Source organism: Ixodes scapularis, unplaced genomic scaffold (assembly GCF_016920785.2).
Source record: "Ixodes scapularis isolate PalLabHiFi unplaced genomic scaffold, ASM1692078v2 PGA_scaffold8__174_contigs__length_109621045, whole genome shotgun sequence".
Taxonomy (NCBI): domain Eukaryota; kingdom Metazoa; phylum Arthropoda; class Arachnida; order Ixodida; family Ixodidae; genus Ixodes; species Ixodes scapularis.
The window spans coordinates 99206571-99350749 of record NW_024609883.1 but is presented as its reverse complement, the minus strand read 5'-3'; the positions used below and the strand labels follow the sequence as shown (position 1 = coordinate 99350749).

General features: G+C 45.4%; 2 protein-coding genes across 2 annotated transcripts; both read left to right on the top strand.

Moving 5' to 3' along the window:
* Positions 1–32702: 32702 nt before the first annotated feature.
* On the top strand, positions 32703–118517 carry LOC115310371 (peroxidase). The gene is made up of 18 exons (XM_040498927.2): positions 32703–32831; positions 36513–36714; positions 43706–43809; positions 45146–45348; positions 83378–83529; positions 95825–95966; positions 96886–97091; positions 99058–99240; positions 103522–103674; positions 104112–104213; positions 104758–104868; positions 105378–105513; positions 106795–107004; positions 109082–109213; positions 111065–111289; positions 111946–112115; positions 117703–117808; positions 118383–118517. Exons 1-18 carry the CDS (start codon positions 32703–32705, stop codon positions 118465–118467), a joined length of 2751 nt encoding a protein of 916 aa, XP_040354861.2. The 3' UTR covers positions 118468–118517.
* Positions 118518–128868: 10351 nt separating this feature from the next.
* On the top strand, positions 128869–135191 carry LOC115312695. The gene is made up of 5 exons (XM_040223716.3): positions 128869–129001; positions 129207–129265; positions 129717–129844; positions 133001–133183; positions 134521–135191. The coding sequence occupies exons 2-5, from the start codon at positions 129223–129225 to the stop codon at positions 134821–134823; spliced, it is 657 nt and encodes a 218-aa protein (XP_040079650.2). The 5' UTR covers positions 128869–129001; positions 129207–129222; the 3' UTR covers positions 134824–135191.
* The last annotated feature ends 8988 nt before the right edge of the window (positions 135192–144179 follow it).

Genomic DNA, 144179 nt, shown 5'->3' with positions numbered 1-144179 from the left:
TTCAGTCCCCGCCACTGGTATACATGCGCGTGAAGACAACTTTAGCAGGCTAGAGCCTCATATATTCGCGGCGAGAAGTTTAGGTATCACGGTCTGGGGGAATTTCTCCACAATCCAGAGTGAGGATACTTCAACTTCCACTGATTGTGCAAGCACGTGCAATGCCAAGCTTCTATGCACTATGAATATTAAAGCATAACCACGTGGGTAGCACGTAGTGATAACAACAGAAGCGCCGCTTGCGAGCTTCTCACCGCGAATAAGCTTCGCTACGCGCTTCGCTACGCTTGTCAAAAGGAGGCACGCGCCAAGGAGCTGGCAAAAAGTCTTGTGGTTTGTGTGTGGTGGCGCTAGTGATGAGGCTATGCCTGGGCCGCTAAACTCGCCAAACACGAAGTTGGGGCCGAAGTTCGCATAGTGTGCTGATTGGACTCTCGCGACGACGGCGTCACGCGGGACGAGATGTCAATCATCCAAACTCTCTCGGTGCTCCAATTCCAGCGACATTGTGAAACAAAAAGTCGTAGTGAGCATCATCGGACCGCGCGCGAGCAACACCGTGGGGCACCGTGCCGTGGGGCCAGCCGATTGAATGGCTTCACGGCTGCACTGATGGCGTCGCGCCCACGTGTCCCTACATCCTTGCACTGCGTAGAGTCAATGCTGTATAGACTGCCCCTAGGCGGGCTGTGAACACTCTGAACTTTCTCGTCGCAAGATCGTCGCTCCTGGAAGTTATTGGCGATGACAAAGTGATGTTTCACAACCCTGGGAAAAAATTATTTGAGGCCAGAATCTTCGCTTCGTATTGAGGCGAAGATTGAACTTTGTGATATTGTGGAGCCGTGCGCGGTGTACGCGGTTTTAGAGCCCATCTTCCGCCACTGTAAACAACGCTTACGGGGTCGCCTAGAGGCGGTGTGTGTAGTGCACGTCTGTTGTGTTCGAAAGATGTGGGGGCGACGGGGGCTGGAGCGATCCCCCCCTTCACTCTTTATGCCTCTTGCTCATCCTTTCGACGCCACCGTTCCAATTCTACAATTTCACGTGTTATCGTAGCCTGCAGAAGCTGAACGCCCTGATTACTTAGGCGATATGTGTTTCGCTACGCCTTTGATAGCGCTATTTAAAAGGAACTTGCCTTCCTGAGAGCGAGATTACGCCCTGCTCTACTCTGCACATGCTCTGTGATATATGGTGTTTTTGTGCTGCGTTTTGAGACGAGCGTTGACTACAAATACCGGAACACGTTTCAGTAAAAAATCCGTTGGAAATTGCGCCTCGTTTGTGCCCTGTCCTCCCTTCGTCCTCGTGTTTGCTGCGCACGGGCACGTTATATGCCATGTCACACTTTCAAGCGAGGCTCGTGCTAGTAATCGTAGTGAGCAGGCGCCTTCAGTGACGTCCTTTTATATAGTTCCTATCCTTGACGTCAGGGTCAGGATTATCAATTGTGAACTAGAGTGCTGGATATCCTGACTTATCCAAGTACCGTCTTCGTTTGATCGTGTCGCGGGCGCTCGTATTGGATGCCGGCGACACGTCGCCATTTCTGGCTCATGACGCATCCCGCATCCACACGCGGACGTTCCCATTGGTCTGCTGTGGCTGCCGGTGACGCGCCGCCGTTTGCGAGCACGCTCCCATTGGTCTAGGCGTTGATAAATCATACGAGCCTATAGACGATTGCAAGCTGGGCGACTGGCCGCCGCCATGTCTCTGCTCGAGCAGGCACGCCCGTGCGATTACGAGCTTGCGAAAGCTACGTTCACCCGCGCGTTGCACGCGCTTGCACGCATGGGGCACCACTTGTGGCGCCATGCTTGCAATTGTCGATAGGCTCGTTAGATTTACTCGCACCTCCTGCACCGGTGCAGAAAGGTGTACGGCAGTGTACCTCCGGTTTGTGCATTGAGATACGACCGGAAGTACGCCAGCCTACACTCTTCTGCACCGGTGCAGGAGGTTCAGGTAACTCCAACGAGCTATATATAGACGCTTTCAGCGCGCGCCAGATTGAGCCGCCATTGCCGACCTTCTCTTGTCTTACCTAGTCTTACCGAGATGCCGAGCCACTGAAGCGGGCGTTGACGAGCCTCCACAAGGGCTTATGCTGGGGAGAAGGACACAGTAACATTTAAAATGGTAATAACCGGTCCTACTGTGGTAATGAGGAAGTGGTTTGAACGGAATAATAGGGAACAAAAACTGAAGGTCAGTTATGGCGGCGCCCATGCACAGCTGCCTGAAAGTGTCTATAGATGCCGGCGCCGCACCGCCGCGACAATCTAGATTGGCGGCGACGCTCCGCCATTTCTGGCTCAAGTGTGTCCCAATATGCACCAGCTTGGTTGTACTTGTTTATAAAATTTAAAAAAATCATCCAGTGCTTTATTGTGAACGACAAAATCGATGGTGCGCGTTCGAATCGACGGTGACAACTTTGATCGTGTACGAACTTCGAGTCATCGCGTTCTTAAAACATCACCGTCAATTTGACAACCTGACATTACTCTTATTTCCGTTGATAAAAGCAGAATTAATCCCAGTTTGGATAATCTTGGCGAGCCTACCACACCGACGTTTTCTGTAGCCTACGTCGACAAAAATAACTATTCAGAAAAAAAAAAAAAAGCAGTAAAATCACTTGATTTTGCCGTTAGAGAGAACACTGCTCGGAACTAAAATCCGCCCGAAAACGAACAACGCCACTTGGCTGGTTCTGACCTAGCCACGTCGGGCTACACTTTGATAAGGTCGAGAGAGATGTAAGGATCGGCAAGGACGTTTTTCAGTAAATTCTGCTTAATGGTCGGAAATAGGAACTATATCAGACTGCCAACTTAGATGGTGTTGATTTTAGAATGCAATTTCCCGAAGTCTTCGCCGTGCTTTTTAGAGACCATCAAACATGTTGGTCGCAGCTGATAATCTTTGTCGTGATATCACACGTATAAACTAAAGTCACTGGATCCGAGGAAAGTAGCGCCAAGCTCCCCTTATGGTCGCCATCTTGGTCCGTGAAATGAGCAATTTCTCCTCGACCCTCCTCTCCCCCCCCCCCCCCCCCCCCCCCCGTTCTTGGTGAGATGATCTAAATTTGTAGGTGACGGGGGGTAGCCTGATATAGACGTTTCTTGTATACCGAGGATTTGCTATTCACACACCGGCGAAACAAGCGTACATCTTCGTACAACCATGCACGTGCTGTGTCGGTGCTTGGAGGCACTGAAAAATAATTTTACGGTTTTGAAATACGCAGGACAAACAATGTAATTGTAGGAAATCCTTGGAGATGGGCATGATTGAAAAGTTGATTGCATACACAGTGCCAAAGACGCTTATATTGGCGAGGAACGCTTCCAGTACGATGACGCTCCATGGTGATCTTGACGCGACTGGTTTAGAAAGACCCTCTGGAAGCTTCGAAGATCTGAATGGACCAATATGGCGATTCCCATGGCAACGTAGACAGATTAGCCGAACGCCTTGCGAGGGTTCGGTCGTCTGTATGTTAGTATCAGTTTGTGTCCAGCTAGCAGGCAGGGAAGGCAATGGCGCTACTCTCCCAGGATCCAATGACCTTAGTATAAACCACGGTTGGCTCTGCGTGCTCTCTCGTGCTCCTCTTGTTCGGCGCCTAGGGAGTGGTAGTGATTTTTCACACCTTCAATGAAAAACATCACGAAGATAGCAGATCTGTGGGGTTGTGAGAAAAAAAAAATTCGCGGCTCCTCCCCCCCCCCACTATGTCATAACACAAAGAATCTTTGTGTTTGACGAGTTTAGCGACCTTGCTGTTTGAGGCACAAGTGAAAGCTCTTCGAACGTCAAGCGCCGTTCACACTCTTGCGACCGGGTAAGACCGAGAGAGGCCAGACCGGTTTATAAGCCTTTTGCGACTTCTTAGGATCGGATGCCCTGCAGCAGAGCTGGTCCTAAGAGATCGCAAGAGGCTTAAAAACCGGTCTGGTCTCTCTCGGTTGTACTCGGTTGCAAGAGTGTAAACGGGCCTTTAGTCTACAGGTAGTGGTTCGACACGACCATGGAGTTTACCATGCCGAGTGTGTGGGGCGGACAAACAATCGGCCGAGCACCTCAAATTCCGTCGCAAGGGCCCACTGCCAGCTCTAAGGGCTCATTCAAACTGGAAGCGGATCCGCGTTCGCAAAGCGGTTGCGAACACGGTTGTATAAGGATTCAGTACAATTGCACGCGCACACGATGACATCAAATGCGCGTGCAATTGCACTGGATCTTTATACAACCGCTTTCGCAACCGCTTCGCGAACGCGGATCCGCTTCCAGTGTGAATGGGGGGTTAGGGCTCATTCACACTGGAAGCAGATCCGCGTTCGCAAAGCGGTTGCGAACGCGGTTGTATAAGGATTCAGTACAATTGCACGCGCACACGATGACATCAAATGCGCGTGCAATTGCACTGGATCTTTATACAACCGCTTTCGCAACCGCTTCGCAAACGCGGATCCGCTTCCAGTGTGAGTGGGGGGTTACGGAGGGCGCTAACCAACCTTTCGAGAGTGCTGGACCTCTAGTGATTGCACTGGGCTTTTCGTCAACCACAAAAACGCCACACCCGCTCAACCTGCCTCTCGTCCTTGTGTGAGGTAGTTACATTGTTTGACGTCTATTGGATGCGATTGGGGAAACGTTTATTGGTTCCCTGAACAAAAGGAGGAGGGCGTCTACTACACGGACGCTGCGAGGTACGACAGGGATGCCATAGCCGCAGCCCTGGTTGACAAGCAAGGGAAGATCGTTGCGAGCTGCAGTGTCCGGACGACAGAACCGGAGGTAGCCGAGGAAGTGGCCATCGCTCTGGCACTCAAGCTGCAAGACGCTAAAATCATTGTCAGCGATTCACAGATAGCGATTCGCCAATACGCCAAGGGACGGATCTCGCCGGTTACGCTTCGAGTACTAGGTGATGCTGAAAAGACTGCGAAGGTGAAGCTGATCTGGACTCCAGCACACTCGTCGCTCCCCGGCAACGAGGAGGCTCACGACGCGGCCCGAGGTCTCACTCGCCGGGCCGGAGCAATGTCGGACCCCTCCATCGAATCGTTGACGGGGGTCGACAGATTGGTTACGTTCCGAGACATCCTCGATCATTACCCCGGTGAAAGGATGCGCTACCCTCCGGCGCATCCCTCGCTGGACAAAAGAGAAGCGGTTGCTTGGCGGCGACTACAGACAGGCACCTACCATAGTCCTGCGCAGCTCAGCCGATGGTATCCGGATCGCTACAAGGGAGACTGCCAGCTATGCGGTGCAAGAGCGATTCTTCGCCACATTGTTTGGGAATGCAGCCGGCTCGACCGCAAAGCCCAGCCACTACTAAAGAAAATCACCAACCAAGAGAGCTGGGAAGCTCTTCTTCTCTGCACCGACCTTAAGGTGCAGGAACAAGTCGTCCGACTGGCCGAGGACGCCGCTGGAGTCCAAGGGATTCTGGCCGTCGCCTAAGGGGTGATTGGGAGGGGACTCCTAGATGGGTCTCCGACCAATCGCTTAGTCTTTCTGTGCGCAATTAAAGGTTGGCTGCTGCTGCTGCTGAACAAACGGTCGCGCTTCGTCATGGCTTGCAGGAGCGTCTTCGCCTAGAGGGGGACGTCGAATACGGCCAGCTTGATATAACAGAGGACGATTGCGATACCCTATGCCTCCGTTGAGAATCCGCCGATGGCTTTGCTCACCAGTGGTGGTCCCGAGGGCGGTCTTTGTGGCTCAGAATTGCTTAGGCCTGATTGCAACGTTTTTCGTAAGCGTTTGCTTTGCTGGTGGAGTGATGGTGGAATGAACTCTTAGCTTCTGGGCATCGTGGCAGTGGCGCACCGACCGGCAAGAGGGGGTTGGAGTTTCAACCCCTCCCCCCCTCCGGAATTCTTTATTTTTTCTTTTACTTGACACAGAAGTTTGGTAGGGTGAAGGAAAACAAGACATTTCTGGCCTGACGAGTTCAATCAATCAATCAATCAATCAATCAATCAGCGTTTATTTCAGCTTGAAATACAAACTGAGGGTGGCAAGAAAAAAGCAGTGTCGTCCACTGCTTGACAGGCCTCGCCACCCTTACAAGTCAGCAGTGTAAACGCGGTAAAAAAATAATATATATACAAAATGAACAGTACAGACAAAATGAGAAGTACAGACAAATTATAGAAAAGCCTTCCTAAGGGCAGAAGAAGACATATCATTCAAGTGATCACCATAGAGGAGTATTCAAAAACTTAGGCAAGATATATAGCAACATTGCGAAGCCGTAGTTCGTTCTACATCTAGGCAAAACAAACGTTTCTTTTCCCCTGGTTGCATAAGGCGTATTGTGGGGCACAGTAGAAAAAATACGTGAAAGAAAATGATAATTTTTTGCTATCATATTTTTTGTAAAAACACGTGAATCTATATTCAAATAAATTATATACAGGCACAATTTTAAACTGCAAGTAAGCCTGCCCGGTTGGGGAATTATATGGAGCTTTTGTAATAGCACGCAACATTTTCTTTTGCAAGATCAGAAGCTTCTGAATATTAGATGTTGTGGTATTACCCCAGACAAGGAAACAATAGCTTAAATACTAATAAAAGAAAGCGTAATACAAAGTAAGTTTAGTTTTTTTTCAGGTAGAACATGCTTATTACGTGAGGTAATTCCAACAACCTTAGAAAGGGCAAGACAAACCTCGTTTATGTGGGCGTCCCATGTCATCGTTGCAGTAAAACTTACACCGAGAGATCTAAACATTTCTACGTACTCAATGACGGTGTCACTGAAAACTAAAGGCGGTGGGTGCATTACAAATCTTCCTTTAGGACGAAATATTACGGATTTAGTTTTTTCTTTGTTTATTTTCAAGGAGTTGACTAATGACCACCGTGTTAATAAGGTCAATACTCGGTAGCAGTGCCAGTTAGTTGTTCAACGTCGGAGGAGGAAAAGAAAAGGCTCGTATAGTCAGCGTAAATAACGTATTTTGCAAGAGTACTAATATTGGAAATGTCATTTATATATATATTAAACAAGAGTGGTCCAAGAATGCTACCCTGAGGGACACCATTAAAAATTTGAGGGGAATAGGAGCGAGAGTGATTTAGGACAACATATTGTAATCGCGAGCTTAAATATGATTTTATAAGGTTGAGGGCATGTCCTCGTATGCCGCAATGCTCGAGCTTAGCGAAAAGTATTTTATGATTGAGAGTATCGAATGCTTTACTAAAGTCGATAAAAATACCAAGAGTAAGACGTTGTGATTCAGAACTGTTCAAAATATATTCTTTTTGGGCAAGCGAGGCATGTTCCGTTGATCTATTTTTAGTAAACCCATACTGGCAATCGGATATCACAGAATGCTTTAAGAAGAAATGATTGAGGTGGCAATGAATTATTCGTTCTAACCCTTTAGAAAAAAAAAAAAAAACGGAAGTATAGATATTGGTCTATAGTTACCGAAGTCGTTCTTATTTCCTTTTTTATAAATTACGGCTACTCTAGCTAGCTGCATAGCTGTTGGAAAATGTCCCGTCATTAGCGCTACATTATAAATATGTGTCAGGCATGGTGTAATTATTTGCAAAACATATTTTATTGGGCGACTTTGTATATTATGGGAGTCAAGGCTATTTGTATCATTTAAACTTTTGCAAATTGAAAAAACCTCGAGCTCGTCAGTCGGTTCAAAGAATATTGATTCCGCACACCTAATACTTAGAAAATAAAAAAAAAAAATGTCGGGATTGTAGTGACTCTCACCTACAGTTGAAAAAAAAAGGAATTGAATGATGTAGCGAGATCTGAACCCGATAGCTCAGTTCCATTAACTGTTAAGCTCGTGATAACTTGGGTATTAGTATGGCTATTCAGGAGCAAATTTAGACGCCTCCATTTTTTCTTGAGACTACTAGAAAACTGGTGACCAAAGAAATTATTATAATACATGTTTCTCGCCGATTTAATTTCCCTGTTTAGTCGGTTGCGCGAGGACTTATATTCTGCTAGCACGGTACAATTTTTGTTTTTAATAAACATTGCAAATAGTTTGTATTTCTTTTTAACGAGTCTAATTAAACGTCTAGTCATCCATGGTTTACGCGCACTTTTGCATGGTTTTATTTCTACAGTGGGAAAACATTCATTATATACTGATGTGAAGAGCTCTAGAAACCTGTTAAAAGCATCATCTGCAGCGGTCTCGTTGTAAATAGGGCTCCAATCCACCAAGGAAATACGGTTCTTAAATAGGTCGAGCTTTTTTTTGAGATATTAGCTGACGTCTCAATTTAGCGATATCGTTCGAACGAATTGTTTTTTGTATCCGCAAGAGAACAGGTAAGTGATCGCTAATATAGGCGGCAATCCGACCAGAAAAGAATGCGTTGTCATTATTAGTAATAATGAAATCTAAAGTAGAAGAAAAAGAAGCTGTAATGCGCGTTGGACTGTTAATAGAGAGTTTTCGTAGATCGTTCCCATGACTCCGATAACGATACCCGATACTCCGCCACCGCCTCCCTTGCGCATGCATAGTATCGTTATCGGGGCTATCGGGGGTATCGGAACGATCTACTAAAATTCTCTAATAACATTTTGAAAACTCGTAGAGTGAAGTGTGAGTAACATTTGGTGCTGCATTGGGCTGTTCGTACCCATATCAATATTAAAATCGCCAGCTATGATAGACACATAATTTTCAGAACTAAATAAAACCTTTTTCGATATTCAGTCTGATCACTTCAGTCGCTATCATCATCGGAGTGTTGGACATTTGTAAGAACATGCTATACCTCATTATGGCTAGCAGCATACATTTGTGGTATTTTGTTCTGCAGCCCTGCAAAAGGGTGTAGAAGGAAATGTTTAGAAACAACTGGTCCCAAGTCTAAGCATATAGTCTAAGGTGGAAAAAAAAAAAAAAAGATCCCGCAGTTGCTGTGAAAATAAAGTAGAGTAGGGCGAATCTATTGAATGAAAATATAAGCTCCCTCAAGTAAAAAAAAGCAACAAAAACTGAAGATTGTTTTTGGCCTATAGCGAATTTACGCTGATGTGCGAAGTAATCAATTAACCTATTAGGCCATTGTGGCGTTTATAAAGAATGCAAAAAAAAAAAAGGTGGAATAGAAAACAAGCAAAATTTACTTTGTTATCCTCTTCAGTTTGTTAAAAAAAGAAAGAACACGGCAGTGACTTAAAAATCCTATTAAAAAATTCGAACACCAACCAAGCCCTTCTGTAGGGACCCAACGTTTCATGTTGTGATTGCTCTCGGGGTTGTCGGCAGAAGCGTCCCTCATCATCGAGACAGGGGGTCATTCACCAACAGCCAATCGCTGACGCAGCATCCGCTCTGATGCCACGAACTTTCGGCAGGATGCACTGCAATCACGAAAACGCTGAAGCGTAATTGCATACATAATTCAAGTCATTTGCAATTCAATGAACACCGACACGCGAGCATCCGCTGTAAAAGATGGGTACGGAGAAGCTCGTGTAGGTCGCCCACGGGCGTAAACACCTGTAACTGCAGCGGTGTTCACGTGCGTGAACACCTGTAGCGATTGAAGCGAAAAGTACAGGGCTGCATAATTCAAGCGCGAGCTATTACTTTGGTGGCATCGCTGAACTCAGTGTCTGAAGCAAGAAATGAGGGACAGGGCAGGAAGACGGTGTATAACCGTGGTTCGACTGCCTGCACTGACCTCACGCCTGCTAACATTGTGGTGGCCATGACCGCGTGTCTTTTGCAGCGTAAACTGTGTACAATGGGATTTCTTTTCTTTTTTCAAGAAGTAAAACGCACACCAGCAAAATGAAAGGACGTTGCGTGCAAGGTCACTGGCCTTGCACGCCTTGCTGCCTTAATAGGAAACTGAACGGGAGTCAGTGAATAGGAAACCTATTCAGTGACTCCGGTGCAAAGGACTTTGACCAAGAGGCCGGGATTGAGGCCTGTCGCAGTTTCGAATGTCATTAAGTAAACGAGTGAACGTAATTGAGAAAAAAATCACAAAATAAATATACCTATATGTGCATTAGCATCGTACCGGCGTGCGGTCGTGTATCACTACTGCGTGGTGCACGTTAAAGACACTCAGTAGTTGTACTGCACATGGGTCAATTGCTCATCGACATCTGAGAGACAAGTCGCCCAGTTGTGGCAGACTAACTTCGGGCCGTATGAGCATACACACTAAAAACAATAGATAAGAATTCAAATACATAAACATTCAAGGTGCATACATTTAAAAAAAAGGAAATAGACTGATGTGTATCAGAATGCCTACACGGGAACAAGCAAGATCTGCGAGTAATATAGTTCAGTATATAATATGATTCAGTATCTAGGTATATATTACCTACAATAATTTTGGGCCCAAAAACTCACGGGGTATGACGCGATGCTTCTGACAGAAGAGAACGCAGAATAATTGTATCGTACACTGTTACCAAACAGTTAGTATTTGTGTGATATTTGGGGGTCAAATACACCCGATGACATTGCCCCGAAGCGTCTGATCCCCATCACCTCGAGGGGAGGTAAACACGACAAAGCTGGTAAGCGGCAATGCAAGGAGATTTGATTTGGTGTAGGTTGTAGTCCAAGGACAATACCTAATAATTTGCTGACAACAATTATCTGTGTCCACTCCACGAAGCATACAATTTCCAACTTTGAGGGAAAATGCCGCTGAGTGACTTGAAGAAATAGAATGGTTGGTTGTTTTCAAAGCGGACACCAAGCATCACCCGACTTCACTTTGCCACACTAGACTTGCACAAGTTGCAGTGGTCGCGGAATGCAGAAGAAATCGGCATTACGGAGCGGAAGTGAAATGGCTTGGATAGCAAACACACATTGTTGCCAGCCATCAAATCAACGGTACAGCCAAAGGCACAGTCAGGTAAGCAATACATTCCCGAGCTTGCTGCATTGACGCAGGAAACTACCAGGAAAATTTGCGGATTAGAAGCCAGCCCTGCAGCTTGAGTGCATCAGATGTCAGTGGCGGCACATGAAGTAGGATTACAAGACGGCATCAGTCAGTCAAAGTTGCCACTCAACCAAACTGAACACCGACGTGCCAGGAGCGACATCCGACAACAAGGAGCACAGGTACTACGACTAAACGCCTGCACAAGACTGTCGCAGAAAGAACTCGTTATGGAACCATTTAGTAAGAATCAATAATTATGTAATAAAGTGGAAATAAACATATTTGATAGACTAACCGAATAAACATATTTCCACATGCACATGCCTTTACGCCTTCAGAACCTGTATACCAAGAATTGTGTTCACTGCATGCGCTGGACCTTACGAGGACACTCGCATCTCTGACCCTTGAATATTAATGAATGGGCCATACCAGACTGGCAGACTTGTTGCATGGGACTGCACTCGTTCCACCTCTCCTGAACTTGTGGTGCATCCGAAAACCAACTCCAGTGGTGTGAAAATGTTGTTTATTAATTTATTCCCTCCAGGAGCCTTTGTAGGCATTGCAGGGAGGATACTTAAAACTAAACACATGATAATAACATCAAAGCACACCGACATTAATGAGTACAAAACGGGTCCTGCTACCAGAAGTAAGTACTACACTCATAAGAAATAATAATTGCTGTAACTTGTTAATTGCAAAAACAGCTAGTCGCACCTCTGGGCACCTAGTTTAACAGTATGTGTTGATACATTGTTATATAACAAGCCAGTTCTTATACTTATGACACAATAAACCCTTTGCAAAACCCGATCAAGCAACACAACTGTCACCATTTTGTTTCGGCGTAAAGCACACAAATGGGTTCCAGTTCATGTCAAACGCTAATGCACCATTCAAGTCCAATAGGCGCTGAGCCGAGTTAACGGTGATGGCTGACATAGCATTCTTGTCGAACAAATGCCCAAAGTATAAAATGCCTTGAGTAATTAGAGTAGTAGCTACTGCAATTTGTTTCATCACAATTTGGCAAATGGCGAAGGCTACAGTGACGGTGAGTCAATATGCACGTTGGGGAGAGGCACATGACAACATATGATCAGAGTGCTCGTCTGCACAGATTTGTCACACACCTTCACTCTGTCTCTCTGATTGGCTCGAGGGGGCTGTGGCGGTTGCCCTTTTCCAAGTTACGGTGAAACGAAGTATAGGCAGCGCTCACTTTTGAAAAAAAGTCTATTGAAAAGACTAAAAGGAATGGTAGTAAACATTTTTCAACAAGACTGCTCTTCGGGCAAGGGACGAAAACAAATTTGAATCATCTTGTCCAGGTAATTAGAACAAGTAAAGAATTGACCGACAATGCACTCTTGATGAAAAAAAGTATTGCTGCAATAAATTGTACGAAAGAGAAAAATGTGCAGTTAATCTTTTATTTCCGAGTGGCATTACATTTTACGAATTGCTGATATGTGTGATTCTATCTCTGGGCCACTAGAAAGTGGGGCTGCATTTTTTTTAAAGATTCTAGATATTAGAATGATTGATTAGACAACCATCTAAGATGAGTATGATCATACACATGGAGGTTATTATGGACTATTGATACCGCTCGGCAAGGTAAAGCGTCTACTAATACTAATTTCTAAGGACATCGGATGTTTGTGCACTGATCAAGCAAGGATATGAAGACTTGCTGGGTTCCGAGTTCCAAGGGGACAAGAAAACTGTTTTATGAACATAAGTAATGAGCGGCCAGGATATGGATTGTCTTGACGGGAGATGAGTAGTGGCCGGTATTCATGGTCAGCGTGGACCATGCCGGCGACAAAACAGAGGGGATTGACTTTTAGGTTTATGTTTAATTATAGAGCAGAACATCGAAACTGAAGAACAAGAACGACAAGAAAGGCGCGAGCTTGGGCTTGGGCTTGCGCTCACAATGGAACACATAGTGTCCGTGATGATGCAACAAACTAGTAAAAGCGAATTGTTATATTCTCCCTTCCTTATTTATCTTTTCATCAAACCCTAAACAAGGACGCTAGGGGGGTATAGAATCGAAACTTGAAATATTGCCAGAACAGTTCAAAATGGGGGAAATGTGATCTATGATATCCGTAAACGATAAGCACACGCTCGTATTTTCAGCAAAAGGCTATATTTCTTGTTCCAACCGTCGGAATCTGGCGAGCGCTTCAAAATCAGCCATCGAGTTTGCGCGATGCGCCTCGGGAAATTTGCTCGTGATCTGGCGCTCACAACAACACGTTGTTGTTGTTTGTTTATTTTGGGGTGAAGAAAAAGGGGGGAGCCAGGAGATATGTGGGCCTCCAGTCAGGGGCAAGTCGCTACCTGGCTTTTTGGAAAGTATCCTCCTAATACTCACCAGTGCTCATTATTACAAACTCTCGTTCTCAGACGCGAACAGCTAACCTTCAGCTGAGAACGAGGGCACAGGTTCAGCATTCTTGTCAGCCATGGCAAATCTGGAATTTCTGTTAATTAAAGATGCCAAGCTGAGTTAAAGGGGCGATGCGGCGATTTTCTTACTTCGTGCAAATACCGATTAGAACGAATCTCTGTCGTTAATGACCTACGAAACAAGCATTCGTTTTGCACCACACACAATAAAAGTCGCAAAAAAAAACAACAAAAAAACAAAAAAAAAAAAACAAGCAGCGTTTTTCTCCTCAACTTGCAGCCAGAACAAGCGGCCACGTGATCTGGAGCCGGTCATATACAGTCAATGTTGATTATATAGCCACGCGCTGAGGTTGAAAAAGCACAGGACTTGCGCTGAGTTCAAGACATTGTCATGGTCCGGCTATTATTGTCATTGCAGTGATTGTTTATTATTTATTTACAAGGGCCCTCAAGGTCCCGAAGGGAGTTACAGGGGGAGTGGGGGATAGTGCGAGGCGAAGCCGTATGTTATCGGTAATGGTGACGATGCTATCGGGAAGGCCATTCGAATCCACAATCGTAGCGGGTAGGAGAGAATGTTGGAGTGCTGTAGAGGTAGTCTTGGCTGGGAAATCTTGCATGAGTGGTTGAGACTTGCTGAAATATAACTGGGAGGGCCAAGAGGAGACCCTTTTAAAGGTGCCGAACAATAAAATTTATGAAGAAGGGAGAGCCGAGAAATTTACGACGCGAGGAAAGATCGGGAAGAGTTAGCGGTGATTTCATTGCAGTAACACTTGAAAGAGGAGAGTAGTCGGAAACAATAAATCGATCAGCACAATTTTGAACCGTTTCAATTGCATTAGTTAAGCCAGACTAGTGAGGGTGCCATATAGATGAAGCATATTCTAGTCTAGGACAAACAATGGCGATATAAAGAAGTCGTTTCAGGTGAAAAGGGACATATTTAAAATTACGACAGATGTAACGAAGTGACTGATTCGCTGAGGAAATTGTTTTATCGATTTGAATTTTCCAGGATAGATTATAGGTTAAATGCACGCTTAGATATTTATAATGGGTAACAATCTGAAGTGTATTGCTGTTAAGTGCTAATGTAGTTATGGGCAGAGAAGAGAAGCACGCGAAGGATAGATGCATTCACTTGCTAACATTCATAGACATTTGCCAGGTACGGCACCAGCCATTAATTTTGTTAATATTATTCTGAAGTATAAGATGGTCATTGGGAGTTTTGATTAGAAAGTAAATAACACACTCGTCAGCAAAAAGGCAAATGGCGACAACAGTTGAAGAGGGAGGTCGTTAATATAATTTAGAAAAAGCAAAGGGCCTAACTAAGACAGTTCCCTGTGGAACGCCGGAAGAAATGGTAGCTAAGAGGGAAGCAGTATTGTTAGCTAAAAGAAATTGAGAGCGATGGCTAAGAAAAGATTTAATTCATTTTAAAAATTGGGGATCTATTTTTAGTGAAGAAAGTTTAAACGATGGACGATTACGTGGGACTTCGTCGAATGCTTTAGCGAAGTCAAGGAAGACAGCGTCAGTAGAAAAGCCAGAGTCAAGATTTTAAACAGGTCGTTAGTAAAAACTTTCAGCCTTTCCACTCTGGTGAAGAAGGAATTCCAGCAGCGGAGCTGTAGCTTCTGTTCTCGGCGGTAGTTTTCCAGGCGAGCGACCTGCTCTTCTTTCGCAAGGGAATCTGAAGCGCTCGATGCAGTGGAACTTAAGGCGATAGCGGCCTCGCGGCATGCTGCGGAACCATTTGCGCTGCTGCGCGCATAGCCGCTCGTTCCGCTCCCGCTGTTCTTCCTCCGAAGAAAGGTTGCCGCCATCTATGAGCGACGGCGGCAACCAGTTGTCTGGTTGCCGCCGTCACTCATAGATGGTGGTACCCTAGTAAAAAAAATCATTTGTATGAGAAATTTCTTGTGTCCAATAAACACATATGAATTATACAAGATATATAAGAACATATAAGAACCATATAAGAATGATATGAGAACTATATAACAATTATATAAGATATATAAGAACCTTATAAGAAACTTATAAGAAACTTCCCAATGTTTCTTATATGGTGCTTGTATGTTCTCGTATATCTTATATAGTTCTTATATAGCTCTTATATGCTTCTTATAAGGTTCTTATATGTTCTTATATATCTTGTATGATTCATATGTGTTTATTGGACACAGAAATTTCTCATACATATGAGAATTTTCAATAGGGTAGCTGTCCAGAATTCGGTGTCATAATTTCTTTGCTGGTGGGCACGATCCTGACGAACTTAGCTCTTAACAGGTGCGCTGTAAAAAAAAAAGTTGAGTCATACACGAAAGATGTTTGCGGAAGCCACTCTGGGCGTTGAAGAATTCGAAGGAGACCAGGAAGAAATAAAGTGCTTGTAGTTGATATGTTCAATGATTTTGCTGGATATGAAGGTAAGTGATATCGAGCGGTAATTTAGTGGAGAAGATTTACCGCCGGACTCGTGAACTGGAATAACATTGCCCATGTTCTAATTGGAGGTCAACATTTCTGTTTCCAGGGAGTGCTGAAAAAGTTTTGTTAGGAACAGTCCAGATGAAAATTTGGTGTTGATTAACAGTTTGATATTAATATTATTTATTCCACGCCATTCTGAAATGTTGAGTGATTCTATGATGTTGATTGCGCCATTGAAGTCTATAACAATAGGATCTATTGGGAAAACATTAGAAGTTACAAAACAACTTAGAGTTATTAGCGTGGATACAGTGAAGTCATTATATAAGACAATGTTAAAAACATTGGCAACTAATCAATCAGTATATGTTGACCACAACTATCAATTAAATTGATGATTGAAGAGGGTTTTTGATTAGTAACATTCAGAAATTGCTGAGCGTTGTTGATTAACATATTTGAAAGTGTGCTGAAAGAATATCTGCTTAAGCTCTCTCAGCCTACCCTTGTATTAGAGGAGCATGTAGTGTGCTTTAACTAGGCCTCCATTGTATTTACCTTTTTAGCGTTGCTAAACAACCTTTTCTTTTTGTTTGATAGGCGACAGAGTGTACGGTTAACGATGGTTTAGAAGTAATAACTCGAATAGTTGTGCACGGGATGGAATGTTCGGCAAGCTCAGATAGTTTGTCTTTAAACATTTGCCAAGTTTCATTAACATTATGATCATTAAAGTTTTCATTGAAACTAACAAAGTAGTCCGTGAGCTGAGAAGGTAATATATAATAGTCTCCCTTAGTAGACAACCGTATTTTTTTTTTGTTGATGGGCACTGGTTTTGGTGGCTTAATATCAATAGAGCAATGAAGTGCTTTGTGGTCACTTACGCCATCTAGAGGTGACAGAGAATTAATTATGCATGGGTCAGTAGTAAGTATCAAATCAAGAACGTCCAAGCTAATGTCGGGGACTCTGGAAGGGAAACAAACTAGCTGGGTTATATTAAAAGAAAAACACAGGTCTACGAAATCGATGCTAATATTCGTGTTGCTCATACAAGTGGGAGCCGATGCTTTCCAGTCTACGCATGGCAGGTTAAAATCACCGAAAGAAAAAATAGGTTTACCAGTGTGATGCAATGCCAGCATGAACAAGTCATCATGAAGAAGATTGTTAAAACCATGTGAAGCGCCAGGAGGATGGTAACACGCCCCAATCACAAACGATCTAAAATAGCTGTTCACAAAAACCAGAACAAACTCTAGAGCACTAGAAGCTGACACCACCTGACTTGAAATACCTTTGTTAACAGCGATAAGAACACCACCGTCTCGGCGGTCTGTTGTGTCACACCGAGACATATGAAAATGTGAATGATCCGGCAATATTTTACTATATTCAGTATCAAAATGAAGCGCCGTTTCCGACAGCAGAACAAAATCAGCGTCAAATGAAGAAATCAAAGAAAGCAAATCGTCAAGCTTGTTCAAGACGACACCTGTATTTGCACATAACACGATAATCATGCTCTGCAATCCGGTTTCAACAGTTGAAACACTCCCCACGTCTTCCCATTTCGTGAGCTGTTTTACGGCCTCTGAAAGGCTCTCATACACGAATGAACCATGTCCAGCCGAAGCTTAAAAGGCAAAGATTGCTGCTTGGGAAAAGTGACGAGGTTGTTGCGCGCAACACGGGTTGTTTTCAGAAAAGTCTTCCGATACTGAGAACAAACCTCCCTTTAGGTGAAAACTACTCTGGAGTAACTGGTTTTTTAGTTTTGAAAAAGAAAAAAAAAAAAAAACAAGTTACAATAGGACGCTTTTTTTCTTCTTGAAATGTACCAATTCTGTGCACTCGCTCGATATCAGAACTTGCTAAGGTAAAACCAAGACGCTCTTTCGTGAATTTAGGCGCTTTTTGTACCGATGATGACCATGATTCAGCGCGTACGTCGGGAATGCCACGGAACAGCGCATTACAACGACGGGAACGGTTTTCTAAATCGTCACCTTTAGACGTCAATGAGGCAGTTACCGTGGCCTGTTCCGCGAGCGAATTTGTGATGCTACACACCTCGGCCTTTGTCTCGGAAAGTGATTAAAGCTCAGTTTCGATCGCTGCAATTCTCTGGTTCATTGCAAAGAATGAGCTTTCTAGCTGGGTTTATTTATCAAGGAGTGTTTTAATGACAAACTTGATTGCTTTTGACGTTGCTCAAGTATAGAACGATTAGCATCGAATATTCGCAGAAGGATCAGCAAGTCCTTTAGTTGAGGCTCCTCATTGGGGCCTGAATTTGACTCAACGTCTCCAGATAGTAGTAACAAAGCACGACTCATATTAGCTGAAAGCCAGAAACTCGTATTATGCAATAAAGCATCCTGAAGCACGGAAGCACTAGAGAACACAGGTTGTTGGATCTCTTATAATGCAAGAAATAGCGTTTACAAACCTGCAAAAGGGTAAACATGGCAGGGTCAGACGTGGGAGTCATAACAGAGCTCCCGCGCCCACCAGCGTCCCCGTAACAGGAGCTGTAGTTATATAGCCTGGTCCGAGCGCAGCCTTGCGACGATTCATCCGCTCCAGGGTGTGTGACGGTGCGGGATGGCACGTGACTTGACAGGACTGGTGGTGGTAGAAACGTCACCTGTTGATGACTTGGCGGATATATGATGGTTTCGCAGCGATTCGCGATATGGTTGATGGTACTTGATGGAGAAAAGCAGCCGAAGAAAAGGCAAGCCAGAGGGAGCTGTCGAAGGATAAACGTGGCAGGGTCAGACGTGGTGGTTGTAACAGAGCTCCCGCACCCACTATTGATTTCCTGAGCCCAAATCGAGCGCTCACGTAATGCTTGGGTCCAATATATGGGCCGCATTCAAATATGGTCACTGGACGCAGTGCGATCCTCCAGCTGCAGAGGAGGCGATCTCCTTTCCAGCGTTCGATCTGCTAAAGTGGAGATGGGTGAAAGGAGCTTCCAATTAACCCGTCAACGACTACAGTTTGTATTGCCTGAACTTAGTCGCGGGTTCCGCGACGACATTGATCGCAGTGAGTCGACATTCCCTCGAGCAGTTCTTTAGCTGGCTCTACGTCATGAAGCAGTTCTTCAGATGACACCAGGATAACGCTCGCAATCAAATAAAACCCCGTGCCCGTGTTCCAGATCTGCCTACTTCATGAATTTCGAAGATGCAAAATTTGTTTCCGTAACTGTCCCACTTCAACGTAATGCGCACATTGAAACCTGTTCCTTTTCTTTTTCTGCTTTCCGGCGAGAAAAAAAAGCCAACACATCTCCCTCTTCCTTCTCGTAATGGGGAGGTGTGCAAGACTGATTGCATATTTTATATACGCAATCAGTTTCATAAGTGAATGAAGATAAAAGCAGAATACATGCTCACAGATTATTTGTGAATGTTTAGACTTGCTGAAGGGAGTAGTTTATGTTCGAGTCATGTAATTATAAAGTCAATACCAGATTTAGTGCATTTTGAGAAGTTTTTTTAGACCCGAGAGTTCTGCTTTGACTCAGCAATACACAACTCACCTTTGTTATTCCTATAGCACAGCCGAAACTATAAACACGAGCATGTTGCCTGAGCAATGCTTGAACTGCCGTGAAATCGACGAAGTCCCTATCCTTCGAGGACAAGTGTCAACGGGGGATAGTCGAAAGACCAGGGTATTTATTGCACACGCATACTTGATTTCAAGCTTGCAGATTGAACTAATTGTTTATTGAATCATATCCATTCTTAAACCTGTTTGAGATTGTATTGGTTCATATTCACAGTATATTTATTTTTCATTTCAGCAAAGAATAATTTAGAGACAGATGTTGGTGTTCAGGCGTGATGCTTTTATTTTCGTAACATGCAAGAGTGCAAAAAATTAGATTCGGCTTTCTAAACTGATTTTTTTATGTATTCTTCCAAACAGCATAGCAAACAATAATATAAGGGCTACAGCTGCGAGAGTTGCTACACCTGGCATCTCATTTGTTTTATAGCGTGTACAATATACTCCGTTTCTCGGTAACTTGGCAAACATTGCGACCCAATAAGAGCATCGGAGCCAGGCACGTGACAACACTCCACGGTCGAGTCTCCTTATTGCCACAGCAAGAGCGCCATCTGCGACAACACATAGCTCTAGGCTTTGTTTTTTTCTTCTTCTTTTAGTAGTGTTGCCGTCGGATTCTTCGGACCGCAACACTACACGACACTGAAGAAAGACGAAGACATATGTTACTTATTAACGACACTTAATATAGGTCAACACTTTTTTGAGAAAAACATGGTTTGTGGTCGATGTTCAAACAATCGTAGCCGTGAATCGACCACTTCCGCTCAAAACATCGCCCTAGCATTAGCACCCGCCACAGATTCATGGGCAAATTGAGCATGTGGTTGTCTCATAAAAGTGTTACTGAAAAGCTCGCTACTCTAGTGGACGGTAATGTTGCTGCAGTGGACGTTTATCCAAAGTTGTTTGGTTTCTGAGCAGACGACAGCCGGTTCTGGCGGGTGGTCCTTGCATTTGGCGCGGTGACACGAACGCTCCTGTGACATGCGTCCATGTGCCTCGCTCCGCCATTCTTACTGGGTCGGAGGAGCCGTAGTCTCCACAGTTCACCAAGCTATCGTGAAACAGTGTGTGGACTACGTTGCCTGCTAATGAAAGTTGCCTTGCCAGCATCATGTATTATGTATGAAACAGTGTATACTTCGAGAAAACAAATAAAGCCATTCAACCTTTCCACTGATTGTGTTTGTTCATTAGTAAAACTTGGTTCAGTGAACTTTACATTTCAGCATTAGCATGGACACAACAGGTAAGGTCAATTACAAGTGCTTTAGAGCAGTCCAAACAGTTTCCAAGTGGCTCATACAATGCAGCTGACATGGTATTACCCCCAGGAAAGAGACGAGACCTCCTTGACGAATCTACTTCAGCCGCAAGGCACACCAAACTGAATATTGGCGTTTCTAGGAAATTGGAATCAACCAAACAATTCCATGGAAAGGTACACCACAAACAGCTTTGGTGTGAGGGGTGAGCCCTATCTGCAGCGACAATACTGAAGCCTCGCATGCCACCATCACTAACACATGCGAGTAGTCACTCAGTGCCTGGCATACTTGGGCATTGATGAAAAAAGGAAAGATTATCAATGAGTGGACTAGGAATGTAGATCCAAATGGAACTGTCTTCACATTCTTCACAATCGCTGTATGACCACCATCTGTGGGAGTTTCTGGATGTCAATAGCCCATCTGGGACCTAGAAATGACAAATGATGTTAGAAAGTTTGTCACTTACACACTAGCTTTTGCTTGACCCAGTCTGCCGAGCGAACAAAACAAAAATATGTACATGTTAGTCATTGTTGACTCCCGTGTCAATTCCATGGGGCGCTCATTAGCTAGGCTTGGATAGTGCGCGACCTCCGAATTTTTATCTTGGTATGGGAACGAAAAAGGAGACAAGCGACACACAAAAACACGTCAGACACTGACAGCGTCGATGTGGTTCGAAGATTCATTGCGCAACACATTTCGCAGAAAGGCGGCATCGGTACTTCGTTGGCAATTCACTCATACTGGCTAATGTGAAACGGCAAATTTGTACTGTCCGAATTAGTTCACTGTATTACACGTAACAGCCATTCCAATTTCATTCCTGAAAAAAAAAAAAACGATCGCGTTTTTGCGGTAAGTTTTGAGCTCTGTGCTTTTCTACAGTGCCATGATTACAACCGTAGACTGCAACTACTATACCAAATACGATGTATGACTATACTGCGTCTCACCTAAGTGCGAACGAAGCGAAGATTACAAACGCGAGAATCTGATCAGCGCTTGTACTGCAAGATCGCACATGCATGGCAGCTATGATCAAAGCTCGGGATTCGCCCATGTAGATTTAACTTCGATCGCATTTAAAATGAAACAGAACATAGCTTATACGGCCTCCGTGCAGTTTCGAGTCGAAATGACGAGTTCCTAAATATCACCTGCGAAGATAGGCTTCGCAGGATCGCGAAAACGCTACATTCTCGGCTGTTTTTTGATTAATAGCGCCTATCGACTCCGCCACACCAGATTTATAAAGACCTGCTAGAAGGCAAAATCCGTTGTGTTCCTAAAGAAAGAACAAGATAAAAGGCAACTTACCGGTACAATCGGACCGCGGTTTCATAGTGACCGGCGCAACCCGCGTTTCAATCGCGAGGCTAGGCAAGCGCCTTCTTTTTGATGCTCTTCGTCGTCTTCATCTTGGAATCTTCGAAGTGCCTCTAGCAGACGACGGAGGAATCGTAAGGGGCACAAAGCTGCTCGATCTTGTGGAATCGGCAAATTTTAACCGGGCTACAATAAATAAAAGACTCGCGGTCGCCGCTACAGCACAGCCGCCATGGCCGACGCCCATGTTTGTTTACCCCCGGGCCTCCCCCGACATGTGCGAGGGCGGAGCTTAGTCGGAATCGTCATCAACCTCCTCTCCCGCCTTCGCGCCTCCTTTCTCATGCGCAGAAGGCGAAAATGAGCCCACTTGCGAGGCGTATAAGGCCGCTCGGGATCGGCTTCAGGTCGAATAGAACTTTTGCAGAAATATGTGACGTGCCCCGACAGTCTGCTGATGCACTGTGACGCTCCGACGCAAGGATATTCAGGAATCGAAGACCAAGTTGACGCTTGATTCATATTTTCTGATTTCAGATCACAGAGGAGGCAGAAGGAAAGGCAAACAGGGTATGCGGTGACCTCATTTTGTGTTCGCTTCATTTCTTGTGCGCGTTTTGAGCACCCGTAATGATTCGTGTGTATAGGAGGTATTCACTGGATGCCATATTTGGAGGCAATGTTTAGAGCGCATGCTCAGAACGAGCTCACATTAATAGTCTGCTATGAGCAGCAACCTTGATGGTGCTAAATGCACGCTCCAAAAGGACTGCGGAAGCTCGCCGTCAGCACGCGCTGAGCAGTCGCGCACACAGCTATGGCCGCCAGTGAATACTCTCTATACGAAGCGTTTGATTCCGCACGAGACATCTCCCGGAATTTTCCGGAAAGGTCTGCGCGACTGCTGAGCGCGTGCAGACGCCGAGCTTTGAGAGTATCTTTGCAACCTGGATTCCACACCGTCAAGAACTCACGATTGTCGGTCTTAGCATCCGATTAATGTAAGATCGTCCTGAGCACGCGCTCTGAACAGCGCACTCAAACATGGCGTCCACTTAATATCCGGAGTTGGCGGCAACAGTGTGTGATGCTGCTTCGTGAAGGCATATGCTGTTGGCTTCACAGACTTTGATGTTTCAAAATTCTGGTTCTTTTGAGAAAAAAAAAATGTATATATATATACCTAAATATATACACAGGGTGTTATTTTAACCTTTACAGATTTTTTAAAAAAGAGCCGAGAAAGTTACACTTATGCGGTTTGTTCAGGTAAGTTATACGGCCAGGCGGACATTATGTGGGTGGCTAATCTTTGCGATAAGTCGGCTAATTAAACAAAGTTCGTAAATTAAGTTTTTAATTATTGACAATAGACATATGGTTCCAATTAGAAACTTACTGAGCGTCATCGAGAACCACTAAATCATCTCTTTCTAGAACGACTTGAGGCCCGTGGGACACCCAGGGGCGCATCAAAGTTACCACTCATGAAGCAGGCGCAAGGCTAGCAGTGGCAAAACGCGCATGATTAGATTATCATCGCGTTTCGCCACTGCTAGCTTTGCGCCTTCTACACGAGTGGTAACTTTGCGCACCCTTGAGTGTCCCACGAGCTTCAAGTCGTTCTAAAAAGAGTTGATTTATTGGTTTTCAATGATTTAGTGGTTTTCGTTTCCGTTGTACGACATACACATATACATATATATATACAGGGTGTCTTTTGTTTTTAAGCTTTACGGACTTGTTTAAAAAAAGCCGTGAAAGTTACATTTGAAGGACAGATGCAAAGCAAAAAAAAACATCTTTTTAAACAGCCGGGTTGGGAAAAGGAAGTCATGAAGCGAATTTATAAATTCGCTTTATGACTTTCTTTTCCCAACCCGGCTGTTTAAAAAAAATGTTTTTTTCCTTTGCATCTGTCTCCAAATATAACTTTCACGGCTTTTTTTTTTTTTTTAAACGAGTCTGTAAAGCTTAAAAACAAAAGACACCCTTTATATAAATGTATATGTGTATGCTTATACAGCCGGAAGTTAGTCGGCCTTAGTTGGCGTCTGCTGTCTCATCTGTAAATGAGAAAATTAGCCAGTGCGGTACGACCGCTATGCTGGGGTCTTTAACATGCACAACGCAGTAGTGATCCTCAACCGCACGCCGGTACGATGCTCATCCAGATCGAAACGGGCTGGGGTATTGATTTACCCCAGGATTCCTGGGTTCTACAGCAAAGCGAACTTTCGGAGCTTGTGCTCCGAGCTGCAGTGCGCTAGTGTGAATAAATAAGATATAGCTTCAATGTAACGACACTTACCCATCTTGGTCTTATAATCATGGTTGCAATTTATCTGAAACGTTAACTTCAATTACAGGAAACGCTTTTCTATCATCCACAAATTTATGTTTAAAGAGTTCGCGACAAAGCAAAGAAATATCACATGAGCTTCCTAACGCCGAATCTAACGCTGAGGAAGTCGCACTTTTGAATCATGACAATCGCCGGCGCCCACAACAATAACGGGAAACAGAGTGCCAATACCTTTAGCGTAGCTAATTTAGTGCCTCTAATGTGAGCTAGCCCACTCGGTCACCGATCCCTTCGGTTCTTAACGCACCGCGTGTTCAAGTGTCGAGCTGCTTCACTATCCATATATATATCTTTTTTTATAGCGGTGAAAAACCACGCTGTGTCCCAGAGCAAACTAACCTTGCGCAGACTGGACACGTTCTTCAAAAAATGTTGGCTTTCTTTAGAGGGGTACGGAAACCAAACCCCAGCGCTCATTTTTTAGCTTTAATGTGTTGCATGTTGCAACATAGCCTCAACAATACCAGTCTTTCGTTGAAAGGCACAAGCAAACTACTTTTAATGCTAATGAACCGATCTTTTGAATATGCACGTGGTGTATGCATGTGGAGCCTATTTGGGAGGTAATCTAGCAACGTTGGGGAACTTGCTACGTATTCATGACGTAGCAAGTTCCATCGGAGCAGCGCCGCTCTTTGGAATTTTAAGACTTTCCTCCTTAGCTTTCCTCCTCAGCTCACAAATCGCGCACTGTACCCAACAGTCCAAGAAGACGGAAAGGAAGGACTCCCCTCTTTTTCGGACCCTCGTTCGTGCAACCGGACACAGCCATTCTCCCCCTAGAATATCAGCCCGTCGCTCAAAACTCGAACAAACGTTGCTTTCCCCACCCCGTTCAGCCCTAAGCTGACAGCGTGGTGGAAGCTACGTGCTCCTTGGGTCAGTTACACGCTCGTCACCCCACGGGTACTTCTAACGGTTCGGTTGGAACGGAGCCAGTGACCAACGTGCCCGGTGCGTATTGAATATTAACGCTCTCCTCCCCCCCCCCCCCCCCCCCCCCCCCATCTACTTTCACGACGCTTAATAGTTGTCGGTTGCACCAAGGGCAAAGCTCATAACCACGCCAGCCTTGCTACGTCACAATTGCGGGGATACTTTTTCTTGTTGTTTTTGTTTGCGCCGGATATCCCATGACGCATCGCGCTCTCCATTCACTTCTCTTTAAGCGCTTGCTCGAGTGCACCGTTTGGGACAAAAAATATGCCAGCCATTAAAAATACGAACGTGCGACTATCATTTACGGTTATTATCCGTCATGCTGGACTCATTTCCGAACGAAATTTGAATATTTCAATTTTTGTTTCTGTACCCCTTTCAAGGGATACCACAACAAAATTTCGGCGCTTATTTTTTGGTATATACATCATCGAAAGAGCAGTATTACATAGGACACACCAATATCTTGCTAAAAAGACACGAAAGAAATTTTAAAACAAATTAAACGATTAACAAAGAGCACCTGGGGGATGTCACTAAAGCCTCGTTTGTAATGCCCGTCTAGGAACCTTGGCAGGTAGTGACGGTAACTGTCTCGCCTAGAACTACACATGTTTTGAATCTGACGTCATGCCGACTGCTCTACGGCCAGCACAAAAGAAGAGGGCTGGGAAGAACTCCCGCTAAACGGGACTCTCTTTTGTGTGCCCCCCAGACGTTGCTATTCTGCCTCTTCCCGTCACTCAAAATTAACACGAAAGCAGCTTTGCGGTTAGTTGCTGTGGCCCGATCGCTGGCGTGCTTCGACCGCTGCGGTGGCTGGGACGGACAGAGCATGCTGACGCATACATCGGCCAACTTTACTCATAAGGGCCCTCACTCACCCTCACTCACCCTCATCTTTACAGGCGAGGTGAGGGTGAGTGAGTTTCTGAACCAGGATAATTCATGAGTGTGAGAATGAGTGAGGGCCGTGAGGGCTGTGAGGACCGTGAGTGCGCGAGGGCCGTAAGGGCGGTGAGTGTGTGAGAGCCGTGAGGGCGGTGAGTGCGTGAGGGGTGTGGGGGCCATGAGTGCATGAGGTGCGTGAGGATGGCGAGCATTCCTCAGCATTCTCAATCATGAATGCGATCACTCGCGCTCACCGTCATATTTGAGGTGATCATGAATGAAGCCGTGAGTCTTGAAAAATTGTGAGTGTGAGTGTGATCGTGAGTTCTGAGAATTCATGAGCGTGAGACTGATAGTGAGTGTGATCGTTAGTTCTGAGTACTCGTGAGTGTGAGTCCTGGGAACTCATGAGCGTGAGTGTGATCGTGAGTGTGATCGCCAGTTCTGGGAACTCTTAATAATAATAATAATAATGTTTTATTTTTCTTTAGTGCCCACAAACAGCTGTAACGCCTTTCGTGTGGTGCACTGTCATTTCGTGTTTACAGCAACAGTATTTAAAATACAAACATGCACAAAATTACACAGACATTTGTGAGGACACGAATACAAGTTTGCAGAGCGAATACAAGCTTACACTAACTCTTGGTTGGATAAAATACACTTTTTCAAGGCCGACTTGAAGATAACAAAATAAAAAAAAATAGCAACGTCACAATCACATATAATATTACAGGCAGATTGCATACGACACAATGGCGATGATTCACAAATTCTAGTGGGATAAAATGTTAAAAAAATGGCGACTAGCTCTGAATGGGCACATGAAAATCTATATTCATAACTAAATTTTCAGTATTAACAGTACCATGCACTCCCTTATGAAGAAAATAAATATCTCTAACAGCCCTCCTTGTTGATAGTCTTTCAAGGTTAAATAAAGACAGCAACATATCGTAACTAAAACAGTTTCCGACCAATGTATCGATCATAAATAATTCGCATAAATTTTGTCTGCACACGCTCAATGATTTCAACTTGTGTTAAAGACAGTGAATTCCAACTAATCGAACCAAATTCAAGTCCTGAGCGTACAAGGCTTAAGTGTGAGCTTGAGTCCTGAGAACTCATGAGTTCGAGTGTGAGTTCTGAAAACTGAGCGTGAGTGTGAGCGTGAGTTCTGAGGATTCGTGAGTGTGAGTGTGAAGCTTGAGCTCCAAGTGAGGAACTCATGAGCGGGAGTTTTGATATCGTGATCAGGAGTTTTGAGACTCATGAGCAGGAGCCTGAATCAAGACGTAAGTCTTAGGGTGTATAGGATTGCATTAGTCTGCTTGATGACGTGAGTCTGAGGACCATGGCCATGATGAGTTGCGGTAAGCGCAGGCATTATCTTGGATGGGTTGGTCAAGTGAGCTCCAGGGCCACCTTAGCGGGCGAGGAGACTCTCGCTTCGCAGCTACTGTGCGGGGCTCAGCGTTGATTTAGGTGTCGCTCGCTTCATCCTCCCCCATGTCGACGCTCGGTCCTGTGGAGGGCGGAGAAGGGGCTTTTCTTTTGCAGTCTGCTCCCTGCTAGCGCCCTCCGCAATGTGTCAACCAGCCGTGGAGGGCAGAGGAGGTATGGGGGGGATCGCTTTCGTCTCGCCTCAGCATTCGCTCATCGCTTCACTGCAGACGGCGAGAAGCCAACGGACTGATGGCGCTTCCAGGGGGCGCGGTAACGTCGGATCGGGGAAGCACTCCATAAGGTTAGCGCTTCTCTCCTTGCGGCATAGAAAGGCCCGTGTGGATTTCGGCTCCTGCTACCAAGCTGCTGTCAGCGGGCGTAGAATTTTATAATTGCGTCAACTATAACGTTCGCGCAGCTGCGATAAAATTAAGTGACTCATATGATCCTCATCAGCACCCAGTCGCACAAACAGTTTTATCTTTCCGCGTACCTCACTGTACCTTTAGCCAATGACTCATCACTCTGGAAGTGCAACAAAGGTTGTGTCATAATCAATCGAAACTTCGAGTGAGATTTTTCAAATTGTGCGATATCATGTGCGATATCATGCTTTTAAGTGTCGGTTGCGGCAAGATGGCTTGCCACACTAAAGTGGCGCACCCTACGTGATCGAGAGTGCGACAAGAGCCATGCGGGGACGACCCCAAACCCCCAAACCATTCCAAACCAAACCAAACCAAGCCTAGCCAAACCAATCCAAACGAGACCAAACCAAGGACGGCTGAATGTATCAAGGTAATAAACGCCGACGGCATTTCGTAAAGGCCGAGATGACTGAAAAACAACGCCGACCGATGTTTCTTTATATCGTCGCCTACTCCGGCAAGCATGGTTGATCAACAAAACGAGAAGCAACTCGAGTGAGAAGGAAAACTCGGCCTCCGCGGCCTTTGCGCATAGAAAAGCATACGACTGACGGACGCAATTGCCAACAGGGGTTATGGTGAGATCTCAAACCGGAGGTACGTCTCTTGAAACCACCCTATCCACTATTACCACCCTCCCCTTTCCCCTCCCCCCCTCCCCCAAAGAAAAACATTTGGTCGATGCACATGTTTACTAATCTGTATAGACTTCCATAAAAGTACGTGTGGCTGGGGATATATGTAGTAATTGTTTATTGGTGTACAAATGTGCGAGGTATGCACAGCGAGGCCATGCTCTAATCACTGCGACGCTGTGTGTGTAACCGGTTGGAAGGCGCGTTTGTGTTTTACCGTCACCCTTGTCAGCAGGCGAAAGTTCTGCACAGCCACTTTCGTCAGCTCGCACTTTACACTTTCTTTCGTAATTTTTCCAGGTTAATGAAATTTGGTAGAAATGTGCGGAGCATTAACATAAACATATTTCTTTCGAATTGGATAAGCAGTTGAGTTGTTTAATGTTTCGGGGTAGCTTCCCCGAAGCACGACTCACGAGAAGACAAACCAATGGCTTGCGAGAAACAAAAGAAAAAGTGAAAGGCGTTTACAAATCTCTGTAATGCGAAATTCGAGTGCAGGTCCAGAGGAGGACGGGAGGGGTTGCTTTTTTTCTCTGTCTCCCCTCTCCAAACGGAGAGAAATAAAGAGTTTGAGAGTTTGAGGTATGCCTTTCCTTCTCCTCCTCCCCTCCTCTTCCTCTACCCTCCTTCTCGCTTCCTCCTCTTGCGTGCCCTCCCATCCTCCTCCCCCGTACCCTCGCCTCCCCCTCCTCCATACCCACCCCTCATCCCATGGTTTCCCCGCTAAATTAAGCTGGAAAATTGACGCCAAGTGACCTCAAGACCAACTCAATTTCTCCGATAAATTTAGCGAGGAAAATGACGTCACATTGCTTCGTGTCACGTCACCCATAAAAATTCAGTTTCTCCGCGAGTTTTTGCGGGAAAATGATGTCACGTGACCCCAACAACACTTCAATTACCCGCTAAATTTAGCGGGGGGACTGAACGGTGTGTAGTTCTGTGGCGTCCCATAATACAAGACTGGGCATTCAGTTTCCCCGCTAAATTTGGCCATAAAACTGTCGTCACATGACCTCAACAACAATTTAGTTTCCCCCTAAATTTAGCGTGGAAACTGGGACGTCCTATAATCCATCGCGCGCGATTACGCCGACGCCGCTCAACGCGGAAACGGGCACATAAGAGCTGCGCTCTAAAACAGAAAGAAAACCTGTAAGCCTGATGACCTGTGAGTGTGAGGACCGGTGAGTGTGATGAGCGTGATGACCTGTGTGAGTGCGAGGACCGTGAGGACCTGTGAGCGTGATGAGCATGATGACCTGTGAGTTTGAGGACCGTTAGGACCTGTGAGTGTAAGGACCGGTTTGTGAGCATGAGGACCGTGACGATATGCCAGTGTGATGTCCTGTGAGTCTGATGATGCGTGATGTTGTGTGAGTGTGGGGAGCGTGACGACCTGTGAGATGATGACCTGTCAGTCTGATGAATCGTGATGACCTGTAAGCATGATGGCCATGATGATCTGTGAGCGTGACGACCGTGATGATGACGGCGATTGAGTTTTCGTTTTGTGTTGAGCCATCAGGGAGAGTCCGGGTGATGACCCTCTTTTTATTAGACCATGATCGTGAGTGGGCGTGAGTTTTGATTTAGGAAAAAGTGGAGATCTTGAATTTGAGCAAGGACAGCTAAAATGCCGACCTATGGCTGTGAGTGGGTGAGTGGCGTGAGGGCGGTGAGTGTGTGAGTGGCGTGAGGGAGGTGAGTGCGTGAGGGGCGTGAGGGCCGTGAGGGCTGTGAGGGGCGTGGGGTCTGGGGGCCATGAGTGTGTGAGGGGCGTGAGGGCGGTGAGTGTGTGAGCGGCACGAGGGTCATGAGTGCGTGAGGGGCGTGAAGGGTATGAGTGCGTTAGGGCCGTGAGGGCGGTGAGTGCGTGAGGCCCCCTTCAGACGGAGCAACTTTCTCATCAATTTCAGTATTGCTGGCGGCTTGTTTTCTAGCTTTCCCTAGATCGACATGAATTGCTGAGATCGGGTCCGGCTCGAAATAAGCGAGCCACTCGGAGCAATTCGAAGACGTTTGAAGCCAACCATTTCGTCGTTTACCCTGAGACTGGGTTTTCTTAGAAGAGCAGAAGTAACAGAAAAAACAGACAGGTCTCAAAGTCAAAGTACAGGCTAGCTGGTGGAAGTCAACCATTTCGTCGTTTACCCTGAGACTGTTTTTTTTTTAGAAGAGCAGAAGTAACAGAAAAAACAGACAGGTCTCAATAGTACAGGCTAGCTGCTGGAAGTCAACCATTTCGTTGTTTACCCTGAGACTGGTTTTTTTTAGAAGAGCAGAAGTAACAAAAAAAACAGACAGGTCTGTTTTTTCTGTTCTGTTACTTCTGCTCTTCTAAAAATCCCCCAGTCTCAGGGTAAACGACGAAATGGTTGACTTCCACCAGCTAGCCTGTACTTTGACTCTTTTCACGTTTGAAGCGGCTGCAGGGCAATCATGGACGCCATATTTTCACGTGATACCTCGTGCCGGTGATGATGACAACTTGGTTCTGGTTTGAAATTAATCGTTTTGGGAAATAAACTGTTTCAGAAAGATGCATTAGTATTCTCAACAAGATTTAAATGCAAAAAAAAAAAAAAAACACGTTTATAGTGCGCAATCGTATGTCTAAATAGTGCAAGAAAAATAAAATTTTATGATGATGATGGCAAATCGCAGCAATTGGTTGCTGCGTGTGAACGCGGGTGGCCCGAGTTGCTGGAGTTGCGACGTCAAATTTCTGGGCGAAATTGCCCCGTCTGAAGTGGGCCTCAGTGGCGTGAGGGCCATGAGTGCGTGAGGGCCGTGAGGGCGGTGAGTGCGTGAGGGGCGTGAGGGCCATCAGTGCGTGAGGGGTATGAGTGGGTGAGGGCGGTAGTGCGTGTGGGGCTTGAGGGCCTTGAGTGCGTGAGGGCCGTAAGGGCGGTGAGTGCGTGAGGGGCGTGAGGGCCATCAGTGCGTGAGGGGTATGAGTGGGTGAGGGCGGTAGTGCGTGTGGGGCGTGAGGGTCATGAGTGCGTGAGGGGTATGAGTGCGTGAGAGCCGTGAAAATGGTGAGTGCGTGACGGCCGTGAGGTTCAGTGAGGGTGGCTGAAGGGCTGAAGAAAAGTGTGGCTGTGAGGATGAAGTTGAGTGAGGAGCGGAGGGTGAGTGTCGCTGTAAGGGTGAGTGAGGGACTTAGGTCAGTGTGGCTGTGAGGGTGAGGGTGAGTGAGGGCGTCCTAAAATGCCGACCTCTGTCCTGACGACGTCAGCCTCGCCGCAGCTTTGCTCATCCCGAGACAAACTACGTCACCATTGCGCCAGATGGGACGTAATCTCCGCTGGCTGCTCTCCGAGCGCTTGCCAGGGCGGGCCGCTTATACCGAAAAATAAAGCCATCAGGATGAAAATAATCCATGGGGAAGGGGAACAGAGGGACAAAGGACAAACACATATCCCCAAACACAGCAGGTAACTGGTGCACGACCGAAAAAATCCGCCTGGTCCGGGTATCGAACCCGGGACCCCTCCATTACAGATGGAGCGCTCTACCAACTGAGCTAACCAGGGGTTAGACGTCAGTAGTGCAAACGGGTTTTATCAACTGCCACCAGTCTAACAACAACAAGGGTGAAGCTAGCGATTTAAAGTTATAATTATAATGGAATTAAATAAAACGTGCGATTATCATTTACGTATATTGTGTATTATATTCAGCCTATTTCTCAACACGACGGGTATCTTTCAGATTGCGTTGAAGTACCCCTTAAAGGGATCCTTCAAAGAAACATTTGTCTCCACCGGACTCCCTAGCCACGGACATTCGCTTCTTGCTCACCCGAAATCGTCATGCGGCAGGAGTCCGGGGACGTTTCTTCAGCTCCAGCCGTAGTTCTACGGATGTTTATGTGGCATAGAAAACCTATGCACCGACCACTTTTGTTTTCTTGTTTTTTTTAGGGTAATCTAATAGAACACGTGTAGAAAAAATGACACTCAAGGCCCGGATCGAAAATGGCATTGTCTATTCCCCATACCCATCGGAACCTGTGCCCGAAATGACGTTTTACCAGGTGGTGAAACAGTGCCTCGAGCAATATGGCTGCCGAACTGCTCTGGTAAGCTTGACAACGGATGTTTAATTTAACGGTGCTTTTGTATACATAGGGTGTCAGAAATACCCAGCCTCGATCTAAAATGAAGCGCAAAAATCAGCGCCAGCACCCAGACTTGGGAAGTGATCCGTTTCAAGTAACTGATTGTTTATAATCCGTTACTTTTTAAAGTAATTTTGTAATTGCTACGTCAATTTTTTTGTGGCCGTAATTTGTAATCTATTTTCGTTACAAATATCAGCAACGGAATACTTTAATTACTCGTTACTTTTTTAAATATATGAGCATATTTCCAGAAACTGGAGCAATATGACCAGGCAATCCAGCAGCATACAGATAGCAAGTTCAACGAAAGAACAACGGAAAAGAAAACACAATGCTTTTATATGTCCGGTCTCTAGAACGGCTGGAATAACGTGTAAGGCATATACAAGTATGCGAAAAACAAAGATGAAGAAGACAAGGCCGAGTAGGCGTTGTCTTTATGATATTTTAGCGGAGGTAGACGCTGCTCCTCAGCATGATCACCGTGAGCTTTCTTGGCAGAATTCCAGGAATTAATTTCGGTCGTCGTAAGCTAGCAGGATGGCGGACGTGGTTGCAGCTTTTGCTGCCCTGTCAGCTTACACGTTAATGGAGTGGACGTACATTATTTCTCTTTAGTACCATATTTTATTCTTACAATTAATACTGCGATACGGGCGCACAAAAAAATGGGAAGTAATGCTGCAGAACATTTTTGCAAACATCAAAATTGTTTCTATAGTTTTCTTGATAATTACAGAAAAGTAACGTGAAAGTAATGTCTAGCGTAACGAGTGAAGTAATCCGTTAATTATCAGCGAAAGTAATTTGTAACGGTAATTCATTACATTTGAGGCTCTAATTTGCAAATGTAATCAGGGTGTTGAACCGAAACCCCACCTTTATTTTTAGCCGAACATAAACGAAACCTAACCGAAATCTTCGCCGCCATCTTGGTATTAAAACGGGACCTGAACCGGAAAAAAACAAAAAAAACAACAACAACATAACGCTAACTGGTTCAAAGTAATTGTTTTTGCTTTTTGTTAGTATCACAAAACAAAAATATGGGAATAAAAAATTCCCAGCTTTATATCTATGTATTGATCAAATCGTCATAAACAGAATTGTTATGTAAAATAAATTGTTTGTTCGTGACTCACTGCGTCAAGTGAGTCAAGCGGAGAGGTGTCCCAGCAGCGGTGGTGGGCGTGGCAGACGCTTGTACTGCTGGAGGTCTCTGTCCAGTGTGACACTCCACGTACCATTCGGCAGCTAGAATTTGGGTCACTGTGATGACAGCGAAACTCGCGATCGCTCGTACTTTTCGCACGCATTTCTAAGAGCAACCGCCAGGATCGCTTCATCCGACAGCGTGACAGTCCGGCTCCTGTGACGTCACTTGTTGCCACTTCAGGACCACTTTTGTTGCATAGGCAGAATAGGGCGCTAAACGGACCAGTCGGACACACCCTCCAGGCACCATGAAAGAGTGGAAGCTGGGACAGTTCGGTCAGTTGGCCCGCCGCCACAAACAAACTGCTCATGTTCGTACGTGTCCCGTGTTCATGAGGTGAGACACACGCATACAAAAAAAAAAAAAAAAATAAACATGTTGCATAAAAAAAGAAGTGACTGGTGTCCCGGGCACTCCGATGTCGCGCTCCCCGAAGCTTTACTTATCCTTTCCAGTGGCGCATCCAGTTTTTGTTACCATTAAACAAACATGTAATGACAGCCCGTCGTTTAGTTTTTTTTTTTTTTTTCACTGATCTCTATTATAGGGGGCTGGATGGCACTTAGCTGCTCTCCGAGTCTGGCGCAGGTGAAGCCACCGGAAGTTCGATGCTTGTCCCGGAAGTTGGGCGTGCGCTGGGCTTCCTAGTGCATTCAGTCGATATTTAGGACCATGCTTTTTTGTGTCTTTGATTGGGTTTTAATACTCCCGTTCTGAATTAAATCCCGAGAATGAGGCGTTTGAACTTGGGACATATTCACAGCTTGATCAACTAGAATCTCAAAATGTTTACATTGAATGGCTTCCCATGATACTTCTCGGGTCCGCATGCTCTCTTACTGCGCAACAAGCGGGCTCTCTTGAGGCAACAAGCGAAAATGCAGCGCCCTCGAAGCTTTCTGAACCAGCATTCGAAAGGGTTACAAAGCCTGCCAAGCGCTCACTTCCGGGACAAGCCGCTCACTTCCGGTGGCTTCATACCTGTTTGCCCAATGTAGGGTGCCTGCATGTCTGTCTGTCTCAGGGTGAAGACATCCATTGTTGCCCTGAATGTGCCAGCGCGTGACGCTCTCACGCTCCCGGTGCGTGACTAGGGCGGTAAAATGGCGTCTATGCATTAGCCAAAGCTAAGCACTCGAGCTGAGTGACACCGGATTGCACGCACTTCAAAATGCATAAACAAACGATTGGGCGGAAAAATGGCTGAGATGTCACCACTCAAGCAAAAGCGTGCGTGTGTATGAAGGCACTCTAGCCCAATGTAAAGCCCCTTGATGTGTTTACGTGTCTTGCAAGTAGCGTCAAATGCGCGAGCGCACGAGGCCCATGTCTCGAGCGGCCCCTGGAAGCAAATGGCGGTGCAGCACTGAAATGAGCGGCCTTTGGAAGCGAATGGCGGCGGAGCACGCGCTCGCGGCACGTCTCTCGCGCGTTTTCACAACAATGGTTGGCGGTACTTGTAAAAACGGCCTTTATCAAGGGGCTTTAGCCCAATGCGCCATCCAGCCCCCTCTAGTGGAGATCAGTGGTTTTTTTATATACTTAATTGCATGCTGGCCTCCGCTCCTTTCGAGTGTATAGTCTTAGCAACAAAACAAGCAGAAAGAATAGCTTTTCACTTTGTTGGCATAGTAAGCTGGCAGTGTGCGCCGACGGGAATTCTCGCTATCCGAAGACGTGAAATGCAGTTATTGGTTGTATTACTACAGAGCTTTCTCCACGCCACTGGCGTTCATTTGGGCACCATTGCGCCACTGTCGCCACAGGCGCGAATGTTAAAATTGACGCCACTCCTTTACCCGCAAAAACGGGGATGGCAACATTCTTCTGGCATAGACTGTCTTCTACTCGTTCTTTTTTGCGGAGACGCAGCGACGAAGAAAAGTTCCGCGCTGGGGAGCACAATAGCCAACTCTCTGTAATCTCACCGATGCTCTCCAAGGGTTCGATGCTCGCATAATCGTAACACCCCCGAGCACCTCTTGCGTAAAACTGGAAGAAGTTATTTTCGAGCTTTTCTGAACGAAACCCCCTATCCCAGGAATTCTTCCGTCCGTAAGTGCATTAACGCACTAGATTTAGCTTAGAAATTGACGTCACGCGACGTCACAGTATCACGTGACATCACGTCGAGTGACGTCAACTTCTTATCTAAATGTAGCGGCGAAATGTGCCGGACGTGAACTGATATCAGGTTGCGCGACGTCATATCACGTGACACCAAGTTTCCGACCAAATCTGTCCGTAAAATCAAGTTCACAGTGTCACGCCATACTATGGCTTCATAGGACGTCACGTGACGCAGCATATTCGCCCCAAGGAGCCTAGCTTTAACGATGACGTCCTGCGCATGTCTTGTCTTCTAGACGGTATTGCCATACAAGGGTGTCGCGGATGAAGTCTGAACTGTAAACATATTGCAGGTCTGGAACGACGAAGAGGTCACTTTTGCAGAGCTCCTCAAGATGTGTCACCGATATGCCGCTGGGTTCCAGAGACACGGCGTTAGGAAAGGCGACAAGGTCCTGGTACATGTGGAATATTCCTTGGAAAACATGATTGCCATGTACAGCGTCGGTTTTGCCGGGGGAGTTTCTGTGGCATCCCAACTGATCTTGTCAGACGGTGAGGATAAAATATGGTTGTGACTTCAGCGAAAGAATATTTCGTAGAAAGGTAAACTTCACTGCTTTGACTGTCGGCTGAACAATCTGCCAATTAAAAGACGAACGCGAGATTGTGACAGAGACACTGTCAAGGTGACGTTCCTGTCTTGGGGATTGTGCCCCGTATTCGTCGATCACTGCGTCGAGAGTTTTTATTGTCTCACATCTTTCCGTGCGCGCCAAATAGTGTTTAAGGGTTTCGATCTTTCAACGTTTGCCCATACATGAAGGCAACCTTTACTGCGCAAAAACGCAATATCTAAAAAAAAGAAGCCCACAACGAAAGATGGGACAAGGAAAGGCACGTCCACTTCCGTGCTGTCTTCTTCTCTCCTGACCAAATGGGTGTGCGTTCTTTCTTGGTGCCCTTACCGGCAGGGTACTTCCCAACTCGTTTAGTATTCTCAACTACTCTCTGATTTTTTTTTTTTTTTACTTTTCTCACAGCATCAGCTGTTTCTCCCACTCCTAAGGTAATGTTCTCGCGAGTAGAGGCAGCTTCTTGGAGAGCCTCGTGCACCGGGGCTACCAAGAGCCACTGTATATATGGCAACGCAGCTACGCCAACGCAGCTACGCTGCCATATACAGTGGCTCTAGGGCTAACTGGTTGCCGGTCAGCAATGGCCTAGGTGAGGCTGACCCAACGGCCACTGTCAAACTACTTGTTCTGACTGAATTAAGACACAACTGGGAAAGACCACGATTACCATATTAACCCAAGAGCTGTATTTAGGGAGATTTTCGCCTGTGGTCGGAGCCAAGGCCGTCGCCAACGCCGACTACTCCTCCCGCGGATACAGCGTAAACTAAATGTGCAACACAGCGTCGACCAATCAGCAGATTGTGACGTCATAATGTTGGAAACTACATTTGAAGCGTGAAATAGAAGCGTTCAGTCTCGGCGTCTCGGTGACAGTTTGCTCTTGGCCGGCTTGTTAGAACAGCGTCTCAGCTGAGACTTGCTGAAAGAAAACAGAAAAGAGGAAGACGACGACGTTGAGAGGATGCCACACCGGGCGTCGGAGATGCCTCAATCTAAGCCCTGGGTTTCAGTACCTTGAAGGCGGCAGCCTAAACCAGTGCCATGGTTGACACCCCAAAAGTGTCACCGAAACCCAAAAGCAAAACAGCTACATTTATGAATTCTCATACTGTGCTGGGCATCAACATCATAATAAAAATCTTTCTTTGTACTTAAAACATTTCTGATACATCCATGAGGTGAAGCTGATCTCCCTAATGACTGCAGTATCTCTGGGTATTACCGCTACTGAAATCCTACAATAAGTGGCTTACCAAGTGGGAGTGCAGCCCTTTTTATTTGAAACGTTGTTCCGTAGTACAGGATTGATACGAGCGACTTGTACTATCGGGGAAAGATGAAAGGCGAACAGAGGAGCGCGTGGCTCGCGGTACAGGCTGCGCCGCCTGGAAGTGAGCCACTCGAAGCCCGGTCCCACCTAGTCCCACCTATCGAAGTTTTACACACGCGCCAAATTACAGCCGCCATTGCTGACCTTCTCTTGTCTTACCGAGATGCCGAGCAACTGAAACGGTAGTTGACGATCCTTTAGAAAGGCCGATGCTTTAGAAAAGGACACACTTAAATCTGATATGGCAATAACCTGGCCTGCTATGGTAATGATGAAGTGTAATAAACGAAATAAGAGGAAACAAAAACTGAAGGTCAGTTATGGCGGCGTCCATGCACAGTTGCTGCAAAGCGTCTATACCCGTTTTCACCTCAAGAAAACAGTAAGTTTTGCGCATTGTTCATACGCCGCGCCAAATAGTTCTCGCCAGATTTGGTTGTCAGAGGCACAGGCGATGCTTTTGGCGTTTGAAACGTGCACTCCTTGATAAGATAACGTGTATCCACTCTAAAATGCTAATAAATACATCTTAAATCTCCACCTAAAGGTGAAAATTAGTAATCATCCGCGAGAAGCCGGACTTTTTTTCCTATGGTTCTTGAGGTGAAAACAGGTATAGTAAGAGGGACATTTCGATTTTTTCCCGCTTATTTTTAAGGGGGACGACAGACCTCTTAATATTACATGGGGATGCTCCTTCTCAAATAAGTGAGACGCCACCCCTCTTAAAGTAAGCAATACGGCGTCTCCCTTAAGTTCGAGGTCAGTCTCCCTTAGTAAGAGGGACATTTTTGAGATATTTTCCCCCTTAAATTTGGAGAGATGGTGGCTCGCTTAAAATGCAGGGGTATAGTCCCCCTTAAGTCGGGGTCACACTGCTTGTACATCATAAAAAATACATTCTGCACACATGTTCTAAAACGAGACACCCGTGCCTTGTACGCCACGAGGCAACCAATTCAAAAAGTAGCTTTGTCACGTGGCATACAAAACACGGATATTGCGGTGACTCATTTTGGAAAATATCTGATTTTGTATGATGTATAAGCAGTGTGACCCAGGTTTTAGGTTATCTCTCTTATTGTGTCGTAGAATTTCTGCTCCTTCGTGTCTTGACTGTGAGCTGACATGCTGCACTGCAGTAATGCAGTTCTTGCAGTTTCGCTGATATTGTTTAACCAAAGGCATTGTCTGCTGCGTAACGGAATTTAAAATTGATCTGTATATTATGTTTGATAAACAGAATCAATATGTCAAATAAAACAGTCACAATCTTTAAAAGACGTGTTTTCTTTGCCATGACACAAGAAAATATATTGAAATGTCTGGATCGAAATAGAAATTTTATAACGATGTTCTGATAGCTTATACGGATAAAAAGACGTTAAAACGACGCCAGAAATCGGCGTTTCTTGGAAACTATCACAAAAGAAATTTAGTGCTGCAAAGTGACTCCTTTTGCCTATCATAAGCAATAACAATACAACCGTGCTGATTTTTTTCTTTTTCAGCGGATAACACAAAAAATAAGAATACATTTTAAGAAAAGCCGTGCGCCTACTTTCCCGCAGAACACGTAGAAAGTCAATCACCAAAACTCATGGAGGTTGCTCAGGGAATCTGGATGTCGAAAAATATGATTACACCAAAAAGTGCAGTCTGAGTTATGACACTAAGCGATACAAGCGTGGCATTTTGCTTCGATTAATGTCACAACTCAGACTGAGTTTTTTGGTCTAATCTTATGTTTCGGCATCGTGATTCGCTGAGCTGCCTCCTTGAGTTACGGTGATTGGCTATCCAAGTGCTCTTCGGGAAAGTAGATTCCTGTGCTTTTTTTTAGAGTGTAGGTTCCTGCTTCATAGGATTAAAAACAAATTACTCGGCGTTTCTTGCCATCAGCTCAGAATCTTTGTCGTTTTTGAATGGCCATAGGCAATTTTCTGAGTTTCTCCGATATGAACTGAATCGAGACTCGTCGTTTTCAACGACCAGACACTGGAGGAGTCCAAGGGTTTGTCCATATGCGGCAGGGTAGGAGAGTCCCGTTATGTAATACACCCATAAGCACATGACTAGTGCCTCCTCTAGAGTCGTGCCAGCGGAGAGTTTCAATGACCGGTTCCCAGAAACGATCTGTTTCCCCGAACCGAAGAAAGTCTTGAGTCCTGGAACTCTTTTCGTCAGGGGTACGGTCGTTCTGCAAGCCGCAATTGTTCAAAAATTGCGTCAGCGTCAAAATTATATTCCTCTTTTTTCATCCGCTTTTTCACGTACCATTGGTGATGAGAGAACTTCTGGCCAATTGAGACCTGACGATGGTCTTCAATGTTCAAGAACGTTGTTGTCTCCACAGAATGCCCCTTTTACCTCCTCCAGTTTTCCCAGCATGGTGACCATTGTGTTTTGGAACCGAAGCTGTGCATCCACTTTTAGCTGAATGAGGGACCATATTGTTTTCTTTTAGGTACAAAGGGTGGGAATTAGAATGAAGGTAATGGAGCGTTTTCACCTGTTTTCAAGCAGGCGTTAGGAAACAAATGCAAAACAAAAAATGCAAACAGGTGAAAGATTCGAAACCCAACCAGTATATGAGCTTATGACGTAACTTCTGCGACTGTTAATATTTGACACGAGAATTGACTGCTGTTTTAAGTAATTTACGAGAATCGTTTTTGTATAACCAAGACAAAACGAGAACGCACTTAGTAGTAGCGGAACATGAGAAGCCCTAAGTGCTTTGGAAAACACGGATTTCATTTGCGGCTTGAAGCTGCAGACGAGATCTTATGCATGTTTTAGAGAGCAACATAATCAACTAAACAATATATTTCTGTTAACCTTTCGGCGCAAGCCAGTCATTTTTTTTTCAGAAGCAACGCATATGCCAACAGATCGTAAATAGAGCACATACCAGAATACAAAAAGTTCATAATTACCGTGTTCGTTGTGGGCGGTGTGCGGGTGGCCGCAGTAAGCACACCACTCCGGGTGGTGCGTTCCACCGTGCAGAGTGTCCCGGTAGAGATTTTTACACAAGCAATCAGTGCAGCAACCCCGTCTGATTCCCTTCATGTCAACGTTCGTGGCCATTGCCTCACTCTCAAAACAAGATTTTTACAGCGGAGCTGTTAAGGACTAGGTTCCCCAGGATCGTGTCCGGTACCGAAACCTTGTCGACACAAACCTCCCCAAATCTCTGTACAGCTACCGCCATCTATAAGCGACGGCGACAAGCACACAACCAGTCTGGTTGCCGCCGTCGCTCGTAGATGGCGGCAACCTTTCCAGCTATCGTAAAAGAATGGATAGTTGGCGCGTTGGTGGGAATTCATCGTAGGAAATAATGGGAAAAACAGACGAAGACGAAGAAGAAACATACGTGACGAGCGCAGCGCTCTTCACGTGTGTTCCCTAGAGTGCCTTCAAACACACGCGCGCTTTTGCTTGAGTGGTGACATCTCAGCCATTTTTCCGCCCAGTCGTTTTTTTAGAGCGCAGCTCTTAGGGGCCCGTTCCCGGCTTGAGCGGCGTCGCCGTCGGCGTAACCAAGGTCATCCCAAGGTCACGTGACCCCCAAGGTCACGTGACCCCTCCCAAGGTCATCTCAAGGTCACGTGACCCCCTGAAGGTCACGTGACCCCTCGAGGTCACGTGACCCCTTCCAAGGTCATCTCAAGGTCACGTGACCCCAAGATGACCCCACGTGACCCTTTGAAGGTCACGTGACCCCCAAGTCACGTGACCCCTCTGAGGTCACGTGGTCGCCTCCCCAAGGTCACGTGACCCCCAAGGTCACGTGACCCCTTCCAAGGTCATCTCAAGGTCACGTGACCCCACGTGACCCCCAGGTCACGTGACCCCTCTGAGGTCACGTGACCCCCCGAGGTCACGTGACCCCTCCAGGTCACGTGACCCCAAGGTCACGTGGGGGTCACCTTTGGGGTCACGTGGCCTTGAGGTCACCCCCAGGTCACGCCTCCCCGAGGTCACGTGACCTCCTCCCCGAAGTCACGTGACACCCCCCCCGGAGCATATTAAAGAATGAGGGGAGGAGGAGGAGAAGGGGGAGGGGTCTACCCTCCCCTCAGTACCCTTCACTCCTCCTCCTCAAGAGCTGCGCTCCAATTCGGCGTTACAGGGATTTGTAAACGGCTTTCACTTTTTTTTATGCGTCTTGAAGTGCGCGCAATCCGGTGTCACTCCGCTCGAGCGCGTAGCTTTGGCTAATGCATAGACGCCATTTTACCGCCCAAATCACGCACCGAGTGCGCGAGAGCGTCACGCGCTGGCACATTCAGGGCAACAATGGATGTCTTCACCCTGAGACAGACAGACATGTAGGCACCCTAGTGTTCCCTCGCCCTCGTCTCTCTTGCGCGCTGTATCCTACGCTCTTATCAGTTTCGGTTCAGACTCATGTTGGGCCGTGCGCGTGCCCTTTCGGGAAAAGAAGACTGGGTGCGGAAAGAGCGGCGACGTACGCAGCAGCGCGAATGGGTCCGCAGCCGACGTGAAGCCGCTGTCGCCTCGACTTCCACTGCGTCCATCGCTTAGACTCCTTCGCGAAAGACGAGCACATCGCTCGCCTGGAAAGCCGCCGCCGAGAACAGAACCAGCGATGTAAACGGCGCCGGCGGGCTACGGAGGCCAAGCGCAAGCGCGAGGCCCGGCGATGACAGCACTTCACGCCGGCTGAACCCCCAGGTGCGACGGCGAGGTTCCGGAGGGAGTTTATGGAGAACCCGTTTGGGGTCACGTGCGCCGTGTGCGACCGACTCTGGTTCGCCGGAGACTTATCCACGATCGGCGGCGTGTCGGACGAGAAGAATCAAGAAACGGGCGCGTGAGCGTTGCGGCAGTGTATCGAGTCGGCGGACGTCTACAAAGGACCGGCGTGCAGAACGTGCCGAGATTCCCTCCTCAAAGGCGCGGTGCCCCGGTTCACGGCCGTGAACGGCTACAAGTACCCACCCGTACCGGATTACCTACCGAGGTTGAACGTGGTAGAGGAGCGACTAGAGGCGCCTCGACTCCCGTTCACGAGCCTTCGGCGGTTGACGTGGTATAACAAAGACAAGCGGGGTCAATACGGTTCTCACATAACCAATTACCCTATACACATTAATCCTTACATTTATAAATACTTAATTTCCACCATAGTACAGCTTTGCTGGTTTTCCTTCTTCGCGAGAAAGGAAAGTCTGAAAGTTTTTTTTTTTTGCTTTACACAGGTGAGCCAATCTTTCCACGATTTGAGCGAAAGCTTCCACCAACGTCAGGCGCATCTGTAGCAAATCCTGGCGCGATACGTTAAAGACCCGATTTTGCCGTCCCTTCAAACGGCCATCGATTCCTTTGACCCACGCGGTATATTGGGTAGAAATGTTTCTCGCTTTAACAAGCATCTGACATTAGTGGTACCCAAGTATTGTTGGCGTTGTCAACATTGCAATCCCCAGGATTTCGTCATCGAGCTTCGCAACCACCGCGGTGACGATTTCGAAATGCGACTCATACAAAACACGCCCACTGCAGCATGTTATCGTTCATTTGCCTACTTTATTCGTTTCAGATGATATTCTTTACAGGATTCGAGACAGCAATGCCGCCCACATCCTCACCTCAGCCAGTGAAGCTAAACGATTCGCCAACTTGAGTGACAAGGTGGACGTAAAGGTAGCCACACACTAGCCACTCCAGCAGCTTAAAAGGGCCTCACCGTTTGGCAAACGGTGAAGGCTATGGTTCCAGTGAGCCAATCAGCGGACCAGAGAGGCACACGTGACTACTGTATCTCACTAGTTGCTACCGAAGCTACGGACAGAGGAAAACCTCTTTGTACGAATTTTGAGCGGCAGGTAATCTCTGAGGAGTACGCAAGTGACGTGACTCTCGCCCCTGCTTACCTCAGTCTCTTAGTAGGGGCTGTCACGTGCTTCGCCTTCGTCTCTCTGATTGGCTCGAGGGGGCCGCAGCGTTTGCTCTTTGCCAGGTTAAGCCGGGGTCACACTGCTTATACCGTGTAAAGACGATTGTCTGCAAATAGATTCGAACGCGAGTAACCGCGAGATTCGTGTTTCGTACGCCACATGTCAGACTTCAAGTGAAAAACATGGTACGCGACAGTCGAACCACGGATATTGCGGTTACTCAAGTTTGCAGACTGTCTTTTGATATCTGTGTGAGCACTGTGATCCCGGCTTTATGGTGAAACCGCTGATCTTTATGACAATTGCTGGATCGTGCTTCCCCGCTCCGCGAATGCGGCAACCGTCGGACATCTTAGAACATTTGCTCTAGCGCAGTCAATCCTAGACACTCGCAATGGTTACCATCTCTAGGTCACGTGACAACAAATGCAAAAGTCACGGGACAACCGCCTTGACAACGCTTCAGCGGATGTCGTAAGATGGCCGACCAGTGACCGCAATCGTGCAGTGGGCTCGAAGCGGGGAAGCGCGATCCTGCAAGTGTCATAGATATCAGTGAGTGACACGAAGGATTAGCGCCAAGATGTCTTGGTGGGACCCTCTTATGGCTTACATCCGTGACGTCATGACCGTGAATTTGCCTCGCCGTGACGCCCCGAGAAATGACCTTGATTATTTATCATCAGTTGCGACGACACTTTCGAGGATGCGGAAGTACAGTAGAAGTTAGGAGCCGTCGCGTTCTTAAACCGACACTGCGGGTGCCGAGTGCTAACATGCTTGTTTTACCGCTGGTTTGGCGTGGGAAGCTTACCACAGCGCGCTTTTGGTCGCGCGCATCGCTAACAATACTTGGTGATGAAATTTCGCGTCACTTGAAGAAATTCGGACAGAGACACGTACACTGCATCAGCGATCGGCTCGTGCTGACCACGAGTTCCAGCGTTCCGCAGATGAGCCCAGTGGACTGCACCAGTGGTCTACACGTGACTCCAAAGAGTTTAAAAACAAACAACTATTTAAAAACAACTGGTCCGCTTGACATATTGTGGCGATTAATCGCGCGTGTTCAACGCTTTCAGGGTTACTTCTGCGTAGGAACCGCCCCTGGTTTTGTTTCGGTGCTCGACTTCAAGGAAATAAACGAAGACACCTTCCAGGAATTTCCCGTGGCCGACGTCAAGAATGAAGTCATCGTACTGTTGTACACATCGGGAACAACGGGTAGCCCGAAGGCCGTTGAACACACGCACTACAGCATCGTGGCCCATTTACATCGGCCCGGGTGAGTTCTTGAACTTAGGTTTACGCGCGGCGGAGGCGTACTATAATCGACAGACAATTTTTTTTTAAAGGGCCACTGAAACTCCAGAGCTCGTAAAACTCCAGAGCTCGTCTAAAACGATGCAAGTTCTAATCAAATATACGGAAAAAACAAAAAACCGCAACGCAAAAAAAAAAAAAAAAAAAAATTCTTTACGCGCGCGCGTGCATTTTTATTTTTGGCGTTATTCTATCCCGCTCCTCACCTCCTCGCTTCTTTTGATTTGTGATGTCAAATATAATGAAATTCGGAAGCTTTGTAGGCGACATTTTTGTAACATTTAATAACGCATTAGTAGAGCATGTTTTTAACGCAATTGCGAACGCACTACAGCCCTCATTTTTGAAATACCTGAAATCGGAAACCGGTATGATGTTGCCACGTCGATCTTTATCTTCCCTCCGAAAACATGGCAGCGCTCGTCGCATGTAGCAGATAGAGTGCCTTCATACACACGCGCGCCTTTGCTTGAGCGGTGACATCTCAGCCATTTTTCCGCTCAATAGTTTTTCATGCTTTTTGAAGTGCGCGCAATCCGGTGTCACTCAGCTCGAGCGCGTAGCTTTGGCTAATGCATAGACGCCATTTTACCGCCCAAGTCATGCAGCGAGTGCGCGAGAGCGTCACGCGCTGGCACATTCAGTGCAACAATGGATGTCTTCACCCTGAGACAGACAGACATGCAGGCACCCTAGTAGCAGAGGATGACCGGTGAGTCGGGGAATCGGACGAAGTAGTCTTTTTTAGGTGTCCGGCGACCTCTCAGACTTCGAAAAGGAAATCGTCAAACGGTCAAAACAACTGGGTTTGGTGTTTATGTATCTTAGTTTCGATTGTGACTCTGCCGGGGCAGCCTTTAGCGCAGGACCGGCGAGGCGTGGCCTCTCACGTCGCTCACAAAAGTTCACTGCGCGGTCTCTTGACCTCACGCCGTTTTAAAGAATTTGAGATGGCTCAAAGGGCCCTAAACGAACTTCCAAATCGGAAGTCAAGCGTCGTCTGCTCGCAGCGATAGGCGATGTGCGACACGACACTTCGGGTCGCGGCGGCGACGTCGGTTCGGAGGGGAGGCGTGAAAGAAACTCGACTCGCAGGATGGCTCAAAATTTGACGTCACTGCACTGGTGTGGATTGCCGGGGAACTTCAAATTCGGCCATTTGGATTTTTTCTTTTTTACTTCACAAATATGGATTTCTTAGGTTTCGAATTTTGGGGGTAATGTCCAGGCATCGTTGTCCATCGTTTAGGATAATAAAAATCAGAACAAAATGTTCAGCCTTGCTACTCTGGTGAAGAAGGAAGACCAGCGAAGCTGTACTATGGTGGGACGACCTCAAGGACGACTTCCTTGTGAGACCTAAAGGACGACTTCTTTTACGACTTTAAGGACGACTTCTTTTTCGACCTCAAGGACGACGCCTAGAGGACGACGTCTAGGACGACCTCAAGGTTAACTTCTAGGACGACCTCAGGGACGACATTTAGGACAACCTCAAGGACGACGCCTAAAGCAACCTCAGGGACGACGTCTGGGACGATGTCTAGGACGACCTAAGGACGACGGTTAGGACGACCTCAAGGACGACTTCAGGATGACCTCTAGGACAACCTCAAGGATGACTCCTAGGACGTCCTCGAGGACAACCTCTCTGACAACATCAAGGACAACCTCGCGGATGACGTCTAGGACGACCCCAAGGACGACGTCTAGGACGACCTCGAGGTCGACACCTGGGACGTTTCCTAGAGAAATTTAGCCTGAAGGAAATGCTCGAAAGGTAGCCGCCATCTATGAGTGAGGCCAGCAAACCGGTTGTCTGGTTGGCGCCGTCGCTCATAGATGGCGGTAGCTGTCCAGAGTTTTGTGTCGGCATTTGTTTGGTACCGGGCACGATCCTGGGAAACCTAGCCCTTAAGAGCTGCGCTCTAAAACAATTATTTGGACGTGTCAGTTCCACCTCTAAATTATTTTGCGAATACTTCGAAGAGATTATGCTAGGCTGGTTGAGGAAATAACAAAGTATTTTCTGGAACAAACTGCCAACCATTACGGACGTCGAAAATTAAAGAAAAAACTAATTAGTAATTTTTACTCCCTAATATAAGCTAATTAATATTTTAATAAGTGAAGATAAACGTTTTTTTCTTGTTAGGAACGTTCTGAGCGTCGTCAAGATCCTCTAAATCTGTCAACTTCCGAACGACTTCGTAGAGGCGCGGGGCTGCTCTAAAACCGCTCTTGAAGCGGGCGCAAGGCCGGTGATGCGAAAACGTTGATGATATTCTTATCGTTCGTGTTTTCACTTCCCCGGCCTTGTACGTCCTGCACAAGTAGTAACTTTAGCGCACACCCTGGATTCCCATGTGCTTCGAGTCGTCCTAAAATTAACTTATTTAGGAGTTTTCGCTGACGCTCAGCAAGTCTCTAATTGGAACCATATGTTTATTTTCGTTACTTCAAAAGTCAATTAATTGGTAAGGTTTAGGTAACTATAGTTCGCTAATCAGTATGTTTTGCTATTCCTGACGTCCACCGTGGGTTGTTTCTCAATATAGTTTATTTTTCTCACCCATACTGCCAGAAATTTTCGAAAGTAGGCGCAGAAACGGGCCAGTATGCGAAAATAGGATAATACATTTTACTCCGCTCATTCGCCCTAGGCAGCGCTGCTACAGCACCAAATGCTCCCCTAGCGGAGAGAACAGCTCGTTTCCGAGAGAACGCACGCGCGAGTCGCGCTGCTTTCGAGGGAGAGGGCCACCGCCGACCTACCGAGACACCGGATTTGCCAAGACAGCAGAGACGGCTGCCCCGCCGTTTTGAAGGTTGTCCACACGACGATAGATGGCGGCAGCCATCCCTCTCAGTTCAGGGGAAATCGCCGAGGTTGCTTACTTTCAGCTTTTCCTACTACGTAAAGGTTGTCGCCGCCAAGGCCACTGAAATTTCGCAGGGTGTGACGTACTCCTTATAACTCCGTTTCGCGTTAAATCCTACGGCAGTCGATGCCGCGATCGGAAACACCAAGTCAAGCAGAGCACCAAAAGTACATCGTCACGGCGCTCATCATCTTTGTGCGCTTACTGTAACCGACTAAACCAATACCGCACAGGCAATGCGTCGCGTTCCTGCAGTGCTTTCTTTTGTGCTTGCGCGTTTTGCTGACTCACGATATCGTCCCGCTCTACCAGCAGCGAACTTCGCTTCTTTCGCTCGCTCTTGGAGCCGACGTCGCACAGCCGTCGCTTTAGGTCGCGGACCAGACTACGCACTATTTGCTCGAAACTGGAGGAACTGGACACGAGCACTCTATGCGAACAGCAAGTCGTCTGCTTTTTGCGCAGGAGTTGCTGTGACGTCAGAACGACGCCGAGCTCTGATCGGCTTTGATTGAAAGGATAGAGGGTAGAGCTCGATGCTAGATGCTTTGAGGTCTATACCACTTCTCTTTTTACAATCAGCCAATAAGGGCCTGGCGTTGTGACACCGTCGCAACCACTATTAGCCCCGAGAGCGAACACAAGCGTCGCTGCGGTCGCCGCGCCCTGATTGGGTGAGGTGTACCGTGACGTCAGAGGGAGGACTCCGCTCCGCGATCTCGCATCGGCTCGCTTCCCAGCACCGTTTTCCTGGTTTGGCGTTGTGTGCCGCAAGCTCTTCGAGGAGCTGGACTTCGTTCACCCGGTGTACAAGACGTTGGGTTAGGCCGATAAATTGATGTGCTTCCGTACATTTTATAAGCCTGCTTGTCTCTTTTACCTTTAAAATTGGGTTACAAATCCCGAAAGCAATCGGCGGAGGCAATTCCGCCGATGAACCTTCCCGTTCGTCCACACGACACAAGGCAATCTTGCGAGGGGTCGGTGAAGTGGTGGCGCAAGTGTTCCAGACGCTGGAATTCTGTTCCTTGCATGTTCATGATTTAGGACGATATTACATCCCGCTTTCAAGGCATTTGAAGTGGCATTCATATCATCGGCCTTTGGGTGGTCGGCAATTTAGCTCGCGACCCCGACTCTGCGCTGCCACTCTGCATGCACTGGTTCGCAGATATTTTAAAGGCCCTGTTTCTGATTATCTTTGAAGTGCTCGTGGAACAGGGTTGTTTTACATAAATGTAGTTTCTTCATGAATTAATTATATAGTTTATACACGTATGCAGGCATATTTCTTGGAAGATGCACAATTACTGGAAATTAGTTTGTATGGTAGCAGCAAAAACGGCCGGACTGCCCCCAGTTGCCTGTATGATATGTATGGAACTGCCCAAAATATGCACAGAAATAGTGCCGTAATTCGGAATGTTTATACTTTTTTCTTGACATTCTTTATTCCAGTCTTGGGTATTCGGAAAATGCATCGTTTAGTCTGAATTGTTATTTCTAATTAAAAGAGACACTGCTGCAGGTCCTCCAAAAGCTTTTTCAGTCTGACAGTCTCCAAACTCCCTACAGCTGGACTCTCTGACAACAGAGGAAAACAGGAGTGAAAGCAAGCATTGGATTGTCTGTCCAGTGGTAGATGCAGCACTAGTAGCAGAAAATGTGGAACCTGTGAAGGGCGACAGTCTGCGTGAAGAAGCTTCTGGTATTTTAGCTTCAGGACAATTCGATTTAATTAAAATATCAATTTTACCTTCGCTTACGGTTGTTATACATTAGTTGAGGGTTGATATAAACAAGCCCACACATACCACCCGTGTAGTCCGTTGAAATACTATCCGAATCCAGCAAAGGTCAAATGCGAGCAATGCATATAATAAATGTTCCTTGTTTATTTACTTTGCCCCTGCACTTGGGCTGTCTTACTTGTGATTCTCTCCCCATGATCCAGACTGTATTTAGCATGTTGCTCGAGCAGCATGCAGATTTTCTGCTTCGGCGATCGTGTAAAAAAGCAGAGATACAAAAAAAAAAAGAAAATAGTACACATAACCTGCCAATTCATTCAGACCATCAGCAGCATTTATTGTGCGAGATGTAAATCTATAGTGCATGATGCTCCTGCAATTGTGGCCATACTTCTTTATTCTCATATACCAGCTGCGATTCATGCGTTGCGTGCCCTGTCAACCATGCTTAAAATGTTGGTTGAAGTTTCGCCTGTAGCTACAGGCCATACCTCAATAAAGGCGCATATAAAAATTTACACTTCCTACGAAAAACACGCCAAAAAAAAAAAAAAAATTAAATAGAAAGGAGCGCGCCGACAGCTAGCGTCGTCCCAGCCTCCACAGGGCGAGCGGGGCGAGTCGGGGAAAAATTCTCTCCTCGCCGTGACGTCACCCCGGCTCGCCGTAAGGGGGCGCCACGCGAACTTCTCGGGGCTAATGCAAGAAGCAGACGAACTTGCGCTTCAAATGCCTGTGGGCGGAGCCAATACCACCTAGAATACACGGCCCGCGTGTGGCGTCATCGTTTGTAGATCCCCCCGACCTGCCTCCAAGCGGCAAACACGCCAAAGCTCAATGAAGCGCCGCAAAGCTATACGCCTCGCAAGTGGGCTCATTTTCGTCTTCTGCGCATGAGAAAGGAAGTAGCGGTGACGTCAGAGCGCCGAGCCCTGATTGGCTGATCGCGACCCCCTATCTCAGCGTCGTCTGCTCCTTTGCAACGTCGCCTGCTCGCAACGTCGCCTGCGTCTGTCTTACCTTTCCTGCGACTTTCGGAAGTGCAGGTCTTTACGAGCGAGCTCGACTTAGCCTTTCAGAGAGGGCAGACGAAATAACTCGAGCGGTACGTTGTTTTTGTCTAACAACTAGCAGACGCGCATCAAGGAGAGAAGTCAAAAGACTCACTGGCGAGGTGTCCCGAGGCGCCGAGGTTTGTTTGCTAAGAACGGAGAGTGAGGATGGTTAGTGTCCGCAAGTTCCCTCCCAAATACTTTTTCCCTCCTTTCGTGTGCGGCGAGACTCCTCACTCTTTAACGGCGTCTGCTTTACGTCTGCTAGTCAAAGCGACGGCTGCTTTACCTTTCCTGCGTCTGTCTGAGATTCACCGCTTTTTTACCGGCGAGAGTCACCGTTGCCTCGGAAAGAAAGGAGATGACAAGAGGAAGAGATGGACCTCTTAATCAAAAATTGAGGTCAGCGATCAAAGTATAAGACGGGAAGGGTTCACAAGGGTCGCGCGAGCATATTCCATTCATCACGCCAGCCGGTCGTGGGCAGACGGTCGTCGAGTCGGAGTGCCTGCTAGGCCTATCTGCCGTGCTCGCTTGGTCGTTGTCGGTGGAATCGTGGCCGTTGGAGCTTTTCCCGGGTGTTTGTGGATCCAGCGTTTTTGTTCGTCGTGGTCTGTTTCAAGTACTTTTTACTTTTTTCTTGCTGCTTGAAGTCGGGACGCGTGAGAAGCGCACGTAGGAAAATAAACGTCCGTTGGTCGTCGCGACCGCGACGCTGTCGGCCATGCTAATTTGATCGTAAGAAGTGCGTAAGACAGCTTCGGAGCTGTCGTAGGATTTTGTCGTAACCTGCGCAAAACTTACGAAAATTTCGTTTCGTGAATACGAATTTGTTCTCAAGTTTTGTCTTGCGCATATTTTTGGCGTAAGATCGTTTTGTGAACCTCTGCACTTTCGAAAGTCGCAGGAAAGGTAAGACAGACGCAGACGACGTTGCGAGCAGACGACGTTGCAAAGGAGCAGACGACGCTCAGATAGGGGGTCGCGATCAGCCAATCAGGGCTCGTCGTTCTGACGTCACCGCTACCCCCTGCGCAAGGAGCAGACGAACTTGCCCTCCGCATAGCAGACGAGCGTTCGTTTTTGCGTCGCCGGGTAGAGAGGCGCTGCCAAACACGCTGGTGCCCTGGTGACTATGCTGACGCAGGCTACCTGGCGCTGCGTGCGTCCACTATAGTGATGACGTATGGGAGGGGAGGCGCAGGTTATATGTTCTTGGTGGTATAGGCAGAGAGTACGCTTGCAAGCTGCCTCGCTTCCAGCGCTAGTCTGGCCACCTATAGATGGAAAATGGTTTGTTTGGGCGCACCTCTGGCAACCATCACGCAAGTAGCAAGGTGGCGGTGCCCAGAGGCAGTACTTGCAAACCTCGGTGTGCCAGCACACCATCAACAAACAACAATGTGCCCCCCCCCCCCCCCAAAAAAAAAAAGAATAGTGTTTGTTTTTATTTTTATTTTTTTAACGAAAATAAACGCATTGGTGAACCCCCATTCTCCGCCAAAATATAGCGCAAGCGGTCCGAATTAGACGCCAAAGGTTCTTGAGTACTAACCGTCATCTTATTATTAACTTAATGGGGCGATGCAACAATTTTCGTACTTTGCGCAAATAACGCTTAAAATGGATCCCTGACGGTAATGACCTATGAAACACGCGTTCGTTTTCACCCCACGCAATAGAAGTTCTAGAAAAAAATTAAAGAAAAACGAGCACCTTTCACCCCCTCAACTATACTTCGTTTCAGCTTCCGTCCGAGCGCAGCCAAAGGCTGAGGGACGGTTCGCAACTTCGAGAAGAGCATTCCTACGCACCACAAAGTAGTCCGCAAAAGTATTTCTCTTTTAAATAACTGTTTTGTGCGTAAACAATGCACAATATTCCAGATATGTACTGCTGAGAATTATTTGCAACTAAAGGAATTAATTGTATGAAGTTTATGGTTTTATTAATATATGTGAATGCATGTGGTTTGGTGAAATCCGCTGGCAACACGGCTGCAGCGCTCAGTTTTTCTGGGTGATTTCGTTCCCGTAATGGCCGAATCATGTGCTTGCTGCTTTCCTCGTCGAGTCGTTTGGGCGTCAGGCGCGAGAGGTCGTGATGAATGTCTGCTTTGAAATTCGGCACGAGACTCCGGCCGCGTCGTACCGCGAATGCGTTGTAAACAAGAAAAGCGCCCGGGCCACTCCAATTCACTGACACGCGGCGAACTCAGGGCACCCCTTTACCTGCCGATCACATTGAACGCCGATAAGCTGGGAAAAGGACTGCGCCTCGAGCCCTGGTATATTTAGACAATACAAAGAAACACCAACGGCCGGGTCATCGGGCACCTTGCAACGTGTACTTACATAAAGAAACTATGCCGAACAGGTGGAAAGCTCGGGCACAGACGGCAGCGGCCAGCCTACTTACTGACATCCCCCGTGACTAAATTTCAGAACGCGAAAGGGAATTTTTTAAACCTGTAGCAGACAATACCGTTGATACACCCGTAGCAGACGAAATACTCGGCAAGCGCGGGCGGCGCGGACGACCAGCGGCGCAGCGGAGTGATACAAAGGTGCAGGCGAGATCGCGTGGCCTCTTGCCGGCGTCTGATTGGCTCCGGTCACACGTAGGTTTGGCTGCGCTCGGACGGAAGCTGAAACGAAGTATAGCAGTCAGAACAACCGGCCACGTGATCTGGAGCCGATTATGCGCCACCAATGTTGATCGTAGCCACGCGCTGGAGCTGGCAAAGCATAGGACACGCGCCGAGTTCCAGACATTGTTATGGCTCGGTTATTGTCGTCGTTGCAGCGATTGGACACGGGCCACTACCCGAGTGCATGTCGATGCATCGATTTTCACGAGCCGAGATCGAATGCGTACACAGTCTTCACGTCCACTGTGTGAGCAGCATTTGAATATCGTCACCACAAAGCTCGATGACGCATTCCCGGGGATCGTACTGTTGCCATTGTCCCCCCAGCTCCGTCATCAAATTTCGCGAAGGAGCAAAAGGCGGCTTTGGAAGGAGAGACTGAAAGAAAAGCTCCGTTTTCATCCTTTGAATTCCGCCGCGACGAACACGCTTCATGGTCAGTGGGGTTGCGTTCGAGTATTCTTGGGTCCCACTATAGTGCCAGGAAGCTGGTGTAAAGTAAGAAATATTCCTACCCAATGTCGTCGCACAGCCCCTTTAAAAGTGATGTTCCAAAAATTTCGCTGAGAGAATGGGGGCCCGTTTTTACCCGTTTTCGCTAAGTGGCGCCATTCAGCTCCATATATATTTAGAGCTCTGTCGGTCACCATTTTCCCGTTGCGAATTTCAGAAAATCACGTACAACTCTTGAGTAATATAAGGATTAGTGCTGAAACTTTGGCATCTGGATCTTACCACTATTGCGCTACATTTTGGGTGAGAGTGTATGCGATCGTCGATGCGTTATTTTTACGATAAAAAAAAAAAAAAAGATCATAATCCTGTAACTTTTCTTTGGGACACCCTGCACAATACTCAGTTCGCAACAACTCATATAAACCCAAATACAAACAAACTCGCGTCTGCTCACGCCAGCTGCGGGCATTGCGCGTGCGCAGAAGACAGATTCGCGTGAGATGAATCGACTACGCATGCCCATGCAGTGCCGATAGCAGCGCCACCCAGGCGTTGTGACGTCAATTAAGGGTCGAGTAGGGGCGCATAGCGCGTAAACTTTGACGTGATGGTGTTGTATCAATAGTTGTTTAACGTAACCAGTTCTTAAACCGTCGCTGTGTGTGTGTGAGTGTGTTTTTGTTTTCTCTTTCAAAATGTTAAGGTCTCATGAAGTGTCCAGCGACCAGGAAGTTGTTGCTTCCTGCCTACCTATATCATCGACTATTGCGTACCGGTTTTACCTGGAAGACATCACCTCTGGAGCGAAAACTGTCCTTTTATCAAAATCTATGAATATTGACAAAATGGTTGATGCAATGAAAAAATACAAGGTATGACGACACGCACATTATATTTTCATACGCTAACAGGGTTGCGCAATATTGTGTCACGCGATTTCTTAGCCGCTAGTACCTCACCAGCAAAGAGTAACAAGTTTGTATATTAAAAAAAAGAAGTAAAGTCATTCTAAAGCGTACATGTCCCCAAAAAAGATTTTTTCTTTAAAATAACATTGCGTTAAACAATTTAAAACTGCAGCAATGTGGGCAGACACGAATCTGACTAATTTTAAGGTGATCTAAATAGTTTCATATATAATATTTCCCAAACTTATGCACACCTTTTTGGCGACTTCCCGATTTCCCTCATCCGGGTACCTCGTTGCCAAAACGCTTTACGGTTTGTCCGAAACGCCGGGTGGTGATCTTACCTATGCATCATATGCGGGAATCTGTGAGCTAACTCTCACAAGTAATTTAGTCTTGTTTTCCGCTACATAAAAAACCGCTGCCATCAGCGTCGCACATGGACGGCGATGCGATCATAATGTGTTGAAAAATCGGAGCCATGTCTATGAAACATCGTCGAAGATAAGATATGAAACATGTGTTAATGAGTCTTTCATCGGCGGAAAAGGATGCCGAGTCTGGCAGGCCTAGAGGGTTTTATTAGCATATGCGTTATTTAACTTGAAGTTATCAACGAACAACAGCCTTGTAGTCATTTTATCTAATAAATTGTGTCTATTAATGAGGGACTATCCTTATAATTATCAGCCGTTGTAAATTATAAGAAAATTTACCTGTTTAAAAGTAAATTCAACGTTACAACTGTGTCAATCAAGCTCGATGTTAAAACACAAGGAAAAACACAGACAACCCTCAGCAACTAGAAGTGACAATGGGAACCTTCACCCGCCATCTAGTTTGTTGTTTACCTTAAAAATGGATGTATAGTAAATATTTTAATTAAATAGACCAAGAAAAAAAATGTCCCGTCATTTTTTATAAATCGTTACCTTAATCAATCCTGAGTTATAAACCCCAGATCAGCAATACGTTCTTGCTTCAATAGTTTATTGTTCCAGGCATAGCACACAAAAAGCGTTACTACAATGCTCTTACGAAGCTGGTAAACACCTAAATGTAGAACCGTCTCTAACAAGAACAACGTGCAGTTCTCACATACACAAGAAATGAATATACAGGCGTAATGAATCACGTTCGAAGGAAGGATCACGAGCTTGGTGACTATTCCGCGGCCTTATGCCGGATGTCTCTGCGAATAAGTAACAAAAAAATCGTACAAATTTTGTGTTTGAGAAAAGAGGAAAAGAAAAAAGAAACCCTTTTGGGAACAAACTTCCAGCCACGGCAAACATTAGGATTTGAAGAAGAAAAATGCGCACGAATTAGCCAAATAATTACCTAAAATGAACTACGTCTTAATGAGTGAAATCAAACATAGGTTCAATAAAAACTTTCCGGGCGACTTGGAAGATTCCTAAATCAATCCATTGTAGGAAGACTCGAAGCACGTGAGAAGTTCTTATTCGTGCAGCAGGGGCTGGGGACGTGAAAAAGCAGATGATTTTCTAAACCGCGCTTTCTCGTCGCCAGCTTTTCCCCTGATCCACGAGAGGGAACTTTAGCGCTACGTGATTTGAGTCTTACTAAAATTGATCGACTTAGGGGTCTTCGATGACGCCCAGCACGTTTCTAACTGGAGCCATATGTTCACTTCCATCAAATAGGCTGTTTTTTTTTTCGGTCTTCTACACGATACTCGGAAAAATTAATCTATAACGGTTACAACAACTCTTGGTTAAAATGTACTCAGTTAGATCTCTTGATTCCTAAATAAAAAAAAGGAATTTACATTTACTCTAAAAAGTAACTCTGATTACATCAGATCTTCCAAACGACATATTTTTCTCCCGGTTTGAAAACGGGTCTATCGTACTTTCTATTAAAGGATTGGAATCACCGAAGTAGAAACTCCACATCTTCTAAAACCGCCACTTTTAGAAGACTACCCTTCTGCCGGAGATTTGGTTTGAGGTTTGTTTGACTGGAAACTTTTAGAAACAAAGAGCGCCATTAGAGAAGGCAGAAACAAGTAGTAACGGCTTCAAGTAATGTTAGTACTTCGAACAGGAAGCAAGTTACTCTCGCAATTACTTCCTAATTAATCAAAGATTACAAAACCACCCTAAATTGTAATTAATTACAAGTAAACTGATCACTTGTAATGACCACCATACAAGTCTCTTTGTCTTTTCTAATTCCTAACGTTCGGCATGGCTGGCAGTTTGCTCGCGAGAAAAAGTTCTTCGTTTCCCTTACCCTCCATATTTGTAAAGACTATTAAAGGGGCACTCAAGTGGATTCCAAGATCATCTGTTTATTGTCAAAACGCAAACCCGAAATTTCATTCAAGGGCGGCCGATTTCCCTCTTTAAAATCCAATCGAATACGCGCCACGCTCGCTTTCCTGCTACGTGGCGCAAAACATCAGGGGGCGCAGAAGAGGGGAGGGGGGGGGGGGAAGGGGGAATGGGGGAATGGGGGCGTGGGCACGCAACAGCCAATCACGAATAACGGCTTTTTGGCAGATTGAATTTTCGAATACTCGCGCTTTCGAAAATTCAGTCTACTGGGAAGCCGTCACTTGTGATTGGCTGTCGCGTGCCATCCCCTGCTGCCCTCCCATCCAGTAGCGCCACCTGGTGTTCTGCTCCACGCAGCAGAAAGAAGGGCAGGGCACGGTTTTTGATTGCATTTTTAGCAGGGAAATGGACCGGTCGTGAATCTGATATCGGGTTTCCTGGGATGCTTAGAGCCCGCAGATTGAGTTATGTCAATATAGACGATATCAGAGTCCTCTTAAGTGTCCCTTTAAAAGTGTTTTCAGAAACGCCTGCGGATATACTCGACAATCGTGAGATACTCGTTCACAGACGACCGCCTCTGCAATTACGAATGTTACAAGAGCAGGGTGTTACCCCCAAGAAAATGACCGGGTTTCTTTCACCGCAAAAATAAATTGTACGCATTGCTTGAAGATCATTCTGCGCCTTATTGTAGCGACAGTGCTCGAAAACGAGATGCTAATTACTTTTAGCTTTTATTTTTGCGCTAAAATAAACAAACAAAAAATAAACTATTTTTTTTTTGGGGGGGGGGGGGAGGAGGGGGGAGCACGTTTTTGGTTGTTTTTGTTCCCCAATATATCACACAAAGAATAGTACACTATACTACAAGTTCAAATAGAGTATTTTCAAGTAATAATCATTGGTATATAAAATAATTATTCGACATATCGCTAAAACAACCTCCGCCAAAAAATATTTTTAAAGCTGGGAACCAGTGGTGCGAACTCCCTTGAGAAGGGGCGTTCGCCTCACTTTGTATGGTAGCACTCTTTTGCACACCAATCACGCTGCTCATGAACATGCATACCAAAGACACTGTGTTCGCTGCATACAAAATGTAAAAATGTCTGTTGATACACGCCCCATGTATGTTGAAGCATGTTTGGTGTCATGCATTCGCATGCTTCGATGATGTCTGAGGACAGGTTTTTTTATGACCAACGCTACAGTACAAGCACGGAAGGCACCTCAGGCAGTGTTGTGTAGCCTGTCGTTTGTACGATGTATAAGCAGTATGGCCATAGAGCGCAATACATTCTAGTCTGAAAAAGTACGCGCGTAGACCTGCACGCTTACAATTCATTTCGCAGCCACGGAATGCGAGCTGTCTTCGGAATACGAAATGCGCAACCGCATTATTCGAATCCCTCTCCCGTCATTTTGGCACAGGTGACTAAGCTGGTCGGGAGTCCAAACTGGACTCAGCTGCTTGCCAAGGCGGCTGAGAAGCGAGGAATTCAATTGGATAGTCTAACGACTATTCTTCTGTGTGGCTCAAAGGCCACGCCCCACATTTTGAGGCAAATCGAACGGTCGTTTGATCTGGCCATCGTCAAAGAAACTTACGGAGCTACGGAAGTCGCACGGGTATGCAGACCCCCCTTGGGCGCGTCCCGTTGGTATGGCATTGGATTCCCGTCCCCGATGGTACAAGTTAAGGTAAATTTGGTTCCATTTAGTGATGAGCACGAGAGGTGTGCGGATAGTCCAGTTTCAGCTCGAAACTATTCATATCGTTTATCCCTTGTCGATATGCTGACCACAATGGATATCGGCTTGTCATCAGGTTGTTGATGTGAACAGTGGAAAAGTACTTGGACCAAACGAAGAAGGAGAAGTGCTAGTGAAGACGCCATGTTCCATGAAGGGCTATTACGGACACCCGGAAGCTACATCGCAGAAAATTACTCCCGATGGTTGGGTACGAACAGGTAGGGGATGGCGACTGTTCTTGTTAACAAGTCAGTCTCTCAGCACTCCTCGTTTGGCGCCTATACAGTAAGGAGACCACTGAATGGCACGTAGCAAGAGCTTTGGGATTATGTAAAGCCATCCTTGTCACATGCCACTGCCACGTTATTCGACGTCATGGTGATACGGGACATCACAGTGTCAAGTCACACCATGGTGTGACGTCGGTGTCACGTGACGGTTCAGAGAGTACCTATAAATGGAACGCAATCAGCGCACCTTTCTGATGGTGTCTCAGTGTCAGGTGACGCTGCGACGTCATCGAGGGTGAATCCGCAGGCACGAAAGCCCTAATGCCGCATTAGGTAGTCTTGGCATAGCGTTGCCGCGCAGCATTGCTACCGTGAGCTCGCGCTGTGACTTCGAAGCATGCTCTTTAGCGCGCGACTGGAGGCGTACTGTAGCCATAGTAGAACGTGGTGACGGTCTGCTAGAACTGCCTATTCACACTGGCAGTTGAATTGCATTCGCGAGTTAGTTGCCAACGTTAAAGGCCCGTCACATTAAGGATGCACTTTGGAAAGTTCAGGCTCATTTAATGAGACAAACAAGCCGACCTGCTTCGCGGTTGCTATTTGAACAAAAAAAAATTAAACTCTCATATCTTGAAACCAAATTAGCCGCGTCAATCATTATGATATCTTCTACTTTACCCGTCACAATTAATACTAAACGATTTTTACGTTCAGATCTAATTATGAGCACCAAATGTTTCAATGTTCAGTACCTCTGCCTTTAAACCACATTAGAAACACTAATATATAGATATGGGTAAAATTTCTCAAGGGAGATACGCTCCAGGATTTTTTTTTTACAAAATTTACCATATTCTGACCATTTTGAAGAACGTAGTTGAACTTTTTCTTTTCCTGACGTTCTTCTTGCGCGGTTGTTCCTGTAGCGATTTTCGATCTTGCTTTGCTCATTGCATAAATGCGTACTTTTGTGCGCATTTGTCTTTTATTAAGCGCAATCTCTTTGCTTACCAAATGCGTATAGGTCTGAGAACTCATGTTTCAAATTGAAGTTTTTCGTTATTCCCCAATTTTCCTACCGTTTGTTTGATTGTAAACTACGCATTATTTTTATTATTATTATTGTTATTATTATTATTATTATTATTATTATTCACTGTTATGTACTGAAAAGTAAAATATATTACTGCAGCAGAGAAGCTCTTCGACGGCTGGGTAGTATACTCATCAACGGCCTCTTTCCATACACTCGCTTGAACGCGTCTACCAACATGGCTATTTTTCAAAACGTGCGATCGTGTATCATCTTTAACAATATACGCGTGAAAGCAATACCACCTAGCAAGCTCTGGGCATGACGTCACCGTTAGTAATGGAACCCCGGCCTGCCCCAAGCGGAAAACACGTCAAGCTCGACGGGAGACGACGCAAAGCGGCACACGCGTACGTCTTGGCGTCGCCACCACGTCACGCTCGTTGTGAGGCGCAGCGAGTTGCGCTGGCGTCGACGCTGACGCGAGCTAGGTGACGCGGCGTCTGTCCAATCCGGAGTGCAAGTTCGTCTGCTTCCTGAGCAGGGGTTGCGGTGACGTTGGAAGGCCGAACTCTGATTGGTTCCGATTGGAAGGATAGTGGGTAGACCTGAAGGCAGGTATGTGGAGCGCAAGTACTTCTGCTTTTTTGCAGGGGTTCTGGTGACATCGAAACGCCGAGCTTTGATTGGTACTGGATGAAGGCAAGGCAGCTTGCTTTGAGGTCTACCCACTATCCTTCAATCAGAACCAGTCTTAGTTCGGCGTCTTTCTGAGGTCACCGCAACTCCAGTGCAAAAAGCAGACGACTTGCTCCGCGCATAGTGATGATGTTTGTGAGGAAAGGCCTTGTCTTCAAGGCTCGTTGGTCAAGTACCCACACCCGTGCCATTTGACTGCATGGCCACAGAAAGATTGTCTCAGAGTATATGAAAGGTTTTTGCGCGTTCTTTACCTTTCTCATATATTTCGACCCTTGTCTCGTGTGCAGTTGATATTCCGAGAGCGTTCATCTATTAATTGTTTATTTAGCTTAACTTTACACCAGCCCATGAACTCAACTTTCAGCTAGAGATGACGACTACACGCTAATTTGCAGGTGACATCTGCTATTACAACGAAGACGGTCAGTTCTTCTATGTCGAAAGAATGAGCCAGTTCTTTAAATGCATGAACGTCCAAGTGGCGCCCTGCTCTATCGAAAGCGTGTTGCTCAGCCACGACGGAATTGAAGAAGCAGTGGTCATTGGTGTCCCTCACCCACGATATCATGAAGCTGCCTTGGCGTTTGTTGTGTTGAAGGAATCTTGTAGCAAAATCACCGAGGAAGAGCTTCAAAACTTCGTTGCAGGTAAATCTCAATCTCGAGATTTCTTTTATTCCTGTTATTTATATTGCACCATCAGCATATTTTAGACATAAGATGTGGAGAACTACACAGAACAAAATGTAACGCGAAATTAAGTAGAAATACCTTAGTTGTTCAGGGTTTATCGACTGGAAGCCTCTGCAATCTCGTCGGAAGTGCTTCTGCCTGAAACATCTCCACATAATATTTTATGCGCAATGGGGTATCGACGAAACAAAATACTTCAACCTCACTCATTCCTCACAGACGGATGAATAAAAAAAGATCAGGGACCTTACTCATCTAAAACCGGCATATTCGAAAACTCTTTGTAAGCGAACGCAGAAGGAGACATGGGATGCACAAACACATTCTATGCTCAAAAAATGATGTTTTTATGCACCACTCCGAGCTAGAATTAGCTAACAAAAAACGCAGTCCCGCAAAAAAAAAAAAAAGGGATCTTGACAATTTTAGTGCGAGATGTTATGAAGCTACTTATAATATTTTTCTGGCCATGTATATCGCCTCTAATGTAGTCAATTTTCCACTAAATTTAGCGGAATCAGGTTCTCCTAGCAGAAAATTAACTTCACGTGACCTTTTCACCAATTCAGGTTCCCTGCTAAATTTAGCGGAAAACTGACTCCACGCTACCTATGCACATATTCAGGTTCCCCGCTAAATTTATCTGAAAATTGACTTCCCGTGACCTATGCACTAGTTACGTTTCCCCGCTAAATTTAGCGGAAAACTGTTTTTACGCGACGTATGCACCAATACAGTTTCCCCGCTAAATACAGGGGAAAACTGACTTCACTTGGCTTATCCGCTAATTCAGTTTTCCCGTTGAATTTGGCGGAATTAGTTTCCCCGCTTAAATGGGCGGAAAATCAACTTCACGTGACCTATGTACCAATTTAGGTTCCCAACTAAATTTAGTGCAATTAAGTTCCCCGCAAAATTTTGAGAGAAACTGACCACGCGACCTATGCAACTACTAAGGTTCCCTCTAGATTTAGCGGAAAATTAACTTTACGTAACCGATGCACCAATTCAATGTTGCCTGTTAAATTTAGCGGGAAAGCGAACACCTGCCCGTGTGTGCAACGATGAATGCTAGCGCATTCATAGATAATCCCCCGTCTGGCTTCTAGAAACTTGCCTCCACCATAATTCTTTTTTTTAGGTTTCATTTTTTTTTCAACCCACTTATTGGAGGATGATAAATGCACCGCCTAAGGGCACCTTTCTAAAATTTCTTATTGCGCCTAGTTTATTGTTTTAATTATACTATATTTTTAAGACCGAATATACTGTAGGGTGATTCCACGTCAGTTCATGCAATGATGGTCCGGGTCATAATTGAGATATTTTTGTTAAAAATATGTTTGAGAACCATGTTCTTTGGAGGAACATTCAGCTATATATGAACGCCGTAACAATATTTTTCGCTGAGATATAAAATAGAGAAGCTGGAAGCGTCATTTCCTCATCGAAGCATTCACGTCCCCATAACTTTTTTAATACGTCTTACAAAATATATACAACATATACACAAAAAATAAAAATATCAATAAAATATTTCTGTGCAAACAGAAAATCAAAGAGGATATAAAAACGCGTTTTAGAATTATACTATATTCACAATTTTTTGCAAATAAACCATCTTCCATAATACTTCACAAAACATATAAAAATGCTCGTCTTTAAATATTCTTTGCGTATATATAAAGATAATATACCCACCCGTAATTATCTTCTTGTCATTAACGCGGAAATGCGGCTGATTTCTCAAAATGTGGCTTGATTGGGCGTCGTTATTTAAAACACTCCATCTTTTATTTTCTTTAAACTCGCCTTGGCACTTTGAAGTGACTTGAACTAACGAGTGATGGCAAAAGGTTGAGTAACATATGACCTCCGAACGGGAAAAGATACGACAAACCTTCACTCATACGCCGAGAGGCCGGATGTATACATGGCCACTCGCGCAATTGAGAGTTTTAAGCTTATGTATGCATAGCTAGCGAATTTTCAGAACTAGTGGTACCGTTTTGTTTCTGTGAATTGTAAGCTAATTAATGATATTCCAGCTCAAAGTTCCTTGTCGCGTCACTAATACTCACCCCTTATAAAAAAAAAATATTGAATTTTATAATTTAAAATATATGCCATAACTAACGCTCAACATATTCGGTGCTGTGCGGCCAAGCCGCTATGACGAAGACGTCGGCTCGCTCCGAGTGAAGATTCGTCGTAGCTTCTTCCGTTTCGGAGGTTATATGTTACTCAATGTTTTTCCATCACAGGTTAGTTCAAGTCACTGTAAAATGCCAAAGAAGTAAAAAAAAAAAAAAAAAAAGATGTGTTTTTTAAATATCGACGCCCAATCTTGCCACATTTTGAGAAATCAGCCGCATTTCCGCGTTAATGACAAGAAGATAATTAAGGGTGGGCATATTATCTTTATGTACCCGTAAAGAATATTTAAAGACGCGAATTTCGATATGTTTTGTGAAGTAATATGAAAGATGGTTTATATGCAAAACAATTGTGAATATGTCTCTAAAACGCGTTTTTATGCCATGTTCTACTTTTTGTTTGCAGAGACATATTTTATTGATATTTTTAATTTTTTTCTGTATGTGTTGCATTTTTTTTTTTTTTTTTTTGTAAAACGTATCTAAAAAGTTATGGGGACGTGAAAGCTTCGATGAGGAAATGATGACTGTGAAATGTAGCATTGTGAAATCTTCTCGATTTCCACACCTCGACCTTCTCTATTTTATATCTTGGCGAAAAATATTGTTACGGCGTTCATATATAACTGAATGTTCCTCCAAAGAACATGGCTTTCATTGATATTTTTAACAAAAACATAGAAATTATGACCCGGACCATCACTGCATGAACTGGCGTGGAATCACCCTAGTTGGGAAGTACTTCAAGTGCATAGTACTTAAAGTACAACTTCAAGTAGGTTTAGAAGACTTGTCCTTTACTTGAAGTACATTCTCTATTTGTGCGTACTTGTATTCTACTTAAAAGTAGTATTTTCTAGTACTTTCCGTGGAAAGTTAAACTCCCGACTTCAAAGTGCACGCCCAAATTTGAGGAAAAAATAAGCATATCGTCATCTGAAAATGCGCTGTCGTCTGTCGAGGCGTCATCTGGTCACTTTTATGAGTGAATTAATGCATTATAAGGTGATTCTGTTAAATAATACGTCAGCGAGAGTAAATTAACTACTCTGTGGCAACTTTACGGTATTAAATTTTCGCCGCCGTTTAAAAAACAAAACAAAAAAAACTGATGTACCTTGATTTACATATATAGTGCATAGCAGTTAAAAAATACATCGTTAAGGGAATGCAATAACATCATAAAATATTGTGTTAAAAATACTTGCATTTCACATGGAAAGTACATTCTATTTATACTATTTTACTTCCAGTGGACGGTGCTCGGTTTACTAACTGCATTACTTGAAGTACATGACCTGTAATTTACTTTGTACTTTAATTACTTTTTAGGTGTACTTTACCCAACACTGCTAAAATCGCGTTCAGAATTTTTTTAACGATTTAATTAATGGCTATGTATATTCATCGTTGTTCTAGAAAGTGTCACTTGTGTACGTATTATACTGAACTCTTCCACTTCTTCTCAGGCCAACTTGGACCCTACATGCACCTTCACGGGGGCGTGAAATTTCTTGACGAGATACCGAGGAACGCCAACGGTAAAGTAATGAGAAGAAAACTGCAGATGCTTCATCAAGACGGCTAATCTCACTCGTTGTGTTCTGCAATACAACAAGGCCTGGGGCGATTGTGATAAAAAATATATTTTTTGACCTAATAGCCTTAAAACAAATCGGGTGCTGGTAATGGGAACTTTCTGTAGTGATTCGATATGCGGAGTGCAAATTCGACTGCTTCTTGCGCAGGGGTTGCAGTGACGTCAGAACACCGAGCTCCGATTGGCTCTGATGAAAGGATAGTGGGTAGACCTCAATGCTAGCTGCCTTGAGGCCTATCCACTATTCTTTCAAACGGGGCCAATCAGAGCTCGACGTTCCGACGTGACCGCAACCCCTGCGCAAGAGGCACACGAATTTACGCTCGGCATAGTTAGGGGAAGATTGAATTTACTCAAGAAACAGCGGAACCTGGGTGAGGTCAAATAAAGGCTTTGTCTTAAATTTGTTGATATCACTGAGCGAGAAAAACAAAGATGAAAGTTGATTACAATTCTGTGTAATGCCAAATTAGAGCGCAGCTCATGAGGAGGAGGAGGGGACGGTATGGAGGGGGGGGGGGTTTACCTCTCCTCCAGCGTTATTAGAACCACTCAGTTGGGAGACTGCCATAGAGCCTGCTCCGAAAAAGTGGCTCCGATCCTTACTCGGGAACCGAGCTAATGGCGATCGCAACGCCGCCATTTCTCCCGCACCTGCCATTCGAGGAACTGCACGTGACTTCTATTTTGGATTTAATAGGCCATTTGGGATCCGAAACATATACGGTGAAAGGGGCTTCGGGGGTGCCACCCCCGTCTCCCAAGCGGACGCGCCGCGAATTACTACCGAGGTTAGGATACGCCTAGGTCGGGACAAGCTACTTGAAATCAACGCTGAGACATATGGTTCTATGAAAACAATATTAATTGTGCCGCAAAACCTTGCAAACTAAAGATTTGAGAAAACATCATGCGCCCATTATTTTGTACTAAACTCCAATAAAAGTTACTAAAAGAAGAGTTTTTTCCGTGTGTTTTTACACAAAAACAGCTTTCTAAAGGCTCAAGGTGACCACAGTAAAGACAAAACACTAACAGTTGCGCTGTTGTCGTATTTAGCTCGTTCTCAGTGGACGCCAGCGGCCATAGAGATCATAGATACTACCAGCGGCCCAGGTTTCGACGGTGAGTTTCCTAAATGAGTGTTCTAGTAAAGTTGCTCTCCTCGTTCTTCGTAGCGGGAAATTTAGTGTAAATTTTCCCGCTGAATTTAGCGGAAAAACTTAGCCCGCTACATTTACCGCTAAATTTAGCGTAAAATGTTTTGCTAAATTTTTCGCTAAATTTAGAGGAGAAACTTAACACGCAAAATGTAGCGGGGAAATTTTCCCGCTAAATTTAGCGGGGTGTTCGATAATGCAACGCGCGCGGTTACGTTTATGCCACTGATCTCTATGTCTATTTGTTGGATCGCGTTTGACCAGCTCCACCTATGGAGGGAAATGCGGCCACGGTCGGTCACCTTTTGGTGGAGTTATGTTGTCTCTAGCCATCATAGCAATATGGCGGACATCGTAATGGCGGCAGGCTGCCATAAAAAAAGCCGTGGGTCGAGTGCACTGTACCGTGGGTGATATTTCGTGCTCGATTGAAGTTGTTCGACGAAGCAGATTCTTGAAATCCGGCGTGCGCGGTAGCCCCATCTTTAAGGACCCGGCGAAAGTTCTACGAAAGCGCAGCACCGGGGGAGAGCAGCGCAGCTCGCATTAAAAGCAGGCGCGGTACCGGCGTCTGCTTTCGACGCGTCTTTCAATGCGACTGCCGATGTGGGCTGTGCTGCTTTTCCCTCTATGGCTTTTCCCCGGTGCTATGATTTCGTGAAACTTTCACCGGGTCTTCAAAGATTGTGCTACCATTCACGCCGTGTTTCAACAATATGTTCCGTCCTGGGTTGCCAGGTGTTTTAACTCCAATTCGCCAAACGTCTACGAGATATAGCCCAAAAATAGCCAAATGTCGATCCAGAAAAATAGCCCAAAAATAGTCAAAAAAAAAAAAAAAAAAAAACTCACCACTTGAAACGTTAATTTTGAAAAGAAAAGACACATAATACATTTTTATCCATCGAATGCCCCAGATATGGCGTCCCTTGCACGTTCGGCGAACTTCCTGAAACGCTCGTACAAGCGCATGACAACATACCTTCCACTATATTGGGACGCTTGGTGACCAGAATGACGTCATGAGAGAACTATGCAGAATTCAGACAACCCAAAGAATGCGCAGAACAGGTGCTGTTAAGGCCGCAAGGAATCGCGCCGTCACTTTTTGAGATGGAGGAATAACAGTACATGCTTGCATTCGGAGCTAAACAATTGCACAAAGCGCGCAAAAAGGAGACGAATTAGTTTGCTGTCGCAAACTTATCAGGGTTAAGGGACTGAAGCGCCAAATGTTCACGCAACTTACTTTAAAAATACATTCGAACCTATAAACCCAAGTGCTTTCAGGCATTTTGGTTCCAGCACAGGTCAGAAATTGCTCAGTGCACAGGTTAGAAATCGCCCAATGCACAGGTTAGAAATAACCCAATACTAGCCAAATAGCCAACTACTATTTTTTCCCGCCAACTGCAAATAAAACTAGCCCAATTTGGCTATTTATAGCCCAACCTGGCAACCCTGGTTCCGTCGAACGATTTCAATCAAGGACGAAATATAACCCACGACTATTTTTATGGCATCCTGCCACCAAAACTGCCACAACGTTGTCAGCCATGGATGGATGATAGTGGCTGCACCACTGATCTCAATGACAACTGATAGATCGCGCTTCCCCGCTTGCTCGCTGCAGCGTGATTGAAGCCAACGGATGGCAACCTTGCTGGGATACGATTTGCGGTTTTGCTGGCCTTTTGCTGAGGTTTTCCAGTGTGCTGTAGACACGTTTTCTACTCGTTCGTCGTCATTCGCCGAAGAAGTTATGTAAGACTCAGTGCACCGTTGAGACTTGCCGTTGTGAACACGGCAAGTGTTCAACGGATTCGAACGGTGCAGTATTACCCCGTTAATTGTGTCTTGAGGGGAAGAGCTTTGTCAACGCTGACTTCCCGACCCGTCGCCACTACGCGAACAACCGACACCGAGGTAGAAGAATGAATCGGTTGGTACCGTCTGCTGCCTGAACCTGCCACTCGATCAGCGAGAAGAGGAACATCACAATTCGGACGAGAAGACAAGATAAATACAAATCGATTCATGGCATCGTAGAAGACATTTTTCTACATTAGTCGCGAAGAAAATAAACAAGCTGTACGCTGAAAGTTGTGCAACGAAACTATACACGGTGCAGTCGGCGTATATCATCGAACTTTATACGCCGTCTGAAGATGAAACACGAGAATGAGTATGCGAAGGGTGGAAAAGGGCAGGCGAACCAGCCAAAAATTGAATTGAATATGATAAGAAATATCGAGATTCGTAAAACAAGCGTGAACTTATGCGTTTTAAAACAGGTTTCGTGACATGGTCTATACGGTCCCTCGTGCTGCGCCGCAGAGGTTGCATTTTGTCAGAGGATGTGTTCTGCCGCTGTGCATGGGGTCGCTTCCAGCAGTGTACTAGCCGTGCTGCTGTATTTCAAAGAATACAGTAATATAGCTTATACCTGCGCCACGCACGAACTGGATATTTTTTATGGTCTCATCAAACAAACACGCTGGCCGTGTATGTCTTAAAAGTCAAATGCAAAAAAGTTGAAAAAAAAGAAGAAAATGAGTGGATTTAAGTTTTGCTGGTTATTGCGAGCGACGTGGTCGCGAGACCGATGTCTTAAACAAGCATTGACATATCAAGAGGCTTTCTCGATGTTTGCAGTACATTGTAAATAAACACTTTCTGCACCAGCGGTCCGCTTAGTAAAAATCTGTGCTTTTTTGAGAAATTTAACTTTTTTTTCTCTTTTTTTTTTTTTTGCAACTGTCTTTGCATTTGATAATGTCAGCTTTATGCTGCTTATACCGGCAACAAAATGTAGCTGTCAAGTGCTAATTTTTACGTTTAGGAAATAAAGGAATGGAATGGAACGATTTAGCCATTCCAAGAGTGGGAATGGGCTCGGTGTCTCCATTCCTAGGAATTGAAAGGAATTGAATTATCGAAAACTCTGATTCCCCGGAATGGAATCGGAATGGAATGGGGGTGCCCATTCCGCAACACTGCTCCACAGACCCAGTACACAGCGTCGGGGTCTTCTGGGCTATGCGTATACGAATACCCTTCGTACAGAAGCGTGGGAGGGCCACGCTGGGTTTTAGTTACCTCCATCTTACGAGAAGCAATCGTGCAATCTGAAGCTCCGCACATTTTGCCCCTACATGCATATACGTATCCGAAGCCGCTTTAAAGAAAAAATACCTTTGGAAAATGCTTCTTTTACTAGAATCTCGGTAGATCTTGTAGAATAGAAAACAGAGAACACGCCCCCGAAAACGAAACCTAGCTGCTATGCTTTCTGGCATCCTGGTGTAGAGGTCTGCATACCATAGGTTGAACCCTGTTTTCTCATTGTGCAGTAAGTTCGGACCTGGAAAACTTCCAAAAAGGGTCTAATAAGAAAGGAATGCCGAAAGTAAGGATAACACCGGTTACGACCACCCCCTGCAAACCAATAAAAGGAGAGGCCAAGTTCGAATCTGAGACAAGTTCGATGCGACCACTTTTCAGGTTGTAGCCCCCTTCCCACCCCACTCCTCCTTTGCCTCTAAAAAAAGTCTGTGATGAACTTTCTAATAACTAGAAGGTCACTGCGACCACTTTTCCTACTACGGGTTTACCTAGAACGAGGTGCCCTCTTTGACCAGTTCACCTCTGACCACTTTCCCTATGACGACTTGGCTGGGCCTGTTTCCGTATACCTACACCAGCCAAGGAAATGTTCGTGTTTTTGGCGTTGTAAGCAAAAAACTCCCATCGAACAATTGAAGGCAAAACAGCATATCTCCTTTGAAATCAGGCATACAGCACACAGTTCAGTATCCGTTTCAATAAGAAAAACACAAAACAAGCATCAAAAGCACATAATGGATGATAAGGCGCGTGTGACCAATAGGAACACCCTCCCACGCGTTCCGGTAAAGATTAAGTTTGCAGGTGGTTCCAAAGGGGGTGACGTCATTCGTAGCTATCGTGTTAAGCGCGAACCGCATAATGGATGATAACGGCGCCTGCTGCCGCGGCGACGGCAGCTTGCGACGTGAGGAGTGACGTCACTAGCCTTACGTCCGGACGCAGCGGATGCTACGAGCTATCTTAGCCAATTCCGTTCTGTGGACGTGGCCCGTGATACGCTTTCCGCTCGTCGCTGTGCACCCTCTCTACTGTCACGTGACACTTACACGACCTCCGATTGGCTCCGATGGCTCGTAACGTCCGCTGCGCTTACACTTAAAATGAAACGGGGTGTAGCAACTGGTTTCCTTGTTGCTGCATCACCGCGATGAATAGGCCACGCATACTTAGGACTCCCGAGGAGCAGCGTGAATACTAGGAGCGGCATAGGGAAAAAAAACGGCAATACGACCAGCGGCGGCGTGCTGCCACCGGTGGTGGCATTTCGAGTAGTGCAGTAGGCAATCGCTGCAGGTGATACCACAGCTTCGCTGACTAACCATTTTCAAAGCATGGATTGGAGCCCCACTTTTTCCTTAACCAGAACCAACGCTACTTTTTTTGCATGAATTCTTAATGGACGACTGTTTTATCCTACCTATAAAACATAAACAATAAAATAAATAAAAAAAAACTGCTGTGTTGTCTCATCTTTTTCTACAATCATTTCGGCTGCATGTCGCCGTCTACTTTGCACTCTCTGGTTGTTACCGCGTCACTTTTCTTGTCTGCAACTTTCATCCGTGCTGTTTTGGGGGTGCGCTTAGCTCCCAACGAGCGAGTGAACGTTGCTGTATGTTACGGGGAGTATCAGAGAACAAAAGAGGTCCACTGACGTTTTCGGTAGGAGTTTCGGTGGCGACCTCCAGGCTCATCCGCAACTCTATTCTGGGTGAGGTGCGCCTGAACGAGGAGGGGAACCTCTGAAACGAGCCACTGACAACAGCGGTGTCATCACCGAAGCTGACGCTGAAACATCGGTACTCGTGGTCTCTTACACCACAAATACCGTCGCTTAAAACTTTCTTTATTCGAAAGACATATCATATCGCCGTATTTGGTTTCTTCCGGACTACCAGCTTGTCTTAGTTGATTGAGGCAGTTCTTTCTGCTCTCTTCATAGAGACGACCACGAGAAGGAAAGCCACGAATACGATAAGTCGATTTCTTCATATTAGAAACGAGCTGATTAAGTAAGCCGTTGTCGGTTAAAAAAAAAAAAGTGAATTAGAAAGCAAAAAAGAGGAAAAGAGAATTGTTCCCTCAAGTGTGGCTTTTTGTAGAAGAGGAAGAAAAAGAAAATCCAAAGAGAATTTGTCCAGCGGTGTGAATGGTCTTTTCTTTATGTGTATGCTTTTTTCTAGTTCAGCAAGTTCATACACTTCTGCCCTTCTGAGGCAAAGAGAGCGTGGAGCAAAATCTCACGCCGCAGAACTTAGCCATCAGACCTCTAGCCAGTTTCGATCTGAATGGCCGTCGTACCTGTAGGCCGTCATGCAAAAACTACTTTTTTCTTAAACCTGAGGTTAGCACTTGCATTACACATGCCAACTTTTTTATCGACAAAAAGGACTAATGTTGCCAAATCTCAGAGCAGACCGGCCCCTGGTTGTCTAAACGTGCAGACGTGGAATGTTTAGACAGGCAGGGGTGTGGCAGGCTTAAACGTTAGGTAAACCCGGGGTTAAATGCAGACAAAAACAACAAAAATAGTTCCGATGACAGAGTTTCTAAACTCTGACTTGCTCCGAAAATTAATGAGTAAAGTTTAAAAGATGGAAACCTAAACTAAATACATTTTACCAATATCCGTGGGCTTCACTCTTCTCGGCAGGCTATTAATTATTTTTGAACTCAAATCCGTGTTACCGATTCGGCGGTTTTCACTCGAAATTTATTGGTTTTCTGAGTTCTCTAGCGGGAGAAATTAACATTTTGCTGGCGGCGAGATATCTATAGCGGTTCTCAAGTAATGTTAGCGTTTTAACTTGCGGTCTGAAGTGTACTTGAGTTTACATTTACTAACAATTAAAAACATAATTTTTGTAGTAAGTTTCACGGGGTAGTCAGCTTTGCATACTATAGGCAAAATTGTTGTCAGTAAGAGTAACGCTTGCAGCACCATTGAGATACTACAGTGGCAAACTTAAAAAACGTGCTTTCAACTGATTTGAGCGTGCACGTATGCATTCGCTTTCCAAGTTTGCCTTATGAAATGGGTACAGTAAACTATCCACACAAATCGAGAAAGCATGACTATTTTCTGGAAGCGCCTAGCGACGTAGCCGGGACAGATACCCTGGGGATTAGAAAACGTTTTGGCCAAACACGTGATATTTGTCACTGAAACCTTCAACTGCAGCCAAACGTTACACTAAAGATCAGAACGGTGCAGATTTACGTGGGCAGGTATTGCAAGACACCACTCATGGTAACACCTGACAACATTAGGATCGTGCAATATGGACACACTATTTTGCGTAGAAGTGATATATGTCGAACATGACTCTTTTCTAAGGGTCATTTTATTTATCGTTTTATTTTTGTAGCAGTAAATTGTGTTCCAAAGTAGACTAATTTTTACCCTGCAGCGGAAATCTTGCGGTATTTAGGAGTTCCCCGGGACTCCTATCACGGAATTTTTTTTTTCTTTGGCAACACCCTGTAAAATAGCTTTTGAGAAGTTTCAAATGAGGGTTCTACCAGAGCTATCATTTCGTTTTTCCAGACCACTCCACATGCTGTATAACCGCAACTCGAGTCAGCAGTCTACAAAACATTTTGCGTATGTTTTATTTCTCCGGTTTTGCTGGCGTTACCTTAACCAGCATTCACTTCACACCATCAATCTCCTCGTAACTTTTCGGGAACTATATCAGCACCCATAATAAAAAGTTTGATATAATATGTGCAGATTTGCCAGAAGTGCCCCTCAAATTAAATTTGAAAATTAAATTTGAAATGGAAGTTACTGCTTCCGTTGTCGGTCTAATATTGTGTCGAACCAATTTTGAGGCAAATAAGTGACTAAACATTTTGCCAGAGCCGCTTGAAAGAAGTCATGAAACGATATCAAATTGAAATCATTCATGGCTTTACAGAGGCGTACTGGTTTTAGTCCGTCTCAAGTATACTCGCACGGACCGGCACTGACTCGGAAGCTTCTTGGTCGCGGTGAAATTGCGAGGATGAGAGAGGACTATTTCTTTCAATCTTGCCTTCGCAAAACTCGATGACTTAATTGTGGGATCGAAATTACCCGCCTGAAGACAGTCGAGCGCGGCTCATGGGTTAGACACAAGAACTGCGTGAGTACTCGAATTCGGCTCGTAACAATTAACGACTCAGCAGGCACTCGGGTAGCGGCTCGTGTCCAACCACTGCGGTGATGAAAATAGACGAACTCTAACAATTCCTGGAGCTCAGCGCGCGTTTTCTACTTTGCCGACCTCGGCGCATGGCTATGACTAGCATTGGCGGCATAGGATAGGCATCAGGCCACGTGGCCGCAAGTCCTGGCTCCGAGTTGAATGGGTTAACGATGCTCATATTCCTCGAGTTTCTTTGCCGACCGCAATCGCTTATAGAGAAAAGCATAGGCACGTTTATTCGGGGATTAACGTTAGGGAGCGATTCTGAGTAGGTATTTAGCGAAAGTAGAAAAATCGTTTCATGGCCCCTTTAACCTATTTGAAAAGGAACTACTTAAAAAAAGGCAAGACTTTTGATTGTCTGAGATGTTTCCTTAAAAATATTTAATGAAGCCCTTTTGCAAAAGGAGTCCCTCGTCTGGAACCTTTATTCAAATGAAAGGGTAAATAGGATCCATTCTATTAAAGCCGAGTGGGACAATTCTTTTTAATCTACTTTTAGACATGTGAGTGGCGTCGTTAGTATACAAACGGTTGCCATATAACTGGCCACGGGGCACTTTTTGGAGAGCACACATTGCCCTTTTTATTTGATCTCTTTCTCTCGCGTGAGACGTTGATACTCTTCAGCGTTGTAATAAGTGACAACTTAAGGAACACACGGCATGGCTTAAACTGCTCACGCCACCTTGCTTCGGGGCTCGACACATGTCTTGCGTTTCCTAATTTGCCAGGAACTGTGGTAATACGCATTGCATCTCGGACAATATAAATTTCGTACGTCCACATAATGTCCTCGGGACGTCATTTCCGATGCCTTCTCGTCATCTTATAGAACTTTTTGTTTCGATTTTTAACGCGTTCCACGGACGTCTCAGAGAACTTAACGTCACGTCCTTAAGCGTTCTCTCAACGTCACGTCCCGATGAACTTCGACGCTATTTCGACGTCATTGCGATGTCCTTTCAATGTAAGTGTGCTGGTAACCTCGACGACTGTTTTTTCTTCTTTCAGATAATTAGATGTAGGTAAATTTTTAAGCAGATCACTCGAAGAAAGAATATCGCGAAGTGATAGTTTAGGCATTTGGCTTCTTAAGCCTGGTCCCTTGGAACACACAAAGTTCTGTGAATGTCCTTAAAATGTCCTTAGCATGCTTTGTCGTTCTGCAGATGTCCGGTGGACGTTCATAACACATCGGGAGAGCGTTAAGGGATCCTAAAGGCACTCTAAGGTCATTGACAAGAGTAATGGTTGCGACTGCTTACGGCCGTAGGCGCTAAAAAATCGGTTTTCAGCCTTTTTCAACTGCCCTACGCCGGCTGCACTGTTGTGCAGCCGGTCGAAAGCTGTCATAACAGGCTTAAGAACCGGTTCTGATGCAATCACTCGTTGTCAAACGCAAATGTGTGTGAACCAGCCTTCGTTATGATCGGCATTACCGACGCTTACGACTGCCTACAATCGGGACAAAATGAGACAATGGGCTGGTGCCATTTATTGCGTTGCTTTATAGCCCGATCACAATCTCGAAAGAAACTGAATTTTTCCCAGTATTCGCGAGCTCGGATCGATGTTGTATCTACGAGAAATGGTCGCTCACGACATTGTCAAAATTATTTTAAGCCCTCGGTGAAAGAGTTCTGCCTTAAAAAGAAAAAGCGAAAGTATACGGAGATCGGAAGTGAGCCAAAGCTATACTCGATGGAGGGCGCCAGTGTGTCGTTAGGTTTTAAGCCGTCACAGGCGGTCTTCACGCGGTCAATCACACACAGACGCCGATTTCTGTACCAGTATTAACGCCCCAGACGCTAATACAGTGGAATTTATTTTTATTCAAACTCTCTTAATTCAAACTCCCGGATAATTCGAACTAACATGCAGGTCCTGTCCTATGTGCTTCAAAAAACGAAACTCCGGGGGATAATTCAAACTTTGCATACTTCAAACAAAGTTTTGGTCTCCCTTGGAATAAAATTAACTTGATTCCACTGTCCATCGTTCATAAGACAGTTTGCAAACACTGTCTGAGGCGTGTTTTTTTCCATGTACGAAAGCCCGGTCACGTTGGTCATACAAAAACTATCTGCAGACATGTCCGAAGCTTACAGACCAACTAAACTCACTGACGTCACGCCACTTCAGTGGCGCTGTTGTCGGTACTGGGCATGCGCAGAAGCTTCACTCCTCCCAGATTCGGTTTCTGGGCACGCGCAGTGCCCACACCTGGTGTGGGCAAAGCGGGCCTGTTCCTGAACACTGCGTTGGTGTATACGTGCGTTAGGAGCAAGCGTGCTTTGAAAAGGCATGACGCGTTCTTTCGCAGATAAAACCTGCCGTCACGACAGCAGCGCATCCTGTTATCAATAGTCGCCAAGGTCGCTGGGCGGTTGAAAAACAGATTCCGAATTCTGACAACTGGATCTGCGATGTAGCACTCGGGACTACGCAGAACGAGCTCATATTATGTTCACAGCAGGGCAGGATGTCGAAACTACCTTGTATCTCCTGGCATCCTCTTGAGTGTCGCATAGAGTATAAAAAATGTTCTTCCGTTTAAGCTGTGTGTAGGTAATAAAATCGAGGAAATTGATTTTTTAACCTCGTTGTTCTTTTACCTTCCTTCGCAGGTCGAGATAGACGACTCAATGAACGTTGATGCACAAAGCAGATCCGCGTGATCTTTTTTTAAGCGAATACCACGTTGATTTATGTAATTTGCGCACGGCATATATCACTACCGGAACAATATAAATATACCAAAGTGCAAATCAGACACACCTAGGAAACGAAGGAACGAGCTTTACAATTGCGTGGTCGGAAACTTTGCGTACGCAAAAAAATAGCGTCGTCGTCACTGCGCATGCTCGGAGCCGAAACTGCCTCTCGGATAGGCGCATGCCGACGACGCACATGAGCAGTTTTGGGGCACGCCACGCTCTAACGCGAACACGCGGCGCTTCCGTTTGCTTCGATACGCAACGCTAAAACTCTCTATCGATAGGTAACGGAAGGCGTAGGAAGTTCAGAGTCCGCGATAGCGTGAAATTAGAACCGTAATCTAAAATACGTGATCTATGCTCACTCGACGAAAGAAATGAATTCGACATGACAGAATTAAAAAAAAAAAGTCAAAATCCTCGATGAAGACAGTTGACCCGGGAAGGTAGCTTAATTTCGCTTAGTGATACCCTCCATTGGGCTCGTTGATCCTTAGACGAGCAGAAGGTTTTTGCAAGGCCGAGGCTGGCTATCTTCGTTTCTTATCTTGCAAACAAACTCTATAATTACTGACCTGTTAAGAAACGGGGGTCGTGGCTTATCATGTTTACGCTTCTTGCGTCGTGGTTGGTTCTACGGAATTCTCATCAGCAAATGGCACAATCTCAATGGTTGATCAGACTGTCGAGACTCGCCGCTCTCTACTTATGTGAAGGTGTCAGCAACTCTATCACTCATCATCTTAACTAAACGTCTAATTTTTTTTAAATTTAACTTACCTTAATTTGTTTGGTTGGGTTATCATATAAGGGGGGGATACAAAATTTAGTGACACAAAATACAACATGCAATACCGCGCTTATTGCACAAAAAAAAGCGTATCAGTCTAGTAAAAAAGTAAGAAAACAATAACGATGTCGAAAATTATGATACAAAGAAATTTACACGCGAGCGAGCATAAATCATGAGTACCGCGAAGTAATAATTGGCATGATGTTTTCAATTTCGTTCCATCTGTTTATTTCCACAGAACTACTGGGGAGCAGAGAGTTCCTCTCGGAAATTGCAAGCGGAAACGGGGAGATGAGAAATTGATTGGTACGGCATTTTTCTCAGCGAATTTTATGAGGATGATCTTGTCCAGAAAAAAAAAAAATAAAGATACGAGGAAGGTGAAGTAATAACCGCTCCTTGAAGCGAAAATTAAAATAACGAATGTTATGAATAAATGCAAGGCGGAAAACGTGTGGTTTTTAATGAAAAAGAAATGCACTCTATGTTTTACCTTCGATACGCTCATAGATGGTGAATAGTCTTTAAATATAAAACGTGCTCCCATGTTTTGAATTCCTTTTGTGTTACTAATCAAATAATCCTGATAAGGAGCCCATGTGATACCAGCATGCTCAAGCTGGGCCCTGATGAATAATTTGAAAGCTAGAAGGCGAGTTTCAGTGTATGCTAAGAACAATTTTCATGTAATGAAGCCCAATGACCGACTTCTTTAACAAAAACTAACAACTAACAAACTAACAAAACAAAAAAAAAAGAAAGCTATCATATATTTATATTTCTTAACTTTTTTAGGGGGGCACCGTTGATTGAATAATTGCAGTACATTTAAAATTTTGAAATTTAGTCGTTGATAAGGTCATGAATTTGATTTTGTTTATGACAATAAGTATTTGCCCATACTACACCATGAAAAGATAGAGCTTATGTCATTTTGCTAAATCAGAAATTCATTATAGTTTTTTTTTTGTATAAAACGCAGTCATTTGCTAAAAGTCCAATCGATGAAGATAAACCAACCGGAAGATCATTTATATAAATAAGAAAGATCGGGGGGCAGAGCTTGGGGGCACGCAGGAATTTGCATCCGTACTCGTTGAGAAAGGGTCTGCAACTGCAGCAGATTGTTTTCTATTACATAAAAACTCTCTCATCCAATGCATATTCGAGGAGTCTATGTTCAACCATTCAGGCTTTTGTTTTAATCGTCCTTGGGGCACGCAGTCGAGGGCCTTTGTAAAGTCCAAAAGTCGGTCTGATGAAACGAATGAACATCGTCGTAAAGATCTGACATTAGTTCAAACAGTCGGGTTTCAAAAGATTTATCATTGTGACGCCGTGGTGTTCTTCAAAGGAGATATCGTTATTGAAAACAAATAATGTGTCTATAAATAAAATGCTTTGGAAATTAGCATGAGACATACCTAAGCGATATCTGTGGATAGATATTTCATAACGTGGTACCAGACTTGTGAACGGGAGTCACCGAATTCGCATCCTTCCACTCCCTCGGCACACTTCGTTCATCGATTGATTGCTGGTCAAATAAAGCCAAAAAGCTGCTGGAGAAATATTCGGTGAGTTTTGACAGTTTAGTGGTAATACCGTCTATACCCAGCGAGAATCGATATGCTAAGCCATTGATTAATTTACTTATGCCACGTGGACATGCCGTTATCTCTCCAAGAAATCCCGACGCACAAGAGGTCAGGGATACGATTCGCCCCCCCCCCCCCCCCCTTTCTTGTGACCTATGAGAGTGAATATTTCCTTTTTCTATCGTTAGGCTTTCCTATAATATCAAAGTTAATTTCAGTTTTTTTTGTTTTTGTTTTTTTTACGCGAGCAAAAAGAACAGATGCATCCATATGGCTGGGAGCGTTGACAAACGATCTCCCAGGCCACCTTTTCAGCGAACGCGATGTCGCATCAGTGGCGCGTGTCCAAGCAGCTGGTGAACCAGGAAAACTAGATAAAAGCTTGCTTGAGCTACGAACCACACTTACAATCAACTAGATCACTATTTCTACCATGATGCAGCTGAGGTAAGCTATAGGATTGCGTAATCCGCGCGATATTTAAGTTGAAGTATTCGATATGCTAACAATATACCAATGTTCAAAGTCAACAGTTCAGCTGCACTGACTTTATTCTTCTTTTTTTTTCTGTTAAAAAGCGTAGTAGCAGTTGCAGCGCGATAATTTTGACTTTTCACTGCGCACAAGAATCAGTTTGTTTATTTCTCATTTATAATATGCTCGTCAATATTTTTGGTAATTGCACTATTTTATAAACGAAAATGTTGTTCTTTTCCCGAACAAAGGGACACATGTGCCCTCATACCGTGTACTGATCTAACCGCGCCAAATAAAAACTAAAGATATATTTAAAAATAATTAGTGATAAAAGATTTTGCAACACAATGTCGATTTAAAAGCTCAAATTACTGCAGATACATTCAATGTGAATGGTTTGGCGCGTTGGTGTCAAAATCATGATTACGATTACGATTACGACAACTTAACAAACGAGGAACGTCACGAGTCCGGAGTATCTAATAATAGCTCCTCAGTCAATAAGAGTGCTGCATTTGCCTCTAAGAAAGCGAAAAAAAAAATCACGAAGCGAGAAGCGAAAAGATAATAGGCTGTCCCCTGAGTTTCTTAAGATGTTGGATGCCATATAAAGATCAATATAAAAATATGCACACGCACGCTCATTGGTATGGAGATAATTTAGGCCGGTCGGCTCAACACGTCGCTTGTTTAATCTGAAAAGAAAAACAAATCTTTGATGTCCGATTTTCGCCCTCTTAAAAGTACTCCAGCGTTTTTTTTTGTTTTTTTTTTACCTATTTCAACGAAGTATATTTTCCGAATCCCTGACTTTTTTTTCTATTCCGGTATGCTACTTAGTATCGCGAAAATAAGAATAGTTATTGTGAAATCAGCTAGCGAAAATTACGCCAAAAATCGGCATTCAAATGTACCCGCGCTTTTTAATGCCATGACGTCAGTGAAAGGCAGGCTTGCAGGTCGAGCAGACAGTCTACAAATTTGTTTTGTGCAGCTGCGCGGGGTGCTGGAGCGAACTTCCTAAGCATTCATTTGACACAATGAAAATGCTTGTAGTCAGGAACAAAGTCTACAGCAGACAAATTCAAGTTACTAAAAAAAGTAATTAAGTCAAGTTACTGAGTACTCGTCTTAAAAGTAATTTGAGTAGAGTAGAAATTGCTGATCTAGAAAGTAATTCAATAAATTACTAGCTACCATAAAAATTAGCGAATTACTTTTGAAGTTACTTTTATATTTTTGTAGCAACAAGAAAGTACATAAACGTTTTGATCTGGTAGCGAAATTCTGCTAGACAAATATAAAGCTACTCGTGTTTTCACATAAATGGTTTAATAGCTGGTTCTGATTGTGCGCGATTAATTGTTTTATACTTTTTGTTTTCCGGTCAATAAGTTACTGCTGGTGTATCATTTCTACTCTGCGCGGTTTATCACTGCCTGAGCTTGATTTCGCAGACAGTTTGCTTGTTTACAGTGTTGCGTAAAGTACATCTAAAGGTACTTGAAGTAAAGTAACTAGAGGTTATGTACTTGAAGTATAGTAAGTACACCGGTTGCAATGTACGTGAAGTAAAGCACTGTAAATACAACATGTAAAGTAAAGCACAAATACTTTTTAACACAATATTTCACGAAACCCTTTTATACCCTATTTTTTAAACTTAACTGGTATGTATTGCTCCAGGGGTACTAGAAGGACCATCCGTTTTTTTTTTCAGAAATGGCGGCAAATATTGGATACAGTAAAGACGCCACAGAGTAGTTGTTTTACTCGCGCTAACGAACTATTTAACACAATATACTGATAAGGCACATATTTGCATCGGTCTTATAGAAGCCATTACTTCACTCAGAGAAATGACCAGATGAAGTCTCGAAAGAAGATAGCACGTTTTCACATGACAATACGCAATTTTTTGTTTCCAAATTTGGGGAACGTACTTTGAAGTCGGGAATTTTACTTTCTTCAATAATTACCAGAAAATACTTTAGTAAAGTACAAGTACATACTCTGAGAATGTACTTCAAGTAAAGTACAAGTTTTCCCATCTTATTTGAAATAGTACTTTAAGTACCATGTTAAAGGGGGGAGTCCCCTCTTGCTCGGAATCTCGCTTGTGTACCCGGACACAGCCATTGTCCCCCCAGAAGATTACCCCGTCGCTCAAAATTCCGACTAGTTGATTTCCCCACCCCGTTCACCCCGAAGCTGACAGTGCTGTGGAAGCTACGTGCTCGTTGGGCCAGCCACACATTTTCCACGTGATCACGCTCTCTCGCGCATACCGACCCGCAGAGAATGAGGTCAGGTGATGAAAGCGAGGCGGCTGATTGGTCCGGCAAGCGCGTAGCTTCCACAGCAATGTCAGTTTAGGGGTAAAGGGATTAAGTGAGGTCCGGTGTCGTGTGACGTGTGCTTGGGCCTGGTGACGCGCTGCGGGGGCCCGGTTATGGTGGCTAGTAGCCCGGTGACGCGCTGCGGGGTCCGCGGATGTATCACAGTGAAAAGGCGGAGAGTTTACGAAGCGAAGGAGGTACGAAATAGTCCGCTATGTTTTGCAAATTTTCGTAGCGAAAGTCAGGCTTCTGACTTTCTACCTTTGTTCTTTTGGCCCACTGAACGATGTGCTATTAGTAAAATCCCAATATAAATTGATTTACTCCAGCCCAAAATTCGTTTCATGGGTCCTTTAAAGTGCTCCCCCATTTAGCTTTTTTATGTAAAAACGTTGGGGGAAATATTAAGCTTCTTGAACGATCTTTGAATTTTGGACGATGTGCATAGGCCGAGTTTTGGGAGGAAAGGCAACGCAAAGAGGTCAGATTTGCGTTGCCCTTTAGCACGCTGTCCTTCAAGTACAGCACAGACTACGGGAGCAACAGATGGGATTCAGAGCGGGTGCTGCATCTTAATTGTTGACTATTTTTAGGGAGGCTGCAGTGTGTACGCCTCCTATAGAGGGCGAGAGTTCCTACGTTGGGCAGAAGCGGGGTCAAACCCTTTCTTTAAATACGTCAAGCCTCCTTGAGCAATTCGGTACACAAAGAAATGCCAGACTTCGGCGATAATCCCGCATTTATTGGGCTTCACTTGCGACGTGTCTGTCCGCTCCCCGGGCCTCGTAGCAGGGTTGCTGTAGGGGGGGGCTCGTGAAAAATTTTAGAGGGTTTCGGACCCTCCAAACCACTCCTCCACTTCTGCCTACGCCACATGCTTTCCCCTCTTTGCAAATATCAGCTGATCTTCCAACATCTTATCTATTTTTGTGCGCGAATGTTTATTGACCAACAAACCTACCACTAAAATTCAAAAGTAATTTACAATTTGAGTAGAAGTTACTTGAAAAAAAGTAATTAAAGTAAACTACTAATTATCAAAAAAAGTGCAATCGAAAGTTACTAAGCTACTCAGAAAATTAAACTACAGTAACTTGAGTAGTTGAACTACGTACAAGTCTGGTCTTCAGTTCAAAGAGTGAACGACTGCCTTCAGCTGAGCTGACGTCACTTTTTCATTGGGGCCGATAGAGATTTTCACTTCGAAACACACGGTGAGGACCAAAATTCTAAATTCGATAACTTCGCGAAACAAAAATATATATTTTGGCCAAATATTCGGGTTACTATTTCAGCGATGTTTGTTGGTGTATTTAGAAACGTTTCGGGCCGATCGGGGACTATGAAGAAAACGCCGGAGTACCCCTTTAACATTGCCATTTATATGATCTCCTACGCACCCACTGCAGATTCGTCGTTCTGCTTTATGTCTCGCTGCTGGCGGCTGATGCCTTGGCAGGAGACCGTGGTGCCGCTTCACTGTCCCGGCGAGCTCGGGGACTGCTGCGCCAAAAGATGAAGACGCTCAGTGCCGGGGCAGCCTCGGACGTCCAATACAGAGGTACTGGAGAGCTATATACATGAACATACGTGTTACGGGTAAGGAGCCTTCATGTGCGCTTTGCTAGGGTGATGCTACCCTTTGTAATACCACTCGCCGACAAACCAGCAGCCATTTTGTTCCTCGGCGATAATCCGTGGGGCTTATAACCCTCCCGGAAGCAAGCACTTTATCTCAGAAGTTCGGAGCAGCGTTGTGGAACCCACGGAGGGAGGATTAGCATTTTCCCCCTCGGATGGGATTACCGATGGACACAAAGGCCACTTTCCGGCGCACGGGGAAACAATGAGAGAAACAAAATGGCGGTGGAAGAGGGTGTGGGAAAGGGAAACAGGCAGTTGGCATCACTCTATGCGAAGCGCACATGAAGGCACTCTAGTTGCGGGTTAACATATATTACAACAGCGCTTCAGGTCACCTTTACGTGTAATAAAGTTGTTTCAATTAAGGAGAGCCGTGGGAATGGGGATGGCGTGTGAAAGGTTCAAGATCAACTAAATTGGGAGCTATCTATGTCACTTGCAGATTGTACCCACAAACTAACATGATATTGTCTGTTGAATATGCTAAAGATTCATCAGTAGCCGAGGTTGAAAACGTATGACCAAGTTATATGGCGCGGAGGGACGCCCGTTACTCTCCCAGTTACTCCGGTTTTACATGAAAGAAGCACAAATTGTGCAGACCGTTTTCCTGTGAGAATGGTAAGTTTAATCTTGACGCTTTAAGATGAACGGCCGCAATAACGGAAGCATTTTTTTTTTGTCCCATAACTACCGTGAGCTGGAGTTGCTAGAGGGAAATAGAGAAATTGCTGTAGTAACCCTGAATTCTAGCGCATTCCGATCTGTGAGTAAAGCAAGTCGTCAACAGGTTAAGAGTTCAGGGGGAAGCTCCTCCCTCCTCTTTTCACTTTAGCAGAGATCCTTCTTTCCAGCGTTCGCTCTGCTAAAATGAAAGAGATAGGAGGAGCTTCCCGTGAACCCTTAACCTGTCAATGACTATTTTCTCTTTCTCGTGTGAGGTAAAACGTGGTGGCGATAGTGTGCAAATAGCCTTCAAACCCTTCCGGTTCCCAACCAGAAGGTGAGTTTCACAGCAGTTCCGAGATTAAATCTACGCACTATTATCGGAAAACGGTCGAATATATATATTTTTTTTTTCATTTTTTTTTCACATCATTCACTCTTATGATGAAAGAATGATGCGTAAAAATTGAGAAAATATATCCGAACCAGAAATGTGCCAGGGCTACCGAATAGACGGCGCCACTGAGTTTGTTGCCAAAAAAAAAAAGGCGAATAGCTCTGTCGTGATTGCATATGGCGGCTGTCACAACAGAGATATGTGATATGACTTATTTGCACTGCATCGAGAATAATTACAGGAAAGGGTTTAACGCAGCTATTTGGATTCGCATCTTTTGGTAAGCTACACTTACTTTTTTGTTACCTGTTTTTTCTAGGCTATTTTATTTATTTATTTTTATATTTATTGATACTGCAATCCCTGAAAGGGATTTAGCAGGTGGGTACATTTGATTAACAAGACATGCAGGCATACAAAAATAGCAGACAAGTCGCAGAAACAAAAGAACAAATATTTTAGAGAGAGAAAAAACTAAGTTAGGAGAGATTCAAATAAAGACGATGATGGCTGCATAACAACACTTTCAGAAAGGCTATTCCAATCAGTCATCGGCCGCGGAAAAAAAAGAGTACTTGAAGCAATTATTATGCAATCGAAAAGGAGTTATTGTTAGCGCATGCCTCAATCACGTAGCGTAGCCTGGTGAGAAGTTTCTTAAATGAGACAGATTTATCCTGTAATGCCCCTTAATTAATTGATACAAACATTTTAGTCGAGACTGCCGATTTCTGAGAGATAATGACTTTAAGTTAGCTCTGGTTAAAAGTTCAGTTATAGAGGTACGTCCAAATTTATTATAAATGTAGCGAGCTGCCTTTTTCTGCACACGATCGAGCTTGTTAATGTTTAGTTTGGTGAAGGAATCTTAAATGGTAGCCGCGTAATCTAATATTGGCAAGACTATAGCTTTATATGTTAGAAGACGCAAGGAAGGGGTAGAAAGTATTAGCGTCCTTCTAAGAAAGAATAACTTTCGAAGAACATTTGATGTTACGTAATCCATCTGTTTTGTCCAAGTAGGATTATGAGTGATCTATAGTCCAAGGTATTTATTTTGTGTTACTTCTGATAGAAGAATATTATTAGTATTGTAAACAAACTTCAAAGGATTTCTTTTGTAAGTAATTTCATAAAAACCGTTTTTTTCAAAGTTAATAGTCATTTGCCACTTCGTACACCATTCCGTGATTTTTTGAAAAACTCTATTTAACAAAAGTTGATCGGAAGCACTAGCTATTTCAGAGTAAATTATACAATGATCAGCGTATAACCTGATCTTTACCGGAACATCTTGTACTATATCATTAATAAACAACAAGAAAATGAGAGGTCCAAGCACAGAACCCCGGGGAACGCCAGAGAGAACAGAAACTCTCTCAGAGCAATATATCAACCATAAACTACGAATTGTCGACGATTTGAAAGGTATGCGAAAGGTATAAAGGAACGTTCGGCAAACAGTTTTAAAGGGGTGCAATAAAACCGGTTTTTTTATTATTTGTTGTTTCATTTTGGGCTTTTTTAACCGTCCTGCGTCACCAGAGACCAAAACATGTTGGTAATAAATGTCCTTACACTAGAGCGTCCCCCACCAACGACAATCAAACATGTTTGTGAATATGTACCGCTATTGAAAGATTGCTTACGTCGCCGAAAATGTGTTTTTGTTTTGTTGGTCACCAATATTTTGTTATCTGTTTACACGGTAAGGCCACGTTGCCATATGTGCCTTACGGCGGGGCTAAGAAAGGTGGTTGTCTGCACAGGTTTCTAGGATAACGTGCGTTTATCTCTATCTATTGGTTTCTCAGTTTCAAAGGTATTAGTAATGACGCAATGTATTCGCTGCCCAGGTTTCGGGAATCTATACTAGCTAATTTGTCCTTGCAGACAAGTTGATGGACTCTTTATATTGTTCCACCTTTTCTTTCTTTAGTAATTGCATAACAATAATAAACAAAGTTTTTCAGTGTAAATAAATATATGTTCTTGTTACTTCATACCACCTGGTGTTTTAAATATTGACTTTATTAATCTTTTTTTTTCTGAAGTAAAAAAGAAACTAGCCTTTATTTTTGTCTTGTCATTGTATTTACTAGTTTTATAAACACAATGATTGAGCATATCATTAAAAAAGAATATAGTTCCCGTGTGTGTGTTTTAATTATCTAAGTCTAGTCGTAATCCGAAAAAACCGTTGTTGCCATGCTCTTCCGAATAGTTTTATTTTTCTGAAACTTCCAACGTGCAATATTCTACTTTACACTTTCTCCACAAGGGCGCAGCCAGATTGAATGTCGTCAGTTGTGGTATACGGTAAAACATTGTTTTGACTTCTTCACGCCGCCGTAAGGTGACTACGAAATATACGTGATTGCCACACATCCTTGTTTTGTTTCCTCACCTACATTTTCTCGCATGTTCCAGGTTCAAACGTTATATTATTCTTTTTTTCGTCCCGCATACCAGATACGAAACCCACGGTACTGAGAACAACAGGAAGCAGAAAACGTCTGTATTGTGTTTCCTGTCGTTCTTTCCTGTTTGCCGTTTCCTGTCGTGTAGGCGCTGAACAGAATCATGTCGTTTTGATTTGTAGTAGCTTATTACTTTTATTTTCACTTTTAAGCCAGTGGATGATGCGTGGCAGTCGGTTTGTCCTATAAAAAGAACCCAAGCCACGTTCGCTCCTCATGGCGCCATGCTGCAAACGGTTTCATTTAGCCACCAGATGTTTTAGTGGCAAATTTATTTTCTGTCTAAAAAAAAGTACAGAGTTGAATGACACTTCCTGCCCTACATGTGTAGCAATATATTTCACGTAACTTCAGGTATTCCACGTAACTTAAGCGAAGATTTAAAAATATGTTGGTGCATTTCAGGAAGACAAAACCAAAATAATAATTTTTTTTTATTGTTCGGAGCAAGTCAGGCTATTTTTGTATTTTTTCCAGTTAACTGATTAATTAAGATTAATTAAATAACTTTTGAAATATTCAATTTAAAGAAAAATTTCAAAGTTAAAGTTCTAGATCGTCCTTAGAAAGAACCAATTCAGTTGTTTTTATCAAGAAACCTTACACTTTTTTTAAGGACTTCGAAAAGCGTTTGCGAATTATTAAAAAAATGCGTGTGACTTTGCGCTTGTAATTTAACGCTCCGAGCCGTGGCTTGAATAAACTAGGCCTGCATGCTGAATACAGCACTGTTGACTTGGCGCTGTTGGCAAATTTGCGTTTTTTTGTTTGTTTTTGTTTTCATAATTCGATTACTTTTTTTGAAGCTCGGAAAAACGAATCGTGTTAGAGGTTTGTTGATAAAAACCGCTGAATTCGATGTTTCTGGAAACGCTCCACAACTTCGTCATTAGAACTTTCGCTATGAATTGAATATTTTAAAAGGTAATTGATTAATCTCAATTAATTAGTTCATTGGGCAAAATACAAAAAAAAAATAACTTGTCGTGCTCCAAACAATAAACAAACTTATTCGTTTAGTTTCGTCTTCCTAATATGCCCCAAAACGTGTTTGAACCTTGTCTCAAGTTACGTGGAGTAATATATATATATATATATTATACAGGGTGTCTTTTTTATTCATGCGGATTTGTTAAAAAAAAAAGCCATGAAAGCTACACTTATGCGGTTTGTGCGAGTGAGTTATACGCCCAGGGAGCCATTATGTGGGTGCCTGATCTTTGCGATAAGTCGGCTAATTAATTAACATTCACTAATTAACTTTTTAATTAGTAAAAATAGACATATGGTTCCAATCAGAAACTTGCTGAGCGTCGTCCAAAACCTTTTAATCAGTCATTTTCAGAAAGACTTCGAAGAATGGATAGTTGGGCGAGTTGGTGGGAATTCATCTTGGGACACAGCGCGAACAACAGACGTGGACGAAGAAGAAACACACAGGACGAGCGCTGACTATCAACTGAATTATTTTAATAGGAAAACACTTGAAAACGACCATTCATATTTTGCAGTTCACCCCCCGTCTGCATATTACGAGACACTTTCATAGCGGCGTGATGGCACGTGTTGCTATCCCAAAATCAAAAACGCCACCTCACTGTCCAGCAGTGCCAAAGACAGTTGGCTGGCACAAGAGGACCCGCCCTTTTTATTTGGTACGCTTCTACTATTTCTCTAGACACTTGGTCCCTGTGTCTGAACAAAACTTCAGTGTCACTGAATCTCGGCTCACAGTTAGAATCCCGACAGTGCATAGCAAGATGAGAGTATGCACACCCCTTCAACGAACTCTGTTGCTCTGTTAAACGTATGTTCAAACAGCGCCCCGTTTGGCCAATATACACCCGCCCACATAAAAAAAAAATATCCTATACACTGCACCAAGAAAGACTTTCAGCGCGTGAGAAGCGTAGTAGTGCACTAAAGTTACCACTCGTGGAGCAGGTACAGGGCTAGCGGTTTCGGTAAAAAGTCAAAAACTTTTTTTTTTACTTTTTACCGAAACCGCTAGCTTTGTACCTGCTCCACGAGTGGTAACTTCAGCGTACTACTGCGCTTCTCACGCGCTCAAAGTCTTTCTAAAAATTACTGATTTAGGGGTTTTATTATATATATTGTCACGGCTGGTGACCAATAAACAAGAAATAAACAGGAATAAATAAACGTGTTTTGTGGCGAACTTGTGCCAAAACTAAAAGGGTACAAAAAGTAATAACAGAGCGTCGCGGGCGTCGAAGTCGGCGTAACAGCAGAGTCGAACGCTGGGGCGAAACTGACTGTGGCTCGCCACGCGGAGCCCCTTATGTACATGAGTGGTCTTCTGGAATAATCGGCGTAGAAACGTCGACGCGTACAACATTCGGGCCCGGAACAAGCAACATGATTCTCGAATTCTCCAGAACACTAAATTGCAGGAATAAACAAAAGACACGTCACTCCCAGGATTCGAACCCTAGCTTTTCGCTCGGGAGGCAAGCGCGATAATCGTTAGGCCACGCGCGCGCTGCTTACTTGGCCAGCTGCGCGCGCGGCATTACTCCCCCCTTTAAAAAGTGCATCGACCCGATGCAACCCAAGAACAAAACAAATAAAAATAACGGTAAACTAAAGAGTCCTTTGGAACATATAAGGTCCACAGTCCTATCTAGCATAGTACGGCTTCAGTCGCACGACGTGGACGACTTCCGGTCGTGGTGGGCGGCGTGATGATGTTCTTGTTCCGTCGGGCATCACCTCGTAGTTCGGGTCCCCGAGTCGACGAAGCACTTTGTAAGGTCCAAAGTAACGTTTCAGGAGTTTCTCGCTGAGACCGCGGCGGCGAATCGGTGTCCACACCCACACCCTGTCTCCGGGCTGGAAGTGGACGTCCCGACGACGAAGGTTGTAGCGGCCAGTGTCGATACGTTGTTGGGCTTGAATCCGGAGTCTGGCGAGCTGACGGACTTCTTCTGCCCTTTGGGCAACCACCTGGGCGTCGTCGCTTGCGTCGACAGCCGGTTCGTGGGGTAACATAGCGTCCAGCATTGTCGTTACCTTGCGCCCATGCACCAGTTGAAAGGGTGTCTCTCCGGTGGTTTCTTGTACGGCCGTGTTGTAGGCAAAGGTGACGTACGGCAACACCTCGTCCCATGTCTTGTGCTCCACGTCGACGTACATGGAAATCATGTCGGCGATGGTCTTGTTGAGTCTTTCCGTCAGCCCGTTGGTCTGAGGGTGGTACGCCGTGGTGCGACGATGGCTGGTGTGGCTGAGACGAAGGACTTCTTGTGTCAGCTGGGCTATGAACGAGGATCCACGGTCTGAGATCAGGACTTCGGGAGCGCCGTGCCGGAGGACAATGGATTCAATGAAAAACTTGGCAACTTCCACAGCAGTTCCGGAAGGGAGGGCTTTTGTTTCGGCGTACCGCGTGAGATAATCTGTGGCGACGATGATCGAGCGATTTCCTGACGTCGACGGCGGAAAAGGGCCAAGTAGATCCATTCCAATCTGCTGGAAAGGTGCCGTTGGCGGAGGAATTGACTGCAAGAGTCCGGCCGGCCTCGTTGGAGGTTTCTTTCGTCGCTGGCATTCATGGCATGATAGTGTGTATAGGTGGACGGTTTTGGGGAGCTTGGGCCAGTAATACTTTTCACGAATACGGGCCAGTGTCCGGCTGCAACCAAAGTGCCCGGACGTCGGGTCGTCGTGGCAGGCTTGGAAGATCTCCTCTCGAAGGTCGGTCGGGATTACCAGCAGCCACGTGGAGTTGTTGTTGCCGAAGTTCTCTTTGTAGAGAACTCCTTATCTAATGGCGAAGGTCGGCAGGGCTCGTGAAAAGACACGTGGTATGGCACTCTCACGCCCTTCCAGGTGCTCTATTAGTGCACGCAGCTCAGGATCGTCTCGTTGACGTCGGGCCATGTCGTCGCTGTTCACTGCGCCCAGGAAACACTCGTCGTCATCGTCGTCGCTGCTGTCGGAGGGTGTTTCGACGGGAGCTCTGGACAGGCAGTCGGCCTCGCTGTGCTTGCGGCCCGACTTGTAGACTACGGTCATGTTGAACTCTTGTAGTCGGAGACTCCATCACGCAAGGCGTCCTGACGAATCCTTGATGTTCGCAAGCCAGCAGAGCGAATGGTGGTCCGTGACTACGCGGAACGGGCTTCCGTATAAGTACGGACGAAACTTCGTGATCGCCCAGACGACCGGAAGGCATTCTTTTTCAGTCGTGGAGTAATTTCGCTCCGCCTTGGACAATGTCCGACTTGCGTAGGCGATGACTCGCTCGGTGCCCTCTTGTACTTGAACCAGTACCGCGCCAAGTCCTGCGTTACTTGCGTCCGTGTGAATCTCGGTTTCCGCATCCTGGTCGAAATGTCCAAGAACAGGAGGCGCCAGCAGTCGTCGCTTCAGCTCGTCAAATGCCTGCTGCTGCTCCTCGGCCCATTCGAACTTCTCGGCGTCCTTCGTGAGGCTTGTGAGCGGTGCGGAAATCCTTGCGAAGTCTCGAACGAAGCGCCGATAGTAGGCACATAGCCCAAGGAACCTTCGCATGGCCTTCTTGTCCGTCGGCGCTGGAAATGCTGCGACGGCGCGAGTCTTCTCTGGGTCGGGGCGAACGCCTTCGTTACTGACCACGTGACCTAGGAACTTCAGCTCGTCATAGGCGAACCGACACTTTGACTGCTTCAGGATGAGTCCGGCGGTTCGTATGGCTTGGAGAGCAGCTTGTAGTCGTCGCAGGTGCTCGTCGAAGTCGCTGGAAAACACTACGACGTCGTCGAGGTAGACGAGACAGCTCTGCCACTTCAGTCCTGCCAGTACGGTGTCCATGACACGCTGGAAAGTTGCTGGCGCCGTGCACAGTCCGAAGGGCATCACCTTGAACTCGTACAGCCCATCCGGCGTGACGAAAGCTGTCTTCTCTCGGTCCCGTTCGTCGACTTCGATCTGCCAGTAGCCGCTCTTCAGGTCCATCGATGAAAAGTATCGGGAGTGGCGCAGCCGGTCTAACGTGTCTAACATTTTAGTCGAGGTGCGGGGTACCCGCATGCCCGTGCAGCGCTCCCCTCCGAGTTCCCGCAGTGCAAGTCCGGACCCAGCCTCCCGAGGACCGAGCGAAGACCAGATCGAGACCCGATCCAGTCGCCGCACCCAAGGTCTACCCCCGGAACACGGACTTCTGCTACCCCGCACCTCCACCAAAATGTCACGGGTGGTGACCAATAAACAAGAAATAAACAGGAATAAATAAACGTTTAATGTGGCGAACTTGTGCCAAAAATAAAAGGGTACAAAAGGTAATAAGAGAGCGTCGCGGGCGTCGAAGTCGGCGTAACAGCAGAGTCGAACGCTGGGGCGAAACTGACTGTGGCTCGCCACGCGGAGCCCCTTATGTACATGAGTGGTCTTCTGGAAAATGGGCGTAGAAACTTCGACGCGTAGAACATTCGGGCCTGGAAAAGCAACATGATTCTCGAATTCTCCACAACACTAAATTGCAGGAATAAACAAAAGACACGTCACTCCCAGGATTCGAACCCTAGCTTTTCGCGTGGGAGGCAAGCGCGATAATCGTTAGGCCACGCGCGCGCTGCCTACTAGGCGAGCTGCGCGCGCGGCAATATCTATATCTCTCCTCTCTCGCTTTCTCTCTCTCTCTATATATATATATATATGTATATATTATGAAGACGTACGCGTTTCAAACGCCAAAATCATCGCTTTTTCCTGCCACAACCAAGTCTTGTAGGAACTACTTTGCGATGTGTATGAGCAATGCGCATAACAGCTCCTTTTTTTTTTTTTTTTCTTGAAGAGAAAGGCAGCGCAGACGAGCAACGTTTAAATTAGTTTGCTTGCTTAGCTCAGTAGAAAGTTTTATAATCCAGGACCCCAGCGCCTCGGGCACCCAAATTAGCTTGTGGATTCATTCTGCACACGCTCATAAATTTAGCGTTTGCGCTTGCCACGCGAGATCTGTGCCTTGACAGGCAGGCGATCAAAACTAGAAGCTTGCTCCAAGTAAACTATTTATCACCGAAAGCCTGACCCAGCAAGACAAAGCGTGTTTAAGGGAAGTGAAAGAATGGGCGAAAGCAAAGAGGTATCAGTATGTTTGGTACAGGATGTAAAACCCTTCGTAAGTGGGAGGGATGACGCTCGGAGCAAATGTATTAGTGACAAGCTAAAACAAGCCTGCTAAAACGTGAGTGATTCGTTCTTAATGCGGTTATTTCTTTTTTTTTTTTTAACTATGAATGACGAGGCTTATATGTCGCCACATGTGGTTGGACTTCTTTTTAAAGACCCAGCCTAATATTCCACTTTGTTTGTTTCACTTGGGTGTTCGATCGGTAAGGAATAAAATGAATGAAGTAAGCATTTTTTTAAATTTTAATTTTATGTATGATGTAATCGTGCTAGCTGAAACGTGGTACAATTCAAGAGACGAAGTTGATAGGCTAGACAATTATTCACTTCTCTGAAGTAGAAATCTCAAACAAGAAAGAGATGTATGTATGCATGTAAAAAAGGTCATACATGATTTTTGATCGGTTATTTTACGGTTGCCACTAGTGACTAGAAGTGCCTGACTGTACAGTACGATCAGTCTCTTTTTTCCGTTTTCTATCGACCACCTAGTGGGAACTAGACAAATGTCTTTGAATTTATTTACGTGTATCAGGTTCATTTCTGAAACTGATTTTTTTTTAATAACACTTTCAACATAGCTATGCTTACTTTGGCTCCACGTCAACTGGAATTTGTTTCGTTATATCAATATCACGGTTTATTAACCGTAATTTCGCAGCCTACTCGTGCTACACCTCTTAAAGTCTATCTTCGACAAATATTTTCAAATCAAACGTAAGTTCGGGTGTGGCCAGAGAGGTAATTAGTGACTACTTGCCACCCTATATTTTTAAATACGGGTTCATTAAGGAGAGAAATTTACACAGAAGAAATCTAGTTCATAAGTACAAGCGCAAGAAACCTCGATACATTTCAGCAACAAATTAACTCTGAAGCCTGGAGTGCGGTTCTGTCAACTCTGTCCGCTGACAATACCTTAACTGTTTTACGGAAAAGTTAACTATGTTATAAAAATGTTGCTCTCAATACAGAGCTCAGAATATGTAGCATAAATCACGTAAACATTAGGTTACGCCTGAAATATTAAAACTTATAGATAATTTTTTTCTCTATTATATACGTTTGTTGTATGTACGTGGCAAGGAAATTTGGTAACTAAGACCTTAGGACGGGTGAAATACGCATATTTAAACGCCTTGTTTCAAGAGGTTAGCGATCAGATGTTGTTTGGTAGAAATTCGATAGTTTATTAAAGGGTGGATTTCAAATAGAAAAGATAGGTGAAATAGAAATAGATGTTTTCATGAATAAAGCGAAATTAGGAAATACACTTAATCAACATTTTGTTGAACTTGCACCAAGCGTACATCGTGAGGAAGTTTCCAGATATATGCTGTGCGTAAATGACAGTCTGCTTCGGTTGGCAACCGACAAAAATTAAGTTATTTTTAGTCTTTTTCAAAAATTGACGATTAAAAAAGCAGTGGTATTTATTGACTTCAGGTTAAGCCAATAACATTATTACGGTACATTGTTTACTGTTTGACGCATACTTCTAATCTAGCATTAACGAAGAAACCTTTCCCGAAGAATACAGAAATGGCAACAGTTTTTGTCTCGCATAACTCTAGAGATAGAAGCAACTTTTGCAAAATATCGACCGCAATATGTGGTGAAAAGCACTGCTATCGGCTTTCTTGTGCCGGTGAAGACGAACATTTCTTAATTCAAAGGCTGAACAGTCTGGCACTTACGATAAATTGCGGGAAAAAGGTCAACTGACCAACAAAACAGACTGTTTGCCGCGTAGAGCCAGGAAGTGACTTTAGAATTAACCCTAATTCGAACTGCAAAATGAACATTAATGACCTCACCGAAATAGCTCAGCGAGTATTCTTTGCACGTGATCTACCAAAACAATGAGCTTTACACTTTCGCCACCAGTGCGGAAAGACTTAAATGTGTCTATCAAAACTTCGCGGACAACAATCCCTCGAATGGAACGCCAGCTAGAGCGAAGAGCATGCCTAGAGTACACATCTGAAGACCAACATACAAGAAACAGTTCGAGCGAACGTGTCGGCCACTATCGTGTCTGGCCCTCCGAATTACTGCAACTCGCTTGGAGGTGCGATCACCTGTAAACCAATTGCACCAAGTAAGCCACAATTCAGAACACAAGAAAACATAATATAAACCAACGGATGTTCCCAACTTACAGGAGGCCTGATTGAGGAAATGTGTCAGATACGAGCGCACGGATTAGTTTCTATAGGTGGCTTATTATATTTTTGTTTTTTGCTTCGTGATCCGTTTCTTGGCATTCTTATCAAGTAACTCCGTAATCCCATTGAATGCGGAGCGATAATGAGATGCATTTGGCTCGCCACTCCTTAATGTTTCTTATGCCGTCAGTGACCACAGAGACAATGTTGGCTAAGCGCCCGCACAATGCACTCTAATTGGATCTCCAGTCAGTATACAAACACTCCGCTCTCGGCTCCCGACTCAGAGCGCACACATTCCCTCGTTACAAAGTCAACTTAACACTAACTAACTTCGCGCTTGGATTTTTTTTCTTTCTTCCTCAGGACGCCGTGAAGCGAGAACATCAGGATGTCCCTACGCATCCCGCCTGGAGGTGTCGCGAAGCGACGAATCACTCGCGAGATCAGAGCGTCAAGTGGAGTTGGCAGGACTCTTCGAAGAAACTTCGAGACAGCTTACAGCAGGGTACGTTCAATAACCACGTGTAATTACAAGCACAGATTCGATGTCGACGACATGCAGGTAGAGAACCTTGATCTAAAAGAGGAAGCAACTCAAACCATCTAAGAGCGTTGGCAATCTAATGGCGTACGCCTCCCTCCGGACATCGCTGGCTCGCGAGTGCTTGGGTTGCCTTGTGGCGAGAAAGATAGCCGGCAGAGAGGCAAAGCAAAGCTTGGAGGCGCTCTTGTTCGCTCTGATTGGGGGCAGACAGTGGGAAAAGCCTTTGCGGTTATCCAGCCTCATTTCAATCAGAGCTCGGCGCGCTGACGTCACAGCGCGCTGTCGTCTCATCGTCTGCTTCAGTTTCCCTCTTCGTATTATGTCAGTGAGGACACGACAACTACGTCAGCATTCGGCAGGAGCTCGTGCTCAATAACTCAGGAAACGGGTTTCAGCCTTCGTGTTACGGTCTTCCGTCACTGGAGTGGGGAACCGGAAACTGCTAGGTGCTAGACGTACGACCCATTATGCGCGAAAAATACTCGGGATACTATGCGACTTTCTCGACCATGCATGCCTCTACGCAAACATAAACCGTAGAAATGGCTGTGAGCACTGCAGCCACGCTTTGAATGCTAGTATGGCCACCGTGAATTAAAAAAAATGCTCTGCTGCAGGTCTGATAACCACTTGCAACCTAGGCTTAGCCAGGCTTGACTACCAGACGATTTACAGACGCCAGCACCAATATGATGTGGGTTCAACTTGCCCAGTGGCGGTTAATGTTCTATGTAATTTGAATTCTCGAAGGTGTATAACGACAGGACAGAACAATAAAGCATACTATATGTAGTTCCTGACTCCTCGTGTCAAAATGTTCGCAGAAATGCACTTTGTCTGGAGCCTCGCTAATACCATAACTGCCGTTTCTTCACCACAGGCCCCAGAGATTTGAAACTCAAGAGGAGAGCGTTCGCGCCTTAGAAGATGTCAATATTTCCAACCTCTGCGAATCTCCAGCGATCAGTTGTGACGCCACCTATCCGTACCGGACGGCTGACGGCAGTTGCAACAACCTAGCGAATCCAGACTGGGGAAGCACCGATTCCTGCATGCGAAGGATCCTTCCAGCGGACTATGCAGATGGTGATGTTTTACAGTTTCCCACACTACGCACATTACACTTTAAAAAATCCGGACCATCTGCTTTCCACCAAAGCACTCGAGAAAGCCAATCGCGGAAATCTGGATGGACGAGGCTGACCCCTTTGATTCGGGCGGCGACTTGCGCCACCTAACCAGTGTTTTTTTTTTTTTTTTTTGACGTTTACATTTACCGAGGGAGTTCCGCGAACGACGAGCGTAAACATATATCTAAAAAAAAGTTTGCGCTGCGTCACTGAGCATGCTGATATGCCATGCTCAGTGTCACAGCGCAAACGGTTTTGTTTAAGTCTAAAGATATTTTGAGGCTCGTCATTCGTCGAATTGCTTTAGTATAGATTGCACGGATTGGCTCTTCCAAGTGCTCTTTGTTAAACTATACCCAATTTCACCTCCGCTACCGTAGTAAAAAAAAAAGGCCCAGCTCCTCGCGGAAGATGGCTACTTCCACTCCTTTATTTGGAGAATTGAAATGTATGTAGGTGTATTTTAGGTTAGATATTCGTTACCTTATAGAGGCGTGCACGGTTTCAGAGGCCACAAGCAACGCGTTTTCCTACGACAACCAAGTCTCGTAAGAACTGCTTAGCGCGGTTTATAAGCAATGTGCAAACTGTGTTTGCTTGTTCTTCTTGAGGTGGCAACTAGTATAAACGCTCTCCACATTTCTTCGTGTGTACTACATTCGCGTCAGTGGGTGACGAGGTTTGGGTATATGACTAAGATCTAGTATCTGAATCTGCGCGCACGCTACATGACTATTTAGAGTTCCTGTACCCCAGAACTTGGGAAACGCCGAGCGTTGACTAAGATGTTCCCACTTCTTGCTTTGTGGTTCGTGCTTCGGCATTTTGTTTTTCGGCAAAAGCAGTAATCTTATCAGAGCGTTAATAAGATGATCGCGGACGCAACACGACTCGAGCTTCTTAAATTATAAATTGACTATGCCGTGTTGCCCCAAAAGCGAAGACACCCGCTATATATTTATGCGCTTCTTGTCATACAATAGCTCCAAGAATGTCCTCTCTTTATTCGACTGAAAAGGGTTGCTTACGCAAGAAACATGTGCATGTGCGCGTGTGCATGCCTGTATATTTGCAAGTGACGTTGTCCGCAAAGCGTAATTCCTGGACTGCTGTGAAGGCTGTGTGCACGAGCGCGTGGCTTTGTCTGGTCTCGCATAGTGGCACTAGTCTCGCATATAAGGAGTATTCACTGGGTGCCATATTTGTGGGTGATGTCTAGAGCGCATGCTCTGAACCAGCCCACAATAATAGGCTGCTAAGACCGGCAATCTTGATGGTGAGGAATGCTCGTTGCAAAAGAACTGTGGAAGCTCGCCATTAACACGCGCTCAGCATTCGCGTACACAGCACGGTGTAAGATAATAGTCTTCAGGTGAGGACAGCGCGCTCGTCGTTACGTGCTCGAAAAAAGTTCGCTCTTCACTCTCTCTCCCTATGGTTTCAAGCAGCGCCGGCAGTTGAGTTGTCGACCCGTAGGCACGTGTACAAGACGGCTCGTGCCGCCTCATGTACCACACGCGCAGAGCTCCAGTGAGGTTGTCGCACGTGCAGAAAGGCCACGATGTACCGGGGTCTCATGGCAACGAGATAATGTTTTTTCGCTCACACACATTTCGCCGTTTGGCCGCCGGCGACACTGTCGGCCGTGGGCACAGTGGCAGCGGAATGATGCAGCCTTTCGGATGCCCGTCGAACGAACACTATCTGATTTCTCGCGCCGCGCGTTCAGCCTCGCCGTGTCCTCACCTAAAGAGTGTATCTTACACCGTGGCCTTTAGTCGCCCAGAAACCGCGAGCTCCGTTCCATCTCAGGAGGAAGCCAATTTTGTTCTTAGGAAGATGTTATAGGGGAAAATGGTTTCCTTTTCCACACGCAGATGCTCCTTAAAATGTTTCTTAACACCTGACTGCGATCGATACAGGACTCAGCCAACCCAGGGTCGCCCGTAATGGTGATCCACTTCCCAACGCAAGGAAGGTATCCTTCACGGTTCACCCAGAGGTGAACGTTCCCGACACCAGGTGGACGCACCTAGCCATGCAGTTCGGACAGTTTTTGGACCACGATATCACTTTGGCAACCACACCCGGAAACTTAACTCTTGGTAACGTTATCCCCTGTCTTCTAAGAATGAGTTGTGTATTGATCGTGTTGTGTGTATATTTAAGTTTCTTAGACTGTGATCAGCCCCAATGGACGTGTGGTGCATCCGCTGTAGGTATGAAATTTAATCAGTGCAGCGCCCCAGCTATAGCTTGTCATCTTTAACGCACATCACTCAGAGCTGAAACAACCACAAGTTGGTATTGCTCATCGAGATAGAAACGGCAGGTGTGAACACCTGTTAACTCCGTCAACGTCTCCAGCGCCAAACCCGAGATTCGCCGTCAGTCGGGCACCCTTTGATCCTTATCACGTAAACAGCGCCAAGGATGGCGTGCCCCGCTTGCCATCCTTGGCGGCGAACATTCGTTGAGGTTTTCGTTACAGTACCAAGCCGGGATGTTTAGCCAAACTGGCTACGTGCGCCTCAAGCTCGGCGGTGTCCTTGAATATACCTCCTGCGTTGCCCAGAGGGCGCTGCGAAAAGGGACTTGTTAGGACTTGTTTTGGGCAGTATAAACTTGAACGTCTAAAACTGTAACGCATGTAGAAGCGTGCCTGCTTTGGTGTGGAACGCGAGATCGCGAGGAACGTACAAAAAAACACAAAAAGTCTAACGTTGTCGAAGCACAGGTAAGAGCTAGGACTCTAAAGGCCCCAACGCTCAGTTGCGATTCAGTGCCGTGCGGCTGGAGAAACCAGGATATCCCTACTTCTTCTGTTCCGTGCTAAACTATGCCTTGAATCGAATTCCACGCTTCATACGAAGCACGGATGTGCTGGTGGCTCGATTTTGTTTCTCGACGCAAAGTAGTCAAACCCTGTCAAACAAACTGTGTGTAGGGCCACTGGGGAGGTTTCTGAGGTCGCCTAAATATGGCGATAACTCAATATGACTATAAGCGGCCGGCCGATTTTCATATTAAAAAAAATGCTTTCAGCCTTTCCACTCTGATGAAGAAGGAAGACCAGCGAGCTGTACAATGGAAAGTAAGGGGCGGCCGCAACTCGGCAAGCCAGAGTGGAAAAGCTGCCGCCATCTATGAGCGAGGGCGAAAACCACATACGTGGCTTGCCGCCATCGCTCATAGATGGCGGAACGTGTCCAGGGTTCGGTGTTTTCATTTCTTTGTGGGGGACACGATCTTGGGAAACTAGATCTTAACAGCTCCGCTGTAAAAAAAACGATCAAAGATAGAAATTACCTCTGGTGATGGGAGGAGCATTCTGCCGGCAGCCAGGACGGCATGTGACCATTGAAAACGTGACATTTGGCTAAAGGCCGACATTCACTTCACGCTTTCCACTTTTGCCCGCCTCCTCCTTTCTTATATGCTCACCGCTCTATACCTTGCTCCAACTAGAGCACTATATAGCTCCTTCGGAGCAGAGTAGGGCAATCTAGAACGCCGCCTCTCGGCGACTAGCGGCGAACGCCCGGAGGTTCCAACTGCGGTCAGAAATGCATGGAGAACGTGAGAAAATCGTTGTTTTTCCAGTATTGTGGGAATGTACGGAATCGCAATCATTTTTGACATAATAATGGAACACTTTAGAATAATTTGCGCTAAGTTTTGTGCCCCGCAAGGACCTGACTTTTTTTAAAAAATTGCCTGAGCGGCATCATGCAGCAGACGACACGGCGACGTCACACCATTCACGTGACCCGCTCCGGCCAACCCGAAAAGCCCATCTCCGCTGCGAGCAAAAATCGTCTGCTTCAAACGCCATTGCCTTGGAAATTGCCTTCTCAAAATTTGCACACGCATCCGATATTGTTAAAACTTTGATAAAGTGTTTAGTGCTTTACTAACTTCACGACAGACTAGTTTTGAAAAATGTTTTTTAATCAGCCGTGTTGTTCCGATCTCCATGTATTCTCCCATAGGGCGGGCCGCCTCCTGGAACCCTAATTACCACGTGACTCGCGCCGAGCCGCTCTGTCGGCCATGTTGTCGGCAAAACACGGGGTTCAAAGGATTGCGTTACTCTGCTCCGTAGGAGCTATATAGTGCTCTAGCTCCAACTTGACTCCCCTCGCAGCTTAGTAGAGGGAGAGCGCTAAGAGGATTATCTTCTTCGCAGAAAACCGAGGTTGTACATCGGCCTTTAAGATCGCAAACGCTGTTATTACAAAGTGTGTATGCTTTTGTAGATGATAGAAGCAAGTAACAGTTGTCGATAGTAGATGATACAAGTAAAAGTAGTAGCGTAGAGGGAACATAATACTGCAATAATAATCTCAAAAACAACAAACTACGTTTTTTTTTTGTTTTTTTTTGTTTTTCGCTGGAGTGATGTATCCGGTCGTCTGCTCTCGAGCGCTCGAGCGCGCGCTACCTGGTAGCAGTGAAACTGGACGCCGCGCGGTGCTACGCATGACGCACCGCCTGGGTATACGCGTCGTTATTTTTGCATTTGAGACTCATGCACGCAAAAGGCCGTCGCGCGACGCACATAGTTGCTGGGCCACTATTGGCACCGAACGTAGAGCGACTGGCAGTACTTGGCTTCGAAACGTACTGTTTATGCCCATAACGGATATTAAAGTATTCAGAATAGAAATAAAACAAATAAAACCGACCAAAAACGTTCTTTTGCTACCATTATATTACTATTAAAGCAATATTGCCGAAGAAAACATTACCGCAAAACGTATGTTCACAACACTAGCAAGGCCGGTTTTGGGTTTCGTTTCTACCCGATCATGCTGAAATAAAAATCGAAATCGTTGCATTTAATAATGGTGTAGGCTGTATAAACATTGCTTTCAAAATTGATATGCAGCGTGTCCAACTTTGCTGAGACAACTGGATCGCGCACGGCGCGCAGTCCTGACGAATGCATTCAGGGGTCCGCAGAGGCCCATATTGAACAAAAAAGACTCGCGCAAATCGCTTTTATAAGACGCGATTCGTTTTCATCACACTTTGCACTTTCGTTTCGAAAATACACGCAGATGCTTTATTGACTTTATGCCAAGTCACACCGGATGCAATAATTATCAGGTGTTATGACCGTGACATTGAAATGAGCAATGAGAAAGCGTTATCCCTGAGCACCATACAAACATTATGCATACCAGTAAATACCTACCAGCGCAGTCAGAAATACTAAACTAGCAGACAAAATCCGCAAGACACAACAGTTTCTTCGTCTCCCGGCGGCATCAAAATGGCTGCATGGACAAACCTGACGGTGCGAGGGGTCTCTCCTGTACAAAGTGCACCGTCTCGGCGTCCTTTGTACACCCCTTGTGTTAGCTCCTTCAGCGGCTGTGGCAGTAACATTCCGGCAAACACATTTCCCACCTTGAACTCAAACCACCAACATCAAACCAATCTCGCTCAGAGTCATACCGCCGCTTCTCGGCACAGCCCTTGTTGTTCGTGATGACACCCCTGTTGCTAGTTGAGATGGTGATTTCTCAACACCTTCCATGTCACCCCTGGAGTTCGAAGAACTTCCGACGACTAGAACGTTTCACAGACGCAGACGACTAAATTGTTTTCACGTTCTAGTTGTCTACGAGTTCTAACTCTCCACACAATCTTCATGCATTCCTTCTCTTTCTCTCCCTTTGCACCTGAGGGCTGCCCGGGACCTGTCCCATATGACATTTTCTGATAACCTGTCCTTGTTATTGACACTAACGTTTCCATCAACCTAGCGCGTAGTTTGGCTTCTCATGAAACAATCTTTATTACACTATTTGCCCGTAAACCCTCGCTTGAGCACAGCCCGCGTGGCATACACTCCCGCCGCCCCTAAGCGTATGACGAAACACAGGGAAAAACATTAAAGTCATAAATTCTTCTTTCAATGCACACTATCAGCGCTGTCCTACTTCCGAGCACCCACTTTATTGATGTCGTTGTCGCTCGGTTGTCTCTAGTCCCAGAGCGCAATGACTGACTTTTTGCTTTGAGTCAAACAAGGTTATACGCGTGTGCTGGGCCTATAGGTAATACAGCCTAATTCCAATTACACTCTGAGAAGTCGAACCTACAACTTTATAGCCCAAGTCACACTGCTTATTCACCATACAGAAGCCACGGCGTTCGCATGCAGACATGACGACAAAATTATTTGGGGACACGCCCCGAGCATGTTCGAAGCCAGTTTGCATTATACACTTGTAGGCAGACAGTTTCCGTACGATCAATGTGGCAGAACCGCCGTACCAGAACGAAGCGAGTCTCAGACAGTGACTGCATAGGCTGTCATTTTGTATGATGTATTTAGACGTGTGGCAGTGTTTTACGAGCATATTCGGTTTCAGGCCCACCCGGCCAAGAGTGCTGCGATCTCTCCAAGAGGACGTCCCCGGAATGCTACCCCATCGACGTTCCGGCAGAAGATCCTTTCTTCTCGGACTTCAACGTCAGCTGCCTGTCGTTCACCCGCTCTTCCCCTTGTTTCCGTTGTATGCTCGGTGTGTAATGTTTTCTAATGAGAACACGCACGCACACACGCACAAACGCACGTGAGCACACAAACAGACGCAAATGCAAACAAAAGTACATATACGCAAAACCACGCACACAATAGCGTAGAAACCCATGCGCGCACACGAACACTCAAACACACGTAAACAAAAGCACGAGCACGTACACAAACGCATGTACAAGCACACTCACAAACGCACGTACGCACGCGCACACTCCCGCAAACAAGCACACATAAATGCACGCGCGCGCAGACACACATGCACACTTCGCACGTTTACAATTTCCAAAATCATGCCCTCTTTTGGTATTGAAAATTAGGAGTGTCCGCTTACTGCGCTTCCCGATTGTATGCTCGATTGCCCATGTTGACAACTTAGCATGATTGATACATCTCACCGAGCAAACGACATAAATGTTTCAGGGCGCAGGGAGCAGATGAACTCGAGGTCATCGTACATTGACGCCTCGCACATCTACGGAATCAGCAAGGAACAAACAGACAGCCTCAGAACGTTCGAAAATGGCAAGCTCTTTTGGCAATTCCTCGTATTTTAGAATAAGTTCAAAACCCTCCGGCATTTTTAATGCGTTAGCAGTAGTACACTCATGACAGCGAAAAGCTGATGGCGTCCGTCTGCGGAAAAAAACAGTGGAAAGGGAAGCACGCTGCGTAGAGAGTAGAGTAGCGAGGGACAATGGCGAGAGGGAGGCGACGTCACGGCGTGGAAGCCAATCCGAATGCTGGGGCGAGTCTGAACTTGCAGGCGCGCGGAGCGCGAACGACTTAGTTCGTGTTACAAAATGGACGCTAACGCTAACGCTGACGCCGACCCCGTAACGAAACCGAAAGGAGGCAACAAAAATAGAGGAAGCAAAAGAAGAAGCCCTAGCAGGAAAGTGAATGGGTCGGCATTAGCGTTCCTAAAAGGAGGATGTGTGTCGCGTTTCCCAGGGGGCATGCTAACGCATTCCCTACGGATCCACCAATGGATCGTTCTTTATTCAGTCCAGCAGAGCATTGATATTCCTTTGCTGAGCGGCGTGTTAAAATAACTTGTGCGTTCCAGGCCTTCTCAAGAGTCAAGAGGTCAACAACCTCATGCTACCGCCTCCGAGCTTCAATCCCGACTCGGACCAGTGTAGTCACCCTGACGAAAACCAGATTTGCTTCGAAACAGGTCAAACCTTTTGACCAAGCTTTTTCGTTTTTTCTTTTACATTTTGCGATTAAAATGGTCTTGCATGCAGAGCATCGCATAAAGAGCGCCTTCTGCACGCGGCCATGTTTGTCTGCTGGGCTGTGGAACAAGTTCTGAACATGCTCAGTATAGCGCTTTCGTGCGGTATGTGGGATGCACCGGTCATGTGTACACAGACCTAACTTGACTTTTTTTCTCTCGCTGATACGCTCTGCATAGGTGTTCGGACCTTCTTGAGAAGGAAACTCACTTGTGAAAGTTTTGAATGAGGCTTAGAGAAGCTGAGATATGTGGACATAATGTCATCCTCCCTTTTTTAATTTTTTTATTCACTGTTGGAACGGAGAAGAGACATTTTAAAAACACTGTAGTGTTGATGGAAATCAAACCATTACGCGTAATGTTTATTTTTGTTTCAAATACAGGGCCACGTCCTGTTTGCCCGAAGGTTCCTTCACTAATTCCTTTTTTGTTTGTGTGTTTTATAGGTGACCCCAGGTCCAATCAGCATCCGGCCCTCACATCGTTGCAGATTATTTTGTTCCTGCAACACAACAGGATAGCCAAGCAGCTTCAAGGCGTTAACCCTCATTGGGAGGACGAGGAAATATTTCAAGTTACAAAGTGAGGAAGGTCATCCTTTCAGAAAATAGGTCGATGTATTGTCTGGGGCTTTTCATAAAAACATCCATTATGACTGTTCTCATCACTAGTAAAGATAGCACACCAGGTATTCACAGAATGTTACGCAGCTTGGTCGGTCAACCTTGAAGCAGGACATAGGGATTTAACACGCGTAACATTAATAGAGCAACTGCAACATATAGCCCAAGCCAGGTTAACTCTTCCATAGGCCCTAAAATATGTTACACGCAGAATATGATATTTTAATACCGGCGTACTGACTAGTTTTTGCTCGAAGGTGACACATCTAAGCAAAAACTCCACAGAAGTGAGTGGGGAAAAGGTCAAGGCTAAGGATAAGTTTTGTGCACGACCGTTCGAAAGAAACGCAGTTCTCGCACTCCGATGCGCTTTAATTCGCATTTTTTCCCACCGTGAAAACCGTGAAAACAGTTTCAGATATTTAGTTTAGTGTACGGCTCACTGGGGGCTCACGCAATTACGTCCGAGGTTCTTTGACCATTAACTAAGGGTTCCGGGGAGCGTGTTGTTCTTATCGATATTTGTTTCCTAAACTCCGAACAAAGTCTAGACAGGTGCCGTCGAAGATTTCCGTGCTAAAGTACGTCGCTGATTACGCACACCTTAGCATATATATTTTAATGGAAAAATTCTGGTCGAGCGTTGGTTATGTAAAAAGCTATTTGATTTTCATATGAATGCTCTCGTTTAACCACTTTGAACAGTATTTTGTAGATTCAAGTACTAAGAGGCCAGTTCGCCCCACTCAATAAACAGAAACATACTGTCCCCGAGGACATCTTAAGAGTTACCGTCTTAGTCACAGAGAGCACCATAAACGAAGGGCAAGATTGGTCCTCAGCTTCTTAGTATCACTCCGCAGGCAATGAAATTGCAGCATTAACCTATACGGATGTCAAAAAACCAATCACAAACAAGAAGTGTGAACTTAAAGAAGCCACAGCTTACGTTTCTTAAATTGACATTGACTATAACAAGTATTCCTGCGCTTGAGAGATTCCATCCGGCAACAAAGCAGCGCATGTTTCTAAACTCTCAATACTCTTAAAGAACACTGGAATCGCCCCCCCCCCCCCGCCCCCCCCCCCCCCCCCCCCCCAAAAAAAAAAGAAAAAGTTTATTTTCTCATTACAGCGAGCAGGTTGTGTGCTTCTGGTAGAACGATGCCACGAGACGGATATTTTCACAGCGGCTGATGTTGCTTCGTAACTTTTTTTCTTCGCAACTGTTTGGTCATAGGCGCATCGTGGAGTCGCAGCTACAACACGTGGTCTACAAGGAATGGCTGCCCGAGATAATTGGTGCCAACACCTCGGACGCGTATGGGTTGACGCCCAGATCTTCAGGCTACACGTCTTACAACGACAGCGTCGACGCCAGCATGACGAATGAGTTTGCCGCTGCAGCCTTCCGCTTGGGACACACTCTCGTCAACGGCACCTTTCTCATGTAATTAAGCATTCTTTATTTCGTAATCGTTATCTTTGGTAAATGGCCGTAAGTCCGGGTTTGTGTACGTCCTCCGACAGCAGGACTACGTGCGAAAAAGTGTCGGCACATTTCAGCCACGCTGATTTGGCCAGAATTTGAAAAAAAAAATGTAGGGTTATTATATGGGCACATTGTGGAAAAACCGAAAAATGTTTTCGCGTCCATTCTGACCGCGGCCGCCGGTTCCTTGCTATATAAGTATTCTGTTTCAATCTGACGCAGTCACCACTCAGTTACCTTTTATATGTGCCTTAAAATGCAGTCATTAATTTTGCTAAAAAGAGTAAGGTATGAATACGTTTTTTGCGATGTCTTTCTGATGTTGCTTCCCAGACAAAGACTCCTTGGTATCACCGCTTCACCGTTTTTTGTCTCTCTTGACCATTCTTTTAGATTACGTGGAATTCCTTCGTCGTGCACAGCCTCTTATTGAATATCTACATTACCATTGGCAATAAAAGACTAGAATACTCTACCTAACTACATTGTCTCTATAAATAACGCTAATATATTTTCAGCATGCTACTACCCCTTTCCTTTCTGACCCTCCAATTAGATTGCAAAGTTTAATTACTACTGAATTATTGTTGCGTTAGTTGTGTTTTATACTTATCGCATGCCAACACCCCTCTGTGTAATACCTGTCACGGGTTCATACGGAACATGAATGATGTGGGTAGAGGTTCTGATTTTAAACTGCAAATGCACAGTTTGAATTGCAAGTGCGCTGTTCAAACTGCAAGTGCACCTGCTAGTCCTTGCGTGCTGGCAGGTGCACTTTCCGTACGGGTTTTAACCTTCCGCCCATCCTGGGACACCATCTAAGGTAATATTACCCCTGTGAAACTATATATTATTATTTATATTACTATTATTAAATGAAGAGGATTGTAAAGCGCCTTGGATATGTTTTTTTTTTTTCGAATCCTAAATTTATTAAGCGCCCTTAGAAGGCTGATAATCTAGTGGGCATCCTCTGGTAATTTATATTTCTCAATCGCTGGGATAGTCACTGATAGGTTAAGAATCACAGGGTATGGCTTATTACCAACACGCTTCTCGCTTCGTGATTGGGCGTTCTTCTCGTCTAATGCCACAATATGTCATTGGCTGTGGGGCGATAAGAAGAGGCTTGTGGCTCGCCAAACCCTGGTTTTCTTGAGCCCTTATAGTTAGTATAATAAATGACATCGGACGTACAATTTACATGAAATATATTACGTTAATTTACAAGCAAACGTACAATGTTGTAGACGTGCATGTTTTTTTGTTTTTTTCTCTCCTTTGTTACACTCTCTAAAAAGTGTGTTTATATTGAGTAGAACGTGTTTCTACAGGAATTTAAAGGCGGAACTACTCCGGCAGGTTTTTTTTTTATGTAGCAACAAACAATACTCTTCAATTGAGAACTTTTCTATTATAATTAAAATGCGTCGCCTGGTGAGTTGGACGCCTGTACTTTTTTTTTTTATGTATAACTATTTTTAGACGTGAGTATGCTTTCTTAATTTTAATTATTATTATTTTTGTTTTCAGCCCAGTAGTGTAATCGAGTCTTTATATGCATGAATCCATGTAACCGAAGAATTGACTGCAACTACAGTTTAGTTTTCGTAAGGCAGTTTAAATAAGGCGAATATTTGGACTTTGAAATTTCACCTTTTACACGAAAACGAAAGATGCTAAAGGGCCTGATCTATTTAGCCAAAAAAATATTAAGTGCTAAAGCTAACTAAACCCCGCCGTCGTGAGTATCACCTACAAAATAAAGGGCTTGGCGTTATGATTTGCATAAGTGGATGCGTGGCTTGAACGTCACGGCAACGCATCCTGTTGAAGGACAATCTTGCGTGTTCTGGCAAAGAGAAAAAACGAATATGGTGGTCTGAAATATACGCAGAGGAAGGTACATGCACTCAACGGTATAAAGAATACAACGGCCATTAGTGTGATTTATGTGCAGGCTAATTATCGACTTGGCTGCCTGCAATTCCATCCGGCGCAAATTACTGACTTCCACCTCTCACTTTTGCAGGGCTGACTCGAACGGCATCGAAGACAGCTTCGAGATCAAGGACAAATTTTTCGACCCATTCGACTTCTACGCAGGCGATCTGCCCACCGTGATTGGAGGACTCATCGAGGAGCCCTTTCAGTCATTTGACAGGTACGACGATGATGAGCGCGATACGTGAAATGTGCTTGTTCATATCGTGATGTACATTTTGTTGGCGGTCGCGGGAAGTAATCTTTGTTTCTTTCACATGCCGCCCATTTGGCATAAAGTTTGTCATGGTGATAAAACGTACTTCCGTCGTAAACTTGAGTATTTTGAACTGGCCATATTAGCTCAGTGTATATTACCTTGCATTGTTTTTAAGTTCGCACTTGGAGGGGCCTGTTCTCTCTCAAAATGCACACTGCATAAAAAGGCGCCAGAATCTAGTCACGCTGAAGGAGACTGCACATATCACATGTCAACACGCTGTCATCGATAAGCCGAGCGCACCAAAAAGTATATATTTTTATAGCGGACACTATGCTAGCCTGTCATTCGAACTGCTAGCTTATCTCACGGAGTTTGAATATGCCTGCACGACGCTTGACATGAAAAAATTATATTATCTGTTAAAAAAAAAAAATAAAAAAAAAGCTTTCCTTGTTTATAGCGAGACCGATTCTGGCTCACCACCAGGGCCCCTGATGTACACGCGTGGGTTTCCGGAAAAACCGGTGCACAATGTTCGGCGCATAGAACATATTCGGTCCTCGAACAAGCAACAAGGGCTCTCGAATTCACCAGAACGCGACATTTACAAAAATAACAAAAAGCTGCGTCCGCTCCCAGGCCGATCGAACCTTGGCCTTTTGCGTGGGAGTCGAGCACGATAACACCATTCGGCCAGTGGCGCGCTGCCAACTTGGCTAACTGCGCGCGCGGCAGTAGGGTAGCGCCGTCTCTCGACTGGACTTCGTGAACAGAGTCGTCTCTGCTCCCTCGTCGAACCCGGTGTCTCGATGCGCCAATGGCAACCCTTTTCGTCGGAAACGCGCGCGCAGCGCGGTCGGCGCGACGTGCATTCGCTCTCGTATGCGGAACGTCCACACCACTAGGGGAGGATATGGCACTATCTTAATGCTAGTGAGTGGAGTGGAATGGGTTTGTTACAGCGGAGCTGTTAAGGGCTAGTTTCCCCAGGATCGTGTCCCGCGCAAAAAAATGTCGACACAAAACTCTGGTTGACGCCGTCGCTCATAGATGGTGGTAGCTGCCCAGAGTGTTGTGTTTGCCGGTTGTCCGGTTGCCGCCGCGGCTCATAGAGGGCGGCAACCTTTCCAGCCTTTCCACTCTGGCTTGCCGACTTGCGGCCGGCCATTACTTCATTCCCACCATAGTACAGCCTTCGCTGGTCTTCCTTCTTCACCAAAGTGGAAAGGCCTAAAGTTTTTTTCTTCACTTCGTTTCAGCTTAAGTCCAGACGGAGTCAACGCTACGAGCTAACGGAACCAACCAAGCAGCTTTAAAAGCACAAGTCACTGGGCCTTTTCTGTTTATAATTGGGTCTGCGATAATAGAACGCGAACGAAAACAAAATGAACACCGTGATTGTGCGTACATGACGCTATCCGATTGTTCCCATCAGCTCGAAGCGTCTGCTGCGTTTGGACTTAAGGAGACACGAAGTATAGCCAAGTATTGTTCCACACACGCATATTTCTATATCTTGTGGTAAAGTTAGTGTTATTTCTCGTTCAACAATGTCCCTACCGAACAATATATATATATTCCGGTCTAATATAGTTAACAACTGCTGTCTTAAAGGCCGACGACCATACTCGAGATTCTGCAAGGCAGAAGACCCTCCTCACCATGGGGGAGGAGGAAAGAGGCAACGGTGGACAGGGTAGAAAGGGGGAGAGGAGGAAGCGAGGGAAAAGTGGAAAGCGCGAACTGGTCGTCGGTCTTTAAGATTAATTTTTCCAGAGCTCCAAAATAGTACAATTCTTGCCCTTGTAGGTACGGCACGTACGGGGTAACCCGCTACCTGTTCAATCCGAAGGGCGGTTTACACGGCCTCGACCTCTTCGCAATCGACCTACAGCGTGGAAGGGACCACGGAGATCGGAGCTACGCCGACTATGTCCTCCACTACACTGGACTCAACCTGACCAGCTTTGATGATCTTCATAACTACAACCTGATGCCCAAGGAAACTGCGGATCTCTACGCCGATCTTTACGAGTAGGTTGGTTGGCTAACTTTGATCCGTTAGTTGGCTTATACAAGACGGACATGTCTCCCTCTAGGCGGATAGACAGCACCTAATCATTGATGGCGTGCCAATTTCACGTGCCTGCTGAAGCTCTACAAATTTACGTACGAATAGTTTACAGAGGACATCCAGCAGCAAGAAAACCATGCATTATACCACTTTGGAGTGAAATGTCGCTACCAATGTTTTTGCCAATTTATAATAATATTGATAGCTTTATTTGTTATCTACAATACAGATTATGTAAGGGTCAGCCCAAACCCTGGAGACTTGTCAGGCTGTACTCCGTAACCAGCAAAAAATGCGGAAGAAAAAAAAAAAATAAATAAAAAGGGCATAGCTATATAGCATTATACACGTACCTGGAAACATTGAGAAATAAAATGAAAGCATTTTTTCGTAAATGAGTTATTAACGCACACTTTGACGTTACGTAACACCTGAGCTTCGGGTAGTGCATGCAATACTTTAGGGTAATTTTAATTTCTAACGAAGAATTTCATCTAAACAATCTGAGAGGTACACGACGAAGCAAAAAAATTGCTATGCCAAACATTTCATATTTGACCCCTCCATCCCGGTCCCAGCGACCTTGAGGCGCAACTCAAACGTTTGATCTTTGCAGCAATGTCCAAGACATCGATTTGTTCTCGGCCGGAATATCCGAGTATACCGTCCCAGGAACTGCCGTTGGCCCCACCTTCAGCTACATCGTGGCCGACATGTTCCAGAAGCTCAAATTTGGCGACAGGTTTTATTACGAGCACGGTGACCAAGTGGGCTCCTTCAATGAAGGCAAGGTTGCGTTCAGCTGGCGGACTTGCTCACAACAAGAAATAAATTGCAACTGTATTTTAAGAAAAAGTACTACGTAGGCTCTAACCAATTTCTTCAATGTGCCCGACGTTTCGAAGCCAGCTCGGCTCCTTGTTCATGGGTGACTGTATATGGGCCCAAAGGTAGCAACCTGTCGTCTAAGCTAAGAGAGAGGAGAAGAAAACGACGACAGGTCTACCTTTGGGCTCATATACAGTCACCCGTGAACAAGGAGCCGAGCTGGCTTCGAAACGTCGGGCATATTGAAGAACTTGGTTAAAGTCTACGTAGTACTTTTTCTAATTCCTTACCTAACAAGCCGGAGTTCCGCCGAAATGTTTACATTTAACTGTATTTTAATCTATTTGTCAACTATTTGTCATTTGTCAGACGTACACACGGAGCGTCATGCCACGGAGCGTCATGTCAGGTTATTTATAGCATGTTGACACGTGACACGTGCGAACATGTGCAGTTTGCAGGTGATATAGGTGTTTGGCGGGCTGCCTATTTGCGATTTTCACTTTGTGACTTTTAACCTGCATTCATGGCTCCGTCTTTAGACCGCCAGGGAGCTCCGAATATCTGATTCGCCCGAGAAGGCTAGCGAGCGAATCTGCCGGCACAGTTTTTTGTTCGAGTCGCTAGGTACCATCCATTTCGATGGAGTTAAGGCCCGTTCACACTCTTGCGACTTCTTTAAACCTGGGTTCCTTAAAACTTCTTAAACCAGAAAACACACTGGCGCCATCAATTGGGAAGCAGTGTAAACTCGGCGGTCCGGCATATTTTTTTTTTTTATTTCTCGCGCATTATCCTTTCTTTCTTGGCTCGAAAAACTCTTGTCAATGTTATAAAGGAGCCTTTCTATGGGTATTACGCACATTTGACCTATGAAACCCCGCAAAACCTTCGCTCTTGTGAAATGCAGTTCCAGGGTCACCGCATAGATGGCGCCACAATGCCCAGTGTGTTCCCTCATTCTAAAAAAATTTTAAGAAGTTTTAAGAGATCTCGTCTCTCTCAGTCGTACTCGGTCGCAAGAGTGTGAACGGGCCTTTAGACTCTGCAGTAATACCCCAGTTACACTGGCGCTCTTAACTGTCATTAATCCAACGATCGTTGGTGTTTTCAAACTGCCATTTAGCTCAACTAGGTTGTCCCGTGTTGCACGGTACAAAGGAATAACAACTTCACACTCTAAAAAATGCCTGCGTGTCTACGCTGCGCTCAAAGAGACAATCTCTTCAATCGACGAAATCAGCTGAGCGAATGATGAGCGGAACATCAAATTTTTAGGTTTAAACGGACGTTGCGCCTCATCATTCGCTGAGCTGATTTCGTCGATCGCACAGATTGGCTCTTCGAGTGTTTTGCGGGTAAGTACACGCGCAGGCTTTTTTTAGAGTGCAGTTGAGACGCTCGCCAGGGGGACACAGTTGAAACCGAAACAAAACCAAAATAATATCACATTACTTTTTTTTTCAAGTGTTGCAAATGAATTATATCCACACTTTTCAATCATTATAAATATTTTAAACAAAATAAAACTAACTTCTTCTTTTTGTTTTTAGAGTAAATCAATAATCAAAACGTTTCACACGAATTCAAGCAAGAGAGTCATAACGGAAGTCTTATCGGCACCGACATCGCAAGGTGCCGCCCTCGCCGAGTTTTGGCTTCCGCGACGTGCCGTGATCGTTCTAGTGGCAGCTCTGTCCCCGAATCGTACCTCTTCGGACAATATTTGCGGCTTCAATACGTTCTAAATATCTCGCCCAATCTTCCGCATTGATCAGTGCTTCGCTGGCGCTGGCCATGGGCGGCGATGCGACGGACACCACCATCTTTAGCTTTGGTGGGGCGAAGCCCCATCAGTTAACCGACGTAGGCAGTTGAACTCAATGATCGTTAGCGGCTCAATGACAGTTGGCGGCACAGTGTAACTCCGGCCGATCGCGATTGACTCAACGGTCGTTGGCTTAATGACCGTTAAACGTTACTAGTGTAACTTGGGTATTATACCCATTGGACTCTTTTCAAAAGTGCGCGCCATCTAGTGGCTGCAGCGCCAAATATCTGAATCCACCAAGGTTTGGGAGCGCAAACTGAGCGTGTATTGGACACGGTGCTGCGTCAGCGTTCGGCGTGTGCTCGGTTCCGCTCGCATTAAGAACGAGTGTGACGTCAGCGTTCGGCGATGACTCGGAACCAATCACACGCTTCGTGCCCGAGCAATGGCGGACACCAATGTTGCTTGATGGAGTTCTCGTAGAGGACTCTCCTGGTGCCTTCCCTGTCTCTCTAAAGACACTCTCCAGACGACACAGAATCTGAGTTAGCGTCTGTAAGGATGCAGTTCCGCGTGAAAATCTATCGTACAAGGGCAAAAGTCAGATCTATTGGACGCAACTATCTGTACTCAATTCACAGTAAATTGAACGTGACCAGCGTGTATATTATAACATGGTTCCGTCCCTCAATTTCCAAGGTCTCACGTATAATTGCTGAACAAGTTCATAGAATGCCGAAAAAACAATAGATTCTTTTTTTTTTTAAATTTCTATTTAATTTTGGAAACTAAATTATTTGGAGATTTTTCACTCTAGGTTTTTATAAACCATGGACATGTTCTCACAAATATATTTAAAAAAGTAATGATCAAAATAAAATATCTAAATCTTAAAAAAACGTACATCGCATTTTACTCCGTGGATAAAAAATTAATTGTTATCCAACATTTTCGTCACTCATGAATGAAGTGACATTTCAAAGCGTCATAACTTTTTTTTTAAAGTTTATGTGGGTAGTATTTAAGCAAGGCATAAATTAAAGTTCTAAAATCTGACCCTAGTATCCTTAAGAGGGCTTCTTCCTTGCCAATTTCAATTTCAGTTTGGACATCATTGACAAAAGTTATTTCTGCCAATGTGTTCATTCTGGAGAATGGCAATATTCATTATTTATATTCAATCAACGGTGGATTTAAGGGGGCAAAGGGGCGGGGGAGACATCGTCTAAACTCCCCAAAAGCAATTTGTTTATAAAAAGATACGTTCTACTTTTTTTTACGGTGTATAGCTTGAAGTGAAAAATATTCGGTACTCTCTTAAAGGGACACTGACACCCCCCAAAAAATTTTTTTTATTTTTTGCCAGGCGCTTCATTATGGTGTCGGGGGACTACCCAATTAATATTTTGCAACAGAGTAGCGTATTTCTTTAATAAAGACAAAAGACGCAACTGCTCGAAACCGAAACCGAAACCCGACGGAGGTCGGAGAAGTGGAGAGAAGAGAGTGACTGGCGGAAGTCACGTGGCTACACCCGACCGTGCTTTTTTGTTTTTTGTTTTTCTCCTCTCCGGTAGCAGACGACACGACATGCGGCGTGCGGGAACTGCTTGCCGTGCCATTCTTTTGCAGTTATGTTTGTTCCGCTCGTTGTTATGTACTCCAAGATGAGTTGTTTTGTACATTGAGGAGTTAGAGATGAGTAGTGAGTGCCCGTGGTGAATTTCCATGATCGGCTCCGAAAAGTATAAACCCAAGATGTTGCGTGAAGAGCTGGCTCACATGTCCTGCATCCGAAAAAAAGTGGCATTGTCGAAAGATCAACGGGATCGGGACCAATGGCTGGCTGCAATTCCTGTAGAACATTTACGGGCACCTCGGAAAGCGGACGCTACCTGATTTATATGCTCCTTGCACTTTGTGGAAAGTGATTACATTGAGTTCGCAGGTGTCAAAACGGAAATCCCATACCGTTTAATTCAGCGAAGTATCGTCCACAACATTTGTTTGTTATTTTTTTTTTGTTTGTTTCTTCAGTGATGATTGTAAAAAAAAGAAAAAGATATGTAAACATCAGAAATTGTTTGCAAAAAAAAAAAAAAAAATCACGGGGGATCGAACCCGGACCTTCGGTGTGTGAAGCGGACGTCTTTCCCACTGAGCTACTGGGGCATCTCGTTTCGGGTGGATCTCTTTCCTTAGTAATAATTCAGCCGGTAAACTGTAAGTTGGAAAGTTTGCTGTCGATTTTTCTTTAGCAAAAGCACTCCCGGGTCGAAGTCGGGAAGCACCACGCTTTGGGGACATTCGCACTAGTAAAGAAATCGTACGCGTGCATATTCAACTCGAAGTAGACACGTCGTGCTTGACGTTTGCGCGAGCGTTGTCTTCAGCCACGAGAAGGGAGCGACGGCTCGGCGACGTCTTCGTGCAAATCGGCTTGGTGGCCGGGCGTGTCGTACGGGATGAATACCAATTCTTTTGATCAGTCCCAAATTTCTCTTTTAACGGTAGACGGAATTCGCCGGTACCGCGAACGACAGTTCTGAAATAGAGGTCCCACGCCCGTCGTCCGCTGCCATCGCCGTCCCCGCGAGTCCCACGATACGCGAAACGACGAACGCACAGAATGCTTCCGGTTGTCTGTGGAACTTTTTTTTTCAATCAACGTATTTGCAGCTTTTTAGAAGCCACAAAAGATGGGTTTCATATTTTTTTCTATTTTTAATAATGAGTGTGTGCCTTCAGTGACCCACGACTTTGATTAAATTTGGTGGTCGCATCGATACCTTAGAAAATGGCCCGTGACCGCGGAAAAGAGAGTGAGCGAGACTCGAACCGGCCAGTTCTTGATCGGCGGTTTTCGGGCGGAAAGAAACCGAATTTCGAGCCGCAAATTCTGTTCTGGGTAGTTGAGCCCTCATATGTCACGTACAACTAACAACCTCGGCGAGCATAAATACCCTGTCAGTGTCCCTTTAAGAATGCCTGCGCGTCTACTTAAACGCATAACATTCAAAGAACCAATCTCTACGATCTACGAAATCAGCTCGGCTAAAGATGAGGCGGAACATCTGTTTAGACCTCAAAATTAGGTCTGCGCTATGGCATTACGCAATGCAAGCATGACGCTTTGCATTGCGTAAGGCTACGGCGCAGACTTCATTTTGAGGTCTAAACAGATGTTCCGCCTCATCAGTCGCTGTGCTGATTTTCTAGCTCGCAGAGATTGGCCCTTTGAGAGTTATGCGTGTAAGTAGACGTGCAGGCATTTTTTATAGTGTATACAAAATCGATTTGAGTAACGCCGTGCCCATGATATCCAATGTATTCTTGACGTCGCATCACTCTGCACCGCCCTCCCCCCAAACCTGATCCATAAATTCGCCCATGTGCATAATATGCGCGAACCTTATCTTTACATTATGAGATAAATAAATATGTAAGTTTTGTTATTGCATGTATCGAAAGAAAACAGGACATTCTAGTGAAATGTGCTTGGTCACCTTAGAATCGCGTCGTAAACCTTACTAGTTTCTTTTTGTGTGTGTGTGTACAGCCACGTAATATTTTGTTTGCGAAGGTTAATGTTGCTTTTTTTTATATTTCACTGTAGACAAATCCCTAACCTCAAGCTTTCACCTTAGATTACGACGGTCGATTTGGTGCAACAAGTGCCTGTGGCGGTTCTGAAGGGTGATACGGGAATTTCATAAAGTTAACAGACTGATACATAAATATCCAAATAAATGCGAAATCGTTCGCTTTTTGCAGAGCAACTTCAATCGCTCCGTGAAACAACCTTCGCCAAGATTATCTGCGAGAACATCGGTGGCAGTTACAAGTTAAGGCGCAACGTGTTCAACGCCGAAAGTACAGAGTAAGTATTTAACTACGCAATTGTCAAATTGTCAACGTCGTGGGAGGGGGTGGGAGGACTAATACGCTCTACAAACTGGACTTGAGCGAGTTTCTTGAAGGTTCGTCACCCAACTTGCCCTCAGATGAATATTTTGTCGGTTCCTTAGTGCTACGTGATGAAGTAAGATACAAGTGCACAAACAGCGCCTTTCCCCTTTAACAAACGCGTTCTGCTACAATCGTATCTGACAGGTTACGAAACGCAGGAAGTCGCGTTTTTCGAGCATCTTGTGATCGCTCCCCAGCTAATGAAGATGTGACATAAGAAGTCCGAAGAACAAAAAACGAAGAAAGCACCGTGAACATTAGAAGTTACGCCTTGCATGTCATAAGCTGTAGCCTGTAAGTGACAACAAGAACCGTTCGAGGTGGTCAATATTAAAGGTTTCCCGGAGGGCATCGGTCCAGCCATAAAAAGACCTACATCTTTCATTTGTATAAGGAATTGTAGGGGAAACGATATAAAAAGGATCTGACGCGAATTCGGAGACCCTAATTTACGCCTCTTGAATATGTTTGTCTCTTTGCCGTAGCAACCCAACGGTGGACTGTGCCGACATACCCGACATTGATCTGCAACTCTGGAAGGACGAAGTCGGACCTGGAAGCTCCAACTAATGCGCAAACGAAAATGTCATGGTCGTTATTAAAGTTTATGCCCAACGTAACCATAGTGCCCGGTGAGTCTTGCCCCTAACGTTCAAGCGCGACCACCACTGCGCACGTCTGGGTTGACAAACCGAATTCGAACTGGCATTAGATCTACATAACGACACGCAGGCTTGACGCCACGGAGCTGCGGCTGCGCTGCGATAGCACTGGAGCCGGGTTGGTTGGAAAATGTCTTTATTACAATTATAAAAAGGTGATTTACGCTCGCCGGTCTTGACTTAAGAATGGTGTGGGCAGAAGGGCGCGCGTTTTGCACGGCCGTCATAGCATGTCAGCATGCCGCAAAGCTGTGTAGCCGTCAATTGCACCAAAAGGTAGAGGAAAGGTGTGGAGTGAGCTTCCGCAAATTTCTGGCTGACTTTGAAAGGCGCCGAAGGTGGATGTTATCCGAGGATCGAAAGTAATGGTCGCCTCGTGCTGACGGTTGGCGCGGGAAGCACTTCCCTGAAGGAGAGCGTGCGCGGCTTCTATTTCAATCTTCGTCCCGAGGCTTGTTTACGTGCAGGAAGACCGTCGATTGAAACCACCCAGGTTTTTTTTCCGGCGGTGTTCGCGCACAAAGCAACGACCAAGCGCTCGTCGGTGGCTCTCTGCCAGTGTTGGCGGCAACGCGTTACAAGTAACGACGTTACCGGTAACGCGTTAATTTTTCTGTAACGTTGTAGCGTACTCGTTACTTTTTTATGACAGTAACGGGGAACGTACTTACGCTACTTATTTCGAATAACGCGTAAAGTAGTTACGTTACTCGTTACGGTATTCTTCCCAAGACCTGGAAAAGGTGATTTCCTTTCGTGCTTTCATACTTTGTTTTACACTGTTAGCAAAAATAACACGCCTAGACGTGTAAACCGTTGTCCCATAGCGGACACGTCAACACGTGTTCGTTTTACAAGCAGCCATGTGTGTTATTCGCCTTCACACGAGGTGTCGTAAAAACTTAACATGCTGCACCGTGTCTGCCTTCCGCGAAACACGGTTGAGGGTGTTGGCTGAGCGTGCTCATAAAACATGGCGGCCAGCAGCCGAGAACAGGTGAGAGACCAGCCCAGCGAGCCGCCCGCCTTTAAACCGAATTGAAAGCACACAGGACGCGTTTGTTCTCGTTCGATGTTTTTTTCTACACAGTAAACAGTCTCCAAGTGGCGGGCGTAGCTACGTGCAAAGGTAAGTACGTCCGTCGTGGGCGGCTGGTGGCGTCGGTAGCTACGACGGAACCGCTGGTTAGAAAAACGAATATCGAACTTACATGGATAAACAGCTCGAGCAAACTATTTGGAATCGAGGGGTAACTTGCGCCACCTAGTGAGGGTTCTGGCGGCCAGCGAAAAAAGAAAGGCGGGATTCTGTTAATACGCTGAGAACGATCACGAGTGGACAGCAACCCTACATACATCACAGACAACACGAGTATTACACAGCACCGACACATACACGTACACAACAACGACACTGCCCGACTTCCTACCAACATGCGTTTCTCCCCGTGGCGTATATAACCTTGCCATGTGCGGGTGAGCTCTTTGCCCGTACAGATTTATAGAAGACACAAAACACGGCACAATGGACATCCGTGTGTAAGAACTGTTTGCATTTAAAAAGCAAGGCGACAAAATCGACACTGTTAATCCGGTGCGAAAAACAACGATGTATTAACAATAAATCTTAAACCGGCCGTGAAAAAGTTAAAATTTTTGTTATTTTCATGCTTGACCAGTGTTACGAGCAGTCCGACTAGCTTGAATCAGGTAGAAAAACAAATTATTGGGATTTTATCATTATATATTTAATGATCAATGGAAATTATCCTCGCGCAAAGCATTTTTTATATATCCTTGTGAAGGATCATCGCCCAACACTTCACTTCCGCTAGTTGCAGTACGCGTACGGGAGCAGACGGCTTCACTTTTGGGGCGTTTGATGCAGCTTGTTGTCGTATGTCGTGTCGGTGTCGAGTGGAGCGGTGGGGCTTGGGAGTTTGTGACCGGTTTTATTCGTAATCACTAATGTTGCGCTGAAGCATTTCTTTTTTATATTTTTTTTTATACCGCCATTACCCCGAAGATTGGAAATTCACGGGCCCGTGGCCCTGCATTATGCTGAATCGCGAGCTCCTCTGTTGACGTCGTTTTCCTGGAACCACTCGTGGATACCGCAAGTGTGTAAACAGTGGGCACCGTCTCGCCTACTTCTGCGGTGACGTACTCGAGCTCTTGAAACTTATTGCTTCCATAATTTTGTAGTACGCAAGGCAGTTATCTCGCTGCTCTGGTTTCGGTTATAAAAGCTAGGCAGAAGCAAAGAGTTCGCGCTTGTAGCCTTTCCTGCGGTACAACACAAGGTGAAACAATGTATAAAGCCCCTGGGTGTTTAGCGTTGGTCTTTCAAGTGATGTCAAATGTGCCAGTGCACGAAGCCGGTTTCTCGAGCGGACGTTGTAGGCAAATGGCGGCGCAGCACAAAAATGACTGGCCCTTCAAAGCAAATAACGGCCGGCGCAGCGGAGCAGCCCCTCGTGGCAGTGGCAGTGGGCACGTGTCTTGCGCGTTTCCACAACAATGGTTGGCGGTACTTCTAAAAAAAAAAAACCTTTATCAGAGGGCTTTAGCAGAGACACTGGGTTCTGTCGCCCATCTGCATCCTACCGTCGTGCGATCGTGTATCACATATACTGCGTAATGCACGTGAAAGGTTCCGAACTAACAGTTGTACTGCACTTTTTATAATCTAGAACGGGTAACAATGTCGCCCTACGAAACTCCTGCTCTCTAAAACACTAAGGAATAATTTTGAGTGCGCCGTTACATTGGATTTTTAATGTGTGTTCGCATTTTCGCGTTCTTTTTTCTTTTTTTGTCTACATCTTTAATTGTGTTGCTCTTTCATATGATGAAACAGACTATAGTCGTCGGACTTGGGGGTGCAATTAAGGCACTATCGAGACAGCGATGAGCTTTGGGTTGACAAAACGGCGAGAATGAGTGTTAAAGCGGCAAAGTATATAGTTGGCGAAGATGTTTCTGTGTTTGCGCGGGCTTCTGTGTGTAATTTATATCTTTGTAGCCAAAATTTGGTACCTGCTACAAGTGTTACACTGTCGCTGGGTGCACTTTCAGCGCATGCACAGAGTGTTGGCAGTGTTCTTATGGAATTCAAAGCGGCAAAGGGGTAGGCGAGACAGTCTTTTTCGTTGCATAAGGTCCGGAGGACTGCAGTCTGTCTCATTTGTTTGTACAACAGCTGGTCTCAAAGTTGTTGTGTTTTTTTTTTTCTTACGGGGCCAGGCGCCCTCTTTCGTGAGAACACTTACTCAAGTACAATTACCATGCGGGTTACCAGAGTTTATTGCTTAAACGTACGACTCCTATTGTGGAGCCGTACACGGTTTCCTCAAAAAGGTAGTGGGAACTTACCAATTTATTAAAGTGCGATTTTCAATGCAGTATTTGCGTACAATGTCCCAAAAGCGTTTGTCACGGGACCTTGTCAATAGCTGATTTCTTGTGTCTCTGTATCGAACTTTGTACCCTTAGGACAAGGACTATATGATGTACTGACCCGTGTGAAAAGATAGCAATTCGTGGGTCAGTTAAAACCTTCTTCTTCAAGCTGCATACCGACACCCTTCCGGTTAAACATGGTTGTAAAAAAAAGGTCTGGATGTACCGTGGGGCGAAGATTGCAGCTTATGTAAGAAGTTGGAGACAGTGGAACACGCGTTCCTTGACTGTTGGGATGCCAACCATTTTTTGGACAGCACAACAAAAAAGACCGGCCACTCATGGTCCATGGAATTGGATTTCTGTCGGTGCTGGATTATACTTCCCCTTATGACCTTGTACTATTATTGGGCTTGCACTCCATTTGAAGAAGTAGAATGGCCGTTCGCCATGCGAATGTGGATGCGCATCGTGTTCGATTCTACTTCATCGAACATGTGTCAAGGCTAGCTTCAGTGTACCGCAAAGTTTATCCGGGGATGGTATGGTTGCCGACACTTGAATGACTTCCACTGCTGACAGAATTTTAACGTCTTCCCACCAGCCGAAAGACCGGCAGGTGGAAACTTTTAAGCCTTTTAACGTTGCCGGCACGCAATTTTTCTTAGGGTTTCAAAAGTGTCCGTATCGCCCATGTACCATTCTGCAATAAATAAAAAAAGTGCGTTGCGCTGGTCTGTAGGGTGTTTGGCTCGGAACCGAAGAGTGGTAGGTTGAAATCGCGCCTCCGCATAAAATTCTTAATTTTTTTAAGGAAAACAATTACTTTATAAAGCAAAATCATTTCAGACATGTGGCGACCTTTAATTTGCATTACATGTCACGTTTTAATCTGAGTCAATCATCTCCTGACGTCACGTGAAAGTTGTGGGTTTTTGGAAATTCTCGGGCGAGGTCATCTGTCCGTGACGTCATGACCCTATCGACCAATCAGGATTTTCCTGTCACGCCACCGAGGCCAGATTTTCTGCCACACGAGCTTTTTGACACTATCGCCTTAAAATGAATTTTCACCAAAGACTAACAGACATCAATTACACGCGGTGGGTGCATAAAATCTATAAATGCCTGTATATGAGCAGTCTGAACAAGAAATGGACGAAACGGACATGAAAGCTTAGGAGGAAATTCCTGCGGACGAACAATTGGGTAGAGCCAGCGCGTTCGGTGGAGAATGCAGTTAAGAAGGCAGAGAGATGGATTTGGGAGTAGAAAACGCCGGCGAAGTCAGCTGTAAGAATTTACAGTTCACAAATCAGATCACAGATCACACGATTTACAGGCTACAAGGAATAAGCAAGGAAGGTTTATTCGATAATCTAAGCGGGAGTGCTCTACTGTTTGAGGGTTCTAAGAACAAAAACACAAAGGGCCCAGTTTGAAGAGACAGATACAGTGTGCGCATTATGTAAGGAGGAGACGGAAACAATTGAGCCTGTGATTGTAAAATGTAAGGAGCAATTAGTCCTGCTCTTCCTGAAGGGGCGACAGACGTATCAATGAAACTCGGCCTCGGTTTCGCTGGAGAAGATGGAAGGGCGGATTATACTGGGAATTTACCCGAGGAAAAAGTAAAGAAAGAAAAGGGTTTAGCTCCTATGGAAACGCACAGCCTAAGCCACCGATCTTGAAACAATACGGCGCCGTTTCGCACGGGAGACAAGAGATGGCGCAAGAGGTCGCGACACCAACTGCCGCCAACGAACGAGCATACGGCGCCAAGAGCCAGCGTCTTTAGCAGACGACCTTTTCGACCCAAAGTGGCGCGCGTTCCGCAAGCGGCGACAGCCGCAGAAACCAAAACAGGTGCGGTAGCAACAAGGACCTGCAAAGCAGACGACATAAGTACCACGAAACATTCAGTCACAATAACCCGACAAACCATTTCTTTAATCGATTATGTCTCCATTCAATGTGTTTTATTAGTAAGGCTGATAAAATAATGCATTGCCAACTGTTATGAAAAAAGCTCGCGCCGCTATTGAGTCGAAAAAATCGTATGCTAAAGACGCCAGCTCTCGGCACCGTTGGCTCGTTCGTTGGCGGCAGTTGGCATCGCGACCGTTTGCTCCATCTCTTGTCTCCCGTGCGAAACGGCGCTGTATTGTTTGAAGACCGGTGGCTTCGCTGCGTTTCCATAGGAGCTAAGCCTTCTTCTTTCTTTACTTTTTCCTCAGGTAAGTTCGCTCTTTGCGAATTTCGCAAAAAAAAAAAAAAAAAAATGCACCATTGGTGGGCAACGCTGCACAACATCGTAGCGCGATAGGTTACGAAACCGAATTTTGCGGTCGATTTAAAGAGCCTGGCCGCTCCTTGGGATACCCAGCAGATGAGTAGAGGCAACGAAGAGGAGGTTGGAGTGCTGGTGGAAATTATCTAGGGAAATCTCAACGAAGTACAACTAACTAGCACAGCTGGGGGACAGGTGGGACAGAAGAAAATTGAGACTTCCTCCCGCGTGGCTCCGGCTTGAAGTCTCAACCCTGTCCTCCTGTGAGACTGGTTAATGTGACGCCGACAAGGTGCGACCAGAGCAAAATCGACGACTCCACCGGTGGGAGGAGAAGCAGCAGATGATGTTTTTAGTTTTATTTTATTTTTTTTGCCAGATACCCCAAAGGTATGCCTGGCGATCATCTATCATAACCTGGTGATAATTAGCGAAACGAATTAGCTTGAAAGGTGAAATAAGTTTTTTGTTGTTGTTTTTAGGCTAGGTGGCGCAAGCTAAGCCCCAGTATAAAGGGTACAGCCGTTATTATCGATCCATCCGTCGATCCATTTATTTGGACTTGAGCAAAGCCTTTGACCTTGCGCACCATGATCTATTCGTGCAGAAGCTATCGGAGTGCGGAGTGTGTGTGCCGTTCTGTTTGTGGCTCAGTCATATTTTTCCGGCCACACTAATAATGTTCGAGTTAACATTGTGTTATCGAGATGTACATATAATTATCTGGCGTCTCTCGGCATTCCATTTTAGGACCCTTGTAGTCTCATATTTTTGACAATTATCTCTTTCATTCTGTAAAACATTTAAAATTGCTTCAGTTCGCTTATGATGTTAAGATCTTCAAACAGATCTTATTATACGAGGATTACAAGCTGCTGCAGGAGGAACTAGCTGCTATCTCGTTAGTGTGTGGTTAACGAATATTACTTTTAAACCGGGGTCTTCAAACGTTTTGGCTGAGGGGCCAGATAGGGAGCCTGCCGCAATCTCTATAGCCATAAAATCAATACGACAATTTAAATGAAGAAATACTAAATACATCAACCTTAAAACCATTAAGAAAAATAAGCTAGAGCAAGAAAAAATGAATGGGACGAGGGAATACATGCATATACTTTAATTTTACAATCACTTTGTAGCTAGAATGGCATCGCAAATAAGTCGCAATATTAAATCAAAGCGCATGTAAACTATGGCATATTCATAAAGGGCAGAAGATATGATACTGGTATACATCGGATGATGACAATATGCGTGAGTTGTGAAGCAGGATACTAGGCGCCGTATACATGAGAACGCAAGCGAATTTTATCCTAGTTACACAAACATAAAGCTGGAAACTACGAAATATAATGCTGGTGATGGCAATGTATAATAATTAATATTACGATTTGCCCTCGTTTCGATGAACCAGTTTCCTCTCAATATTTCTGATCCCTACTTCGTCTGCGATTTTGGTGCGCGTCGCGGAGTTATTTTGTACCTGATGAGCGCTTATTTCTGGCGTTTGTAGCAGCGGGCCGCGGGTCGCGGGCCGGGAGTTCAAACTAAAAAGGCCGCGCCATTCGCGGGCCGGCAGATACGCTTCCGTGGACCCGATCTTGCCCGCAGGCCGGGGTTTGGTGACCCCAGGTCTAAACGGTAAAGGGGTTCGTTATATCTCTATCACGCAAAGAACGTACGCTTAGTTTTGTAAATATAAACTAGGCAATTAATTATTGCGACGTCAAATAATTACGTGACTTCCGAGCTTATATTTATTAATCCTTTAGTTTTATTATTCATGTGTCAAATTTGTTTAGTTTCTGTTTGCGACTTTTAGGAATACTTGTTCAACCCATCATATCAAAAAACCGTCATGTTTCTTCAGATTTTCCACCTCCATTGTGTGTTGGAAGCTGCAGTTCGGCTCCGTAGTCTGGAATTGTCTAGGATTAAGTATCTCTGAGAATCCAGAGGTATGCAGAGAAAATATAGGCACGCATTATATAGAGAGCGCGACACTGCTAGCGCGAACAAGCGAACGCCGGTTTTCTCAGGTTTTCTCTTCGAAACCAAGGGATGTCATCCAAGTTATGATTGCTACAGAAAGAGCTCATTTGGTTCTGTAATGTAAGCGATAACATTGCGTGCTCGATTATACTATTTAGAAATACAATGCGAAAATGCGCCGATGTCGTGTTCGCACTAACAGTGTCGCGATGCGTACGACCGTTATTACGGCTGCCGGTTCTTCTTTAGCTGCGAGTCAATGTTGCTTAGGCCAAATCTGCAAACACTGATAGCTCGCCGGAGTTTTCGAGATGTTCTATTCTTGTATAAAACTGTACAAAGCAGAATACGTTGTCGGAGAGTTGTTTGTATGCTTTATCTACATGTCCCTTGAGTGAACTGTCGTCACCACAACGCATTCTACGTGCAAGACATGTGTTTATTTTCCCCTATTTTAAGAATTCAGAACAATTTCAGCCTACTCTGCGCGGTGGAACTTCATCTAAGGATGGGAGTGGCCAAGTATCGTAATGCTAATAAAAACGGGATCTGTTAGTCGTTTTTCACAGCACCGTAGTTTTTTTTTTTTCGTGGATCAAAGAAACAGGTGTGCAACAACGTAATTTCTGAAGATTGTTCCTTCTTTCAAAGGCCCAGGGGAAGAAGGTGGTGGTGATATGGTTTAAGGTAAAGAAAGCGCGCCGGCGAGCTGGTTCAATGCTGGCATAGTAACTCAGAAAAAAAAGGGGGGGGGGGGGGGGAGGACATAAATCTCCAAACACAGCAAATGTGTGGCGCTTTGCGTTGTCCGTCCAGTTTTTCCCCCGCTCCTGGGTTACCATCGTATTGATATTTTTTGTGTTAATCTGAAGTCGGGTATACGTGCCCTTTACGGAGAAAGGATCACGTCAAACGCTGATTGCCGATTATCTGCGAGTCTGTCGCCTGATCGTGCGTCCTTCCTGTAATCTTAGTATACTTTAAAAAAAAAATACAGTTGATTCTTGAGCAACATCAAATGAAACGTGATCTGTAAGCTCAAAGTCATGTCGAGTTTGTGAAGCCCGTGCAGCAGTCACCGACGCCATAGAAATGCCGGGCGTAGCTTATGATGTTCACCCCCCTCACTTCCTGATTCATTCATCGTCGTTGTTATCATTTAAAACGCGGCACCTTCATTGGCTGCGTAATAATATGCACGGGAGTTTCCTGCGTTTTCTAAGAAGTCATCAACTATAATAAATCTTCAAACCACTCGGTCTTGTACACTTCAGTCCAGAAAAGTCATCGTTTACAATTACAATTTGTCTTGGTTAAAAGGTAGTCAAAAAGATTCTTCGATTTTTTTATATAAAAGCAATTGGGCGTTACTTGAAAAATTATACTTGAGATTTTCAAAACGACAAAATGTTCTCACGTTTTAAGAACGGGTCTTTTGCACCTTCCATTATTTAATTAGAACCACGTAAATATGAGTTGCTTATCCTTTGGTAAACCTTCTTCCTGTGAGAGACTTGGTTCAGGGATTTCTCTGTAGAAAACTTGTAGAAACCGAGGGCGCCATTAGAAAGAGTTGGAGCGCTTACCAGAGTAATAGGGGTACTCTTGTGATTACATTCTAATAAATGTATGGAATGATTGCAAAATTTCTTCAAGAAGCAATCAATTACAAGAAATGTGATCACTCGTGATGAGTACTGTGCAAGTCTGAAAACTCCCGCAGGAAAGGCTGGTCATGCAGTGTTCGCAGCTCAGGCGATAGTGATGACGCCAGGGCCAAACACGATGGCACTTTTGACCCTGAGCTAGTCCTACAACTCCTCTCTCGTAAATAAATTTTTACCGGTTATAATTTTCCCTAAAGGAAGAAAAATATCATTAAGAAATGGTGCACGTTAAAAGCACGAATAGATTGCGGCATAAAGGAACGCCAAAGACCAAATCACAAAGGAAAAAGTGGGATTGTAATGGGAGACGTCCTGCTTTTAATAAGCTCTCAGTCGACATAAAATTAAAAAAAAAAGACGCGTTGGAGCTTTCGATTTTAAGATTTCTACCAGTTGCGATAGTCACTGCCTCCTTAAAAAACGCGGGGCATGGCTTATAATGATCACAATTTTTTTATTTGTGATTAGTTACTCGGTATCACCATCGACCGACGCGGCCATCTCATTTACATCGAAGCGTCAATAAGAGGCTCAAGACCCACCCTGCCTTGTATTTCTTAAACTGGGAGTGACAATTGCTACAAATATCAGGGTGAATACGAGGCTTCATCCGGGATATCTCATTTCGAAATAAGGTTTCGCAGATGCCGCGCGAGATTCCGACTGGTGGTCGGAAATTTGAGCTAACATTGACCTGGATTCCTAGGCCGAACCGCCACAGCGACCAATGTAACTTGGATATCCGGTGACAGACTGCTCCGTTTGCAAGAATCATTTTACAGTCGCAAGAGATGCGACCTCGAAAAGCGCCGGGCTTGTATTTCAAGGTCTTCCCGACGCAGACTCAGATAAGTAATCTGACTTTGCCCCACAAACGAAATGGGGTCATCTTCTTAGTGTTCTTAATTTTTTTTGTTTTTTTTATTGAGAAAGGGGAAAGTCAAGCTAGTGAAAACCAACTGCTGGCTGGGGTACTTGAATATCTCGGGCTGCGGCTGAAGATTATCACGCGAATTTCTCCGTCCGCGCAGCAAAGATTGTGTGAGCGTCCGGTTTTCGAAAATCATCTCGGTCTTCACACTTCAAAGGAGGTACTCATCTTTGCTTTTATGAATTGCTTCCATTAAGGCATTTTAACTTTCTTTGCATGTTATCTGCCTTCGTGGTAAAACAAAAAAGGGACGACACTTTTAGGAACCCATAACTGTGTGCCACGTTTACGTGTGTATTTTCCATAGTTACATGGTAGAAAAATATTGGTGGGTGAATTTTTTTAATACTCTATTTTGTCCTCAGGTTATCAAGACCGGAAATGCTTTGGTGCGGGTTCCTATTTCTTGGAGCGCTGGGTTATGGTAAGAAAACCGATTTTGCTCAACTTTGGCATATATTAAAAAAAATGATGACTATTTTGCTAACCCAATCTCGGGTGATCTACACATCGAGTGTCAAGCGTTTTCTAAAGTCTCGGCGTACTCAGGAGTTACAAAAAAGATCAGGGGACTGAGAACTAGAAGAAGCACGTCACTTCCGCTGTAAGCATAAATTAAAGTTTATGACGTGACTTCTCGCAATTATGGGACTTTATAACTCCAAGCTGCAGAATGCGGTCCGTCCTTTTATTTGGAGAAGTTGCATTTCAATCGCGCTCCCATCAGGTTCAAACAATTAACAGCGACAACGAGAAATTTTATTTTCTTTACATCTGACACATTTAAACATTTGGTGTGCCAGCTTGCGTAAACGCCAGAAGTGAAAGACTCTCATAGCCGCGGGTTTGACATATTCTGCAACTTTTATTCTTAGCCCACGCGGCCACGGTCAACGAGGCAAACAACTTTGTGGACACCGTTCTCAGCCAGAGACTCCCACTCGTCGTCAGGCAGTCGCCGTCCCTTTTCCCTGAAGCCCATATCCCTGTCTTCAGTTTTTTGGTAAGGCATTTTGGAAGATCCTACGTCATTATTCAAACAGCTGTGCCACTGCTAAGTCCTCATACGAAAGCCATTCCGCGGACACCGCATGAGTCATAGTTTTTTCCCCGTATGACAGCCTTGTCAGACTGGTCATGAGAACTCATTGCAGACATGTTCGAAGCTTACATATGTATGTAGTTAAACATGAATCGAACATATCTGAGGCATCACGTCAGCAGCGAATGCACGATGTATGGGCGGTGCGACTACGCCTTTACAGTTAGCACGCTACCGAAAGATATATACCAATCAAACTTCCTACGGGCGCGCGCATTGTTCTTTTACTGCTCAATGACTGCACATTTGTGTGTGCGTGTGTGTGTGTGTGTGTGGCAGCACGAGAAAGTTTTTCCTTTCATCCCTCATCTCTCGACAATTATTGTAGACGGCAAAGCCATCGGCCAGCTGACGGTGGCTTTGTCTTCACGTCAGTTGTAGGCAAGAACTGGTACTTTTCGTTTGATGCGTTAGCATTAGAATGCTCGTTTTGACGAAAACCCGGCGGTGTCTTTCGTTTGTCAGTTGTCGCGTGTGTGACGCTCCTATTGGTCCGATGCGCTGACGTGAGCACGCGTCAACCTCTCCCTCTCTTCTCGGCTCTGACAAACTGACAGACACCGCCGGGGTTTTGTCAGAACTAAAGTCCCATGATACTTCTTTTATAAGTGTAGTAGGCCCAAATCGAGGGGTGTACTGGGGGTTTATTCCAATACAGCAGGTCAGAGGGACATGACCAGCTGCCAAGATTCCACCTCGCCGAAGAACGGAATGCACCCCTCGACTCGGGCCTGCTACACCGCCGAAAAGGAGAGCTCGAACCTTTATCAGATAAGGTTTCAAGCTTGTCTCGATGTCGCTAAGGTCACTGCCGACGCGGACAAGGGAAACTTATTGATTGCTTCAATTGGTCCTGAGATATTCAAGCTGGTATACTCCCTAATTCCATCCTCGTCGCCAGTGTAGTAGGCCCGAGTCGTGGGGTGTACTGATGGTTCATTTTAATACAGCAGGTCAGAGGAACATGACCAGCTGTCAAGATTCCAGCTCGCCGAAAAAGGGAATGCACGAGCTCCCGTGTCCAAGCTCGTGCTCTGCTGACAAAGAAGACGATGGTCTTTTTGCAGTCACCACAATAAGTGACGACAACCAATCCAAATGACAAAGCACATTCCGCCGGGACGGAATGGCGGCATTCAGTTCAAACCTTTGCTGTGTGCCGCCATTCGCTTCCTAAAACCTGCACCGTCACGCAGTCGGCGCTTCAAAAAATGTCGCTACTTGTAGGAAGCTCTTATCTAGAGAGTTTAGTCAAAACGAGTCCTTTCGTTTTCGACAGTCACACGCACAGCTGGTGCCGAGCCAGAGAGGAAGAGGCGCCGCGCAACATCTCCTAAATAACATAGCCGTAGTGCTGAATGAGATGGCGTCACCAGAGAAGGCCAACGCTGGAAACAGATTAGAAACGAGCGCGCGTCAACTTTCGGCTTCCAGTCAAGTTTGAGCCGAGTGTTGACGCAATCGTCGTGTCCAATTTGTGCCCAGCGTTGGCCTTTTCTGATGACGTCATTTCATTTAGCACTAAGGCTTTGTTATCTAGGAAGTATGACGCCGCGGCGCGGTGGAATGCGGGCGTGCTCAGTAGCCGCTCTGTGGTCGACGGTTGTTCTTCCCTCAGGTTTTCCGTAGCAGCGGTTCTTGGGCAGTATTGTGTGTGTGTAGTTAAAATTTCGATAGGCGCGGTTTAATCTACGAGTGATATTGATGCGGTTCCTTGCACGACTGGCGTGCACGTATACAGGGGGGGGGCCATACCCCCCCCCCCCCCCCCCCCCCCCCCGAAACAAACTCCTGGCTACGTGCCTGACGACTGGTATGGATGTGGTTATTTCCACGAGGTATATGGATGATTGTATGCAAGCGCTTCCACGTCCGCTGACAGGCAGTGTACAAAAGAAGGGGTTTAAAATCGAAAGATGTTTACGATTCTCAAGCAAGTAAATTGTGGTGTGTATGTTCATACAGCCGGAAGTTAGTCTGCCCCAGTGGGCGTCTGGTGTCTCAGCTGTAGATAAGCAATTTAGCCAGTGCGGTACAACCGCTAGCCTGGGGTCTTTAACGTGTACAACGCAGTAGTGATACAGTAGTGAATGCCGAATTAGAGCGCAGCTCTTGAGGAGGAGGGGGAAAGGTACGGAGGAGGAGAAAGGTGCGGAGGTGAATTTACCGGGAAATTGTTGGACAATTCCCGCGAAATTTGTCGAGAAAAAGTCCCCGCTAAATTCAGCGGAAAAAATTGTCCGCTAAAGTTTGCGGAATAATTTCCCCGCTAAATTTAGCTAAAAAAATTGCGGAGACATTTCCCCGCTAAATTTAGCGAAATGTTCCTCCGCACAATTTATCTGGGAAATTTCCCGCTAAATTTAGGGCGAAATTTCCTCGCACACTGTAGCGGAAAAATTTACGACAAATTTAGGCTTCGTGTGACGTGACGAAGAATACGCACATGTGACGTCACTCAGGGCCCTCGTGACGTCACGTGTGACGACAGTATGGGAAACTTGCCATAATGCGATGTCCGGTTACGCCGACGGCGACAGCGACGGAAGTGCCGCTAAAGCCGGAAGCGGCCGCTAAGAGCTGCGCTCTAAAACATTTCAGGAAGGTCTTTTGGTGGAATCTTGGGGAATCCGTTAGCATGGCCCTTGGAAACCGCCAAACACGTCTTCCTTTGGGAAACGCTCACACAGACCCCGTCACGAGGCCAAAAAGAGGCAGAAAAAAATAGAGGAAGCAAAAGAGAAAGCCGAAAGACAAAAGTGAAAGGATTAGTGAAGAGAGACGGGTGTGGCGTTTCCAAGGTCACGCTAATGCACTCCCGAAGAATCAACCAACGAATATTTCTGTATATTTTTACCAATTGCCTTTATTTGGACAAGTTAATCTCCCCACCTGCGAAGCCGACCATGTATTTTTTATACTACTTTCAATAGCCTGCAGTGAATTATATCTGTTGAGCTGCGAATGTAATTAATAGCAGTTAAAACAACATGTTCTTTCTCCTTTTTTTTTGGCGGACCCGATAGTGTTATTTATTTATTCTACCTTTAAACGCAGGTTCCAAATAACGCCTTCACCAACCGCGATCTCGATGTCAACATGACGGAGGGTGTGATTCATGGCCTCGACACCGCGTTGCGACGGATGGGCGACTGCCAGTCGAGGGATGTCAAGGATGGCTTTCCAAGCATCCTGTGCAACTTGGACCTCAACGAAGTCAATACCACGTTCCTGGCCCTGGTAAGAACTGCCAAGCTGCTTACCTACTGCCTCCTGGATTTAGAGGAAGAACGATAGTCAAGATTAACAATCAAAACGTACAGCAAACAAGGAAACAAATTAAAAAATGCCGAGCTCCGATTGGTTTTGAATGAAGAATAGTGAGTAGACCACAAGGCAGCTTGCCTTGAGATCTACCCACTATCCCTGAGTGAAAGCGTATCAGAGCTGGGCTTTCTAATGTCACCACAACCCCTGCGAAAGGCGCAGACAAGCTTGCGCTCCGTATAGCCTTGGTTCGTTGAAGGACACAATTCTGGAGGCACCCGCCACCCCTTTCCTACCCTAGTGGCGTTTTTGGCCAGAAAACATCGGGCGCCCTTGCGTGACAACGCGCGATAACTCGCACTCTTTTGGTGCTATGAAACAATACTCCAAAGAGGAACGTCCGGGATACCATCGACCAGTGCTCTTGAGAGAAAACGATTTGACTGCGTTCGTGTCAAAAGAAAGAAGTTTTAGGCATTTCCTCAACCTTGTGCACAATGATTCGAGAACGATAGATCCAGTTTGCCAATGGCTGCATATGGGGCAGTTTAGCACATCTCACAACAGTCGTTACGACTTCATGTAAAAACGAGCTGCCATGGCCCTACCAATCGGAGTGAACGACGTCTCCAAAATCGGGAGGACGCAATCACATCAGCCATTAACCGATTAACTTCACCATTTAATGAGCCGCGAAACCGATGAGCTGTCTGCTTTAGTAAAATCCTGAGAAGCTCAACATTACGTTTACACTGCCGTCGTCACGGGCTCCAATTACTGCCTGAAGGAATTTAAAAGTGATTTCGAAGTTAGATTCAATACTTTTCGAAAGTAATTGCAATATAATTACATTTGGTCTGCGGCCGTTCGTAATGCAATTTATTTACATTTGCGTATTTCTGAGAAAAGTAATGAGGTATGCAATTCAATTACTTTTGAAAAAGTAATTTTACCATCTCTGCCGTCGTGTTTTGACTGCGCATATTCACGTACGAAGGTCAGGAGACGCTGTAGCGTTATCTAAGGTAGTAAGCACGCGCTAGAGGCAGAACAACTGAAAGAGGTTGCAGCCATTCTTAACCTGTTAGTAACTGTAATAGTCTTGACAACCACCTTTCAGGCATGGTATAAAATTTTTTGAAGGCGGGGACGATCCTTGGAGACAGCATTGATGTTAGAGCACACGCCAAAGTGCGTTTGTGTACCGAACTAACTTTTAAAGCGGATTTCAATACCGATGTACAAACATTAGTTTATATCCTCAGCAAACTTCATGATACGGCTCTTGACACCATGTTCTTTCATTTCAGACGAGAGGCGACAACGTGGTGAGATCGCTGAAACATATCTGGGTTCACGTCGTCACGGTGGATTCGATCGCTCGTCTTGAGATCACGGGGTCTCAAACCCGCGAAGCATCACTCCGAACATTCGATGTCCAGAACCTACAATTTATAACCACCTACGACCGGGAACTGCATCTGAACACCGATCGTTCCAGGCAGTTCAAGGAACATGTTGAATTGAAGGTCAAGGAAGCCTTGCAAGATATCCTGCTGAATGAGATCAAGGTTCTGCTCAGCAGGTCCGTTGTCTCCATCGCTTTTCCGTGAGCCAAGGATCTCGCTCTCAGGCTCGCTAGCGAGATTTAGAATAACGTATGCAAAAAATAAGAGTAATCTCCGAGCGCCAATCCGAATCACGGCTTGGGCTTCGCGCACGCGCCGTAAAAATAATGCTATTTCCCAGCGTACCCAATGCTTGTCCCTGTGACATTCTAAAACCCACTATTATTTGTTTGTCTATGTAATCGCCTTGAGCACTTCCAAATCAATATTTATATTCTTTTTAAACGAGTTTCATTTACGTTGAGCAACACATTTCGTTTTTGGGGGTCTGGATGTTTTAGCTTTATGGTGAAAAATAAATATGTATTGGAAGTCATGACAATAAAATATACCAAATAAAGGCTTCAAATTCGTATTTTTTTATCTTTTCGCTAATGCGCGACTTTACACTTTACTGTGCTAGAACTCCGGATCGAATACATGTTCTTCGGTGGTATCAGCATCATAGTATTGTTCAGTTACAGATGATATCCAATCAAGCAGGAAAAGGCACTCTTTCAGGTGTTCACATTTCGACGAATTAAGTTGGTCGTCAGCGAAGGGATCTCAAGGAGTGTTTGTCAAGGTTGTAATTCAAATATAGGGGAATGTTATGTTTCCAGAAAAAAAAATATCTCGATAAAACTGTAAATAAATCATATAAATATGTAAAAATAGCGAAAAACATATTAGGTAGTTAGTTGCATCAAAGCTCAAACCGAGTCTAGTGGAGGGATTGCCTACTAATATTTCAAATAGTGTCAAAAAAAAACAAAAACCGAATTGTTTTTACGGAACTGCTGCAAAAGGTTATGACAGATGAAACTATGGCCTTTTTTATTTTTTTCATAACTCACAGTTTTAAGAGATGTCACAATAATGAGGAGCTTCCTGACAATGGCACTGGGAGCCCCTGGGCGCGGGCATGGACTCGCGTACGAAATTCCTCCATCCACTACCACCAAACAGAGAAGGCTTAATTGAGTCTTTCCCACACCAAACGTCATCCCTGGATGTATGTATGGATGGATGGATGAGGCTGAACCCTTTGAATAGGGCGGCGGCTTGCGCCACCCAGCCAGCGTCTTTTTTTTTTTTTCTTCTAACATTTATTTATTGATTCCTAGTAAAGCCACTCAGCGGCCGTTTATAGCTTGCGTCAGCATTTTTATCGTCGCGTCTCGCAGCTTTTCACAATGAGCGCGACGCTAAGCACGCGGTGACGCCAATGTGAATGCCTCTGCCGCTTTGCATCGTCTCTCGCCGACCCTCGCGTGTTTGTCGCTTGGGAAGTAGGGGGCACTAAGGAAGACGCCATGCGCAAACCTCGTGTTCGGGGTGGTATTGGTCCCTGGCCGCTCTGTGGTATTCTGGATGGTATTGGCTCCTTTCTTAAAAGTGTACGGACCTACGCCATGGTGGGCTCAATAACGTCTAGCGCTCATCCCACATGGAAGGCAGTTTCTCCAGGAACCGTAGTACATTGAAACAAATAAAATAAGGAATAGCTTTTTTTTATTTCGCCTACTATATTTCTTTAATGCTAAATTTCCAACCTGTTAATATACGTACTTTCCGTCATACTTTCATACTGTTCCGTCCTTCCCCCAGAGCGCAATCGCTCTCAAGGAGGACACAACAGAACATCGCAGAGCAGTCACATTGGCCAGTGTACCATAAGAGCTACGTTTCAGATCAGCGCTCCACATGACTATCCGCAGGTCTATCGATTGCACCGTTATGCCTCAAACGGCCTTAAACTCTTTGATGTAACAAGGCATGTAGTTGGGCTAGTTGGCAGTACATACTGTTTGGTGGGAACAGCGCGAAACAGACGTACTACCAGGGCGAAGAAGCACACTGCGAGGGCGCTGTAATGTAGGGCGAAATATCACCCTCCGACCGCCCCCCCCCCCCTCCCCCCTCCTCCTGATACTCGAAAACACGGCCATATCGGCGATAATTCCAGTCTTGTGTTCTCAATGGAAAACGCTGCCATCGCGATGTTGCTGCTATGTTGGTGACACGCAGAAATACAGAACTACGTTATTTGCCGGTTGGTCCCCGGAATCGGAAAACAGAACTCTAATTGGCACAGAAGGCACCCAGGCACCCGGCAGCAAAACCTGCCTGTCTTGGACGCAGTTTCCGCGGTTTCCAAATTGTCGTCAACGTCAAAACCTTGTTCCGCATTCCGGAGGCGGCCATCTTAGTCCAGTGTACGTAACGCTGATGGCACTGCTCCGGAACTTCGCTGTTTCTAACGGCTTCGTTTGCTCGTTTGATAAATTTGGCCGTGTAAAAACGTCAATGCAACCTTATTGTTTTGCACGTTTGGGCGGGGAGACGGAATTACAGTCGGTCTTCGCTTCCATTGAAGCTCACAACATTTATCAAACAACGCGCGGGACGTGTTCAAAAAACGAAACCGTAAGAAGATGAAGCGGGAGAGTGGAACAAATTATTGAACTAGCCGCAAACGCATATCTCTTGAAACTGTCACAATGGCTTCAAGGCAATAGATTGCAATTAAACTCAAACAAAACAAAATACATAATTTTTAAACTAGTAAATAAACGGGACGCCGATAGTATAAGCATCAAATTTGAAGGCTTGGAACTGGAACAAGTAAGCGAGCAAAAATGTCTTGGTGTGTGGTTTAGTGAGGAATTGTCATGGAGTATTTATATTACCAAGTTAAAAGGTGACCTGTCGAGAATTATAGGCACTTTGTATAAAATCTGAAATTTTATCCCGTGTTGAATGCTTAAGAATATGTATTACTCTTTGTTTTTTTCAAAACTAAGCTACGCAATTTTGGTCTGGGGGACCAACAACGGCCTCAAACTATGATAAATTGATAGTGCTTCAAAAAAGAATTTTACGTATGCTCGAGGACTACAAGTGGGATTACAGGAATCTACGTACGGAACCTCTGTTTTTAAAACACCACATGTTTAGGGCGAATCAAACATATTACTTTAAACTGCTTCAATTATTCCACAGAAATAAAGCCTACCTAACGCAAGAAAGTGAACTAAGACCAGTGTACGATTTATTCGACGACCGAAACGAAAAGTGCCTATAATACGAACTAATTACGGCCGACAAAGTTTAGCCTTCCAGACTGCTGCAACTTTGAATTGTGTCGTACTGGAATTAAACTTTGATGTTTCAATATCCCAATTTAAAAGAGATTGTAAAACAAATTTACTGTGCAGTGCTCTCACATTTTGTTAGATACTGCTGGTCTTTCTTGAAACTGCAATCATATTTCGTTAGCAATGATCTTACCTTTCTCGTTACTTCGTCTTTCGAACGGCAGTGTATAAAAACTTTATTAATATTTTGAAATTCTTTCTTTTGTAGCTTCATGTTTTTCGGCATAATTTTGGTAAATTACATGTTGTATAAACTTGCGTAAAACTGTTGTGATCTAGAGTATTAAATCATACCGCGCTTATGTATCTAATACTTAACTGTCTAAGTATGTCTAGGATATAAAACTGTACATTTGGCAGTATTAGATTTGGCTCTTGAACTTATATGAATTTAATGTATATGTACTTGATATGTATGATGTATTATATGTGTATGATGTATTGTATATGTATATTGATGCTCGCTGCATACCAAGAGGGGGCTAATGCCTTGTCAGGCACTCGTGCCTTCAGCCTTACACCCCCTCTGCGGAACATGTATCCGCAGACAGAAAAAAAGACAAAAAAATCTTGCAATACACTGCAACAGTTGTGGGTGTGCCCCGAAGTTTGGCAACACTATTATCTTAGCCAGAAACCGGAACAAAACTACAAGGGAGATATCTGAAGCGTTTTTTTCATAACGAAGTGCGTTGAAGGCACGTCTTCCAGCGCTCCATCGATAGCCCCGTTTGACTCTGAGGTGGAGATTTAAAGTCTTTCGAAAAGTAAATGGTAGATAGATAATTACTGGTGTGACGATGTTGCAGTTCTTTCATCAATGGCTTGATTTTACGGTGTGCACATCTGTGTTTTTCACGAGTAAACTTCAGTTGCAAGTAGCGCTTTGTGGTGTTGGTCTCTTTCACTTGTTCGGTCTTTTTTTAGCGCTTTTCCCCTCTGAACTAGGAATCACCAACTAGCCCAAGTGTATACCCTTCTACACAGCTAACACACTCGTTTTGGTTCAAAGCGTGGGAATGTCAACGTTTCCAAACTTAGAGTTTATCCTTTTTGTTGTTGACAGAACGAGAATTAATTTGGTTTGAAGAGAAGGATGGGACCAGCTGGAGTAGCAAGGGACGCTGAGGAAAAATCCTTTCGAGCGTTGGCAGACTGTTGCCTTCTGAACGGATGTCTCTTTCCTGCGAGACAGCTGCTCAAGGCACGGGGAAGGTGATCTAAGCAGCTTCTATACCGAGACTGCACCAATGACGCTTAGAGGTTCCGCGTATAGTGATAATCTCGCGCCTTTTGGGCCAGGTCATAGGAACGTTAAAAATGTCTTCCGAAGCAGTTTGAAATGACGCCACTTATACGTAGCTTTGTTGGGGTTCCTTTTCCACTTTTACGCAGTGAAAAGAATGCCTTTTATTTTCAAACAATATTGCGGACATTTTTATCCAAAGGTAAGAAGTAACGGGTATAAAGTAATTTTATAGGAGGTTCCGCAAAATAATAATGACTATCACTTTACTCGCTAGCCATTTGGGATTCAAATGACTAGCGTTAGTCAAAAAACTTGTAACGACGTTATAAGTAACGTCGTTACTTGTAACGCGTTAGTTCCAACACTGCTCCTTCTCCAGGCAGACGGGAGAAAGGTTCCACCTCCCGCTTCATCTTCTTACGGTTTCGTTTTTTGAACACGTCCCGCGCGTTGTTTGATAAATGTTGTGAGCTTCAGCGGCAGCGGAGACCGCCTGTAGTCCAAACGTGCAGTCCAAACGTGCAGAACATTTAGGTTGCAGTGACGTTTTTGCGGTGCTAATTTTATGAAACGAGAAAACAAAGCCGTTAGAAACAACGATGTTCCGTATAGGGAACTTCGTTAGGGTGACCACCTTCCTGCTAGCGAAATGCGGGACATTTTTAATGCTATATTTTAATGCTAAATTTGCTATGACATGTGTCGATTTTGAAACCGTAAAAATCGACTGCAGCAGAACTCGCTGCATCAATTGCAAATAAGAAACTGCAAATCTTTTTCGGGTTATTATTTCCTGTCAACGCTTACTTTTATGAACATGGTCATACACACATTTTTAGCATTATGTTCTTTTCGACCTTTGTGACCTGCAGGCTTTTTGCCTTGTGTGGTTGTCTTCACTAAAAATAAATTCCACAACAACACTTTCGCATTGACAGAGCGATATGAAAATAATTACAATACTTTCTATTTAAACTTTTGGCGAGCAATTTTCTCTTACAACATTTTGCCGCAAAGGGGAGAGGCACAACGGCGCATGCGCGTCGGTTCTATTGCAAGAGCTGCGGTCCGTTCCCGCAGTGCTTGTATAGAAGATGGCGTACCATTGCGATTCACACGATTACCAGCAACCTCCGCGCTTCCCCGTGCCCCGTTGTTCGGCAGCACTATGAGTTGAAGAGTGAATTTTATGACTGCGTGAAATGCGGGACATTTTGTAGATTTGGGACTTTCTCGCGGGACGCGGGACACGAGCCCTCAATGCGGGACAGTTCCGCGAGTCGCGGGACGGGTGGTCACCCCAAACTTCGTTGTTTCTAACGGCTTCTTTTGCGTACGTAGCGCTGATGACGCCGCTATAGCAGCGCCATGAGCGCTACGTACATTGGAGTAAGATGGCCGCCTCCGGATTGCGGAACGACGTTTCGACGTTGACGACGTTATGGAAACGCGGAAACTGCGTCCAAGACTGGCAGGTTGTGCTGCCGGGTGCCTGGCTGCCTTCTGTGCCGAGATGGGTTTTGTTTTCCGATGCCGAGGGCCAACCGGCAATTAACGTGGTTCTGTATTTCTGCGTGTCACCAACATAGAAGCATCATCGCGATGGCAGTGTTGTCCGTTGTGAACACAAGACTGAGATTATCGCCGATATGGCCGTGTGTTCCCGTATCAGGGAGGGGGGGGGGGGGTCGCAGGGTGACATTCCGCCTTACATTACAGCGCCCTGTCAGTGTGTTTCTTCGCCCTGGTCCTACGTTTTTTTTTTCGCGCTGTTCCCACAAAACACTATGTACTACCAACTAGCCCAAATAGATGCCTTGTTAAATGAAAGAGTTTAAAGGCCTGTTCACACATGCAGCGGAGCGCTACAAGAATAGCGCTAACCTCGCGCTTGGCGCGTGCTGAGGGCAGCGTTCACCAGCTTTGTATTGCACCGTCAAAACTGTTACTCACGGCAGACGATAAGTAGCTGACGACACGTGAGCTACATCAGCGCTTCGCTGCATCTGAAAACGGGCCTTAAGACCGCTTGAGGCATAACGGTGCAATCGATAGACCTGCGGATAGTCATGTGGAACGCTGATCTGAAACGTAGCTCTTATGGTACAGTGGCCAATGTGACTGCTCTGCGATGTCCTGTTGTCTCCTCCCCCAGAGCGATTGAGCTCTAGGGAAAGGACAGAGCAGTATGAAAATATGACGGAAAGTACGTACATTTAAAGCTTAAAATGTTAGCATTAAGGAAAGATAGTAGGCAAAATCGAAAAAAAGAAGCTATTCTTTTTTTTTTTTAAATGTACTACGGTTCCTGGAGAAACTGCCTTCCATGTGGGTTGAGCGCCAGAGGTTATTGAGCATACCATGGCGTACGTCCGTACACTTTTAGGAAAGAAACAAATACCTTCCAGAATACCACACAGCGGGCAGGGACCAATACCACCCAGAACACGAGGTTTGCGCATGGCGTCTTCCTTAGTGCCCCCCACTCCGCCCCCCCCCCCTCCCCCCCCCCCCCCCCCCCCCCCCCAGCGGCAAACACGCGAGGGTCGACGAGAGACGCCTTAAAGCGGCAGACGCTTTCACATTGGCGTCACCGCGTGCTTAGCGTCGCGCTCATTATGAAAACCTGCGAGACGCGCCGGTGAAAATGCTGACGCAAGCTGTAGGCGGCGCTGAGTGGCTTCACTAGTAATAAATAAAAAAAAAAAAAAAAAAAAGACACTGGCTGGGTGGCGCCAGCCGCCGCCCGATTCAAAGGGTTCAGCCTCATCCATCCATCCATGCATCCATCCAGAGATGACGTTTGGTGTGGACAGGCGCAAGCCTTCTCTGTTTGGTGGTATTGGATGGGGGAATTTCGTAGGCGAGTCCATGCCCGCGCCCAGGGGCTCCCAGTGCCACTCTCAGAAAGCTCCTCATTATTGTGATGGTTGGTTGGTTGGTTGTGTTGTTTGCCAGACGTGACATTTGCCTCACTCACGGTGGGCACGTTTCACGGGCCTGGGTTATTGTAGGTTGATGAGGGTGAATGCGGGGAAAGGGAAGGGAAAATATGGTGATGAAGGGGTCCGGGGATGACGAGGGAAGCGTTAGCAAAATAATGACTAAACACGTTTCGCGGGCAAAAAAAAATGATTAGGGCCGTTAAGACGAACTGTGACATATGTTCAAACAATGCTGTACACGACAGAACCCCATAGCGCGCACCAGCAAGCACAAAATAAATAATGAGAGTACTTATATCGATCTAACTATACCTCGTTTCACCCCACGTGCGAGCGAAGGCAAAGCTGGAAGCGCGAGCACGAAAGCTCCGCGCGCTCAGGCTTTGCTCGAGCACGCGAGCTGGGGAGAAGCGCTAAAAGCGCTGGTCCCGCGCTCTCAGCCCCGGCCCCGCCCGCAGATATGGCGAAACGAAGTATAGGCTACCGTTCTAAAGTTTCTTACACGGCACAGTCACAGTCTTGAGAGTAGTTCGCACGCGCCCAAAAAACAAAACACAAATTTTCTCAGCCGTATACACGTGGAAGTTGGTCCCTTCGGAAATAATGTAGCTTCGAGCGTGAAAGGAATGTCCAGCCCTCTCAGGCAGTTCAAGAATTCAATTCGTTCGGATTCGTAGTGTTCGCACTTAAAAAATATGTGTTCAATTGTCTCTTGTTGGTCACAGTGTTGGCAATTAGGGCTGGCCGCTTTTCCGATCCGGTACAAGTTAACGTTTGTATAAGCGGAATCTGATCTAAGACGGTGAAGAAGGGAAGCAAACTTGCGTGTTAAGCCCCGCGTACATGCCGGGGGAGGCGGGTCATGCGCTGCAATTCTTGAAACCGGATGTCTATGCTGTATCCAGGTTTGGATTGCTATTTTTGAGTCAGTCTGGGTCGGAAGCTGTAAAGTAGCAGTAGGTAGGAGGAGAGCGTTGGAAGCCAGTTGGTCCGCCTTCTCATTGCCAAGAATGCCAACATGTGAAGGTATCCATTGCACTCGAATGTTACAGCCTCGGAAAACAAATAGACGTCCCAAGTTAAATATATCACGAGTCATGTTGGCATTAACGCCTCTTCCACTTCGAATGCTTTGCACTGCACACTGGGAGTCCGTTGCGAGCAGCCAGTTTTCTGGTGGCCTTTTCAAGATATAAAGAAGAGCTGCGTGAATTCCACAAAGCTCGGCCGTAGTCGATGAAACTGCGTGATCAAGCCGTCCTGACCAAGAATGGTGTTCTGATGGGATATGGTATGCCGCGGACGCGGAATCGTTAATGAGATTAACAGAGCCATCAGTGAATGTGATCTTAAATGAAGCGTGGCGGGACGTCTTCCGTCAAGGCGCGGCTGACCAGCGAGGAATACTGTGATTTTCCATGGAAGCCAGGGATGTCATCATATACGGTGAATGGATGCTCACTCCACGGTGAATCGGCTGGAGAACGCTGAACAGCTGGTGTAGTTCCGAGCGCCTCTATCAAAGTGTTGGAGTGTCTGCCATAATGAGAACAGTGCCGCCGTTGGATATCCTCGTAAAGAGAACCACCGCTGCTTGACTGGGCGAGTCGAACCAGATGGCGAAGAGCCCGTTCCTTAGCGTGCAAAGATACTGGCATTTCCTGGGCCTCAATCCACGTTGCCTCTATTCGAGAGTAAGAGGGGAGTCCTAGGGCCATCCTTAGTCCAGCGCGATGACGTCGTTCCAGCTGATCCCACAGAGAGCGAGTGGGGGGCAAGTACGGCGCGACATAAAGAATTCGAGACAGGTTCAGTGCTCGATGCACGTTAGTTAGGGCTCGAGGAGTTGGTCCCCAATCAAGGCCACGAAGCCTACGAATAAGAGAGGCTGTCATCGTGCTTTGCCGTACAAGAGTAGTTACGTGGCGACGAAAGCAGAGCCGCGAGTCGAGATCAACGCCCAGATAACGGTAGTTTCGCACACGTGGCAATCGGATTCCAGATAAA

Bases quoted from the DNA above. Each gene is read 5' to 3' on its own strand.
- LOC115310371 (XM_040498927.2), top strand. From the start codon at position 32,703: ATGACACTCAAGGCCCGGATCGAAAATGGCATTGTCTATTCCCCATAC. The intron at 36,715-43,705 runs GTGAGGATAAAA...TATTCGTTTCAG, and splicing joins CCAACTGATCTTGTCAGACG to ATGATATTCTTTACAGGATT. The intron at 111,290-111,945 runs GTAGGTTGGTTG...TGATCTTTGCAG, and splicing joins CTCTACGCCGATCTTTACGA to CAATGTCCAAGACATCGATT.
- LOC115312695 (XM_040223716.3), top strand. From the start codon at position 129,223: ATGCTTTGGTGCGGGTTCCTATTTCTTGGAGCGCTGGGTTATG. The intron at 129,266-129,716 runs GTAAGAAAACCG...TTTTATTCTTAG, and splicing joins TCTTGGAGCGCTGGGTTATG to CCCACGCGGCCACGGTCAAC. The intron at 129,845-133,000 runs GTAAGGCATTTT...CTTTAAACGCAG, and splicing joins TCCCTGTCTTCAGTTTTTTG to GTTCCAAATAACGCCTTCAC.